This window comes from Perognathus longimembris, chromosome 10 (assembly GCF_023159225.1).
Source record: "Perognathus longimembris pacificus isolate PPM17 chromosome 10, ASM2315922v1, whole genome shotgun sequence".
Lineage (NCBI taxonomy): Eukaryota > Metazoa > Chordata > Mammalia > Rodentia > Heteromyidae > Perognathus > Perognathus longimembris.
The window spans coordinates 30388630-30522810 of NC_063170.1; the positions used below are offsets into that span (position 1 = coordinate 30388630).

Here is a 134181-nt window from a genome sequence, read left to right on the forward strand (position 1 = left end):
CAGGGTAGCAGGCATGGCCCTAGGCTGAGAGGCTTGTCCCCAGTCTAGAAGGCCCGTCCCCAGACAGGCAGACCCATCCCCAGACAGGCCGGCCAATCCCCAGGGTGGAGGGCATGTTCTCAAGTGGGCACATATGTCTGCAGGCCAGGAGGCATGCCCCTGGACTTCATACCTGCAGGAACTTCTCCAGGCTTCCAAGGGTGTCCTCAGGAGATGGGTCATGACTCCAGGCCAGGAGACCTGTTCCCAGGATGGTAGGTTTGTCCCCAGGATGGTAAGTCTGTTCCCAGGCCAGCAGACATGTCCTGAGACCAGTAGGTGTGTCCCAAGTCCAGTCCAGCTGCAGCAGGAGCAAGGGATCCTAGGAGTTATGGAACGCTGATGAAGGAGACAGAGAGAAGGCTCATGTCACAATTCTGTTTATTACAGTCAAAGCTTTAACTATACCAACCTTCTATATTTGCTGGTATTTGCAGCCCTGTGGAATGGAGTCAACCACAGAGATTTTGTTCACACCTTATCAGCTCCTGGCACCTCAGAGTCTGCAATAAGTTGTGACTACAATAAGGTGAAATATGAATGCTTTTTATTCAAGCAATATTTACAAACAAAGATTAAAAATAATTTGCAATCTTCCTTCTATTTTCTACCTACAGCAAAACATTTAAAAATGACACACATAATACAGAGGGCCCAAAATAGAAAATTAGGATATTAGAGCAAGAATTGGGAAGACACAGCACTTAAAGACCTAGAAGAAGTGAAAGGAACAATCATCTCTCAGTCCTAACTCTCAATACCAATGGACTTCACTCTCCAATTAAATGACATATACTCTTAGTTTGGATCAAAAATCAAGTTCCATCTTTCTGCTATCTACAAGAGACACAGCTAGCAAGCAAATGCAAACATTTTCTAAAATTTAAAGGCTAGAATAAAATCCACCAAGCCTCCATAACCAGAATGGAGTTGCAATCCTAGTAGCAGATAAAATTGACTTCAAGTTAAAAATGCTAAGAAGCGACAAAGAAGGTTACTACATAGTAATAAAAGGATCTCTCTTACAGGAGAACATAACCATCCTAAACATCTATATGACAAATTCAGGAGCACCCATATTTATCAAACAAACACTACTGACTCTAAAAACACTCATAAATCAAAACAAATTGAGAGTTGGAGACTTTAACACACCACTGTCACCTCTGGACAGATCAAAATGCCAAAAACTGAGCAAAAAAACTTCAGAACTGAACAACTGCATAGACCAACTAGACTTAACTGACATATACAGAATATTCCATCCAGCAACACCAGAATACACATTCTTTTCAGCAGCACATGGAACATTCTCCAAAAAAGATTACATCTTAGGGCACAAAGAAAATTTGTACAAATTCAGAAGTATTGAAATCATTCCCTGCATTCTCTCAGACCACAATGGAATAAAATGAGAGCTCAAATCAAACAGCCACCACAGAAAATGCTGCAATTCATGGAGACTTAACAACACACTCCTGAATCATCAGTGGGTCATTGAAGAAATTAGAACAGAAATCCAAAAGTTTATGGAATTCAACCAAGATGAGGACAAAAAGTACCAGCTCCTTTGGGATACAGCAAAGGCAGTACTCAGAGGCAAATTTATATCTCTGAGTGCCTACATCAACAAACTGGAGAAACAGAAACTCAACAACTTAAGGACATACCTTAGTCTCCTTGAAAGAGCACAACAAGCCAAACCACAAGGCAATTGATGAAAGTAAATAATTAAAATTAAATCATAATTATATGACTTAAAACATACCATAGGATCAACAAAACTTAGAGTTGGTTCTTTGAAAACTTTGACAAGCTAGACAGACCCCTAGAAAATCTGACAAAAAAAAAAACGAAGACAGCACACCCAAATAAACAAGAGATAAAACAGGTAACATCACCACAGAAACAACCAAGACTCAGAATGTAATAAGGGAATATTTTGCAAAACTTTATGCTGATAAATTTGAACACCTGGAAGAAATGGCCGAATCCCAATCAAAAAATGATATGCCCAAACTTAACCATGAAGATTTAAAACTACTAAACAGACCCATATTCAGCAAAGAAATAGAAAATGCAAAAACAGCTCTCCCATCCAAGAAAGGCCAATGTCCAGATGGAGTCACAGCAGAATTCTACAAGGCCTTCAAAACATACTCATGCCATTATTTCTCAAACTATTCAGTGAAATTGAAAGTGAGAGTTCACTACCAAACACATTCTTTGATGCCAGTATAACCCTTATTTCCAAACCAGACAGGGACTCATCAAGGAAAGAGAACTATAGACCAATTTTCTTGATGAACATCAATGCAAAAATTATCAACAAAATTCTGGACAATAGACTTCAACAAGTTACGCCAAAAAAACCCACACACTATGACCAAACTGTATTCACTCCAGGTATGCAAAGCTGGTGCAATACAAGGAAATAAATCAACATAATCCATCACATCAACCGGAACAAGATCAAGAATCACATGATTATTTCTCTAGATGAAGCAAAAGGGTTTAATAAAATCCAGCACCCACTTATCATAAAAGCTTTGGAGAAAACAGGATCCCAGGGAATATTCCTGAATGCAATTAAGGCTGTCTTCGACAAACCCACAGTGAGCATTGTTCTTAATGGGGAACAGTTGAAGCCATTTCCTGTAAAATCAGGAGCAATATAAGGTTGTCCACTCTCTCCTCTCCTCTTCAACATAGTACTAGAATTCCTCGCCAGAGAAATAAGGCAAGAGAAATATATAGAGGGATCCAAATAGGAAAAGATGAAGGTTGTTGGGGTCAGCTGTGCCTTTAAGAGGCCACAGTTGGCCTTGGCCTGTCTCCTCCCCTCCCCTTCCTCCTTTAACAGGAAGAGAATCCCCCAGCTCCAGGGGCCAGCATGTGTGCAATGGCGGGGGTACCCCAGAAACCCAATCCTTGTGGGGCTGGGCCTCCACCCACAAGGGAAGTCCCCTGACATCACTTGACAGACAGCTCTTGTGGCCAATCTCTTGTCGCTTCCCTGTGCCTGCCTTTGGGATATATCTTTGTGGCTTCTCATTTGAATAAATCAGAATCGTCCTGGAGAATCATCCCAGAGACAGTCTCCGAGATGTGCTCGTGTCTTCCTTGGGCTAGCGAGTATGGGAGTCTCACACCCACACGCGAACCAAGGATAAGCCTGGGACCCCGCTCCCACGTCTAAACCCTACTGGCTGGGGGGACGTGAAAGAGTGAGTATGGATCCCACACGGAGGAAATAGATAAGCCCCGGACCCCTCCCCATGTGGATTGAGAGGGGTAGAGCGAAGCCTGGCAATTTGGAGCCCAATAATTGGCGGCTCGAACGTGGAGCACAGAACCCACTCGAATAAGCCTGTGGCTTCTGGTAGCCCTCGGGAAAATGGAGAGAGGAATTCTCCAGGACGTGTTAGTTCCCCATCAAAAGAAAGAGAAGGTGGGGCAAAACCGATCTGTGTCCAAGAGACTGGATCAAATTTTTGGCATGGGCCAAGGGCCGAAAGATTTCTGCTGCCAGCAAAGATGGGCTCACAGCTTTGAGCGCCCCCCGGATGCCAGGCAGGGCTGTGGCCGCAGTCTAGTCCAGCGACCCCCTGCCGGGACTTTTAAAGTCCCAACTTGGGAGTGGCTGCACGCACCACGAGCTCGCCTCCAAGGACTCAGGACCCAAGGCAGTGGCACAAATTCGGAGTCCCGCCATGAGACATCACGGCCCCAACAGGGTTGAGACATGGCAAGCATAAACTCGCTGGGCCTGGAGCAGCTTGCCCTCACACCCATGCCTGCTTTTCTTCCCAATTTGGGACCGTTGAGAGAGAGGGACGGTGCCACCGAGCACCTAGCTTAAAAATCTCTGGGACCGCCGGAGCATCCCATGGCGCAGAGCTGTGCACACTCTCTCAAAACCGGCCCCAAACTCACTGGATTGGATTATATGGCCGCCGAAAAGAGACAGGATCTTAGATTTCTGTTATCAGTGCTTACTAAGGCGCCCTTGCTGGTGGGCGCGCGGTGGCGGTGGGCAGAAACTGCTTTATGCTCCCTCCCCCCACCCCGCCTCTGAGGCCAGGGAAGGCCAGATAATCTGCTTTAAAGGAGACATGAAGGTGTTCTCAGTTCTTTGTCAATGTTCACCAGTCGGAGGCTCATTAATTCTGAGTTTGTGGGCTAAATTCTAAGCTTGGTTAACAGACAAAAAAATTCCAAATTTTTCCCGCCACTACTGCAGCTGGGCGGAGACTCAGGAGACCAGCGATTTTGCTGCAGCTGGGCGGGGCTACCGCCTATGTCTGTGAAAACAAAAATTCTGCTGTGCCGCTGCAGCACGTTTCTCTCTGTTAAACTCGCAGCTATAGGCAGAGAGAGAAAGAGAGCAAGAAAAAAGCCCTAGATTTCTGACAAAAGCAAAGTAATTGGAGATATTTTAAACAGGCGAATAATAGTTTTGATACAGCAATAAATAATTTGGATTTCCTATAATTACCAGCTCAGAGATACCAAAAATTAAAAGAGTTTTTCTAAATGGTTAAGAGGTTTGCTTGCCTGATGTGATTGATCCTGCGATACTCTTGTCATTTGGAGATATTAGAAAAAGCAAAATGCTGAGGCCAAAATCCCTTGTGTTTTAACCCTGGTAAACATGATTAAGTTATCTTGAATATTAGTCCGATGATTCGGATACTGAATATCCATGTGAGACTCCTATCTTAAGTTATATATAATCAGGCAAGTGTTTAAAGTATGTTTGATTAACTATAGGGATAAGAGTTAATTCTCATTAACCCTGTATGTATACAAAACATGGCAAATAAGCTAATGGTTCTCACTAATTTATTAAAAAGCTAAATGAATAAGTGCCTCAAAATTTGTAATTATATTTCCTGCATTAAGAAAAAATTATCATTTGAGTTCAAAGTCTTTCGGCTACAAACAAGGCTATAACAAAAGCCTGAAAGTACATTCCTAAATGGAAATTTAAACAACCAAAGTGCCAACAATTGCCATATCAAAGGCACCATAGCTGATAAAAGGCACAGAGTTAACTTGGGATTTTATAACTAGGAAAAATGTCTTAAAATAATCACCCTGCTTAAGCCAAAAGGGCATCTGCCTACAAGTCCAGGGAATACTCAGCAACAAACCAGAATATGCTGGAGGATTTAAATGTCCTTAACCAGTCTACTTTTCTGGCTTATGCCCAGGATATATTTTATGCCATTCATGCCAACCAGCTCTGAGAACTTGTCAATACTTTGCTTGATCTTTTCAAAGTCTCTTTTTAACACAGCAATATCTCCCTAAAGTCACCACCTGGAAACTTGTGGTTCAAGGTCATCATCTTTCCATACTGCTGTGCCAAGCTACAGGGTGCCCAGATGAGACCAGGACACCCATTGACCCGGATGGCCATTTCATTCTCGTGGTAATGATAAGAACTTTTGCCAGCAACACTGGAGGGTGCCAGGCTAGGCTGACCAGGGGCCCTTGACCACCTCTCTCCCTTACAGCAGGAAGTATCTCCAGAAGAAAGACCACCGCCCTTATTCTCAACCCAGCCTGGTGCCCTGCCATATCATAAGAAAAATAAAAATAAAAATTGAAAAAAAAGGGGAGAGAGAAAGAAAGGGAGAAGTAGCCCACATGATTAGTAAGAATAGATATGCTTATATTATATATCTTAAGAAAATAACTTAAGAAATTTTAAATCTTCCCAAAACAGTGGGAAAGAGCCTTATAAATGCTTCTACAGATTGGAAAACTAAAAACCCAGAGTGCTTGCTCTGGAGAAATGTCTCTTCTTGTTCTCTTCAGGAAAACAAGGAACATACAAAATTCTTCTGCTCTTCTAAGAGAATAGAAAACCTGCCTGAATACTACTGAAGTGCCAGACTTTGAAGTCAGGCCCCATTTTACCACGTGAACCCCATTTTACCACATGAACCCCATTTTAGAATCGAACCCTGAGCCAATCAGATTTGTACCTGTGTCCTAATCTTGCTTGCTTGAACACCTGATTGTTGTAACCTTGTTCTTTGCCTTTATAAGCCCTGTGTAATCACAGCTGGGGGCTCCCTCCTAACCTCCGCCGTTTCAGTGGGTAGGACGAGGCCCAAGTTGCAGCTCGCTTAAATAAAGCCTTGCCTTGCTTTTGCATTTCGGAATGTCTGAGTCTCGGTGGTCTTCTTGGTGGTGGTCTTGCGACTTGGCACAACATTTGGGGGCTTGTCCAGGATGGCCCCAGAGACCCCCAAGACCCCAGACTCCGAAGGTAAGAAAATAGGGCAGTTCATTCTGTGTGTCTGTGTCTGTGTGATTTGTAGTTTTGTTTTCTGTTTAGGCCAGCCGCTTGAATCTGAACCTGTAGGTATTGAAGGACCAGCTGGAGTGGACACGCTCGTATGGGCAGTCCTGGGGGACTTGGGGGACACCTCAAGCCCTCCAAAGGGGGCTCAGGCTTCCCACTACCACCCTGGACCTGAAGGACTGGACCGGGAGGTCCTTCTAACGGGCGCCTGTCTAGTCCACTCTATATTCGGGGTTGTCTGGTCCGCTCCTACACAGGAACGGGAGAGAGAGAGCCTCATGACTGTGTTGTCTGCCCCCTCACAGGAACAGGAGAGACTCAGTGAGACTGTGTGGTCTTCCTGCTCACAGGGGCAGGAGAGACACAGTGCGACTGTGTGGTCTGCCTCCTCAGAGGGGCAGGAGAGACACAATCGAACCTGTAAGCCGCGGCTCCCTAAGTCTGTCTGTAAGTGTTGTCTGGTCTTTGTGCCTGTGATTATTTTTGTGTGTTTCTTTCTTGTGCTGTGCCTGACTGACAAACGGATGATGGGGAACGTTCCTTCCACTCCCCTGGACTTGACCTTAGCTCACTGGAAAGATGTACAGGTGACAGCCCACAATCAGTCAATCAGTGACAGTGTCCGCAAAAAAGAACTCTAGGGGGACCCCCACCCAGCCTACTTAAGCAGAAAATTATTTGGTGCGCTAAAATGTTTTACTAAGACTAAAAATGTTTTACTAAAACTATCAAGCCCTGGAAAATGAGGCTGGAGAATGCTAAAATCTTTGGTTAAAAGTTTTTGTCTTAAAATGTACGGCCGATGCTTATTCAGCGTGCTTTAAGATCTTTTGAAAATGTATGTGTGTGTTCATGTGTGAGTGTGAACATGTTCAAGACTGCAGTATGATGCAAAACTAAGTTTAAGTTTAAAGTCAAAGGGTCATCAAGTTTGAGCATTGCCAAATGCTTTAAAGGATTTCTCAAGGTTCTTTAATTAAAATAAAAAAATCAGAACTAAGTGTCAGAAATTTGGATTTAAAAGGATATATATATATATATATACATATATATATATATATATACACTAAACTAATGGGGAAAGAAGTAAACTCTCATTAACTCTATGTATGTAGGAATAAATGGCAAAATGGGCCAATGTTTCTCACTAATATATAGGAAAGCTGAATGGATAAGTATTTGCAATTTGTAATTCTTGCATTAAGGAAAAATTCAAAGGTCTTCATGCCATGCAGTAACTGGGACTGAAGAAAAAAAAGAGGCTCTTTTGAAACAAGCAGCCCGTAGGCAAAGGGCGGCACTTGGTTTCAGAATGCCTGTGAGCTTCAGTTTTTCCGATGCAGATAAAAGGTAAAATGTTGTTAAGTGTTAAAAAGGCTTTGGAAATCCAGAATACATTTCTAGATAAGAAATTTGGAAGTAAGAGCAGAGTAGCTACAGTGCACAACCTCAGCTCCCTCCAGCACTGCCGATTTCTTACCCCATAGAAACTTTTACCAGTAGAAATACAACCAGTGTAACTTGTAACAGTACAGGGATTCTGGCCAGGAAGGAAAAATCGACAATGCACTCTGAAAACACAGATTCGAGCTCTGGGCTGTGTCCCACCGTCACGCCAGTGTCAGCGACACTGGCACAGTGCCCATCACAGCAACCCGCACTCCAAGGAGGTAAAGCACACAGCGGAGACCAGCCGGTGCCTGAGAACAGACGACCTGAAATCGCCGAGAAAGCGTGAGTACCCACAAAAGATATTCTCACTTGCGACCACAGAGCAACTCCGGCAAGGCAGCCCTGCCCCTACCGCCAGAGCAAAGCGCCATCTTTGCCACTGGCATAGGGTCAGACCAGATTGGAACTAAAGCGGGTCTGGGAAAAAGCAAGGTCAAATTAGCCATCTTTGAAAAGGGCAAGAGGGACCAATCAGCGAGAGCCAACTCCGCCCAGGAGAACGCCCCCTGCCCAGGCGGGAGGCTTGCCCTGGGCCTCGGCTTAGCCAGAGGTGCCCCGCCCTGCCCCCTGGAACTTCTAAATTTAAACCGAAAACAGCCACCAGCTCCCAGCTGCAGGGAAACACCAGACTGAGGTTCCTGAGACAGTTAAACGGTCCCGTCACAGAGGAAGCCCAATTCCCAGCCTGAAAAGGAGCTGCTTTCCAAAGCCACCTCTGGGAAAGAGGCCGCCCGGTGCAGGAGGCAGAAGCCTTGCACAGGCAAGCACCTCTCAGCTGGGTAAAAGAGGCCAGAGGCGCCCCTCCCTGCTGACTTCACAGCCTATTCAAAGGCAGGCTGTAAAGGGAGCGGCCCTGCAGTAAACAGAGGAGCAAGCTGAATTCTGCCAAACCCAGAAAATCAGGAATATAGACTGCAGACCAGCATAAGGAAACCAGAGACTGGGGTAAGACGACCCAAACAAGGAAGACTCCATTTTTTTTCTTTATCTTTTCAACATTTCTTAAACTTTAAAAAAAAAAATTCAATTTGGAAACGTTGTCTTTTTTTTCCCATGTTTTCTATATTAACTTGTTGGTTTTATCAAGTTTTTTTTTTATTTTCTGTTTGTTTGGGTTGTTCCTTTGCTGATTTTTTAAAATTTTTTACTTTTTATTTTATCTTCTTTTTAAAATAATTTTTTTCTGCTCTGTGCGTCTGTCTCCTACTACTTTTACTTTATTTCTCTCTCTGCATTCTCTTTCTTTAAAACTTACTTTCCGATGAAGAACACCTCCACTCTTTTCTGCTAACTCTCCATTATCTATCATTGCAACCTTATTCTCTCTACTGATTCTACTCTTCTTGACACTTCCACATCACTGAACCTAAACCAAAATCACCACCTCCCCTCCCCAATACAGTTGACTCTATTCTCTTTACTACCTCCAACTTACCCTCCTGACTTACTGCCTGGACCTCCAGTCTCCAATGACTCCTGGTTATTGGATAGAGGGTATCCCAGCTTAATACGAGTGAATCAAAGGGGTTCATAGAGAAGGCCAGACCTAAAAGAACTTAATATAAAAACAAGAATTGCGTATAGGGTTGTAACAGTAAATAAGTAACTACTGAATACAGGGCCCAGGATCAGTTGTTATATTGAGATTGTATTCTTTAGGAACAACAAATCTAATTTTATAGACAGGTATACAGGGTATCTGTACATAATTGTGAACTTGTAAGATTTACACAACAGTGCCTGGTAAGGGCTGCGTTGGGTCTTAAATGGTGCTCACAGGTGCTGGTAGACTGGCATCCCCAATTCAAATGGGCAGAAGAAACACAAGAAAGATGACAAACAATGAAGTCTTATCTCCCACTCAAAACAAACAGGAAGCAGAGCAGTCAATCAAAGACATAGAAGAGAACCCTCAAAATGCTCTACAAAGTCTCCTGATAAACATGATAAATGAAAAGTTCGAATCTCTTCAGTCAATTATAGAGCATGAGGAGGCAAAGCAACAATTAATGAAGAATTTCATGGCATCCACAAATAGAAAGATAAATGAACTTCAAGAGTGAAATGAGGGGCTGGGGATATGACCTAGTGGCAAGAGTGCTTGCCTTGTATACATGAGGCCCTGGGATCAATTCCCCTGAACCACATATACAGAAAATGGCCAGAAGTGGCGCTGTGGCTCAAGTGGCAGAGTGCTAGCCTTGAGCAAAAAAAAAAAAAAGTAGCGAGGGACAGTGCTCAGGCCCTGAGTCCAAGCCCCAGGACGGGCAAAAAAAAAAAAAAAAAAAGAGCCAAATGAAAAGATAGCTAACCAGCTTAAAGATTTGAGAGACAACTCTCAAAACCAAAGTAACGAAGTTAATGAAGTAAAGAAGTCCATACAAGACCTAAGAAATGACATGGAAATTATCAGGAAGGACCAGTCAGAAGCAAAAGAGAATTGAAATCAAGTAACTAGCCTACAGTCCCGACTAACTGAAGCAGAGGATCAAATTTTGGGAGTTGAAGATTCCTTAGACTCTATGGAGAAAGATAAAAAATCAATACAAATCCAGTCCAAGCAACAAAACAGATCGCTACAGGAGATGCAAGACACAATCAGGAAGCCCAATTTAAGGATAATAGGTATTGAGGAAAACTTGGAGAAAGAGGTTAATGGGATAGGCAACCTATTTAACAGAATATTAGCTGAGAACTTCCCAAATATCCAGAAGGAAAGGCCTATACAGATACAAGAAGCATTTAGAACCCCAAATCGACCAGACCGGAATAGGACATCCCACCGACACATTGTGATCAAAACAGATTCAGCAGAGTGCAAAGAAAAAATACTCAAAGCTGTTAGGGCAAAGAAAACAATCACATATAAATGAAAAGCAATCAGAATTACCCCAGACTTCTCAGCAGAGACCATGAAAGCAAGGAGAGCCTGGAATGAAGTATACCAAACTCTAAATAAAAATAACTACCAACCATGAATTCTGTACCCAGCCAAACTCTCCTTCTTAGCCGAATGTCAAATAAAAGTCTTCCACAATAAGGAAAAACTGAAACAATATATCTTCCCCATACCAGCTTTACACAAAATCCTTAAAGATGTACTATACAGGGAAAATAATCAAGATCCCAATACAGACAGAGAAATGAACCCTAATTAGTAAACATCAGATCAAGAAATGGGAAGACACAGCTTTAAACAAGATAGTGACAATGAAAGGAACAAACGATCATCTCTCAATCCTAACTCTCAACATTAATGGACTTAATTCTCCAATCAAACGACATAGGCTCATAAGTTGGATCAAAAATCAAGATCCATCTTTCTGCTTCCTCCAAGAGACACATCTATTCAGCAAAAGTAAACATCTTCTAAAAGTGAAAGGCTGGAATCAAATCTATCAAGCAAATGGCCCCCATAAGCAGGCTGGAGTTGCAATCCTAGTATCAGACAAAATTGACTTCAAATTAAAAAAGGTAAGAAGAGACAAAGAAGGTTACTACATACTAGTAAAAGGATCTCTCCTACAGGAAGAAATAACCATTCTAATTATCGACACACCAAATGCAGGAGCACCCAACTTCATCAAACAAACACTACTGGCTCTAAAATCACTCATAGAACCAAACACCTTGACAGTTGGGGAATTTAACACTCCACTATCACCTATGGACAGATCAACACACCAAACACTGAACAAAGAAACTACAGAACTAAACAATTGCATAGACCAACTAGACTTAATCGACATCTACAGAATATTCCACCCAGCAAGGACAGAATACACATTCTTTTCGGCAGCACATGGAACATTCTCCAAAATAGATCACATCTTAGGGCACAAAGAAAATCTGTACAAATTCAAAAGTATCAAAACCATTCCCTGCATTCTCTCAGACCACAACGGAATAAAAGGAGAGCTCAACTCAACCAGCCAACACAGAAAGTGCTACAATTCATGGAGACTAAACAACACACTGCTGAACCATCAGCGTGTCATTGAAGAAATTAAAACGGAAATTCAAATGTTTATGGAATTCAACCAAGTTGAGGACACAAAGTACCAGCTCCTTTGGGAGCTAGCAGTACTCAGAGGAAAATTTATATCTCTGAGTGCATACATCAACAAACTGGAGAAACAGCAACTCAATAATTTAAGGAAGCACCTTCATTTCCTTGAGAGAGAACAACAAGCCAAACCGCAAATCAATAGACGGAAGCAAACAATTAAAATCAAATCAGAATTAAATCAATTAGAGACAAAAAATACCATCGAAAGAATCAACAAAACAAAGAGTTGGTTCTTTGAAAAAATCGACAAGATAGACAGACCCCTGGCAAACCTGACCAAAAAACAAAGGCAGCACACTCAAATAAACAAGATAAGAGATAAAACAGGTAACATCACCACAGAAATAACCGAAATTCAGAAAATAATAAGGGACTATTTTGCAAACCTTTATGCCAACAAATTCGAGAACTTGGAAGAAATGGATGATTTCCTAGAAAAAATTCATATCCCCAAATTGAACCATGAAGATTTAAACCTCCTAAACGGACCCATATCCAGTATTGAAATAGAAACGGCAATAAAGGATCTCCCATCCAAGAAAAGCCCAGGTCCAGATGGATTCATTGCAGAATTCTACAAGACCTTCAAAACAGAACTCATGCCAATATTTCTCAAACTCTTCAATGAAATTGAAAGAGAACGTTCACTTCCAGGCTCATTCTTTGAAGCCAGTATAACCCTCATCCCAAAACCAGGCAGGGAGTCATCACGGAAAGAAGACTATAGACCGATCTCCCTGATGAACATAGACGCAAAACTTCTCAACAAAATTCTGGACAATCGACTTCAACAGGTCATCAAAAAAATCATACACCACGATCAAACTGGATTCATACCAGGGATGCAAAGTTGGTTTAATATACGCAATTCAATTAATATAATCCACCACATCAACTGGAGCAAGCTAAAGAACCACATGGTTTTATCTCTGGATGCGGAAAAGGCGTTTGATAAAATCCAGCACCCATTTATGCTAAAAGCCCTGGAAAAACTGGGATTCCAGGGAAAATTCCTGAATATAATCAAGGCAGTTTATGACAAACCAACAGCAAGCATAACTCTAAGTGGTGAAAAACTAAAGCCATTCCCTTTAAAATCAGGAACAAGGCAGGGATGTCCACTCTCTCCCCTGCTCTTCAACATAGTTCTAGAATTCCTAGCCAGAGCAATCAGGCAAGAAGAAAATATGAAGGGGATCCAAGTAGGTAAAGATGAAGTTAAACTCTCTCTCTTCGCAGATGACATGATCCTATACCTAAAGAATCCCATAGACTCTACGCCCAAGCTACTAGAGCTGATCCAAAACTTTGGCAAAGTTGCAGGATATAAAATAAACCCTCAAAAATCAATGGCCTTTCTGTATGCTAACGACCCGAAGACCGAGGCTGATATCAGGAAAGCAACCCCCTTTGCAATAGGCTCCAAAAACATAAAATACCTAGGAATAACCTTAACCAAAGAAGTGAAAGACCTCTTTGAGGAGAACATTAAAACCTTGAAAAACGAAATTAAGTCAGAACTAAAGAAATGTAAAAACCTCCCATGCTCCTGGATTGGGAGGATTAATATAATCAAAATGACAATATTGCCAAAGGCTATCTACAAATTCAATGCAATATCCATTAATATCCCAACACCATTCTTTGATGAAATAGAGGAAGCAATCCAGAAATTCATATGGAATAATAAAAAACCTAGAATAGCAAAAACAATCCTAAGCAGAAAGAACAGTGCTGGAGGAATTACAATACCCAACTTCAAGCTGTATTATAAAGCTATAGTAATAAAAAACAGCTTGGTATTTGCACCGGAACAGGTCTGAAGACCAATGGAACAGAATTGAAGACCCGGGAATGAACCCACAGAACTACGCCTACTTAATCTTTGATAAAGGAGCTAAAACAATAGCTTGGAAGAAAGATAGCCTCTTTAACAAATTGTGCTGGAAAACCTGGCTCAACACATGCAACAAACTAAAGCTAGATCCTTATATATCACCCTGCACCAAAATCAATTCCAAATAGATTAAAGACCTCTAAATCAAAACTGACACCCTGAAAACACTGAAGGAAGAAGTAGGAGAAACACTTGGGCTCCTTGGCGCAGGACGGAACTTCCTGAACAAAGACCCAGAAAGGCTACAAATCAAAGAAAGGTTGGACAAATGGGACTGCATCAAACTGCAGAGCTTCTGCACGGCAAAGGACATTGCTTGCAAGATAAACAGAAAGCCCACAGTCTGGGAAAAGATCTTTACCGGCCATTCAACGGACAAAGGCCTCATATCTAAAACATATGCAGAAGGAAAAAAATTACCTTCCTCCAAAACAAAACTGCAAAGAACTAATACCCCACTCATCAAGTGGGCTAAAGACCTACAAAGAGACGTCTCTGATGAGGAAATGAGAATGACCAAGAGACATATGAAAAAGTGCTCTACATCACTGGCCATAAAGGAAATGCAAATCAAAACAACATTGAGATTCCATCTATCCCCAGTAAGAATGTCATATATCAAGAAAACTAACAATAACAGTTGTTGGAGGTGATGTGGCCAAAAGGGAACCCTACTTCATTGTTGGTGGGAATGTAAACTGGTTCAGCCACTCTGGCAAGCACTATGGAGAGTCCTCAGATGGCTAAATGTAGAACTCACCTATGACCCAGCAACCCCACTTTTGGGTATTTATCCAAAAAACCACAAGCAAAATCACAGTAAAGCCACCAGCACAACAATGTTCATTGCAGCGCAATTTGTCATAGCGAGAATCTGGAACCAACCCAGATGCCCCTCCATAGACGAATGGATCAGAAAAATGTGGTACATATACACAATGGAATTTTATGCCTCTATGAAAAAGAATGACATTGCCCCATTTGTACGGAAATCGAAGGACTTAAAAAAAATTATACTAAGTGAAGTGAGCCAGACCCAAAGAAACATGGACTCTATGGTCTCCCTTATTGGGAATAATTAGCACAGGTTTAGGCAAGTCACAGCAGAGGATTACAAGAGCCCAAGAGCTATACCCTTATGATCACATAAGATGATGCTAAATGAAATGAACTCCATTTTATGAAAATGATTGTTATATCACAGTTGTAACTACTTTCAATATCCCATGTGTATCTGTAGTTTCGCCTATTGATGATGTTCGTGTATCACCTTCTTGTGATTGTATCTACACTATCTCTGTAATCTTATCTGAGTGAATGGGAAACAGTGTGTACTGGTATTAGAATTAGGAAATTCAAAGGGAATACCAAAATTGAGAGACAGAGGGTAAAATAAGAGAAACAACAACAAAAGCAATACTTTCAAAACTGCTTGGTGTAAGTGAACTGAACACCACGGGGGGGAAAGGGGGAGGGGCGAGGGGGGTATGAGGGACAAGGTAACAAACAGTACAAGAAAAGTATTCAATGCCTAACGTATGAAAACGTAACCTCTCTGTACATCAGTTTTATAATCAAAACTTAAAAAAAAATTTGGAAGTAAAATTGTCCTAAATAATTATTGCAAAGTGAGAAAAGGAGAATTATGGCTACCAAAATGTTTAATTGCCATTCCAGCTTCTTTGTAGGTTTTTTATAACCATTTCTAGCAGGCCCACAGTGAAGCACAGGTGATTCCTACAAGTTTGTTGAGATCTAATACTGACCCTTAATACTTTCCAGGTAAGAGAGCATGCTTAAAAACTACTTCTGTGTTGACCACCTTGTTGCTTATAATTGGAATAAAGTGGCCCCTTATAAGACTCACTGATCTGAATCTGTGGTTCAAAGCCAGCCCGGGCAAAGAAACGTCCCTGTGAGAGACTTGTCTCTAATCAGCCAGCAGAGTTCTGGGAACGGAGTTGTGTGGAGCTCAAAGTGGTAGGGTGCTAGCCTTGAGCTGGAGAGCTGGGGGACAGTGCTCGGGCCCTGAGTCTAAGTCCAGTGGAAAGTCACTCCTCCTGGGACAAAAGTTATGGAGCATCCAGGGGCAGTAAGCCACTGCTTGGATGGCAGAGATGGTGTCAGATCCTAGAGTCACTCCTGTTTGGCCTTTCAAAAGTTAATCAAACCCGGGAAGTCCTAGAAGAATAGTTCATAAGCATGCCTTTCCAGTGCCCATGCCTGTCTACTGGGCAGGAACTTGCCAGTCATCTGTGATAGTGGTTAGTAAGGGTAAGTTTGTCAAATGAGAAGATAGATTAAAATCTCCCCGCATTTATTCAAAGCTCTGACTGGCAGTGAGAATTTTAAGCTGATACATCTGTTTAAAGCTTGTAGACCTGAGATTGTGTCCTTATTGAGATGTGTTAAAGGCCTGCAAAGGTAACTTTTTAGGTCATCAGAGATCAGTTCCCCAGCCAATCAGGAAAATGCTTTTACAAACTAGAATGTTAAAAGGCACAAATTTGTAAACCTGAAGTCACCCATCTGGGCTTCATATTAAAAGAGAGCAAGCGTTGGCTGTCAGATGCACGTAGACTATGCTGAAAATCCCTTTGCCTAAATCATCCAGACAAGTCAGACTTCCTGGGAACAGACTTTAGTAGACCCTGGGCCACGAGATTTACCTCCTGTGCCCCAGTATTCCCAAGAAGGCTTTGAGTGGATAAAGAAAATTCCCATGGCCCACAAAACCCCTGGACAGAGAAGGAAACAATGATTAGTGGAAAACTTGTGAAGGGAAACTTATCCTGCCACAGGGCTGGGTAAGGGGATCCTTAAGAGAATATGAGCTTCTCACATGGGAACCCGAAAAATGCAGGACTTGCTCCGACACTCCAAAGTGAAAATTAGACAAGGAGATCAACTTATTGAAGATATTGTTAAAAATTGCAAGGCCTGTCAGCTTGCCAATGTCCCCAATCAACAGATTACTAAAGGAGCTCGCCTCTGTGGGAATAGGCCAGGCATGTATTGGGAAGTAGATTTCACAGAAATTACAAATATTTGCTAGTTTTTGTAGAAAACTTTTCAGGATTTGCTGAAGCCTATCCAACAAAGCATGAGACTGCGAATGTAGTGGCTAAGAAGATCCTGGAAGATATCCTACCCAGGTATGGCTTCCTATCCACCATTGGTTCAGACAACAGACTGGCTTTCATCTAAAAAACCAGGGGACTGAAATCCTTAGAACCACGGTGGAAGGAACCCTAGATGGCATCGCCACTTGGATTCATTGCTTCCACGCCAGGCCAGCTGACCCCTTTGCCCTGGATGACGACTACCGTGGTGGAACATGGGAGGTCTCCAAGCACCCAACTCAGCCGCTTCACCTTCGCCTCAAGAAAAGAAAGTTAGACTGAATATTGTTATAATTTTCTTTTTGCCTTCTTTCCTTACTACCCTGGCTAGTGTTGATGTTATTTTGGCAGCTCACTCCAAAGTAAGGTGACCCCCTTATTTTAGGTAGTTTTGGGCTTGCTCAGGAATACGGGTATAGCCACCCGACCCTTAGAGCACAGCTGAGAAGTTTATGTATTATTTTGTTGCCTACATTTGGATACTAAACACTATACAGCTAATGGTAAGTCTATAGCTGAAAGTTAATTTTCAGTTTGCAGTAATCCTGCAGTCCCTTGGTAAAGTAGACTAAGGTTATAGGTTCCTGGCTAGGTAAGGTCAACGCCCCTGAGTCAGCCTGAAGAAATTACAGAAGATGGATGATCTTCACCCATCAGCCCCCCTTTAAAACCGAGGGACCAGAGTTATTTTCGGATACTACTTTGGGCCCTACTGGCCCATGCCTTACCTCTATATCATCCCCTAGACATGCAAGCCATTGAAATGGACAGAATGGAGCCATGATTGGCTCCCAAGGTACCAAAAAGAAAAAGGGGGAATGAAGTGCCAGACTTTGAAGTCAGGCCCCATTTTACCACATGAACCCCATTTTACCATGTGAACCCCATTTTAGAATTGAACCCTGAGCCAATCAGATTTGTACCTGTGTCCTAATCTTGCTTGCTTGAACACCTGATTGTTCTTTGCCTTTATAAGCCCTGTGTAATCACAGCTCGGGGCTCCCTCCTAACCTCCGCTGTGTCGGTGGGTAGGACGAGGCCCAAGTTGCAGCTCGCTTAAATAAAGCCTTGCCTTGCTTTTGAATTTCGGAATGTCTGAGTCTCGGTGGTCTTCTTGGTGGTGGTCTTGCGACTTGGCACAACACATACAACAGTGGTAGCGGTTAAAAAAAAAACAAAAAACAGCCAGCTTCCCTTTCCTGCTTGTTTGCTTTCTAAACTCATCCTTGAGCGTTTCTCAAGGCGCAATATTTAGCTGTGGCAGTGTCGCTGGCAGTTTTGTACAAAACTAAAGAAATTTTGCAACGTGTTTCTTCCACTCCTCTCCACCTACTGTTTGGTTTAGGGGAATCCCATTACAGAGAAATAGAAGCTGAGGGTTTGACACCCAACTTCAATGTTTCATGATAAAAATGTTTTTTAAAAAAGTAAGCACAAAGGTTTAGCACCTTTGCTTCAATGTTTATATAAAAAGAATGTTTTACTAATCACACATTTTTTTTTGGCCAGTCCTGGGCCTTGGACTCAGGGCCTGAGCACTGTCCCTGGCTTCTTCCCGCTCAAGGCTAGCACTCTGCCACTTGAGCCACAGCGCCGCTTCTGGCCGTTTTCTGTATATGTGGTGCTGGGGAATCGAACCTAGGGCCTCGTGTATCCGAGGCAGGCACTCTTGCCACTAGGCTATATCCCCCAGCCCCTAATCACACATGTTTAAGTCACCAGTGGTAGACTACCAGAGATGCCAGAACCTAAGCCAAAAGAGGAATGAATGATGTCTGCACTTCCTGCACTTGGTGCAGAAACCAGCTGAGGACTCCAGCTTCTCTGGACAAAGCCAGATGGATGGCCACCACTTTACCTACCCCTTCCCTTTGTGGAAGAGGCCCTATATTTATATATATGTTTTATGTCAGCATTTACCTTATGCTTACATATGCCATATGTTTACAACATCCCCTGCTAATTTAAACAAAAAAAGAGTAGCAGATGTTGGTGTCAGCTGTGCCTTTAATAGGCCACAGCTGGCCTTGGCCTGTCTCCTCCCCTCCCCTTTCTCCTTTAACAGGAAGAGAAGCCCCAAGCTCCAGGGGTGAGCATGTGTGCAATGGCAGGGGTACCCCAGAAACCCAATCCTTGGGGGGGCTGGGCCTCAGCCCACAAGGGAAGTCCCCTGACATCACTTGACGTACAGCTCTCTTAGCCAATGTGTTTTCCTTTCCCTGTGCCCGCCTTTGGGGTATATATTTGTGGCTTCTCATTTGAATAAATCAGAATCGTCCTGGAAAATAGTCCCAGAGACGATCTCCGAGACCCCACGCACTTGTGTCTTCCTTGGGCTGGCGAGTATGGGGGTCTCACACCCACACGTGAACCGAGGCTAAGCCCGGGACCCCGCTCCCGCGTCTAAACCCTATCGGCTGGGGGGACATGACAGAGTGAGTATGGATCTCACATGGAGGAAATAGATAAGCCTAGGACCCCTCCCCATGTGGATTGGGAGGGGTAGAGCGAAGCCCGGCAATTTGGAGCCCAACAGAAGGTAAACTCTCTCTCTTTGCAGACGACATAATCCTATACCTAAAGAACCCCACAGATTCTACTCCCAAGTTATTTGAGCTGATCTAAACTTCGGCAAAGTCGCAGGATACAAAACAATCCTCAAAAATCAATTCCTTTTCAATATGCCAATGACCTAATGAGCAAGTCTGAAATCAGGAAAGCAATTCCTTTTGCAATAGCCTCAAAAAACATAAAATACTTAGGAATAGCCTTAACCAAGGAAGTGAAAGACCTCTATGCGGAGAACTTTAAAGACCTGAAAAAGAAATTAAGGCAGAACTAAGGAAATGTAACAACTAAACATGATCCTGATTGGGAGGATTAACGCTGTCAAATGGCAATATTGCCAAAGGCTATCTACAAATCCAATGCAATGCCCATCAATATTCCAACAACATTCTTTAATGAAATAGAGAAACCAATCCATAAACTCATATAGAACAACAAAAGACCATGAAGAGTAAAAACAATCCTAAGTAGAAAGAAGTGCTGGAGGATTTTCAATACCAACTTCAAGCTGTATTACACAGCTATAGTAATAAAAACGGCTTGGTATTGGCACAAGAATGGGCCTGAGGACCAATGGAACAGAACTAAAGACCCATAAATGAACCCGCAGAAGGATGGCTACTTAATCTTTGTTAAAGGAGAAAAACCAATATTATTGAAGAAAGACAGCCTCTTCAACAAATGGTGCTGGCAAAACTGGTTCAACACCTGTAACAAATTACAACTAGATCCTTATGTATTAGCCTGCACCACAATCAATTCCAAATCGATCAAAGACTTCAAACTAAAATCAGATACCCTGAAACACTACAAGAAGGGATAGGAGAAACACTTGGGTTCCTTGGCACAGGATGAAACTTCCTTAACAAAGGCCCTGAAATACAACAAATCAAAGAAAGGTTGGATAAATAGGACTTCATCTGACTGCAGAGCTTCTGCAAGGCAAGGGTCATCACTTTCAAGGTAAACAGAAAGCCCACAGATTGGGAGATCTTTACCCGCTTTACAAAGGACAAACTCTTCATATCAAAAATATACACAGAACCCCCAAAATTAAATTCTTCTAAAACAAACCCTCAAAGAACCAACGGCCCCCTCAACAAGTAGGACAAGACCTAAAGCAAGACTTCTCTGAAGAGAAAATGAGGATAGCTAAGAAACATATGAAGAAGTGCTTTACATCACTGGCCATAAAAAATGCAAATAAAAACTACATTGAGATTCCACCTCACCCCAGTAAGAATATCAAGAGAACTATCAACAACAAATGCTGGAGGGGATGTGGCCAAAAGGGAACCCTACTACACTTTTTGTGGGAATGTAAACTTGTTCAACCACTCTGGAAAGCTGTATGGAGATTCCTCATAAGGCTAAACATAGAGTTCCCCTATGATCCAGCAGCCCCACTTTTGGCCATCTACCCAAAAGACTACAAGCAAGACCACACTAATGCCACCAGCACAACAATGTTCATCGCAGCACAATTTGTCATTCCTAAAATATGGAACAAACCCAGATGTCCATCAGTAGACGAGTGGAGCAGGAAAATGTAGTATATATACACAATGGAATTCAATGCCTCTATCAGAAAGAATGACATTATCCCCTTAGTAAGGAAATGGATCAACTTGAGAAAAATCATACTAAGTGAAGTGAGCCAGACCCAAAGAAACAAGGACTCTGTGGTTTCCCTCATAGGGAATAATTAGTTCATGTTTAGGCTTGTAACAGCAGAAGATCACAATAGTCTATGCTCTTATGAACACATAAGATGATGCTAAGTGAAATGAACTCCATGTTATGGAAACAAGTGTTACAATTATTTTCAACATGCCCTGTGGAACCAAACCCCTTTTTCTCTGCTTGCATTCCCTTCCTATGGTTTCACCGCTGCTATCACTGTATCTGATATTAGTATCCTGGATACTGTATACATACCTGTATTAGAACTAGGGAAGGAAAAGGGAAGACCCAAATCGAGAGATAAACAATAAAATACAAACCATTCCAAAGGCAATGCTTACAAAAATATTTGGTGTTAACAACTGTACAACTCCTGAGGGGAAGATGGAAAGGGGGAGCCTGGAGGTGGGGGAAAATGAAGGAGAAGGTCAAGTTGTACAAGAAATGTACTCACTTTACATATGAAACTCTGTAGTTCACTTTGACAATAAAGGAAAAATTAAATTAAATTTTTAAAAAAGAAATGACACACCTATGTATTTAGTAATGATTGAAATGGTTTCAATGCCTAGATGTTAAGTAAAGTAACACATAATTGTTAATTATGTCTACGTTTTCTGAGTTTTTCTTTTCTCTTGAATATAGCTATAAAATTAGGGAAGTTGATCCAAAAATTAATTATATGCTATCTCTGTCTCTCTCTTTATCTCTGTCTCTTTGTTAGATTGGACATCAACAAAGAGAAATGATGAGCTGGCCAAACACTCAGACCTTTTTCTTTCCACTAAACACTGTACATGAAATTTAGTGATGTGGAACAAAATATTAATATCAATTTCTCTAAGAGTTCATTATTTTTTTATAAGAATGGCCATGTTTCCATTAAATATAAATGTGAGGACAACTTGAAAATGGAATATAGTGTTTTAAATACATAGCCTGTTCACAGTCTTTGTATGAAAAAAAAAAAAAAGAAATAAGATGAATGAGTTAGTAAATCTAATCAGTTGCAGACTCACTGCTGACAAAAGGACTAAAAACTGATATCAACTACAGAAACTCCTCTGCTTGATGATATAAAAAAAGGCATGCCTCCAATGATTACAGGAAAATTATGACTGTCCATGAAAAAAAGGAAAACCACAGGTATTTCTCAATGGTGTTAACAAGGCTACAAGGCTACAACTGGCACAAAAGTAAATTCATAGATGTGTCCTGTGAGTAACAAAGCACTTAAATGCCAGTTGCTATTGAAAGGTAATTTGTCTAAATTTAATTCACAAAACAATGACTTCTATTTGTCAATCATAAAAATACAAAAGCCTCAGAAAACAGAAATCATTTGGAAAGGAGAAGAATCACCAAAATAAAAGGAAAAACAACTAATGTGGAAAAAATTTGAAAAATTTTCACCCAACAAAGACTGGGTTATAGTAAGAAATAATAGAAACAATACAAATGAAATAAGATTAAAAGATGAAGTAAGTACTCAAACAGATAATTTTCAAAAGATATTCAAATGGGCAACAATTATACAAATGTTATTCATATTCATTATTTTGCAAATAGAAAACAAAACCACCATGTAATTATTTCATTGTTATAAAAGAAAATACTATGAGGAAGGGGGAAGTATGCATAACAAGAAATGTATTCACTAGCTTAAGTATGTAACTGTAACCCTTCTGTATATCATCTAGCCAATAAAAGTACAGAAGAAAAAATGTGAACAAAAAAGCAAATACTTTTGCATAAAATGTGGAGCCAGAATGGAGAAAGAAAACTTTGGAGGGAGGGGCAGTGCTAGTGATCAAACCAAGGGTATGTGCATCAAAGGCACACAATTTCACTTTACTTAGTGAGATATTGCTGGTATATAATTTAGTGGCAGTGCACTCTGGCATTGAATTTCCTGTGTACCACATGCTAACTCAACTAAAGATTTCTTAGGATTGCAGTTAGGAGCCAAAATGATTGATGACAGTAAGAATACTTAAGCACTGTTTATTCGGAGTAAATTAGTACTGGCACCAAGAAAACTATTGTGAATCTTCTTCAGTAACTAAAACTAGAATGATAGCCACAGGCAGTGAAACAAGTAGGAAAGTGATAGGAAAAGTCTGGTAAAATAATAGTAAGTTACAGATAAGATAAAGATGTTAAATTGTGTTGTACAGTTATGCATACAAATCAGTAATCTTTCCAAAAGTTAGTTCACTTTCTAGACTTCAACTTTCTGTTAAGATATTCTATTTTTAATGAATTTATTATACTTTTTTCTGTTATCTTGAATAATCTTTCATTTGTACTACAATGTTACTTTTTAATTGTGCTCTCTGGATTACCTCTAATTATATTTTTGTTGCTTTTCTTTATTTTGATAGTATATGTCACCTGCCTTAGGTTTTGTTAGTTTTATTACATAAAATTTAATAATATTGTTAACTAAAATTTAAAATTACATAGGTACCAGTTCACAGTCCTTTTCCAAAACATAATTCATTCATCTGACTCTAAGAACAAATACAGTGGATGGAAAGTTCTTTAATCTGATAAATTTTGAGAAATTTTTCATTTCATAAAATTTGGCAATATGTTCAGAAATATTTTGGTTGTTACAATGAAGAATATTACTACTGGCATTTTGCTAAAATATCTAAAATTTGCAGAGAATTTTATGGATCCAAATTCCAGTATAATCAAAATTGACAAACTGTATTTAATCGAACTAGCAGTTTTGGTGGTTTGATGCTGATTTTCAGCATTTATAAGACCATGTGTGTCTGCTTAATCTTTACAGGTTCACAATTAAAATGAAACCAAAACCTATTTTAAGACATCTAACTTGCTGATAAAAATTTAAATTTCAAAACAAGAGAAATAAGAATTGATTACAAGATATACAGGTTCTACAATCAGTAGCTATCTACTAGTGTTAGAGTAGATCTAGATCATTTTCCTGATAATTGGTCATGGTTCAAGGCTGTCATCCTGGAGTCAGCAATCAGAAGGTGTTTTCTATATTGTCTAACCAAAACTACTAAGGATGGTGGCTTCTTGCAATAGCAATATATTGGTACTGCCTGAAATTTTTTGTTTACATGACTAATCCGTAACCTAGCATTCCAGTCTTCCAATGATTCATAAGCATTAGGTAACTCATAAAAACTTATGTATACCCTTATAGACGGATAACTAGAGTGATTCATTTATCTTCAATAATAACAACTGAAAGATTGGTTATATATCATTGTTGCATTTAGGATAAAATCACTTATGAGTGTACTCACATTATTTTCTTTTTTTTTTGCCAGTCCTGTGGCTTGCTTGGTCTCAGGGCCTGAGCACTGTCCCTGGCTTCTTTTTGATCAAGGATAACACTCTACCACTTGAACCACAGCATCACTTCTGGTTTTTCTGTTTATGTGGTGCTGAGGAATTGAACCCAGGGTTTCATGCATGCGAGGCAAGCACTCTACCACCAAACCATATTCCTATTCCTCAAATTATTTTCTGACTTAAAAATATAGCTAAAGGGACAATCACAAAACTGTGCAAGGTTCAACATACAAAAACATTTTCGTGACAGATTCTTTTGAAATATGATAACTTTTTTGCTTGCACCAAATTAGGAAAAAAAACTATTAGAGTTTAAAAATGTAAAACTTTCTGATAGCTTCCCCTTATAGATATCTAACAACTCATAGACCCTTTATAAAAATTTTAAGGACTTTATCTTAAGGCAAATAGGAAGCCTTAATCTCCATAATATCTTTCAATTTTAATCTATACAAATTTGAATAACTGAACTTAATGCCATTGCTTAAATTGTTTTAGCATCTAAAAACATTGCTCTACTCACCTCTACGACATTATTTCCGCCTCTTTCAAACTATTTAGCTATATTATACCTACATGATTCCTCTTTACAGTCTTCAAATATATCAAACTCATAAAAAAAATCATTGGGCCTAACGTTACTCATTAATTTTGCTTAGAGTTATAAAAATAGCATGCTTGGTTTTTGTCTCCAAATTTTCTTATTAGTAACTTAATATCTCCCAAGAAAATTTTATTTACTACCAAAATTAAGCTACTTAACACCTCTCCAGTCAATCTCTCATGTATTTGACGTATATCAGAGCAACAGGTCTTTGGAATACTTTCGTTTCTAGTTTAATGTTTTTTAGTTTCTGCAATTTTATTCCCTGAAGTTACACTTTACTCTTAAGTAAATTCAGTTTGCATAACTTTCCTGTACATTCATCAAACATAAGTGTCCTTGTTCATGTGCTTCGTTTTCAAGAAGGATTTGTTGTTGTGAATCCTGCCAGGTGTTCTTTTTAAACCTTGATAGAGTTAGATTTATTTCAACAAATCATTCTCTTAAATAAAGATGAACATGCTCAGGGCAGGAACATGTTTATAGAGAGAACAAATGCTCTACAGCTTGTCTAGACTTTCAAATGAGACCATGATTTACTTTTCATCTTTTGGCACACAAACAGAGATTTGGTTTTAGAGTAGAAGAAGTTATAGGTGTAACAGTGGTCACAAGAATAAATTTCACAAATAAACAACCTGCCTGGTGAAGTGCTGTTGAGTGAATCTGTTATGATACTGCGAATAAGAGAAGTTCTGTCTGCTTGATGGATTCTTGAATTACTACTGACATATCATTAATTGAATTGTTATACACCTTAACTCCTACATTTTAACTAGGCAGTAAAAATTATAGGCTCTCATTACCCAACACTACATTTGATGCCCAGATTACCTTCACTTTGAGAAACATGTAAGACAAGAGCTGGAAGCTATATAAATAACAAAGTACATTGTAAGGTGTTGGCAGAAAATTCTCCATTGGTCTCTTAAATTTATACACATCTCAGGAGCAGAGACACCAATTATCATTGCTTGAATTATGCAATATAGCTATGAAAGACAGATGCCCTTCAGTTGACAAATGGATCAGGAACATGTGGTTCATATACAGAATGGAATTTTCTGCCTCTATCAGAAAGAATGACATTGCCCCATTTGTAAGGAAATTGAAGGACTTGGAAAAAATTATACTAAGTGAAGTGAGCCAGACCCAAAGAAACATGGACTCTATGGCTTCCCTCATAGGAAATAATTAGCACAGGTTTAGGCTGTTCACAGCAGAGGATCACAAGAGCCCAATAGCTATACCCCTATGAACACATAAGATGATCCTAAGTGAAATGAACTCCATGTTATGGTAACGAGTGTTATATCACTGTTGTAATTACTTTCAACATGCCATGTGAAACTGTAGGTTCTTTTGTTGATGATCCTCTTGTAGTCCCTGCTGTGGTTGTCCCTGTGCTATGACTGTATCTCATCTGAGTACCCTTCATACTGTATATACCGGTATTAGAACTAAGGAAGGGAAAGGGAATATCAAAATTGAAAGACAAAGGATAAAAAGACAAATGACTCCAAAAGCAATACTTACAAAACCATTTGGTGTAATTCAACTAAGCACCTCATGGGAGGAGAGGGAAAGGGGGAAGGGAGAGACAGGGAATGAGGGAGGAGGTAACAAATAGTACAAGAAATGTACCCACTGCCCTACGTATGAAACTGTAACACCTCTGTACATCATTTTGACAATAAATAAGTAACTATTTAAAAAAAGAATGCTAAAATGAAAGGAGCCTACGTCATGTAATTTAGAATTTCTGTGCAATTAAATTGCCACCATAGTTACTTGGACTATGTCCATCAAAAACAACACCACTGAGTGCTGGTTGCTTATACCTGTAATACTAGTTTAATCATTTAACTTATCTTTATCCATTTGAATTAAGCCTAGGAGACTTAAAATATTAAATGTCATATACGCTTAGTTACAAAATTATAAAAAGTATAAGTATTTGATATCATATTTAATAAATGATTTCATAATTCAATACATGTACGTGAACATGATTTAACTGATTATAACTGATTTTCTTCTTGTTTACTTTTCTCATTTCTTTATTATATTTACAAAACTACAAGTTGACTTAAAGTCTTTCTCATGGAAGCTTTCACTTCTTGGTTGCGAAAAGTGTAAATCACAGGGTTCATCAAAGGAAAGATGACTGTGTGAAATAAAGAAACAACTTTGTCAGCGGGGAGAGTACAGAAGGGACGTGTATAGATAAAAATTGCAGGTCCAAACATGAGAAACACAATGATAACATGAGTGATACATGTAGAGATAGCTTTGTTCTTCCCTTCAGAGGAGTGTCCTTTTACATGGCAGAGGATGATGGCATAGGAAGACAGAAGTCCTAAGAAACACAGAAGGGAGAGCAGGCCACTATTGAAGACCATTAGAAGCTCCACTACAAACGTATTAGTGCAAGCCAGCTTGATGACCTGTGGGACATCACAGAAGAAATTGTCTAGCTCATTTGGACCACAGAAAGGCAAGTGTAGGATAAGTGCCACTTGTACAATGGAATGAGCAAAGCCTCCAAGCCACAAAGCCAACAACAATATATAGCAGACTCTAGGGTTCATGAGGGTTGAATAGTGTAAAGGACGACATATAGCAATGTAGCGGTCAAAGGACATTACAACAAGAAGGAACATCTCCCCTGCTCCAACAAAGTGCAAAAAAAAGAGCTGAGTGATACAACTTCTATAGGAGATTATTTTCTTCTCAGATAGGAAATCCATCAGCATTCTAGGAGTCACAATGAAAGAGTATGAGGCATCCAGGAAGGCCAAATTGCCCAGGAAGAAATAAAGGGGGGCTGTGAGTCCAGGATCTGATCTAATGGTTAAAATGATGAGAATATTTCCAGGGAGGATTGTGAGGTAGAAAACTGAGACTAACACAAAGATAAGGAGTTGAACATCTTGAGATTGAGTTAGACCAAGCAGGATGAATTCTGTCACTTGTGTGCTGTTGTCTGTTTCCATTCCTTCTCATGTGCAGAATAAGGTAAAACAACACATCAATTGTAAATATCTTTTATTTTACAGATTCATTATTCTTGAAACAATGTTTACCACAGTTACAGTTCCCTAACTCTTCTTTGTCATGAGTTAACGTTAAGATTTCACTAAAAAACTGTTCTAGCAAAACTTCCATTCTCACTCAGCCAAATGTTTCTAAATAATTGTGATCCAGTAGGATTATTGTCATCCCTTTTCTTCTCAGAGAACAAAGCACTTTTTCAGTTTCTTTTCTCCTTCAGTTACTACATAATCATTTGTTCATGATGGTTACTTTTCTAATGATATCTGAATTTATATATTTCTTATTTTTGTTGTATTTTTCTGATTAGCTAACAACTGGATCAGTATTTTAAATCCAAATGACATCATTTAACCTAACTTAGAAGTGTTTTTCTTGTCACAAGTACATCTAGGGCCTTGTCATACATCTGGTCTACATTGTTTGTAAATTCTGATTAATACTTACCAATACTCATTTCCTTACTGTATAAACATAGGTTAATTTTGCCTTGTTTCACGTTATACAAATAACATTTTTGTCAAAGATAAGTTTGTATTATACAGTACTTAGAAGAGTGTAAAATACACTGCACCTGTTTAACCCAAAGAGATGTAAAGCATAATAGAACTAAAATTTTCCATACAGAACATAAACTCTAATATACTCATTTGTGAGATGAGAAAAATAAAGTAACTGAAATTTTTATGTATTTTAATATATGCAATGGGTTTTTCTCTTAATGAAGTGATACTAAAGAACAGCTGTACATTAGAACAGGTGTATTGAAACTAATTAGGAAATTGTTACTAGTATTTTGTTAGTTGATGCTACATTTGGACACTTAAAATTTGTGATTTGGGTTGTTTTAACTATTTCTTTTGTGGTGGCTATAATTTTGTATAAATAGGAACATCAGCATGTTGAAGAAATAAAAAATTAAGACATATTGTATTCATAAGATGCTTTGGTAAATTGTAACTCTTTTATACCACTACCTAAAGATAATTTTCAAAAAACGAAAAGAAATAAAATGAGAACCAGTGTAATTCTCAGAGACTTGAAGAATTCATGATAATACTTATATTATGAATATTTTAATTTCTGTAATAAGTTGGTCCTACTTCTTTGATAAGAAAATTCTTTTAAAAAATAAAACGAACTAAACAATCTAAACAAACTTTAAAAAGATTAGCCTAAACACTAGTTTCCTCAGCAAAATGTCTTTACTCCAGGTAAATAGTGGAACTTCTTTCTACATTATTATAATCTTTGCTTTAAACTTCTCTGTCCTTGAGTTATGATGTTTGTTCTATAATTTTAACAAGAATTTTATAAATGAAATCACTATGGTGTGCATTTAACTTAAAATGAATGACTTAGAGATGAAATAATGCTAGTTAGAAAGTTAGTATATATGTATATATGTGTATATAAATACATATATATGAACTGATGTTGATTTCTTTTTAAAGATAGCTGTGTTTACTGAATTTTACTCATTTTACATAACTGCTTAAAGAAAAAATGTTATCATATGTTTTGGATTTTATGAGACATAGAAAATTAAAGTGAATAACAAGCTCACAAAGGATGTTGCTATTCTTGGTTCTTGTAGGTGAGATTGGATCTTATTACAGTAGGTACACTGTAGTACTCAAGATAAACCATAAAACAAACACTATAGTAACATATCCAATGTTATAGGTAACAAACCATCAAAAGCAATAAAAGGTGATAGAACCAATGTCAAAATAAAAAAAGAAAGACAAGGTAGTGATGGAAAAAACTAATTGAAACAGAACAATTAATTGAAATAAGCACCATGATAATAGAAATATGCATTGAGATTTTATCTAACAACATCAATGATTGCATTAAGTGTCCATCATATGAGTATCTCAGGAAAATAACAGAGATGGTTAGATGAGATCCAAATATATATCCGGCTATATCCCAATCAAGAAAATAACTATACAAAAAAGAAAAAAAGTAAAACAACTAGAAGTTATTGATTGTTTCCATTTAAAAGAACCAATACAGATATACCACATTGGCACACAAAAGGAGTAGGAAAGGTGAGCGAATGCAGTCATATTCAATGTACACTATGTAAAATTAAACTATATAACTTGAGGTTAGGGATGTGAGGGGGAAAATTGAGGGAGCATGATATTTCATCTAACTTACAAAATTATAACCTCTTTGTAGAAATGCTTGCAGCATCAATAATAAAACATATACCATGAGTGTCACTCAAAGAATTCTGGGATTAGTTTCATTAACACATGTACAATAAATTTCAGAGCAAAGAATATTGATAGTGTCATTTCATACAGAAGCCAATCACAAGCCAATTCACAAGAGGAAATAACAAACCTAAATTTTATAGACAATGAGTATTAAAACAAAACAGAGAATTCAAAAATTCATATGGAATTACAGAAGACCCCAATTTGCAAAAGCAAACCTAAAAAAGAGTGCTATAGGCATAACAATACCAAGCTTCAAACTCAACTACAGATTTGTAATAATGAAAACAAAACAAACCCAAGGACACATGAAACAGGATAGAAGATTCGGCAATAAACCCACAGACTTATAACTCTCTAGTATTTGATAAGAGAGACAGAACAATAGACTGGAAAGACAGCCTTTTCAACACATGATGCTGTGAAAACTGGTTATCCACACACAGAAGTGGATGAAGGGAATATCAAAATCGAGCGACAAAGGATAAAAAGACAAATGACTCCAAAAGCAATACTTGCAAAACCATTTTGTTTAAACCAACTGAACAACTCATGGGAGGAGAGGGGAAGGGGGAGGGAGGAAGGGGAATGCGGGAGGAGGCAACAAACAGTACAAGAAATGTACCCATGGCCTAATGTATGTATCTGTAACCCCCTCTGTCCATCTTTGACAATAAATAAGTAATAAAATAAAGAAAGTACAAGAAAAAAATGAAGTGGATATCTATCATCTTACACCAGCATAAATTAAAAATGAATCAGAAACTTCAATGTAAAACTTGAAACCATGAAACTATTGCAAGGACTAGGAGAAAGATTAAGACTTCTTAGCACAGATGAGAACTTTCTGAGTAAAGATACAGAAGCACAGCAAAAGTTTTAATGATGAATAGGATTGCATTAAACTTGCAAATTTCTGTGTAGCAAAGGACATCAGAAATCCAGAGCTCAAACTCCAGTACCAGCAACAAACAAATATAAAAACAAGTTTGCTGTTATGAAGAAGGATCCAGTCACACATAATTTATGTAAAATGTTCACAAATAGAAAAACTCATTGAGGTAGATAGTAGTATAAAGATTACTTAAAGATATGGGTGGAATGGAGAATGAACTAATGTGTGTTAGGTATATATAGATATATACATATATATGTATGTATGTATGTATGCATGTATATATCAGTATTTTAGAATCATGTCTACTACAAACTTCTATTGTTGTACCTAAGGTTACTGAATTACAAATTTTAAATTGTAAATATTCTTGTTTGTAGGTTCTATCAACATTGTCAACTATGCTATTGAATGTGGGCAAAAGAAAATAATGGGTGTTAAATTCCTAAATAAAACTTGACAGAAAAGATCAATACCAATTCTATATAAGGGAGTTAATAAGAACAAAATAAGATGGGAATGGGCTTTAAATCCAAAAGGAGAACTCATGAGAAATTTAATCAAATCATGGACATGTGTACAAAAAGGACCAAATATTTGTTTATGCATAGTACCTTTTGTAACCAACAGTCAAATATTATGGTACAAGTACATAAACACTTATCTCTGAATCTCTCTCTCTCTCTATATATATCATCTACAGAGATAAGGAGGGAGAATACAAAATAAATATAAAAAATATTTAATGTTTTTCTTATATGCCCACTTATATGTTTATTGATTTTTGCATTCATATCACACTGTGGAAATCTGCTCTTCAGAATACAAGTTGAAACTCACACTTATTAATACTTTTTGTATATTACATTGCTCAAGTTTTGTTAAGTATCTCTGGTTCCTTAGGGATTCATAATTTCAAAACAGTTGGAATAGCAGTTTTTGAAAACAAGAACTATATTTCTCACAAGGACATGTGTTTTGTTATAATCATATGGGGACAAAGAAATATTGCTTATGTGGAAGCCTCAAGGTTCCATCTCTAATTTTCTTTGTCACTTCAAATGAGGAAAACATATCTACACTGAAGTTGTCTAGCAAGAAAAGATTCTCATAGCCCTTCTCCTTTCTTTCTCAGACTTCAATCTCCAAAGTGTTTGTAGGTAAAACTATCTGATTGAATTCTGGGTTGTTTTCAGACCAGTCAGGGGTTTGATGAAAATACCTCTTCTAAGCGTTTACCCTCATCACTTCCAGTTGGTTTCTTGTTTTTTTTTCCCCAGTGTATTTTCTTTTTCTCTCTATCCTCTTCATGCTAATTCTGTCTGCAAGCATTCATTTTATGCATTCTGTTTTATTTGCTTTTAGTTGTATTTTATTTTTCATATAATTTCTCTCTCTGCTTCCTTCTGCTCTTCAGTATTTGTCATAGTTATTATTTTCCTTTCGTGAGAAAGTGTAAGAATGAATTCTTGTAAGAACCCAAATTCTTTAATTCATCAGTACTTTTTACTTTACTATCTACATACATCTCACTTCCTTATATTTCTATTGATTCTCAGGTAGTGAATGGCTTTACCATACCAAAGTATACAGAATAAGTAGCTGCTTCTAAGTGTTCACTCCAATCTTAGGATATGTCAAAGAAGTATAAGGTAATCACTTCTTAGTCAAAATCATACACTAATACTTTATGTTTGCTCATATACCTTCCCTGTTTCTAACTATGTAGAAATTGAAGTAACTTTTTTGTGCTGTAATATAGAGCTCTGACTTGTGATGTGCTCTATCTTGCTAAATGACATAGTGTATCTGCATTTCAATCACTGTATAATCAGAGGCAAGTTATTAAGACTTTACATTTTGTGCATTTTATAAATACAAAGAAAGTACATATTTTTTCCTATTGTACAAAATAGGTAAGAGCACATGAATATCGAGTGATATAATTAATAGACAATTCATCTCTACTCAAATTGAAATAAGATGGAAGTCAGTGGTAAGATAAATTATGGTAAAGCATAGTAAATAGGTATGGTGCCACTAGATCTTCTGCCACTTACCTCTTGTTAATTCCAGGATTTTGGAAGAATATGTCAAGGGGTTAATTACTTAAATCAGTCAACGTCTGAAAAAAAACAAGTGTATCTTATTTTTGAATCTCTAATTAGAATTTTTATATTGCTGTTTTCTAGGAGTATATGCCAGAGAAGAAAAGCATTTCAATTTGGTGTGTGTACCAAGTAAGACTGAAAATTTCTGACATCAATGAACTTTTTCTTAAGATTTTCCCTAAATTTTATGATTTATTTTGATTTAATATTAATTCATTAAATTTACAATTGGTTTATTATGGGGAAAATAAGCCATTTATATTATGAACAAAGTGAAGTCAAGATGGTGAACCACTGATGGTATTTTCACTTATTTGGAGTATGGGTTTTGGCCTTTTAAAAATAAAGGTACACAGGCAGAAGGTTTATTTTGGAGACAGATAAAAATTATTATAAATCTAAATTTAGAGCTCACTCTTATCTATGACTGCAACATTTTTCTGCATAAATCAAGGCAGTAGATATTTCAGGTGAATGTATAATTTAAAATTGTCTTCCTTCTATTTATTTTTTTACATATTAAAGATGACAACAATTTTACCTTAATAGAATTCTAATTCTCTTCTTTAATAAGTAACAACTTTTGACCACCCACTAAAAGGGAAATTAGATGATCATTCCATACAATTTTCTTCAATTTTAGGTGTTACAACATCAAAGATTCTGATTTGTGATTGAAGAAAGATTGTGCCTTGGGGTTTATAAGTACTGTGAGCCTGTAAACTACCACCAGTGGGAATTAATGGAATACAAACTAGAAGCAAAGAAAATGGAAGAAAAACGTAAACATGGACTTATCAAAATATGGAACAAACAAGGCCATACTGTATCATGTTAAATTCTTAAAGTTAATATTTTATCAGTGATAGGGCAATGAACTAATACATTTATATGGCATGTAAACACAACAATAGAATTCCTTTATATAATCACTTTATATTGATAAAAGGATAATATCTGAGATCTTTATTTGTAATATTTTCTCTGCTGAGAAAGCTTTAACAAATTAAACAGATTTTAGAAACTAAAACATTAACATCAGTGTACAGAGTTGTGTGTTTATTATTTATCTATGTAATGTGTATATAATAAAAGGTTTGATGCATTATTAAGATGTGATATTGCATATATAAACACACATATCTATACATAATGTATATATATGGATATACAGATCAAGTTAAATATAGAGATTCTTAAATATCAGATTTTATCAAAATTATTAAAATCCTTTTTTACTAGTTTTTTTAAGTGTAAAGAACATTGCTTTTTATAGAAAATATACTACAATAGTGCATCAGAGAATCTGGTTCCTATGTGTTACTTAGAAACACTGTCAACATTTTCCCATTCTTCCCTCCCAGGTACATTTTTCAGTCTCTGATAATCACTATTTTATACTCATTTTTTACCGGTTAATTTTAGAATGAAAGTTGGAATGAGATCATACAGAAGTAATTCTTTCTGCTCCTAGTTTATTTTACCTATCAAAATCTTCAGTTCCATTCACAGTAACAGAAAAAGTCCACATTGTTTTTCATAAGAGATATACTTACATTCTTACAGACACTGTGTAAGGGTTTTCCTCTAAATTTTCACCAAATATAAGTTACAGTGACATCAGGGGTAAAACAGTGGGGAAGAAAGACAAAAGGAAAAGGCATAATTTCACATGGTATGTTGAAAATAACAACAACAATGAAAAACCACTTATTTTCATAACTTGGAGTTCATTATGCTTAGCATCATCTTATGTGTTCATATGTACATAGCTGTTGAACTATTGTACTCTTCTTCTATGATTATCCTAGATATGTACTAATTATTCTGAAAGAGGGAAACCATAGCGTCTATGTTTCTTTGTGTCTGGCTCACTTCATTTAGTATGATTTTTTCCAAATCCTTCCATTTCCTTATGAATGGGGCAATGCCATTCTATCTGATAAAGGCATATAATTCCATTGTGTATATGTACCAGGTTTTCTTGATCCACTAATCTACTGAAGGGCACCTGGGTTGGTTCCATATTTTAGCAATGGCAAATTGTGTTGCAATTAACATAGTTGTGTGGGTGGCGGCTTTAGTGTGGACTTGCTTGTAATCTATTGGGTAGATGCCCAAAAGTGGGGCTACTGGGTCATAGGGGAGCTCTATGATTTTAGCCTTTTGAGGATCTCCATATTTCTTTGCAGAGTGGTTGAACAATTTACACTCCCACCAACAGTGTAGTAGGGTTCCCTTTCAGCCACATCCCCTCCAGCATTTGTTGTTGTTAGTTTTCTTGATAATGGACATTTACTGAGGTGAGGTGGAACCTCAGTGCCATTTTGATTTGTATTTATTTTATGGCTAGTGATGCTGAGCACTTCTCGGTTTCTATTGGCCATTTTCATTTCCTCTTCAGCGAAGTCTCTTTTTAGGGCATTAGCCAATTTGTTAAGGTGGCAGTTGGATTCGACAAATTGTTTGGGGAGAATTTAATTTTTTGAGTTCTACATATATTTTAGATACTAGGCCTTTCTCCATTGTATGGCCAGTGAAGATCTTCTTCCAATCTGTGGGCTTTCTTTTTATCTTGTAGGCTATGTCCTTTGCTGTGCAGGCCTGCAGTTTGATGCAATCCCATTTGTCCAACTTTTCTTTAGTTTGTTGTTTCTGAAAGTTTCATCCTGAGCCAAGGAGCCAAGTGTTTCTCCAATTCCTTCCTGTAATGTTTTAAGGGTACCTACTTTTACCTTGATATCATTGATCCATTTGGAATTGATTCTGGTGCAGGATCTAGTTTTAGTTTGTTACCAGTGTCGAACCAATTTTGCCACTACCATTTGTTGAAGAGGCTGTCTTTTTTTCCATCCTATATTTTTAGCTCCTTTAACAAAGATTAAGTAGCGATGGCTCTATGGGTTCCTTTCTGGGTCTTCAGTTCTATTCCATTTGTCCTCAGGCCTGTTATTGTGCCAATACCAAACTGTTTTTATTACTATAGCTTTGTAAAAGAGTTTGAAGTTTGGTATTGAAATTCCTCCAGCACTTATCTTGTTTAGGATTATTTTTGCTATTTGGGGTATTGTATTGTTCCATATGAATTTATGGATTACTTTTTGTATTTCATTAAAGAATGGTGAGATATTGATGGGCATTGCATTGAATTTAAAAATGTCCTTTTGTCAGTATTGCCATTTTTATGATGTTAATCCTCTCAATCCAGGAGTTTGAGAGATTTTTTACATTTCCTTAGTTTTTCTTTAGTTTCCTGTTTCAGATTTTTTAAGTTCTCATTGTAAAGGTCTTTCACTTCTTTGGTTAAGGTTATTTTAAAGTATATTATGTTTTTTGAGGCTACTGCAAAAGGAGTTGCTCTCCTGATTTAAACCGTATTTTGCATTGTTGCCATACAGAAAGCCATTGATTTTTGAGTATTTATTTTATATCCTGTTACTTTGCCAAAATTTTGGATCAGCTAAAGTAACTTGGGAGTAGAGTCTATGGGTTCTTTAAATACAGGATCATGTCATTGGCAAAGACAGAGTTTAACTTCAACTTTCCCTATTTAGCTCCCATTTATATCTGGCTCTTGCCTTATTGCTCTGGATAGAAATTCTAGTACTATGTTGAAGAGGAGTGGAGAAAGTGGGCATCCCTGTCTTGCTGCTAATTTTAAAGGAAATGGCTTTAACTTTTTAACATTAAGTATAATGCTAGCTGTAGGTTTGACATAGACAGCCTTTATTATATTCAGGAATGTTCCCTGGAATCCTAGTTCTCCAAAGCTTTCATCATAAATGGGGGCTGGATTTTGTCAAATGTTTTTCTGCGTCCAAATAAGTAATCATGTGATTCTTGACCTTGCTCTGGTTGATGTGGTGAATTACGTTTATCAGGTTGCATATATTGAACCAGCTTTGCAGTCCTAGAATGAATGTGGTTTGGTCATAGTATATAATTTTTTGATGACTTGTTGATGTCAATAGCCAAGAATTTTGTTGAGAAGTTTTGCATTGATGTTCTTCAGAGAAATGGGTTTAAAGTTGTCTTTCTTTATTGAGTCACTGTCTGGTTTGGGGATAAGGGTTATACTGGCATCATAGAATGTGTTTGTTAGTGAACTTTTACTTTCAATTCCCGAAAAGAGTTTGAGGTGAGTTCTGCATTAAATGCCGTGTAGAATTCCACTGTGAATCCACCTGGATCTGGGCTTTTCTTGGATGGGAGATCTCTTACTGCCAACTCTATTTCATTGTTACATATGGGTCTGTTTAGTACGTTTAAATCTTCTTGGTTAAATTTGGGAAAATTAACATATAGGTTTGCAAAATATTCTCTTATTATATTCTGAATCTTAGTTGTTTCTATTGTGATGTTTCCAGTCTCTTCTCTGATTTTGCATGTGCTCTCTGTGTTTGCTAAGCATCTGTTGATTTTGTTAATTTTTAGAAGAAGCAAATCTTTTCTTTGAATTATTCTATGGGTTTTATTACTCTAATTCATTTTATTCTGATTTAATTTTAATCATTTGCTTCCATCTATTGTTTTGGAGTTTGGCTTGTTGCTCTTTTTCCAGGAGCTTAAGGTGCGCCATTAAATTGTTTGATTGAGATTTTTCCAATTTGTTGATGTAGGTGCTCAGAGCCATAAACTTTTCTCCAAGTTCTGGCTTTCGTGTGTCCCAAAAGAGCTGGTATTTTCTGTGCTTGTCTTGGTTAAGTGCCATAAACATTTGAATTTCTGCTCCAATTTCTTTGATGATGTACTGGCAGGTCAGCAATGTGCTCTTAAGTCTCCGTAAGTTGTGGTATTTTCTATGGTGGGTTCTTGTTTGAGCCCTAATTTTAGTCCATTGTGTTCTGAGAAGAATGATTTCAATATTTCTGAATTTGTCCAGATTTGCTTTGTACCCTAATATACAATCTGTTTTGGACAATGTTCCATGTGATGCCAAAAAAAGTATATCCTTATGGTGCTGGGTGGAACATTTTGTCAGTTATATCTAGTTGATCTATGCAATTGTTTAGTTCTGACGTTTCTTTGCTCAGTATTTGGCATGTTGATCTGTCCAGAGGTGACAGTGGAGTGTTAAAGTCTCTAACAATCAATGTATTTGGATCTATGTGCGGTTTTAGAGTCACTAGTGTTTGTTTGATGAAGTTGGATCCTCCAACATTTTGTGTATAGATGTTCGGGAAGGTTATATCCTCCTGTAGGAGAGATCCTTTTATTACTATGTAGTAACCTTCTTTGTTCCTTCTTACTGATTTTAATTTGAAGTCAATTTTATCTGATACTAGGATCACAACTCCAGCCTACTTATGGGGGCCATTTCCTTGATAGATTTTCTTCCAGACTTTCACTTTCAGAATATGTTTGCTGTTGTTGGCAGGATGTGTCTCTTGAAGGCAGTAGAAAGATAGATCTTGATATTTGATCCAACTTATCAGCCTATAACGTTTAATTGGAGAGTAAAATCCACTAATACTGAGAATTAATATTGAGATGTGTTTGTTTGTTCCTTTCATATATATCTTTTTAAGGGCTGTGTCTTCCCATTTTTTCCTCTGATAACCTGGTTTTATATTTAGGGTTTATTCCTCTGTTACTAGTGATCTTGTTGCTTTTCAATGTGTAGGACATTTTTGAGGATTTTCTGTAATGTTGGTTTGGTGGAGACATGTTGTTTCACATTTTCCTTGCTGTGGATAGTTTTTATTTGACCCTTGACTGCAAATGAGCATATAGCTGGTCAAAGAAATTCTTGGTTGATAGTTATTTTGTTTTAGGGTGTGGCATAACTCATTCCAGGGTCTCCTTGCTTTCATGGTCTCTGCTGAAATGTCTGGAGTAATTTTGATTGTTTTTTCTTTATATATGATTGTTTTCATCTTCCTAGCAGTTTTAAGGATTATTTCCTTGGTTTCTATTGATCCTGTCCGGATTAAAATGTATTGATGGGATGTTCTATTTGGGGCTGGCCTGTTCGGGGTTCTAAAAGTTTCTTCTACCTGGATGGGCTTATCCTTCTGGATATTGTGGAAATTCTCTGCTAGGATTTAGTTAAACAAAGTTCCTATTCCATTAACTTCTTTTCTAGGTTCTTCTCAACATATTTTAGCCTTAAATTGGGTTTCCTGGTTTTATCTTGGAGCTCCTGAAGTGCTCTGTCTTGATTTTCATATTGGTTTTTGTATTACTTTTTGTTCTTTCTCCATAAAGTCTAGACTATCCTTAATTCCTGAGATTCTATTCTGTGAAAGATCCAGTCTGCACTTTAGGCTATTTAAAAAAACTTCCTTCCTTCTGATTGGTCATTCTTAATGGATTCCATCTCTCTACTGTACTTTTCTTTTAGGTCCTTTATGGACTTGTTTATTTCATTATTTTGGTTCTGAGTGCTGTCACTGAAGTCTTGTAGCTGAGGGTCTATCATTTCATAGGACTTTATTTGTTCTGTTGGGGTTAATTTAGCTTTATGTTTGTGGAAATTTTGATGAGCTTCATTGTGTTCGTGTGTGAATTTTGTGTTAGCCTTCTCAAGTTCAAGAATACTTGTCTGAAGAATTTAAAACTCTTACTATTTTTAGCAGCAAAGTTTGTAGCACATTTTGAGGACTCTCTTCTAGGTCTTGGTTTGACTGCTCTGCTTCCTGCTTATTTTGAGTGGGAGTTGAGATTCCTTAAATTGCCATTTTCTTGTGTTTCTTCTGCCCATTTGGATGGGAAAGCAACCCCAAATGCACACTGGAACACAACTTAAGACGCAAACCAAACCTGACCAACCCCTGTTGTACATATCTTAGAGGTTGTATGTAAAAACAGATTTAGTGACCCCCAGAGAACACAATCCTAAGATAAAAACCAACCAGGAGCCCTGTATTCAGCAGTTGGGTTATATACAGTTATAAGCATGAACAAATCTGTTCATACCTTTAGTTCTTTCTTGACTGATACAGGATTGCTCTACTCTTTTGACCCACTTAGATTGAACAAAGATATGATCTATCTAGCCTTCCAATAACCAGGGAACAATAAACTATGAAGGTGCTAGAAGTAAATTTAGGAGGAGAAGAGTAGTGGAATGAAGGGAGTAAAAGGAACAGAAGGATGATGATTTTTATTTAAATTAAAAGAAATGAAAAAGTGAAAAAGAGTAAAAAAGTAAGTAAAACTAACAGTAAAGCAATAAACAAAAATAAAAACAAAAAATAGGTACTAAACAAAAAGGAAATTAAAAACATAAAAATGATCAAACAAAGAACAATGTGAATTTGAGAGTTTGAGAGGTAGAGGTTTCTGGTAAAAGGGGGCTGAATTCTGTACCCGATGGGGAAGGAAGCCTAGTGAATACTGTTGTCTATGTAACTAAAATGAGAAAGAAAAAGGAGAAGAGTTTTTAAAAAGTAAAAAATCTGAATTAAAAAATTGTAAAAGAGAAGAGAGAGAGGAGAGAAGAAAAATAAATAAGAAGAAATGGGGGAATATGAAAAACAAGTAAAAATAAAAATTAAGGTTAAAATTGAAAAATATTAAAAATATAAAAATGATGAAAAATTAGACAAAAATTTAAAAGTTATAGTTGTTAAGAAATCTTCCTTGTCTGGGTAGTCTTGTGTCTTTCTTGTGTCCTCTTTCCAGCCCTTAATAGAGCCTCTGATTTTCTTGCGATAGTCGGTTTTCTTGCAGCTTGGCTGGTTTAAATGACTTAAAGTTTTCGGGGAGCAGGTCTGCCCTGACCCTCCTTCCAGGCTAATTTATTCCTAGTGCTGTGAGGGTTCCTGTGGCTTGGGGCAGGAGTTGAGTGCTTGTCTGGGAACCGTGGCTTCCCTCAGTCAGTGTGCTAAGGTGCTTTTTTGTCCCACTGGGAGCTGCTCTAAGCGTTTTATTTTTTTGAAACTCCTGAAACCAGATAAGCTGCATATGTGCAGAGGGGTAGGGCCACCTCTGGCTGTGTTTATCTGAAGCTAAAAAGCCTTTGCACCCTGGGGGAAATTGTTCCCACCTGGGTGGGGAGACCTTCCCTTGGGCAGAGCTTGTTTTCTCTGCTCAGATTCTTTGCCCTTTTGAAAGATGGCCCCATTGTCCTCGCTTTTCAGTGACCTACTTTATTTCCTGTCTGCTGTGGCCTGGTCTATGACAGAGTCTAAGATGATGTTTTTCTCTGGTGGTGGAGAAAGACATATTGCCCATATTAAAATGCTGTTATTTGTACTTTTGCTGTTGAGGTTTTTGGGATCTTATATTTCTGAGTACTCTGTCATGGTTTGGAAACACTTTGTCCATTTCTGTAAATTGTCTAATCTGTTGTTTCCTATGCTATACAGAATCTTCTGACTTTCATGTCACCCCATATTTTATTTCTCTTTTCTTCACTCAAGTCTTGCCAAATTCAAAATTATTGAGGTGTTCCCCATGTTTCCTTCACTATTATATCCATTTAGAAGAACTATAAATATCCTCTCATCATTTCAGTACAATTCTAACATATTCTTCCATTTAAATGCATACTTCAAGCATAACATGAAATAACATATTAATTAATTTACAATATATTTTGCAAATATTTTTCATGCTAATATATTTCCACACTAAGCATTCTCCATGTTATAGTACTTGTATTATTTCTTACTATTTACTTAAAATATATTTGTGAGTCAAATTTAGGAGATTTTTAGCAAAGTGGATCTATTAAAAGTAATGGAATTTAAACATATGTATATGTGTATATATAGAAGATAAATGCAAGTTGAGGATAAAAGATAAACTTAAGTTGAAGATAAGTTAGTGCATGTGTCTAAAACTTATTGAGATATAGTCCATGTACATTAGTATAAATGAATATAAAGTAAAAAGGTAAACGACTTTTAAGCATGCATTAATATACTTACCAAAACATAGTTGCAGACACATATATCCTTGCATCATGGATTTTTTGGAAAAGTATTGAAAGTTATTTTTAAATAAAAATAAGCTTTTCTCCTCCCAGGACTAATTCACTTTTATTTCAGCCATTAAGTTATTTCCTCAATAGACTTGATATTTTCTTTTCTGTTTTGTTTTATCCAAAGTTAGTTAAGCCTTATATTCTTCCCACAAACACAGAGATTTTTCTACGGTGTGACTTTGAATCATTTTTTGGGAGTATTTGATTTTTAACTCAAAAAAGAGCTGAGCATCTCTATTCATTAGAGATATTTGTCTATAGTTCTCTTTTTCCATTGGTTTCCTGCATGGTTTGGAGTTAAGCGTATTGGTGGGCTTCATAAAAGGTGTTTGGTAGTGATCCTTGCATTTGTATTTTATGGAAGAGATTCAGGAATAATGGTGTTAGTCCGTCATTAGCAGTCTTAAAGAATTAAGCTGTGACTCTATCAGGACTTTTCATTGCTGGAAGACTCTAATACTTCCAGTATACCATTACTTATTATGGGTTTTAGTAGGTGATGTATATCTTTGTGGGTCAGCTTAAGCAGCTTGGATGTGCCTAGCAATTTACTAGTTTCTCCTAGATTTCCATCTTATTTGTGTATAGGGTTTTATTGTAGTTTCTCATAATCTTTTGATGTTCCTTTGTCATCTCTAATTTTGTTGATTTGAATCTCTTCTTTTCTCACCAACTTATCTAAGGGCCTTTCAATTTTATTAATTTTATCAGAAAATCAGCTTTTTGTTTCATTGTTTCTATGTATAATCTTTTAAGTTTCTATTAATTTCTTCCCTAATCTGTGTGAGAATAAATTCTCTGACTAGTGGGAGACTTAGCCTCGACACAGAAATTCTGATGCCTTATTAGCAAACTAATAGGTCTATGGGGAAACATCTCCATTAAGAGTCTTCTGTGTTTGTTGGCCTAAGGAAGCCACTTTGTCATGAGACTCTCCCCTCCCCCCGCCCCTGTATAGAGCCTCCCTGGGGAGACTTGTTTGCCCAACTACTCTAGAAAAAGCTTTTTACAGTAAATAAAGAAGTCATTGGTCTAAGATAATTAGTCTTGAGGAAATATTAGCTAGGTGGTAGTTAGAGTTCTGCCTTGACTGGTTTGATCTTTTATGGTGGTAGCAACAACCTTTCTAGTAGCAACACCCTTTGTAGTAGCAACAACCTTTCTAGTAGCGACGTCCCTTGCAGTAGCAATGTCCCTTGCAGTAGTGACATCCGCAACTTCTGTATTAATGTGGATATCTTTCTGTATTAATTTTACTCTTGAAGTTGTAAATGGATTTCTAACCCTATATAAACCCTGGCCCTCCTAAAATAAAGTGTGCATTGGTCCACTTGCCTCTGCATCCCCTGTGTCCTGACTATGGTTGCAGTAACCTGGGTCCAACAACTGGCGCCTGATAATTGATTCATAGGAGATTGCAGAACTGCACTCGAGGTCTCAAGTGGAGGTGAGAGATATTTTTATTCACAGGAGATAGGGGAACTGTGTGGTGAGCTCCTAATAGATAAAACATTATGGGGTTATCGGATAAGCTAAACATACTCCTTTTTCTAATCTTATCCACCATGTACTGAAACATAACAGAATTATGGTCTGCATTCACAAATAGATGAGTGTATGCAGGTGGTAGTGGAATGTAATCCTTGGTTCCCGGAGGAAGGTACTTTAGACTTAGAAGTCTGGGAACAAGTAAAGAATAATGTGGAAAAGGCATATCGGTGTGGTGATAAGGCTCCAGTTACATTTTGGTCTGTTTCAGCATTAACGTGTGCAGCTCTGAGTATGATGTCGCCCGATGCTATCATAACATCAGCTGCTGAGCTAGAGGCTGACGTGGAGAAAGACATGAAGGCCTAGAACATGCCAGAGGAGGCATGAACTCAAATTGGACAGGAATTAAAAGAGATGGCTACACCTGAACAATCTCCTGTCAGTTTGGTTAAAGAAAAATTAACATCAAATAAGCCTTCGGCCTCTACATATGCTCCTTCAGAAAATGACGCTAATTTAGGCAGCTCAGCAGTGCAGTTGGAGCACTACAGACACTCTTGCGATCTGCCAGGGGCCGACAGGAAAGTGAAAGTGAAAAACAAGATTGCCACCACGGGGCCTGCTTTTAATATTCTTTTTTTTTTTTCAAATTTTTATTATCAAACTGATGTACAGAGAGGTTACAGTTTCATACATTAGGCATTGGATACATTTCTTGTACTGTTTGTTACCTTGTCCCTCATGCCCCCCTCCCTCCCCCCCATTCCCTACCCCCACCCCAAGGTGTTCAGTTCACTTACACCAAACAGTTTTGCAAGTATTGCTTTTGTTGTTGTTTCTCGTATTTTACCCTGTGTCTCTCAAATTTGGTATTCCCTTTGAATTTCCTACTACCAATACCAGTAAACACGGTTTCCAATATACTCAGATAAGATTACAGAGATAGTGTAGGTATAACCACAGGAAAGTGATACAAGAACATCATCAATAATAGAAACTACACGTACACATAGGACGTTGAAAGTAGTTACAACTGTGATATAACAATTGTTTCCATAACATGGAGTTCATTTAACTTAGCATCATCTCATGTGTTCATAAGGGTATAGCTATTAGGCCTTGTGATGCTCTGATATGGCTTGCCTAAACCTGTACTAATTATTCCCAATAAGGGAGGCCATAGAGTCCATGTTTCTTTGGGTCTAGCTCACTTCACTTAGTATAACATTTTCCAAGTCCTTCCATTTCCTTACAAATGGAACAATGTCATTCTTTCTGATAGAGGCATAAAATTCCATTGTGTATATGTACCACATTTTCCTGATCCATTCGTCTATGGAGGGGCATCTGGGTTGGTTCCAGATTCTAGGTATGACAAATTGTGCTGCGATGAACATTGTTGTGCTGGTGGCATTACTGTGATTTTGTTTGTGGGCTTTTGGATAGATACCCAAAAGTGGGGCTGCTCGGTCATAGGGGAGTTCTATATTGAGCCTTCTGAGGAATCTCCATACTGCTTGCCAGAGTGGCTGAACCAGTTTACATTCCCACCAACAATGAAGTAGGGTTCCCTTTTGGCCACATCCCCTCCAACAGTTGTTATTATTAGTTTTCTTGATATATGACATTCTTGCTGGGGTGAGATGGAATCTCAATGTTGTTTTGATTTGCATTTCCTTTATGGCCAGTGATGTAGAGCATTTTTTAATATGTCTCTTGGACATTCTCATTTCCTCATCAGAGAAGTTTCTTTGTTTGTAAGTCTTTAGCCCACTTGATGAGGGGGCTATTGGTTCTTTGCGGTTTTGTTTTGGAAGAAGGTAATTTTATTAGTTTTGCATATATTTTAGAGATGAGGCCTTTGTCTGTTGAATGTCCGGTAAAGATCTTCTCCCAGTCTGTGGGCTTTCTGTTTATCTTGTGAGCTATGTCCTTTGCCGTGCAGAAGCTCTGGAGTTTGATGCAGTCCCATTTGTCCAACCTTTCTTTGATTTGTAGCCTTTCAGGGTCTTTGTTAAGGAAGTTCTGTCCTGTGCCAAGGAGCCCAAGTGTTTCTCCTACTCCTTCCTTTAGTGTTTTCAGGTTGCCTGTTTTGATTTCAAGGTCTTTAATCCATTTGGAATTGCTTTTAGTGCAGGGTGATATATAAGGATCTACTTTTAGTTTGTTGCATGTGTTGAGCCAGTTTTGCCAGCACCACTTGTTAAAGAGGCTATCTTTCTTCCATACTATTGTTTTAGCTCCTTTATCAAAGATTAAGTAGGTGTAGTTCTGTGGGTTCAATTCTGGGTCTTCAATTCTGTTCCATTGGTCTTCAGGCCTGTTCCGGTGCCAATGCCAAGCTGTTTTTATTACTATAGCTTTATAATACAGCTTGAAGTTGGGTATTGTAATTCCTCTAGCACTGTTCTTTCTGCTTAGCAGTGTTTTTGCTATTCTAGGTATTTTATTGTTCCATATGAATTTCTGGATTGCTTCCTCTATTTCATCAAAAAATGGTGTTGGGATATTAATGGGTATTGCATTGTTCAGTTTTTGGTGTGGTGATCTGTCCATAGGTGATAGTGGAGTGTTAAAGTCCCCCACTATCATTGTGTTTGGGTCTATGAATGTTTTTAGAGCCAGTAGTGTTTGTTTGATGAAGTTGGGTGCTCCTGCATTTGGTGTGTAGATATTTAGGATGGTTATTTCTTCCTGTTGGAGAGATCCTTTTACTAGTATGTAGTAACCTTCTTTGTCTTCTTACCTTTTTAAATTTGAAGTCAATTTTGTCTGATACTAGGATTGCAACTCCAGCCTGCTTATGGGGGCCATTTGCTTGATAGATTTGTTTCCAGCCTTTCACTTTTAGAAGATGTTTACTTTTGCTGGATAGATGTGTCTCTTGGAGGCAGCAGAAAGATGGATCTTGATTTTTGATCCAACTTATGAGCTTATGTCATTTGATTGGAGAATTAAGTCCATTAATGTTGAGAGTTAGGATTGAGAGGTGATCGTTTGTTCCTTTCATTATCACTATCTTGTTTAAAGCTGTGTCTTCCCATTTCTTGATCTAGTGTTTACTAATTAGGGTTCATTTCTCTGTCTGTATTGGGATCTTGATTATTTTCCCTGTATAGTACATCTTTAAGGATTTTGTGTAAAGCTGGTTTGGTGGAGATATATTGTTTCAGTTTTTCCTTATTGTGGAAGACTTTTATTTGACCTTCGGCTATGAAGGAGAGTTTGGCTGGGTACAGAATTCTTGGTTGGTAGTTATTTTTATTTAGAGTTTGGTATACTTCATTCCAGGCTCTCCTTGCTTTCATGGTCTCTGCTGAGAAGTCTGGGGTAATTCTGATTGCTTTTCCTTTATATGTGATTGTTTTCTTTGCCCTAACAACTTTGAGTATTTTTTCCTTGCACTCTGCTGAAGCTGTTTTGATCACAATGTGTTGGTGGGAAGTCCTATTCTGGTCTGGTCGATTTGGGGTTCTAAATGCTTCTTGTATCTGTATAGGCCTTTCCTTCTGGATATTTGGGAAGTTCTCAGCTAATATTCTTTTTTTTTTTTTTAACCAATCCATTTTTTAATTCTTAAATTCTTGACATTACAGAACTAAACTGAAATTTATTAACATTCCACTCTTACATTTCTTTTATTGACAAACAGAAATAAAATCCATGAGCCAAAAACCCAAACAAAACTAAAAACAGGGAAAAGCTTATAAAACTAAATATGGATCCCAGCATTAACCGCTGAACAGAGAATGTGATTTTTAAATTCTTAGCAGATGATAAAGTGTAGAAACTGAACACTTACAAATTATTTAAAACCTGGAATCACTGACCAGAAATTACACAGTTGGATCATGGGAAATCAGCAGAAGGGGGCTATGAGTGACCCTACACTGTTCTAGCTGCACCCCATGCCCTTCTCAGAGGAAAGCCTGGCATTGATTAGATACTGGGCCAGACTAATACTGGTAGCCGAGCCAGTGATAGTAACCTGCCTACCAGAAGAGCCTTCCACTGGGTTGGCAATTTTGATCTGGGCCCCCGACATCTGGCGGATCTCATTGATGTTGGCGCCTTGGCTCCCGATAATGCAGCCAATTAAGTTATTTGGAATGGTGAGTTCATGGGTGGTTTGAGTAGATGCATCCAAACTTGCCCAATAGCCTTTCACCTCTGGAGAGCTGGAGTCAATTCCGGCGAATCCGGTCCCGCCGTGCATCATGGCAAAGTGCGACTGTTGTCTTGCCACCTGGTTCAGCTTGGCCAGATCGAGCGGCAAAATGGTGTGTTGTCCTTGAATGGAGTAGGCATCTAGAGGTGGTCCCTCCAGGTCATGGGTGGCGTGGGGGTAGCCCGCGGCGTCGCTGCACCGATCTTGGCCACCCGCACAGATGACGGGAGAGCTGGCCGGCATGGGCTGGTACGGAATGGTCATGACTCTCCCTTGCGGAGACTGGGAGAGCATCTCCAGCATGACCAGGCAGATCTGCTTGACACACTCGGTGACAGACTGCGGCACGCCAGCGATGGTGATGGCCCGCTCGGTGGAATTGGGCAGCATATCCCCCGCCACCTGGACCTGGGCCCCCGTGCTCTTGCAGATCTCTTTGATCTTACAGCCGCCTTTCCCAATCAGGGAGCCGCACTGGGTGGCCGGCACCACCAGCCTCAGGGTGACTGGGGGCCTGCTGGCCGCCGTGCTGTTGGTCATGGAGCTGTTGATATCTTCCTCCAGCTTGTCGATGATCATGGCGAAGGCCTTAAAGATGGCATTGGTGGGGCCGGTCAGAGTGATGATTCTCTCCAGACAATTCCCCTCCGATATGTTGATCCACGCGCCACTCTCCTCGCGGATCTTCTTAACCGACTCCCCTTTCTTCCCAATGATGCTCCCCACTTCCTTCCCGTGCATAAGCAGCCGAATGGTGAGAGTCACATTTAGTCCGCTTTCGGTCACACCGGCGTCCATGGCGAGTGGCGGGCGGCGTTCGGGGGAGTTGGGCTCGTTACGTGGTCAAGTCTTTGGAGGCTGGCGGGGGGAGGGGAGGTGTAAGCCCAAAACTGCCGGCGCGAGGCGAGCGAGGGCCGCGGGAGCGAGCGGGCGCGGGAGGGAGGCCTCGGCGTCGTCGCAGGGGCGGGCGGCGGTGGCGGAGGGGGCAAGCGGGGCCGGGAGCGGCGGGCGGGCGGGTGGGCGAGGGCGCGGTGGTAGCGACTCCCTCAGCTAATATTCTGTTAAATAGGTTGCCTATCCCATTAACCTCTTTCTCCAAGTTTTCCTCAATACCTATTATCCTTAAATTGGGCTTCCAGATCGTGTCTTGAATCTCCTGTAGCGATCTGTTTTGTTGCTTGGACTGGATTTGTACTGATTTTTGGTCTTTCTCCATAGAGTCTAAGGAATCTTCAGCTCCTGAGATTCGATCCTCTGCTTTAGTTAGTGGGGACTGTAGGCTATCTACTTGATTTCGAATCTCTTTTCCTTCTGACTGGTCTTTCCTGATGATTTCCATGTCATTTCTTAGGTCTTGTATGGACTTCTTTACTTCATTAACTTCATTACTTTGGTTTTGAGTGTTGTCTCTCAAATCTTTAAGCTGGGTAGCTATCTTTTCATTTGACTCTTGAATCTCATTTATCTTTCTATTTGTGGATGCCATGAAATTCTCCATTAATTTTTGCTTTGCCTCCTCACGCTCTAACATAATTGACTGAAGAGATTCAAACTTTTCATTTATCATGTTGATCAGTAGACTTTGTAGAGCATTTTGGGGGTTTTCTTCTATGTTTTTGATTTACTGCTCTGCTTCCTGCTTGTTTTGAGTGGGGGATAAGACTTCATTTTTTGCCATCTTTCTTGTGTTTCTTCTGCCCATTTGAATTGGGAATGCCAGTCTACCAGCACCTGTGAGCACCGTTTAAGACCCAAAGCAGCCCTTACCAAGCACTGTTGTGTAGATCTTACAATTTCACAATTATATACAGATAACTTGTATACCTGTCTATAAAGTTAGATTTGGTGTTCCTAAAGAATACAATTTCAATATAACAACTGATCCTGGGCCCTGTATTCAGTAGTTACTTATTTACTGTTACAACCCTATACCCAATTCTTGTTTTTATATTAAGTTCTTTTAGGTCTGTCTTTCTCTATGGACCCCTTTGATTAACTCGTATTAAGCTGGGATACCCTCTATGCAATAACCAGGAGTCAATGGAACCTGGAGGTCTAAGCAGTAAGTCAGGAGGGTAAGTTGGAGGTAGTAAAGAGAATAGAGTAAAATGTATTGTGGGGTGGTGATTTTGGTTTAGTTTCAGTGACGTGGAAATGTGGAGAAGAGTAGAATCAGTAGAAAGAACAATGTTAAAATGACAGACACTGGAGAGTTAGCAGAAAAGGGTGGAGGTGTTATTTATAGGAAAGTAACTTTTAAAGGAAGAGGACGCAACGAGAGAAATAAAGTAAAAATACTGGAAGACAGATACACAAAACAGAGAAAAATTATTTAAAAGGGAAGAATAAGTAAATAAAAAGGAAAATAACAGAAAAGGAACAACCCAAACAAATAAAAAAACACACAAAAAAAACTTGATAAAACAAACCGGTAAAAATAGAAAACAAACAAACAAAAAACAAACAAACCAAAAAAAAAAAACCAATGATGTTTCAGATGTGAAAAAATTAAAAAGATAATTTTTTTAAAAAATTTAAAAAAAATGTTTGAGAAGAAAAAGAAAAAGAAAAAAAAGGAGTCCTCCTTGTTTGGGTGGTCTTTCCCCAGTCTCTGGTTTCCCTGCAATGGACTGCAGTCTATTTTCCTGATTGGCTGGTTTGACTTGATTTCAGTTGGCAAGGGGTGGATCTGTTCTGACCCTTCTCCCCTGTTGGTGCAATCGTGGGTCTCTGAGGTTCGCACAGCTTGCAAGCAGGCCTTGGGCGTCCTCTGTCGATGGGGACGTGAGCAGCCTCAGGAACTGTAGCTCCTCTGTCTGCTGTGGGGCCGCTGCCTTTGATGCCTGGTCTTGACTAGGCTGTGAACTCAGCAGGGCGGGGCGCCTCTGGCCTGTTTTGCTCTGCTGAGAGTTGCTTGCCTGAGGGAGGCGGCCTCCTTGGCATAGGTGGGTATGGAATGCAGCTCCGTTTTAGGCTGGGAATTAGCTTCCTCTGTGACGGGACCGTTTAGCTGTCCCAGGAACTGTTTGTCCCTCCCTCTGGTGTTTCCATGCCCCTGGTAGCTGCTTTTGCTTTAAGATTAGAAATTCCAGTGGGCAGGGCGGGGCACCTCTGGCTAAGCCCCAGACTCGCCTCCCGCCAGGGCAGGGGGTGTTCTTCTGGGTGGAGCTGGTTCTCACTGATTCCGCCCCTCCTGCCCTTTTCAAAGATGGCTTTTTTGACCTCTCTTTCCTCAGGCCCGCTTCAGTTCCAGTCTGGTCTGACCCTATGCTAGTGGCAAAGATGGCGCTTTGCTCTGGCGGTGGGGACAGGTATGCCTTCCAGAAGCTGGACTGTGGGCACAAGTGAGAATAACTTTTGTGGGGTACTCACGATGTCTCTGCGATGTCAGGTCCTCTGTGCTCAGCTGCCGTCTGGAGTATTTAACCCTTTAGCTGTGCGAAGTGCGGGGGGGGGGGGGGGTTGGCTGTGCCAGGCACTGTGCCGGAGCCGGCACTGGCACGGCAGCGGGACGCCGCCCGGAGCTCAAATCTGTGTTTACAGAGCAGCAAAGTCGATTTTTCCTTCCTGTTCAGAATCCCTGTACTGTTAGAACTTACTTTGGCTGTCTTTCTAGGAGTAACAGTTTCTATGGGGTGAGAAAACTACGATATCGGAGGGAGCTCTTTTTCTCTCTCTTGCTATTGAACTTTTCCTGTCTTCAACCCCCTCCATTCAGAGGTGTAGCTCAACCCACTCATTATGAAGATATTGACATGATTCACTTAATTTAGGAAAGCTGCAGTACAGGGCTGACTCCTAGCTCCATTCCCATGAATGAGGCTTCCCCATCATCTTTTCCTTACAACTGGGCACTAACAGGGGAGCTGCCACTCCCCGTTTCCGTCCATCAGTTTGGAATTGGGGAAGGACTAGTGATTTTTCTTTTACCTCTCAAGAGAATTTTTACTGCAATTGCACTTTTAATTTGAGCCAGTGCTACATGTTTCATGCATATGTTTCCTGTGTCTTTGTCCTTGTCTGACTAGTTGTGTTTTGTGTGGACTGCTATATTGAGATAAAGGACTCTGGCGGGTGGCCTCAGCAGGCTGATTGCTGGGGGGAGGAAATCTCCACTAGGGAGGATCCCCCTGAGAATTTTCAGGGCCCTATGGGCTTTCCATCACTATGGCTGACAGCTTGTGGATGCTGGACATGCCATCCAAGGCATAAAACCTCTATTTCTATATCCTGTTTTGTCTTGACTACTTTTGTTTTTGAGGTTGGTACCAGTTTTAAATATAAAATTTTGTTTCCCATATTTCTGTTGTTCATTTACATGTCTATGTGGAAAACATCAGAGTCTACAATGTGCTGTGTCCCCTTCTGCAAGAAGGCAGTTGAAAAAGTTTAGGCTGCTAAAAGCCGGGTTCGAACACCCAGCTAATCTTAGCCTGAGAGTAATTCAAAAGTGTAAAATGCCCCTATCTAACATTGGGCTAAACACTAGGGTCAAGTGCTAGGTGGGCTCAGTTATATTCCAGGGGACCCCAACCCAGTTATCTTCAGCTGAAAATTATTTAGCATGATAAATCATTCATTAAAGGTTTTGTCTTAAGTTTTGGTCATTGCAAGAGTAAGATTGGCAAAAATACCTCTTGCCACTAAAAAATGTATGGCCGATAGCTGTTTTGAGCCCTTTAAGTTCTTTTACATAAATACTTGTATATGTGAATGTATGTATGTGTATGCACGCACATGCATAGGTGGGTGTGAATGTGTTCTAGATTGAAACTGTATGATGTAAAAATAGGTGAATTTAACTTTAAAATTCAAAAGGTCATCAAGTTTGGGCATTACCAAAAATTTTAAAGGATTATTACTTTCTTTGAAAAAGGAACACTAGTTAAAAATTCTCTTTAATTCATGGTTAAAAATAAATAAATAAATAAATAAATAAATAAATAAATACATACATACATACATACATACATACATACATACATACATACCTATCATGAGCCTGTGAGCCTATCCTCAGGAGTGAGGGGTAAACTGACAAAGGTGCAGCTTAGCCAGTCCATGTGGCAGGACAGCCATAGTGGGTTTCCATTCATGATGGAAGGAGGCAAACTGCTGCCAAGGCAGTTCATCAAGCTCTAAAGAGTAGGATGGAGATAGGCCCATTCTATAGAACAGGCCAATGGAGGCCTTTCTTTTGTTTCTTTTGTTTTCAGGTGAACATTGAAAACCTGGTGGTAAAAATGAATAATTTGGCTGATACTTCTAAAACTGTCCCTTAGGATGGATTCAAATTGGAATATCTTAAAGGAGAGTTAAAAGATAATTTACCTAATATAATTTGATTTCTGAACAGTTTTGCAATTTGGATGTACTAAAAAGGCAAAGATTCTAAGTCTGGAATTTCATGTTTATAATTCTGGGGCACACTGCTAAATGTACTCTTGTTACAATTGTTTTGGGTATCAGTTTAATGATTCAGGTACTAAATTTTATAAGTGTAAATTGTTATGTAATATTAAGACTATCTTAAGTTACATATAATCAGGTAAATATTTTAAAGTACATAAACTAATGGGGATAGAAGTACACAACTCTCATTAACTCTCTGTATATATTTTTTAAAAATGGCTTTTTTAAAACAGGTAGCCTGGAGGCAATGTGCCCCTCGGGCTTCAGTTTTTCCATGCATATAAAGGCTGAGGTGAAGGTCTGAAAGCCTCCACTTTAAATGCTTTAGAATGCCTTTCTAGCTTAAAAATTTGGAAGTGAAAACAAGCAGCCTAAAGCAGTTGGTGTCACCTAGGCTCCAAATGTCTTCAAATACATCCAGGCCTGGTAAAAGACTTGAGAGATCAAAAGTGGATCTCTAGATATGAGATTTGAAAAACATACCAGTCCCAAATGTCTGTTTTAAGTTGGATATAGGAAAATTATGGCTATCAAGATGATTGTGTAATTGTTACTCCAGTTTGCCTTGCAGGTTTTCAGTAAAATGAAAATTATTTGCTGCACCTGATAAAAATATTGTATAAGAATTGTTGCAAATTTTGCCTTTTCACTTGCAACAGTATGGTTTAATAATTGCCCCTGATAAAATTCATTTAAACAGAATATCCATTTAAGTATCTTGGATATTTAGTTAGAAGACAAGCACTTACCCCCCAATTAATAAAGATTCAGAATGAAGAATTAAACACTTAATGATTTTCAAAAGTTACTGGGAGATATCATGGGGTAAGACACATACTTCATTATCATCCCTATACCTAAACAACAATTCTAATTTGCATTACAAACCTCTGATATCCTCCCTTTAGCGTTGAATGGCTTTACTGGAGAAATTTTATACCATTTACCTTCTAGCTCTTTATGACAATTCTTTCAAAAGAAATTTATATCATTGATAATATTTTACTTTCTGAACCCATTCAAAATACTCCAAATGTCATTGTACATAGTACTAAATATAGCAAATGTACATTTCAGATAAAAGATAAATATCAAGTTTTTCTCACTCCTAAGCAATTGGCATAACAAAATGAGTTACAGGCTATCATATATACTTTACAGAATTTCTTAATACCTTTTAATTTAATCACTGGCTCTGCCTATACAACACATGTATTATGCAATATATATTCTGCTAATATTTCCCAACTAAAACCCCCACTAGATTCACTATTTAAACATTTACAAAGCCTGTTACATTGGGCTGGGAATATGGCGTAGTGGCGAGTGCTTGCCTCATATACATGAAGCCCTGGGTTCAATTCCACAGCACCACATATATAGAAAAGGGAAGAGGTGGTGCTGTGGCTCAAGTGGCAGCATTCTAGCATTGAACAAAAAGAAGCCAGGGACAGTCTGGCCCTGAGTCCAAGCCCCAGGACTGGTGGAAAACAAACAAACACAAAAAGCCTGTTATGCCAAAAACAGCACTCCCTATATGTAGATCACATTCATGCTCATTCTAATTTGCCAGGTCCTATGGCATATGATAATTCTCAAGTAGAAGCTTTAGTCTCTTTTGCTCCCACAAAAGAAAACCAAAACCATGTTATCCTTAAAATTTCATAATACCTTACACAAATTAAATATAATCCTCAAGGTTAAGGTGTAGTAAAACAACCTCAAAAAAGGGGGAGCGGGAATATGGATAGTACAGAGGAGTACAAGACTTCTATGAAAAGTCTTTATGAAATATCCTGAGCCATTATTGAGGAAACAGTATTTGTTCTTAATTTATTTGTTCTTAATTTTTAAAATTTGCCTCTAGGAGATATAATGGCCAGAGCAGATCACCACTTCTTAGCCCTGACTTTGTCAAACAAGCCACAGGCTTTCTGGACTTGATTGGGTGTGGGGCTAGGTTGTGTTCCAAGGGAGATAATAACCCAGGGGTGAGGGTATGCTTATGTTTCTACACAAGACAGCCGATTTTTCTAGCACCTGCTCCAGTGGATCCAACAACAAACGCCCCCTGTGCATCAAGGCCGGGGTGAGACATCCTCATCCAAGGGATAAGGACATTCTAATGGACAGATGTGCACTGATAACCTGTAGGGGCTAATTCAGAGGTAATGTATTGAGCCTATATTCCTAACCCTCCCTTATTGCATGCATATTTATGAACAGAAACCCCCGTCTCTGTTTCTACATCTATTCCTGACTTATTCTTTCCCCCTTATGGGTCTGGCATTCCAGTCTTTCCTATCTTAACTTCTCTTACTCTCAGTTCTCTAAAGCTATCTGTCTAGGCCATTCTCCATGTTATCCCTTTAGATATCAATATTGCAGTCAACATAGAGGTTCATATAATTCCAGTAGAATTCGGCTGGTTAGACTGTCTTCTTGGTCTGTGGGATCTCACACCTGTAAGGTAGACAACTATCCTAGTCCTTCTTGCCTGCCTAAATGTGACATTTTTATTTATCTGAACTTTAATTTTACTGAAAGGCATTGGAAAACTTGTCGAGGAATTTTTCCAACTATATGCAATACATCCCAACATATTTGGTATGATTGGGGACCATTTGGTATGTGGTTACAAAACCCATCTTGTGACCTTGCTTTATCTATGAACATGTCCAACTCCATGTCTGCTAATCATCTTTTAGGATGGTTTGGAGCTGGCTTTAGTGACCCCCAGACTTCCCTTGCCCGTGAAAACAGCTTATTTTCCCCCAAGCATCATTTGTGGAAATTGGCCGCCTCTCTGGCCCCTGTATTGTTGGCCAATGGAACTTACACGGGAACTAAAGAATCTTCAGCTTCCTACAACTTCACAGTTGTAAAGGCCTATAATCTTTCTGCTTGTGTTCATTTTCCACAAGTAGTAATGATTGACCCCATAGATATAGCTAATAATACCATTACCTGCATCAATTGTAAGCTGTATACTTGCTTGAATAACAATGTCACCTTTAATTTTAGTCAAGATAGGATCATGATTTTGACCCAGAGCCACTCACTTTGGGTGCATGTTCGCATGCATCGTCCCTGGGCTGGACGACTGTACAAGGAGTAGTAATGGTCTTTTTCAAGCAGCCTTTGAAGAGAAGTCATCGTGCAATTGGACTGATTATCGCAGGACTTGTCGGACTGATTGCCATTGCTACTACAGCTGCGGTATCCAGAACTGCATTGCGACAATTTGTACAAACTCATGACTTTATGGTGCATTGGCACCAGGACTCCCACAATTTATAGCAACATCAGCTGGAAGTAAACACCCACCTTCAAGATAAGATAGAAGCTGTCAAAAGAGAGGGGTTCTGGCTTGAACAGAATTATCTGGCTTTACAGCAACGATTGTTTTTGACCTGTGGTTGGAAATCTAGTCATGTCTGTGTAGCACCTTATAAATATAATGACTCTGAATGTGAATGGAATAATATACAAATGCTTATAGATAGAGCCATAGTAAATAGTTCTTTAAGTGAGCAAAGTTTATACTGGGAGGTTTTTGAAGCTTTTCAAAAGGAACTTCCAAATGCCTCTTCTATTGATGAGATTTCCCAGGGACTAGCCCAGACCTTAGGATTAGACCCCAGGGGATGGTGGCAAAGTATTACACATAGTGTTGGAAGTGCTTCTATTGCCTTAATACTTATGTGTTTTTACCTTAGGATACTGTTCTGTCATTGCAGTAATGCAGCGTTTTGCTAAGAATAGATCTTCTGATATTTTATTCACTGCCCTTAAGCTTACTAGAGAAGCAGCTGTAGAAAAATAATAAATAAAGGGGGAGAATAACTTCTCTGACCAGTGGGAGACTTAGCTTCAACACAGAAATTCTGATGCCTTATTAGCAAACTAATAGGCCTATGGGGAAACATCTCCATTAAGAGTCTCCTGTGTTTGTTGGCCTAAGGAAGCCACTTTGTCATGAGACTCTAGCCCCCATAGAGTGTCCCTGGGGAGACTTGTTTGCCCAGTTGCTCCAGCGAAAGCTTTTACAGTAAATAAAAAAGTCATTGGTCTAAGATAATTAGTCTTGAGGAAATATTAGCTAGGTGGTAGTTAGAGTTCTGCCTTGACTGGTTTGATCCTTTATTGTAGTAGGAACAACTTTTGTAGTAGCGACATCCTTTGCAGTAACGACATCCGCAACTTTCATATTGATATGGATATCTTTCTGTATTAATTTTACTCTTGAAGTTGTGAATGTATTTCTAACCCTTTATAAATCCTGGCATTCCTAAAATAAAGTGTGCATTGATCCATTCACCTCTGTATCTCCCGTGTCCTGACTACTGTTGCAGTTACTCGGGTCCAACACTAATCCTTTATAGAAGTTCTTGTTTTTCTAGAAGATTTACCTGCATCATAAGTTTATTTAACTGAGCTCTTTCTGTGGATATAGAGCTAAGAACTTCCCTCTCAAAACTGATTTTTCTCTATCCCAAGTTTCTTTTATGATGTGTGTTTATTGTCATTGAATTTCTTATTATATCCTTAATTTCTTTAGTAACCAATATGTTATTCAATTGAATGTTTTCTACAGTATATTTGGCTGTTGAGATCTAGTTCAGTTCTGTTGTAATTATATAGCATGCAAGACATTATCTCAGTCATTTTGCATTTTCTCAGGCTTCTTTTTGAGAAAGTTTTGTGTGCTGATAAGAAGAATGTGACTTTTGTGCTTGCTGGGTGAAATACTTTATAGATGTATGTTTAGTCCATTTGGACTAGATATACCTTTAATTCAGAAACTTTTTTTGGCTGATCTTTTGGATGACCTGTCCTTTGGTGAGAATGTGTGTTACAGTCTGTACTATTTTATCAAGCTGTATCAGCTTTTGTAACTCTAAGAGTATTTTTCACTGCATTTAACTGCTCCATGGTTTGGCACATAAATATTGACCACTGTAATTTCATCTTTATGGTAGTGGCCTTTTTGTCTCTTCTTGTTGATTTATGAAGTTTATTTTTATCAGATAGCCATGTGGCTAGTCCTGCCTACTTGCAAACTCATTTACATGAATAATCTTTTTCTATTCCTTCACTTGGAAGCTGTTCTTATCTTTGACCATGAGATATACTTCTTGATGGTAGCAAATGGTTGAATATTGTTTTTTGATCTTGTCTGTTGCTCCCTTCTTTTCAATTAATAATCTATTGTGTTGCTATTATAGAGGTGATATACAGAGAGGATACATTTACATGAGTCAGGTAATAAGTGCATTTTATTTTGTACAGGTTCATCTGTAACCTTATTCCCTTCCATGCCCTCCCTCCCATCTCTATCCATGAACGGTATAGTTCACTTTCATCATGTCCAGTGTGCTCCACTGAGGTTCTTTTTTACTCTTCTTCCTTAGACTTCAGTATGTACATATACATATGAAAAAGCATTTGGGTATTGTAATTTTGTGTTTTTCTCACTGTATGTGGGTATCTAGAGTCCTGAATAATTTGTCATGTACCACTGCTTTTTAGTTCTAACTTCTGCAAAACAGAGAAAGCATACACCATTTATCTGTCTGAGCTTGGCTTACTTCACTTAACCTGATTTGTCCTAGTTCCATTCTTTTCCCAGCAATTTACATTATTTTACTATTTTGAGGGTTGTGTATATATGTATTGTATATTGGTACCATGTTTTTTGGATCTACTCATCTATTGTGGGACATCTGTGTTGTTTCCATATCTTGGCTATTGTGACTAGTGCAATTAGGGACATGGACATGCAAGTGTCCTTATCATGTCCTGAGTACTAGTGCTTAGAGTAGATGCCTAGGAGTGACATGGCCAGGGTGTTGGGAAAGTCTATGTTTAATTTTTTGAGAAACCTCCAGACTGCTTTTCAGATTGTTTTATTAGTTTACATTCTAATCAGCAGTGGAGATGGGTTCCTTATCCCCCAAATCCTTTCCACCATCCATTGTTGTTCACATTCAATATGTTGGCCAATATAACTGCGATGAGATGAAATCCTATGGCCAGGGATGATGAGCACTTCCTCATGTGTTTGTTGTTGTTGTTTTTCTTTCTGCCATTCTTCTTCTGAGAAGTCTAGCCTTAATTTTCTTGCCCATTTAGTCTATTAGTTTTGGAAGAGTTTAGTTTATCCATCTCCTTTTATATATTGGATACCAGGCATTTTTTTGGCATACTGCTGGTAAAGATCTTTTCCTAATGGTTGGCTCTTTTTCTAGTTTAGTAACTGTATCCTAAGCTGTACAGAAACTTTTTATTTTAATGTAGTCCTATTTGCTGAGTCTCTCTTATCTGTTGTGCCCATAAGCCTCTATTCAGGAAGTTCCTGCATGTACAAATGAATTCTAATATCTCTCTTGCAGTAGTTTCAGAGTTTCATGCCTGACATAGAGATCTTTGATTCATTTTGAAGTGATGTTAATGCATGGTGACAAGCAAGGATGCACTTTCGGTTTTCTGCATATGGCTTCCCAGTTTTCTCAACACCAATGGTTGAAGAGGCTATTTTTTCCACAATATATCTTTGACAACTTTGTCAAATATCAAATGACTAAATATGTGGTTTCATTTCTGGGTCTTCTAATTTGTTTCATCGATCTTCAAGTCTATTTTCATGTTTTTGCTATTATAAGTCAGTGTTTTTGTGTTTTTGTTAGTATACCTCTGTAGTAGAGTTTGTAATCTAGTATTGTGATACTGCCCTCATTGCTTTTTTGCCTAGAATTTACTTTGGCAATTTTAGGTATTTTGTTGTTCCATATTAATTTTTGGATTTTTTTTCTATCTCAGTAAAGAATGTCTTTGGGATATTGATGGGGATTGCATAGAATTTGTATATAATTGTTGGTAGTATGGCCATTTTCACAATAGTCCTTCAACCTACCCATAAACATGGAAGTTATTTCGGTTTTCTCCTTTTATTTTTTTCTTCAGATTTTTATACTTTTGCTATAAAGATCTTTCATATCTGTGGTTAGGTTAATTCCTAGATATTTTCCTGTTTTGAGGCTGTTTTAATTGGAATTGTTTTCATGATTCCCTACTGATTTTTAAAAATTTAATTTTGTTGTCAAGGTTACAGTTTCATATCTAAGGTAGTGAGTTCATTTCTTTTCAAACTTGTTACCTCCTTCATTGTTCTCCAGCCCTCCCTCCTCCCTAATGCTCTCCTGCCCCCGAGTTGTACAATAATATTTAACATATTGTCTTGTGAGTATCACTGCTGCATTAGTTTTCTTTTTATCCTTTGTCTCACAATTTTGATGATGCCCTTCCCTTCCCTAATTGAGATAAACTTATCTACAACACCCAGGTACCATAATCTAATACAGTGACAACAGAGGATAGCCCACATGGAGGAATAATGAATGAAAAAGAAATAATTTCTCATATTACATTAAAAATAACAATGTGGTATAATTTTGTATTCTGTTACTTTGCCAAAGTGGTTGATCAACTCTAGGAGCTTGGGGAAAGAGTTTTTGGGGGCCTTTAGGTAGAAGATATATGAGTTTTAAAAATTTGTTTCTGGATTCTTTTGGCTAATTTTTAACTGAGGAGCTTCGCATCTGTGTTCATCAGAGAAATTTGTCTGTAGTTCTATTTTTCTTTAGCTCCTTACCTGGATTTTGGATGGCTGTGATATAGGCTTCATAGAATGAGTTTAAAAATCATCACTGTTTCTCTTTCATGGAAAAGCTTGAGGAGTATTGGTATTATTTAATCTTTAAAAGCTTTAAATAATTCAGCATTGAATCCATGCAGGCCTGGGATTTTCCTTGTTGAAAGTCTTCTAATTATTTCCCCTCTCTCATTGGGTCTTCTTGGTTGTTTATGTGGTTTATATCTTCTTGGATCAGTTTAGTCAGGTTTTTAGTTTCTAAAAATTCATCATCTTCTGCTAGGCTTTCCTTCTTTTATGAGTATAGGTTTTGAAAGTAGTCCTTTATAATAATTAGAATTTCTAAGATGTTTGTTGTAGTATTCCCTGTAGTGCTTCTCTCATTTAATTGACTTGAATATCCTCTCTTTTTTTCATTAATCTCAAAAGTGGCTTGTTAAATTCATTATTATTTTCAAAGAACCAGATTTTTGTTTCAATAATTTTATGTATTTTTTGTTTTTTAGTTAAATTGTTGGTGCATTAATCTTTGCTATCTTTCTTTATCTAGTATTTTTAGAATTGATACAGTTTTTTTCTAGAAATTTTAATTTCACCATGAGGTTATTTACTTACTTGAGCTATATCTGTTTGCTTTATTGTGCACTTAAAGCTATGAAATTTCCCTTCAGCACTATTTATGATGTACCCAAGTGTTCCACTGTGATGTGTTTTCCTTGCCCTTGAATTGTGATAACTTTCTAATTTCTTTCTTAATTTCTTCTATCTTGGAGAATGTTCCAAGGGCTGCTGAGAATGTGAATTGGGTCATTGCTGAGTGGAATATTCTGTAGATGTTCGGTAAGTCCATTTTGGTAATGGTGTCATTTAATTCAGAGGCTTCTCTGCTTATATTTTGTTTGATTGAGCTGTCTTTTGGTGAGAGATGTTATTATATTTGAATCTAACTTGTTGTGTAAGTCCAAGAGTATTTGTCTAACATATTAATATGCTCCATTGTTTGATGCTTAGATATTAACCACTGTTATTTCCTCTTCATGGATCATTCCCTTTATTATGCAATGACCTTCCTTGTCTCTTTGTACGAATTTTAATGAGAATTCTATTTTTTCAGATATCGTGTTTCTTTTACTTTGGTTGTCTGCTTCACATAGTATCCTTCCCTTTATTATCTTTGTAGTGTTCATAAATTTCTTTACTATTTGTTTTTCATGGAACATTTTAGTTTCACTCTAAATTGTGAATAATATGCTTGTTGGTTACATTGTTTAGATTATCAATTGTGTCATTCCAATCTTGAGTTATACTACTCTAGGTTCTCCTTGCATTAAGAGTTGTATGGAAATGTCTGCAGTATTCTAATTTTGCCAGACTAAAAAAATTTCCTCTAACTTTTCTATCTTGAAAATTAGTTCTTTATCTTATAAGTCCTGAGATTTTATACCAATGTGTCTAGTCGTATGTCTATTCTGGACCTATGTGCTAGAAGTTCAGTATGTCTCTATCAGATGTGGTTCCCTTTCTTGAGATTGGGCAAGTTTGCTATTCTTATTTTGTTGGATATGTTGAATCTGTTCCCAATGCCTTCATTTGTCCCAATTATGCATAAATGTTAGTTTTTTTCTAGCCCTTTTTGTTATGGTTATTTTTACTGTATATTTCTTCATGGTCTAGCCTCATACTATGATCCTTTCATTCTTAGCTTCCAAAATAGCCAGAATTACAGGAGTGAGCCAAAAGGGCCTGACTCTACTTCTAACATTTACCGATAATTATGTTCATAAGAAACAGATGAGTGCAGAGTAAGAACTCCATAGTTTCTCTAAATTTCAACATCTCTAGTTTCACCATCCCTTGGTCTACCCACAAGTGTTTCTGCAACACTTCTCAGCTTCTCAATATTCATTCTTTCCCACATACCCTAGTTTAGTCAAAGCATATATGAGTTCATGAACATGATAGTGCATTTGTTTATATGTGTGGTTGTGTGTACATGCATACATATATGGTTATAATTTAATTTCATTTCCACATGTGAGAGAAAATTCAGACCTTCTGCCCCTCTGAGCCTTGATTGCTTCATTTGCCATACTTTCCATTTAACATTTATTCCAGATCCATCCAGTTCCCTACTAGTAACATAATATTGTTCTTTATTCTGGATATGAAAATTTCATTTCAGTTATCTAAATGCCAACTCTATAAAGGGTTTTCAAATCAGCTAATCACAACAGAGAAATCCAGAAAATATGAGAAATCAGGGAAACATGACATTTACATCAATAGAGCAAGAAGTCAAATTATCCCTACTTTCAGAGTATTTGCTCCCATATCTGAAGGATCCTAGAATCCACTGTAAAGATTCAATCGCTGATAAATGTTGCAAATTAAGCAAGATATAAAACCACTCCTCCTTCAAATAATAGATTTTCTGGACACTAGTAATTCAAAGATACAGCAGGAAATCAAGAAGACAATTTTGTTTACAACAACCTAAAAATGAGTACCTAAAAATCAACCTAACCAAGGAATTGAAGGACCACTTCAATGAAAACAATAAAACTTTGAAAAAAGAAATTTAGGAAGACACCAGGAAATGAAAATATCTCCCATGTTCATGGATTGGAAGAATTACTATTCTGAAATTTTCCATAATGCATAAGGTGATCTACAAATTCAGAAAGAAAATTATAAACTTTCCTGAAAAGCAAAGATCCAAAATTTCTCAGTAAAATACTCACATACTGAATTACAATGTATTAAACAGATGTTCAAATTCTCATTCCAAGATAAAAACTGTCTCTGTGTAAACTGATAAATGTCATATAGCCCACAAATGGAGCCAATAAAACAAGCCCCACAATTATCTCAAATTATTCAAAAAAAGTCTGATAAATTTCAACACTGCAGTAAAATTTACATAAACTAATAATAAAAAAACCTCTCTTTGTACAGTAAAAACTCATGTGATAAACATGTAGCTAATATTGCCTTAAATATGTTGTATATATGGGAGGAGTAAAATCCAATTAACATCTAAGACTGAATGTACTTCTCCACTCATTTAAATATAATTATAGACGTTTTAGACAGAGCAAAAAGGTGAGAGAAAGTAATAACATTGATACTAGTAGGAAAGAAAAAATTCAAACTATCATTTTTAAACATAAAAGCTCAATTTTCATTATTTCAGAACATATTAACATTGGGGTCTCATTTTTTAATATAATAGTGAACAAAAGCCTAACCCTCCTGGGGAACCAATTTTTTTTAAATAATAATTATTATTTATTGTCAACGTGATGTACAGAGGGTTTAGAGTTTCATATGTAAGGTCATGGGTACATTTCTTGTACTATTTGTTACCTCATCCCTCACTCCCCCTCCTTGCTCCCCCTTTCCCTCTACCCCATGAGTTGTTCAGTTGGTTTACACCAAATTGTTTGCCAAGTGTTGCTTTTGGAGTTGTCATTTTATCCTTTGTCTCTTGATATTCCCCTTCACTTCCCTTGTTCTAATACCAGTATATACACTATCCAGGGTACTCAGATGAGATACAGTGATAGCAACGGGAAAACCACAAACAAGAACACACTAAAGCCACCAGCACAACAATGCTCATCACAGAAAAATTTGTCATAGCTAAAATATTGAACCAACCCAGATGCCCCTCAGTCGAAGAATGGAGCAGGAAAATGTGGTGCATATACACAATGGAATTTTATGCCTTTATCAGAAAAAATGACATTGCCCCATTTGTAAGGAAATGGAAGAACTTGGAAAAAATTATACTAAGTGAAGTGAGCCAGACCCAAAGAAACATGGACTCTATGGCTTCCCTCATAGGAAATAATTAGCACAGGTTTAGGTTGTTCACAGCAGAGGATCACAAGAGCCCAACAGCTATACCCTTATGAACACATAAGATAATGCTAAGTGAAATGAACTCCATTTTATGGAAATGAGTGTTATATCCCTGTTGTAATTACTTTCAACATGCCATGTGAAACTGTAGCTTCTTTTGTTGATGATCCAAACTATCAATTTTTGTAGGTGATATTACCCCAAATACCCTACAGACTTCCTCAAAAATGTCTTTAGTTTGATAAACTACTTTATTGAAGAAAACAAACATTAAATGTTGTAAAATCAGTATCTTTTCTATATGTCAAAAACAATGAGAAAAATAGGGGAAGACTCATTTAAACTATACTTAGCAATACCTAGAAATAAGCTTATCAAGGAGAAAAACTAGTATGATCAAATCTACAAAATTTTGACACAAATGAAGGATACTAAAGTTTAGAAAGCCTCTTATTTTCATGGATTATGAAAATTAATGTTGAATACAGCAGAAAACACAGCAATCAGCATACCTATCTGTACACTTAAGTGAGTAAGAAATGTGCATTACGAAAAAGAAAGTTTTTTCAACAATTGATACAGAGAATAGTAGACACCTCCATATAGACTTCTGACATAATATCCTCATCTCTCACATTATTTAAAATAATTAAAGTGTATTTTAAAATACCATACAAGACCTCAAACCTTGGAGTTATGGTGGAAAAATAAAGAAAATAGGTGAAGCACAAACATAATCTACTATTTTGCTCAAAAAATATTTTTGTTGGTCATGAGGTTTGAACTCTGGGCCTGGGTGCAGTTCTTGTGCTATTCAGCTCAAAGCTATTACTCTACCACTTGAGCCATAGTACCACTTCTGGTTTTACAGTGGTTAATTGGAGAAAAGACTCTCATAAATGTTTCTGCCTGGGCTGGCTTTGAATCATGATCCCCAGATCTCAGCCTCCTAATTAAATAGGATTACAGGTGTGAGGCACCTGTGAGGCACCCAACTAATAAATATTTTAATTGCTCACCAAATAAGAAAAATAATTGGCATATGAGATTTTATCTATTTACAAGCATTTCTAATCTTCAACAAACTATTTTTAAACTTGGAAAAATTATATTAAATAAAGTAAGCGAGACCCAAAGAAACGTAGGCTGCCTGGTTTCTCTCATTTGTAATAATTACAATATGTCCAGGATGGTTCTAGCAGAGGATCACATAGCTCAATAGCAATGCACATAGGACCTATAAAATGAAGCTAACTGAAGTGAACTACAAGATAGACAAACCAGAGGGTTTGTTTTTGTTTTGTTTTCTGTATTGTATGCAATTATTTCTTTTTCCTCCCCCCACCTTTTTAGTTTACTCCCTCCCTGTTGTCACTGTTTTTGATTTGGTACCTTTTTTTTTGTATGATAGTTTATCTGATTTGGGAATGTGAAGAGGAACCACAGAGTAGTTGGTGGGAGGAAAAACAGGAGAAAACAAGGGAGAGGATATTTGACAAGAAATGTAAATATGATCTTATATAAAGTTTCTGTACATCACCTTTACAATTAAAAGATTTCAGAATGATGTGTCAAGTCATAACATGGGAAAATGTTTGGCAAGGTATTTGTTGGATTAAACATTAATGCTCAAGGGCTGAGAATATGGCTCAATGGTAGAGACCTTGCCTAGCATGCATGAAGCCCTGAGTTTTATTCCTCAGCACCACATAAACAGAAAAAGCCAGAAGTGGTGCTGTGGTTCAAGAGATAGACTGCTAGCCTTGAGCAAAAAGAAGCTGGTACAGTGCTCAGAGCCTGAGTCCAAACTCTAGGACTCGCAAAAAAAAATACTCAAAATATACAAAGAGCTAAAAAATTAAACAGCAAAATATCAAATGATCTATTTAAGGGAAGTTGAAATGAAGTAAACAACAGCGTTCTGAGGAAAAAGTATAATTCACTGATAAATACATGAAGAAATATTCTACATCATTTTATATAAATTAATTGAAATGAACACTTACCATCTCATCCTGGTCAGATTAGCTATCATTAAGGACATGAAAGATAATGGAATGTTTGGGCAGGTGAGGAAGAACCTTACATACTGTTATTAAGAATGAAATAATTACAATCACCTGGAAACAACCCGCACCACAAGCAGGTAAAACACACAGCGGAGACCAGGCGGCGGCTCAGCCCGGACGACCTGATCACAGAGAAAGCGTGAGTACCCCACGAATGATATTCTCACTCACGCCCACAGAGCAGCTTCGGCAAGGCATCCCTTCCCCCATCGCCAGAGCAAAGCGCCATCTTTGCCACTGGCATAGGGTCAGACCAGATTGGAACTTAAGCAGGCCTGGGAAAAGTGAGGTCAAAGAAGCCATCTTTGAAAAGGGCAAGAGGGACGGAACAGTGAGAGCCAGCTCCGCCCAGGAGAACACCCCCTGCCCAGGTGGGAGGCGGGTCCTGGGCCACGGCTCAGCCAGAGCTGCCCCTCCCTGCCCACCTGAACCTCTAAATCTAACGCGAAAGCAGCCAGCAGCTCCCGGCATCAGGGAAACAGCAGACAGAGGATCCTGAGACAGTTAAACGGACCGGCCACAGAGGAAGCCCAATTCCCAGCCCAAAAAGGAGCTGCTTTCCATAGCCAAGGAGGTCGGCGCACCCAGGAGGCACAAGCCTCACACAGGCAAGCAACTCTCAGCTGGGTAAAACAGGCCAGAGGCGCCGCCCACAGCCTATTCAAAGGCAGGCATTAAAGGCTGCAGCTGTGCAGTAGACAGAGGAGCAAGCTGAATTCTGCCAAACTCAGACAATCAGGCATATAGACAGCAGACCATCACAAGGAAACCAGAGACTGGGGAAAGACCACCCAAACAAAGAAGACTCCATTTTTTTTGTTATCTTTTTAACATTTCTTTTCTTTTCTTTTTTTTTATTGGCCAGTCCTGGGGCTTGGACTCAGGGCCTGAGCGCTGTCCCTAGCTTCTTTTTGCTCAAGGCTAGCACTCTGCCACTTGAGCCACAATGCCACTTCTGGCCATTTTCTGTATATGTGGTGCTGGGGAATCGAACCCAGGGCCTCATGTATATGAGGCAGGCACTCTTGCCACTAGGCCATATCCCCAGCCGCTCTTTTTAACATTTCTTAAACTTTTTTTTTTCAATTCGGAAACGTTGGGTTTTTTGTTTGTTTGTTTTTTTGTTTTGTTTTGTTTTTTCCCCATGTTTTCTATTTTTACCTGTTGGTTTTATCAAGTTTTTACTTCTTTTCTGTTTGTTTGGGTTGTTCCTTTTCTGATTTTTTCCTTTTTAGTTTATTTTCTTTTTAAAATAATTTTTCTCTGTTGCGTGCATCTGTCTCCCACTATTTTTACTTTATTTCTCTCTTTGCATTCTCTTTCTTTAAAACATACTTTCCTATGAAGAACACCTCCACAGTTTTCGGCTAACTCTCCATTATCTATCATTGCAACCTCATTCCCGCTACTGATTCTACTTTTTATTGACACTTCCACGTCACTAAAACTAAACCAAAATCACCACCTCCCCTCCCCAATACAGTTTATTCTCGTTACTACCTCCAACTTACCCTCCTGACTTACTGCCTGGACCTCCAGTCTCCAATGACTCCTGGTTATTGGATAGAGGGTATCCCAGCTTAATACGAGTGAATCAAAGGGGTTCATAGAGAAAGCCAGTCCTAAAAGAACTTAATATAAAAACAAGAATTGCTTATAGGGTTGTAACAGTAAATAAGTAAGTACTGAATACTGGGCCCAGGATCAGTTGTTATATTGAAATTGTATTCTTTAGGAACACCAAATCTAATTTTGTAGACAATTATACAGGGTAACTGTACATAATTGTGAACTTGTAAGATTTACACAACAGTGCTTGGTAAGGGCTGCTTTGGGTCTTAAACAGTGCTCATAGTTGCTGGTAGGGTGGCATCCCCAATTAAAATGGGCAGAAGAAACACAAGAAAGATGGCAAAAAATGAAGTCCTATCCCCAACTCAAAAGAAGCAGGAAGCAGAGCAGTCAATCAAAAACAGAAGAGAACCCCCAAAAAGATCTACAAAGTCTACTGATAAACATGATAAATGAAAAGTTTGAATCTCTTCAGTCAATTATTCTAGAGCGTGAGGAGGCAAAGCAAAAATTAATGGAGAATTTCATGGCATCCACAAATAGAAAGATAAATGAACTTGAAGAGTCAAATGAAAAGATAGCTAACCAGCTTAAAGATTTGAGAGACAACTCTCAAAACCAAAGTAATGAAGTTAATGAAGTAAAGAAGTCCATACAAGACCTAAGAAATAACATGGAAATCATCAGGAAAGACCAGTGAGAAGCAAAAGAGATTCAAAATCAAGTAACTAGCCTACAGTCCCGACTAACTGAAGCAGAGCATCGAATTTCGGGAGCTGAAGATTCCTTAGATTCTATGGAGAAAGATAAAAAATCAATACAAATCCAGTCCAATCAACAAAACAGATCGCTACAGGACATTCAAGACACGATCAGGAAGACCAATTTAAGGATAATAGGTATTGAGGAAAACTTGGAGAAAGAGGTTAATGGGATAGGCAACCTATTTAACAGAATATTAGCTGAGAACTTCCCAAATATTCAGAAGGAAAGGCCTATACAGATACAAGAAGCATTTAGAACACCAAATCGACCAGACAAGAATAGGACATCCCACCGACACATTGTGATCAAGAAAGGTTCACAATATCCCCCTCATCATGTGGGCTAAAGACTTATAAAGAGACTTCTCTGATGAGGAATTGAGAATGGCCAAGAGACATATGAAAAAATGCTCTACATCACTGGCCATAAAGGAAATGCAAATCAATACAACATTGAGATTCCATCTCACCCCAGTAAGAATGTTATATATCAAGAAAACTAACAATAACAATTGTTGGAGGGGATGTGGCCAAAAGGGAACCCTGCTTCATTGTTGGTGGGAATGTAAACTGGTTCAGCCACTATGGCAAGCAGTATGGAGATTCCTCAGAAGGCTCAATATAGAACTCCCCTATGACCCAGCAACCCCACTTTTGGGTATCTATCCAAAAGACCACAAACAAAAACACAGAAATGCCACCAGCACAACAATGTTCATCACAGCACAATTTGTCATAGAGAGAATCTGGAACCAACCCAAATGCCCCTCAGTAGACGAATTGATCAGGAAAATGTGGTACATATACACAATGGAATTTTATGCCTCTATCAGAAAGAATGACTTTGTCCCATTTGTAAGGAAATGAAAGGACTTGGAAAAAATTATACTAAGTGAAGTGAGCCAGAACCAAAGAAACATGAACTCTATGGTCTCCCTTATTGGGAATAATTAGTACAGGTTTAGGCAAGTCATAGCAGAGCATCACAAGGCCCAATAGCTATACCCTTATGAACACATGAGATGATGCTAAGTGAAATGAACTCCATGTTATGGAGACAATTGTTATATCACAGTTGTAAATACTTTCAATGTCCAATGTGTATCTGTAGCTTCAATTATTAATGATGTTCTTGTATCACCTTCCTGTGGTTGTACCTACACTATTTCTGTAATCTTATCTGAGTATATTGGAAACCGTGTATATTGGTATTGGAACTAGGAAATTGAAAGGGAATACCAAAATTGAGAGACACAGGGTAAAAAAAGACAAATAACTTCAAAAGCAACATTTGCAAAACTGTTTGGTGTAAGTGAACTGAACACCTCACGGGGGGGGAACTGAAAGGGGGACGGGGGAAAGGGGGTATGAGGGACAAGGTAAAAAATAGTACAAGAAATGTTTCCAATGCCTAACATATGAAACTGTAACCTCTCTGTACATCAGTTTGATAATAAAAATTGGAAAAAAGTACATATATATGTGTATGTATATGTATATATGTATATGTATATATATTCTATTAGAATTCATAGTTGTGTGTTTTTTAACTTCTATAAATAAAATCAGGTAATATGTAGCTTTTATACATATTAATTCTGTATGTTTAACATATTATTTATTATATATTACATGTATTAATAATGCTTCTTTTTATTACTATTATTTAACTATATTTGTTTAAATCTCTTTATACCTCCATCTGGTGAGACTTATTTAATTTGTTTATAGGTTACATACCTAAAAATAATAATGCTATGTTAATATATGTATATATATATTTATGTGTATGCACATGCATGTGTGTATTTATATGTCCATGCATATGTACACGAGTTTTTGTAGCTTCAGCATTTCAAATTTATTGAAACTTGTTTTAAAATAAGATTATAGCTTCACTTGGAAGATATTTTTGCACACCATTGAAAGTTAATTTCTATCTTTTTTTCTATTTTTCCATCTTCAAGTTTTCTTCTACATTTTTAATTCCATATGATTAGGGATTTACATAATTATAATTTTACATTATCTCAATGTATCCTTTTTTGGGGCGTATGCTAGGGTCATACTCAGTACCTCATATTTTCTAGGCTGGTACTCTTCAATTTCAGTCATGCTTCCAATCCTCTTGGCTTTGGTTATTTTTGACATCGGGTCAAGGGTACTGTGTAACTGTGAATGTCCTGTTAATTATCTGTGATGACCTTTGTATACCACTAATTGCAAAGTTTTCTGTTGAGCTTCAGGTCTTATAAACTTTTAACATTTTAAGATTTTTTCCCCTTTTGTATTGTCAAAGTAAAGTACAGAGGTTTACAGTTTCATATGTAAGGCAGTGAGTATATTTCTTATCCAATGTGTTATCTCCTCATTTTTCCCCAACTTCCCTATCCCCCCTTACCCGCTCCCTCCTCCCAATGAGTTGTACAGTTGGTTTACATCAGATGGTTTTGTAAGTATTGCTTTTGGAATTGTTTGTCTTTTTATCCTTTGTTTCTAGAGTTTGTTATTCCCTTTCTCTTCCCTAGTTTTAATACATGTATCTACCTTATCCAGGGTACTAAGATCTGATACAGCGATAGCAGGGTAAAACCACGGGAAGGGAATACGAGAGGAAAAATCAACAACCAAAAATAGGGTATGGTTTCACATGGCATGTTGAAAATAATTACAACAACGATATAACATTTGTTTCCATAACGTAGAGTTCATTTCTCTTAGCATCATCTTATGTGTTCATACAGGCATGGCTATTGGGCTATTGTGATCTTCTGCTATGACTAACGTAAACATTTACGAATTATTCCTTATGAGGGAAACCATAGAGTCCTTGTTTCTTTGGGTCTGGCTCACTTCGCTTAGTATGATTTTTTCCAAGTCCTCCCATTTCCTTACATATACACAATGGAATTTATTTTTAGCTTTTATTCAAGCATACACCTCCTTATTTCCAGGTATTTTAGTTCCAGAATTGTAGACATGATTTGCAACCTTGATCATAATTTTCAAAATGCATGACCATCTCTGTTTTTTTTAACATTATTCATTCTAAGATATATTTTCCTCTTAATAAAAGTCTCAGTGTGTTCTTTTGGTTTGCATTAGTATTATTTACATTTTCTGTATATGTATGTGCTACGGTTTAAGAGCAGTTTTAGGTATATAGCAAACCAGAATTGAATTCTAGTTTCCTGAAGCTTGCACTAGAGAGCCATTATTCCATCCAATAATGTCAAGATGTCCTTCTATGGATATGCTGTAAGTGTCAGATAGTTTTCTTAATTTTTTTCAATAGACTTTATGTCTTAATGAAAAAAATAGGTCAGGGAAAATTTACAACACGACCAAAATCAAAGAGGTTCAACTGTTTATTTGTCTTGAGTTATTACTGACATGGTCAATGTATTAGGCTATGAGGTCAGAGAAACACATTGTTACATTATGAAATATTTTTATGTATTTTTTCTTGGCTATATAGAACAAAGATATAATTTTTTTCATGTGTACTGTGCTAGAATATCCTGAGAAACTCAATGACAGCATTTATAGATAAGTGCTGTGTAAAATGAGCTAGATAAATATTGATTACAATACACAAAACAATAAATGAGTGGGTAATACATTGCAGAATAAATGATCCATACATATACAACATATATATGAGTTAAAGGCTTCATGATTCTGGCAAACCTGGGATTTGGAGTGGATAGGTTGATATACAAAACTGTAAAAACAGAACTTGGAGGTTGGACTGTCTGGGCTGATTAATTCTGTGGGAGATCCTCCAAGGAACACTGAAGGTTATAATTTTAGGGATTAGGTCCACATTTGAGAGGATATTTTAAATAAGAAGTATATTTTTTTTCCTTAAACTCACCTTTCATAAGTGATGTCCAAGTACAGTTCTATTATTTGTTGATAAGACTGTATTTCCTATATTGTATTGACTTTATTCAGCTGAGGATAATTATGTTAATACACTTCCAATCTTCTATTCTCTTGGTACATTTGTCAAATTTTACTCAATAACGCAGTGCAGAGATACACTAATTATTGCACCTCTATGAGCATTCTCATTTTTATTGCTTATGTGTATCTAGAGTTTCTATCTCTTTTCATAATTTTTTCTTTTTTACTTGCCTACTCCACATAAATTTTAAAGTTTACTATCCTGTGTTTGTTTCTAGTGTTGTTTTACATTATATTTAATGGTCGTTTTAGATATTCTCACTGAGATCTTGGCCTGAGATCGAGGACTCGACTTTAACTTTGCAACTGGTCCTCTGAGACCTCTTTTGTGCCACATTAATCTGAGATAGACTCTATAACACAGCACAAAAGCAAAAACATTTGATAGGAGTCACCAGTTAACTTGCCTTTCCTTGAATCCATTCGGAATGAGAAACTCTATGGTACAGTGTTGACATTTTAATAAGAACTGTGTGTATCTGTTGACTATCTGTTCTGTTTCTAAGATCATTCATAAGAGGAGGAGAAAAGAATGGAATTCTAATTAAATGCCATAAATCCCACAGCTCTTACTAGGCTATAGTATAATGTTTTGAGGATGTGATTCTCAACATATACCACCTGATTTTTTCCACAAGCATTAATGAGTTTCTTCTCTTTATTTTGTTCTAAAAGCTTTGTCTGTTTTTATGGCTCTTTTTTCAAATAATATTGTTTTCTGACATCGATTTTATGACTTAGACTAGTCTAATTTGTTTATCTATTACAGTTGGTCCATTTGAGTTTTTTCAAGGCTTGCAATTTCCAATTAATTTCCTATGGACATTTTGAAGGAGTTGATGTAAAACTGCAAAATATATTTTCACCAGGTGTTGGTTGTTCACACTTATAATCTTTGCTACTCAGGAAGCTCTGAGGATGGAGTTTCAAAGCCAACCAAGGTCGAAAAGAACATCACTCCTCTGACCTTCAATTAACTAACAGAAAACCGGAAGTGGATCTGGGGCTCAAGTGATGGAGTACTATCCTTGAGCACAAAAGCTCAAGAAAGTTCCAAGAGCTTTGAGTTCAAACCCCAAGAGCAGCACAAAAGTCTCATCCAGCCATTAATCTAAGAAAATCTTTCATCCATTGTTTATTTTGCATATTTTAACAGATGGTATTTTATCATCTTTTCAACTAATATTGAAAATTTCATTTTATAGCCAGATATTATTTTTGAGATTAACTAATTACATTCCAAGATGCCCCTTAAATGGATGGTGGAATAGCTCCATTGAAGAGAAAGCCATTGGGTGAAATTCAAGTGTATTTAAATCAAGGGATTCAATAAATATTTAACAAATTGAAGCACAGATTCTTGGTATTAAAAGGATGGAGGTGAGGCATAGGGAGAAAACCTGAGCTTTTCAGAGCCAAGGACATATCAGAATGCCTGTTCTTATTTTATTACTCTTAGTTGCTGGATACTTGGGTAAGGCACATCTCTGGTCATATGGAGGCTTATCCTCTTAGAAAATAAAAAGTCTCTCTTTACACCTTGTCTGTTCTTGCTTTTAGGAATATTGGGCCAGAAATTTTTGAGCTCTAAGTATACTTTTTATATGAGGCCCTTATCTGAGGCATAGCTGGGAAAGATCTTCTCCCATTCTCTGGGCTTTCTATTTACCTTGTTAGCTATATCCTCTCTTTGCCATGCAGAAGCTCTTCAGTTTGATCCAATCCCATTTACCAGTCTTTGATTTGTTGTGATTCTGGGTCTTTAGTTAGGAAATTTTGACCTGTGTCAAGGAACCCTAGTGCTTAATTTAAGACCTAGAACTATGAAAATATCAATAAAACATAAGGGGAATAAATAAGCAGCACAGCTAAGTTTGTTTTAAAACTAAATCCATAGGAAATGAAAGCAAAAAATAGATAAGTAATGATCCTTGTAACTGAGAAATTTCTTCACAACAGTGTACTCAATATCCTTAATTAGGAATTAAATACAGAGTGGATCTAAACCTTTCATGACAAACAAAAATTAAAGAAATATATGAACACTAATGCAGCAGTATAAAAAATGCTAAAAGGAGGAATACAATGTGAAGGAAATAATCAAGATCAGGGAACAACAGTGGACAGGAACCACTAGAAGATCAATTTAGTAAACACATGTAAAGGAAAGAAATAAAATATAGAAAGGAAAGAAAATGGCAGGAAACATAACACATCTCTTTCTAATAACCCTAAACATTAATAGACTGAAATCTCCAATCATAAGAGAAAGAACTGCAGATTGGATCAGAAAACAAGATCCATCCACCATTTGTTGTCTCCAAGAGACCCATCTCAGATCCAAAGATAAAAACAAACTCTGACTGAAGGCATGGAAAAAGATCGTCCATGTAAATGCACCCAACAAGAATGCAGGAGTATCCATATTGATATTCTCACTAGAATCAGTACAAATGACTAGCTTATTAAGTATTAATAAAGAGAACATTCTGTGAAGAGGAAATCAGGATATGACAAGGACACCTGCACATTCATGCTCATTGCTACACTGTTCACAATAACTATGATATGGAACAATCTAGGTGATGCATACTGCAGATGAATGGATCAAAAAACGTGCTACCTATATGAAATGGAATATTACAGAGCCATTAGAAAGGATAAAATAATGGCATTTGCAGATTTCCCCTTCACAGAAGATATAAATAATCAAATTATATTCACCAAACAATGGAGAACCTAAATATGTTAAACAAATACTCTTAGACTTACAGAACAAAATAGACCCAAATGCAATAGTATTGGGAGATTTTAATACCCCACACTTACCAAAGGACAGGTCAACCAAACAGAGGATAAGCAAAGAAGCTTCTAAACTAAATGACACCACAGCCCAAATGAACTTAACAGACATCTACAGAGTCTTCCTTCCAGAAGCCCATGGAACATTTTCTAGAATAGATAATACACTTCACACAAAGAACCTAAGCAAATACAAGAGAACTGACATAATCTCTTGCATCCTATCTGAAAAATATTGGAATCAAACTAGTTCTTAAAAGCAGAGCATACTTCAGAAATTACTAAAAAAAAATGGAGGCTGAACAGTACACTATTAAATAACAGGCAAGTCACAGAACAAATTAAAGAAGAAATTAGAAAGTCCTTACAATTCAATGAAAATAAAATACATCACACCAGAACCTATGGGATACATGAAAAGCAGTGATGAGGGTGAAAGTCCATAGCCCTAAGCAAAAACATAAAGAAATAAGAAGGGCTGGTAAAGTGCTCACCCTGGGTTTGATTCCTCAACACCACATATATAGAAAAAAAAAAGCCAGAAAAGGCGATGTGGCTCAAGTGATAAAGTGTTATGCTTGAGCAAAAAGAAGCCAGGGACAGTGCTCAGGCCCTGACTTCCAGCCCCAGGACTGTCAAAAAAAAAAAAGAAAAAAGAAGCATCTCAAGTAAATATTGTCATGATGCAATTAAAACTGCTAGAAAAGGAAGAAAAAATTAAATCTAAAGCTACTAGATGTAGAGATATAACAAAGATTACAGTAGAAATCAGCCAGATAGATTAAAAAAACTATACATAACATTAATAAAACAAAAGCTGTTTTTAAGGAATAAACTTAATAGACCTCTTGCAAGATTAATGAAAAAAAGAATCAATAAGATCAAGAATGCCACAGGAAAATTATAACAAATACTCAAGATATCCAAATCATCATAAAGAACTATTTCTAAAATCTATACTCACTAAGAAAGGAAAACCTAATGGAAATGGATGAATTTCTAGAGAAATATAAATTGCCCAAACTGAATCAAGAAGCTATAAATCAACTAAGTCAATAATATACAATGATGGGAATGTGAAGAAAGAAGAACCATATTGTACTGCTGGTGGTAATGTAAACTAATACAACGACTCTGGAAAGCAGTCCAGAGCTGCCTCATAAAATTAAACATAGACATACTCTATGACCAAGCCATACCACTCCTAGGCATCTATCCTTAGCATCATGAATCAGGATACGACAAGGACTCCTGCACATTCATGCTCATTGGTACACTGTTCACAATAGCTATGATATGGAAACAACCCAGATGCCTTACTTCAGATGAATGGATCAAAAATGTGCTACCTACATGTAATAGGATATTACAGAGCCATTAGAAAGGATAAAATAATGGCATTTGCAGAGAAATGGATAGAGCTAGAGCAGATAATGTTGAGTGAGGTAACCTATGATAAGAAAGACAAACAGTGTGTGTTCTCTCTGATATGCAGGTGTTAGATTTAAAACACAAGGAGATATGACATCGTATACAGAACTTAAGATACCCAGACACAGTGAGACCAAAAGAGGACAGTCTCGGAAGAAAGGCACCGAGTAGACTCAAGCACCTCTTCATATGTATATAAAATAATACACACACTGAAAAGAATCCCAAAGATAAGGAAACAAAAGATCTCATCTCAATTTGTCATATTGCTTTTTCCTCATATATTCTTTACCTCATATCACACACACACACACACACACACACACACACACACACACACACATCTGAGGGAAGGTGCAGGCAGGACACAGAATCAGTTGAAAGCAGATGAAAAAGTGAAGCCAAATAACTGATCAGCTGCACCTGAAATTGATAAAAGTGAGCCAAGCAACGCATGGGCTCAGGTGGTAGGAAGGGAATGAGAGAAAAGGAGGAAACAGCTGATACTAAGCAAAAGGAAATGAATGTACTTATCACCCAATATATGTAAATGTAACCCCACTGTATATCATCTCTAAAAAAACATTAAGAAATTAATTAATTTTTAAAATGTATACAAAACGTTATTGTAAAATGACAAAAACCTACAAAGATTAGAAATCTTTCAGCATAAAGAAAATAATTTATTTTTCTCATTATAAATTAAGCTAAATTATTTACATATTTGCTTTTAATTTATTATATTCACTATGACTACATAATTGCATATAATGCACCACTATGCAATTCAACACCCCCTTTACTCCTCCATCTCTACTCTCACCTTCTTAAAAAATGGTGAGAGTGTGCATATAATGTACTTAAACTGTAATCCCTCCTCCATTAGTTCTCCTCCTATAACTGCCTAGGTATCTATTTTAATCTTCTGCCATTCGTTTTCTTTATTATAGAGTAATTGCACAATGTAGTTTGTCATGGTGTTTCATATGTGCACATACATTAAGAACAGTAAACTCCTCTATTGCTCTTTCTGTATCCCTTCAATCCCCATGATTCAACCGCTTGCACTGAGATTCCTTATGTCTTCTACATATGTAGATACATTAAACCTTGATATTGTACATCCTCCATCATTCTCTTTCCCTCTTCCTCCACCTTGCCCTCCTAAACAATCCCAAAGTTTAAAATGAGTGACAGTATATGGCATTTGGCATTTTGAGCACAGATTTGCATACTCATCATGATCCCCATTTCTGTCTACTTTCATACAAATAGTACAATTTCATTTTCTTTGTGGATGATCAGCAGTCCATTTGTACTGCACTGTATCCACTAATGAATTGTTGGGCACCTCAGTCATTCTGTAATTTGGTTATTATAAGCAAATTGACATAAATGCATAGAAAATATTCTTAATATTGATTCACACTCCTTTGGATATATAATCATGCATGGTCTCATTATTTTTAAAGATCATCCATACTAATTTCCATAATGATTGCACGACTTTACATCCCCACCAGGAGTGTATGGGAGTTACTTTTCCAGTAGTTCCTCCCCCACATTTGTTGTTTGTACCTTTATCGAGATGAAATAGAATCTTAGTGTAGCATTTTCTTGGTGGGCAGGGGTGTTGATTGTTTGTTTAAGTATCTCTTAGCCATTTGTATTTCTTTACTAAAACATCTTAATTTAGTTGCAAATTTATTATATGGGCCATTTCTTTGCTGTTTTTTTATATTATGCCAGTACCAGGTGTTCAACTCAGAGGTCTCATGGTCTTGCTTCATTTCATTGCTCATAGCTGGCACTCGACCTCTTAGGCCAGGTTTCCAGTTTGGAGCTTTGTAGGCTAATTGCTATTATTGTCTTACAGACTTTTCTGTCCAGTTTGCTTTGACATCTACTCCTCCAGGTATTAGATATCTGAGTACCTAGAATTACAGATATGAGACACTATGTCTACCTGGGTTATATATTATTTTACTATTCATTTTTTAAACTCTTTGTGTATTCTGGGCATTAATCCTTTATCCACCAAATAATTGGTTTTTTTTTCTGATTATATGATTTATCTCTTTGTCCTAGTAATTGTTTGCTTCATGTGATAATAAACTTTGAAATTTGATTTATTTTCGTTTGTTAATTCTTGTTATTTTCTTGGAAGTTTGAGATCTGTTCAGAAAATAATTACTTGGGCTTGTGTATTCTAGAAATGTACCTAAGATTTTCTGTAATTAGTTTCAAAGTCTCAGATTTAAAATTAAGCTCTTTGATCATTTAGGATTGATTTTTGTGCACAGTGAGAGATAGAGGACTAGTTTGAGTCTCTTGCTGATCACGATTCATTGAAGAGGCTATACAAATAATAGATGCCTGCCATTTTGTGGTTTTATCTTCTATTCTGTTTCATTGATCTTCATGTCTACTATTGTTACTATGAGTTGATAGTGTGTTTTGAAATCTGGCTTTGTGATACCTTCAGTGTTTCTTTTTTGTTTAGGATTATTTTCATTATTCAAGATCTTTCATGCTTCTATATGAAATTTAGAATGGGGTTCTATTTCCACAATGAATAGCATTTGTTGTTCAATAGGTATCATATTCAATCTTGGGCTGATTTGATGCTGTATGTACACTTTCACAATATTACCTGTGCCACATCATGAACATGAGAAGTCTTTTTCTCTGCTAGGTAATTTTAAATTACTCTTTTTCAAAGGCTTATGCTTTTAATTATAAATCTCCTTCATGCCCTAGATTATTTTGAAAGTATCTCTTTTTAAAAATTTTGTTATTATAAAGGTGATGTGCAGAGAATTATTTCTTTATCAGGCTATTGCCTATAGGATAATTTTCCTGATTTCTCTCTCAGTCAGTTCATTCCTCACATGTAGAAAGCCATTAATTTTGTATATTGATTCTATATGTTTATACATTGCCCAAATGCTTATCCATTCATAGAATATCTTGATGAATATTCAGTATCTTTTATGCATAGCAACAAATTATCTCCAAATAGAATAATTTGACTTCTTTTGCTTTTTGAATCTTTATACTTTTTCTCAGTTTATTTTTCTGGGAGGCAACTACTATAGTATATTTAATGACAGTGGAAGATTGGCCATTATTATCTTATTCCTGACTGTAGAGGAAATAATTTCGGTTTCCTTTACTTAGGCTGATGTAGCTATGTTTGTCAAACATAGCCTTTATTACAATGAGATATTCTTCCATGCTTTGTTTCTTCAAAAATGTTATCACCCAATAATGTTGAATTTTGATTGATGAATTTTTGTTACAGAAAAGAAGATGATCACATAATATTTGTCATTATTCTCTCCATGTATGGTATTACATGAATTCATTTGCTCATGATGAATGATCATTAGTACATTTGTAATAAAAACCAACTTGACTATTCTGTATACTCCTTGGAATGTGTTACTGAATTTGATTTGAAAGAATTTTATTGAAAAATTTTGCATCTATGTTCATCAAACTGATTACTCTATAATTCTTACATGTTTTATATTCATTCAGTTTTGAAATGAATATTACATTGGTCTTATAGGAGTGGTTTTAAGAAGAGATAAAACTTGACAGCAAAACCATCAGTTACTTGGATAATCTTTGTTGTAAGATTATTATGGCTTCAAATTCATTGCTTATTATTGCATTTTTTCAAATGGTTCATATTCTTCTAGTTCAATTTCCAATATGCTTAAGTAAAAGTTTTCAATGTATTTTCTCATTTTTATTTAGTTGACATTTGTTGTGAAATACATCTTTTTAATCTCTATTGTTGTCCTTTCATTCTTTCTTTTGGGATTAGTGGAGTTGTCAAAGTAAATTTGATTCTTTTTGTTCTCTCCGTTTTACTCATTTCTTCCCTAATCTTTCTTTCACTTTATTTTTCTGCAAAGTCTGGGCTTCATCTTTTCTTGTTTGTCTCAGAACTTTAGGTGTATCATTCAGCTCTTTGGGATTTTTTTTTAATGTAGCCACTCATTACTATAATTTGAAGCTTAAAACTGTCTGTTTTATGTCCCACACTTTCTAGTAATTTATTTATCTTTTAAACTCTAGACCATTTTCACTCACTTTCTACTCATTCTGTGTCCTCTTCCCATCTTCCCTCAGATGTGCACATGTATGTACCATATGTCAGGTAAATAATACAGAGTCCTCTAACAACTCTAAGACAAGTTAAGAATATGTCCCTTGTTTCCTTATCTTTGGAGTTCTTTTTGGTCGTTATATTATTATGTGCACAGATGAAGAGGTGCTTGGGTCTTATTATTTGGTGGATACATGTGATTTTTTTTTTTGGCCAGTCCTGGGCCTTGGACTCAGGGCCTGAGCACTGTCCCTGGCTTCTTCCCGCTCAAGGCTAGCACTCTGCCACTTGAGCCACAGGGCCGCTTCTGGCTGTTTTCTGTATATGTGGTGCTGGGGAATCGAACCTAGGGCCTCGTGTATCCGAGGCAGGCACTCTTGCCACTAGGCTATATCCCCAGCCCGATACATGTGATTTTTATATCTGTAAAACTCATAAAATATATGATTACAAATGTATACCTTAGTGTAGAATACTAAACACTGGACTATGAATATTAATGGTGGATCACTGTACAGTTATGATTATGATGAATATACTACTGTTGTTTGGGGTGTTAATAGTGGAATACGTTGCATATGTGAAAGAGTAACATGGGATCTTTGCTTATTTTGCTCAATTTTTCTGTGAATATAAAGCTTGACTCAAACAGAAGTCTATTAAAAACTTTTTGAAATACACTTAATCAGTATTCTATATAATTCAAGTCATGAAAGGAAATAATTCTCTGAGAAATTGTATTGTCATTGCTTTAAAAAATACCTGAATAATTCTATTTAAATTAGAAAAGATTTACTTTGGCTCAAGTTTTCAAATATTTCAGTATATAGTCAGATGGCTCTTTTCCTTTAGGCATGTAAGAGGCAGAATCAGAATGATGGAGAGTACGTGATGCATCAAAGCATATCACCAAACTTCAGAGAAAGACAAAAAGAGCCTACTAAAAGATATATTTGTCACAGGCATGTTCTTGGTGATTTACTTTCTCCAGCTTGTTCTAACTGCTGTGTTGAGGTAAAGAGTTATTGAGATGAAGGCTTAGTTGTCTTATTAAAATGAATCAATTGGTGAAGTTATTGCACATATGATCCAATCCTTCTCACCGGCAACTTAGACCAAAGATTCACACATGAGCCTTTTGGAAGATACTACATGTTGAAATCATAGTAGAAACTTACAGAGTTTTGTAACCTGGCTCAAACAGAAATTTACAACAGAATTATTTCGAGAAAATATTTGCTTAAATACAGATTTTGATATTGAATTAGTCTTGTTTTTGGAGCTTAAAGCAGTGTGAAGCTCCTTGCCAATTTAAGAATCCTATTGCCAGTAAGCAATGGTGTCATATTTAATGCCATTGGTTTTTACTAAAATATGAAAATGAAGTAACTATCTTACATGATCATTATGCAGTAGTAAAGGTACAATGTGTGTTGTATATAAAGGATACTTTCGGTTTATGGTATAAAGAGTGACAAGCTCAGACATTTTCCATTCTAGGGATTAAACTCAGGCCCTTATATACAGGCAAATTTTCCACTTCTGAGATAAAATTGCATCCTACGATGTTCAACCATTAAACATTCACTTTAGGTTATGATCTGATGAACAGGGAAAATGATAGTTTTTATGTAGTATTCTTTATATTGTAGTAACAAAAAGACGCAAAAAAATGTAATTTTGTATGTGTATTGTAGCATAACTTCTGAAATTTAGGGCTTTCATGAAAGGAGTGACAGCTGATGTCTACGGATGCATAAATTGTTTTGTTTATTCATTCTAAGCTTGTTAATTCTTGGTATTTTAGGATTTGTATGTAAGTTGGAATAGATTATTTTTTAACTAGTGTTTATTTAGAAACTGCATATTCTGTGCCCAAGAATGTCCACCTTTTATTAGGTTCATATGTGGCTACAGTATCTACAATACTCAAGATTAGGTACAGCTAAAAATGTGAATTCTGGGTTTTTGGTCTTGAATGGTTTTCTTCTTTGAAATTCTACTATTTCTATCTCCTTATTAATGTTACATTATCTTTCTTTTTGATGTATAAATACAATCCATTGTGTCTATATCCAACATTTTCTTGATCAGTTCACGAACTGAGGGATATTTGTTTTAATTCCATATTCTAGTGCTTCAAAATATAGTCATGATGGTAGCTTGAGCATGGCTTTGTTAGTGATCTACTTGTGCCAAGGAGTTGGATTGCTGAATTATAGGGGACTTCTATGTTTAGTCTTTTGAGAAACTTCCACACTGCTTTCCAGAGTGGCTGAATAAGTTTGCACTCCCCAAAATAGTATAGTAGAGTTACCTTTTGGCCACATCCCCATCACCATCTGCTACTGTTAGTTTTCTAGATAATAGCCATTCTAAATAGAATGATGTGGAGGAGGGAAGATGTCGCCATCACAATAGGGAGGCACCCCAACTCTCTCCAACCAAATAGTGAGCTGGGAACTCCAACACCCAATGCCCCATCAAGAGACCACCAAACCCAACAACCAGAGCAAACAGAGAAACACAGGAAATGAAAAAGAACAAACAAAGAAAGCCTATAAATTGCACAGAGCCAGAAAATCTCCGGATTACCCTCCCCACCCCAGCCGGAACAGGGTCCAGCTGGGAAAGCGGACCCAGTGCCAGTAAATGGGACCGCAGACCATCAGTGACCACAGAAGCAACAGCCAAAAAGTAATGCCATGAGTGCAGAGTCCAGACAGCAGGAACTCCACAGGCACCAGACTGCACACAGACCGGACCTAGACAGATGGCTGAGCGGGACTGGAGGTGTGGGACCAAAGGCGGGGACCAGACAACAACAGCAGGGGAACCAGGCGGCGCAGACAGGGAGACAGAGAGCCCGGACTGCCACCACCAAAAGATTGATTGCCACACCCCAGCCTGGAAAAGCCCACAGCAGAGCGGGACACACACACAATCTAGAACCAGTAAGTTCCCCATTTCCCCCCAACACCCCAATGGGAGATCAGCTCTAGCAGAGACCCAAAACCTCATCACAACAGGACAAAGAAGTTAGAGCCCTCCCTACCCCAAAGGAAAAAAAAACCCATATCTTGTGACTCTAGGACCCTACAGCTCCTGGGAAGTCACAGGAGCTAGCAGCAGGTGGAGAAGTGCCCAACAAAGTGACCGAGAGACACCTTAGGCCAGTGCCCCAAAAGCCCCAGCTGGGGAGCCTGAATCTCTCTGCACCAGCCCCCGCCCCCAGCAGGGACCCAGGGACTGGTAGGCATTAGAATGCCACCTGAGGCTCCCTGGTCCGCGCAGACTTTTTAACAACAGTCACAGACTTGCTAGTGTGCAATAGCAGCCCAACAGGGTGACCTGGGCCTGAGCACACCCCCCCCCACTCCCCTCCTCACAGTGGAGGCGCAGACAGTCTGTGGGCACCAACCCACATCCAGACACTAGAACTTGCTGGGGACCATGGATACCACCCCCACAGTAGATTCATGAGAGGGCACAAGCACCCTCCAACAATCCAGGGCAGAGTGCCCCCAAAAGAAGCACAGGAGCTCACACGAACAAGCACCCTGGAGGGCCAGTGTGGATCAGTGTGCTAGCCCTCCAACAGGAAGATCTTGTGCCCAACCCCTAGCCTAAGCACACAAGTGGGCAAGCTGCCCCCTCAGCAGCACTGCCTGCTCTAATAGGCACACTCCACACAGGTGGGAGGGCCACCCCACAACATCAACTGATCTTTGAGGATTTTCTGTAGGGCTCACTTGGTGGAGATAGTGTTTCAATTTTTCCTTACTGTGGAAGACTTTTATTTAACCTTTGGCTATGAATGAGAGTTTAGCTGTATTCTTGGTTGATAGTTATTTTTATTTAGGGTTTGGTATTCCTCATTTCAGGCTCTCCTTGCTCTCATGGTCTCTACAGAGAAGTCTGGGGGTAATTCTGATTGGTTTTCCTTTATATGTGATTATTTTCTTCTCCCTCACAGCTTTAAGGATTCTTTCCTTGGACTCTGTTGATCCTGTTTTGATCACAATATGTCGGTGGGATGTCCTATTCTGGTCTGGTTGTTTTAGGGTTCTAAATGCTTCTTGTATCTGGATAGGCCTATCCTTCTGGATATTTGGGAAGTTCTCAGCTAATATGTTAAATAGGTTGGCTATTCCGCTAACTTCCTTCTCTAGGTTTTCCTCAATACCTATTAGCTTTAAATTGGGCTTTCTGGTTATATCTTGGAGCACCTGGAGTGATCTGCTTTGTTGATTGGATTGGTTTTGCATTGTTTTTTGATCTTCTCCATAGATCCTAGGGAATCTTCAGTTCCTGAGATTCGATCCTCTGCTTCATCTAGTTGGGACTGTAGGCTAGCTACTTGATTTTCAATCTCTCTTCTTTCTGACTGGCCCTTCTTGATGGCTTCCATATCTATGCTATAATTTTCTCTTAGGTCCTATGTGGACTTCTTTACTTTATTCAGTTGGTTCTGAATGCTGTCTCTCAAAACTTTCAGCTGGGTAGCTTTCTTTTCATTGGACTCTTGAAGTTCATTTACCTTTCTATTTGTGGAGGCCATGAAATCCCCCATATCTTTATGGATGGATTGATGTATTGATTTAAATTTTTGTTTAAGATTTTTTATCAGTAGATCTTGTAGGGCATTTTGAGGGTTCTCTTCTAGGTATTTGATTTACTGCTCTGCTTCTTGCTTGTTTTGCAGGGGTGATGAGATTCCCTGGCTTACCATCTTTCTTGTGCTTCTTCTGCACATTTAGATTGAAAATGGCAATCTACAAGCACCTGTGAGCACTGTTTAAGACCCAAAGAAGACTTTACCAACCACTGTTTTATAAATCTTAGAAGTTCACAATTATATACAGATACCTTCCCTGTCTCTTTTGTATATAAATTCTGATTTGGTGTCCCCAAAGAATACACTTTTAATATAACAACCAACCCTGAGCCCTGTATTCAGTAGTTACTTATTTACCATTAAAACGCTATGAGCAATATTTGTTCTTATATTTAGTTCTTTTTGGACTGGTGGGACTTCTCTATGAACCCCTTTGATTCACTAGGATTGAACAGGGACACCCTCTATCCGATAACCAGGGGTCAATGGAGTCTGGAGGTCCTGAAACTAAATTTAGGATGATAATTTAGGGGTAGTGAAGTGAATAAGCAAAATAAATGTGGGGGGGGGCTGTTATAATTTTGGTTTAGTTTCAGTGAAGTAGAAATGTTGCTAAGAGTAGAATTGGTAGAAAGAACGAGGTTAAAGTGATAGACAATGGGGAGTCAGCAGAAATTAGTAAAGGTGTTAGTCAAAGGAAACTAATTTTAAAGAAAAAAATGTGATAAGAAAAACAAAGAAAAAATACAGGAAAACAAACACACAACACACGAAAAATTACCAAAAATACCCCCAATAAAACAAACATAAAAATAGAAAACAAAAAATAAACCACAACTCAAAAATGAAAAATAAAAAATAAAAAAGTATGTTAAAAAATGGAGTCTTACTTGCTCAGGTGGGCTCTCTCCAGTTTCTAGTTTCTTTGCCATGGTCTAAAGTCTATTTTCCACCTGCTTGGCTGGATTGATTTGCTTTCAGTTTGCAGGGGGTGGGTCTGCTCTGACCCTCATCCCCTGTTAGCTAAGTCCTGGGGCTCTGTGTTTCGCACAGCTTACGGGTAGGACTTGGGTGCCCTCTGTAGATGGGGGACACTGACAGTTTTGGGAATCATGGCTCCTCCTGTCTGCTGTAGGGCCACTGCCTTTAAGGCCTGGCTATGATTAGGCTTCGGGCTCAGCAGGGTGGGATGTCTGTGGCCTGGTTTACCTGGTTGAGAGTCGCTTACCTTGGGGAGGTTCCTCGCTCCTGGGTGGGGCAACCTTCTCTTAGGCAGAGCTGGCTGTGTAATTTAGCTCCATATCCTGCTGAGAATTGGTTGTCCTCTGGAATGGGGCTATTTATCTGTCTTGGAAACTGTTTTCTCTCCAGTCTGATTGTTCCGTGCCACCCGTAGCTGTTTGCCACTTTTGGTTTGATTTTAGAATTTCTGGCTGCTGGAAAATTAGCAGCCGCTAAGTCGGTGGAACAGGGTGAGGCGGGGCACCTCTGGCTGAGTTTACCTGAGTCTGTGAGCTATGTCCTGGGGACAAGTCTCCCACCTAGGCAGGGGTCATTCTCCTGAGCGAATCTGGCTCTCACAGTTCACTATTGCACTTTTTAAAGATGGACCCTTTGTCCTCACTTTCCCCTGGCCCACTTTAGTTCCAGTCTGGTCTGACCAGGTCTATGCCAGAGTCAAAGATGGTGTTTCACTCTTGCAGTGGGAGAAGGGCTACCTTCCAGATGCTGCTCTGTGGGTGTGAGTGAGAATGTCTTTTGTGGGGTACTCATGCTTTCTCTGTGAATTTGGGCCATCCGTGCTCAGCCTGCAATCCATGTCTGTCGGCCACCATCTTTACTCCCTTTCTGAATCCACTTATATCTATACATTGAGAAATCATGAAGTAAAGATAGTAGTGAAGAAACGAAGTCACAGATATTTCAATAATGGGCCAAAATATCCAATATTATGCACAAAATATTCTATCTGAGATGACTTTCCCGTTTTGTTAACAGAAGAGTCTATCTGCCTAAAACCATTTTTAGTAAACAGCCAGCGATGAAAATAAGCAACACCTGGGTTAAAAGTACAGTAATTACAAATCTCTTGAGAGATTGTTATTTATTTGATAATAGTTGAAATCTAACGTTTATTTTCAAAGAAAATGCACAAACTTTCAAAATTCTGAACATAAACTGAGGGTTTTATATATTCACAAATACTACATACATATTTCAGATTAAGACACATAGAGAACCCTGACATAAAATGTAGTTCTCTTATGTTCTACTCAGGAACATCTCATTCTTGCTATCAGACATATGGTGGTATCTTGATGGTATCCACTTTAATTCACAGTTTTAGTCAGGAGTTTGGGATATAATGGACTTCTTTTATAACAGACTTTTTCCATGTGAAAATTGATAATGTAAAGAAAAATTTTTGAATGCTGTTAAAAACATTGATTGAGAGGGGGGAAATTGAGTTCAATTTCGAACATAAGAACACTTTGGAAGATTTAAAATTTAACAGAACAGGTTCTTAAAATTGTAATTGTCACTTGATAGTAGGTACAACAAATAGGGTAAGAATCGTTTGTAAGGTTTAAAATCATAGAATGTAAACTACTACTTGAATTGGATTAAATATTAGAAAGATGTCTGTGGAAAAATTGTAGGTTTGATTAAATACTTGTTATTAACACTAAACACTTAAAGGCCTATTAAACCATTACATTCATGACAACCCTTTCATTTTCAAAATATTAGACTTGGTATAAATTTTGCTTCTAATTTTATGTATAATATTATTAGTGAGAAGAAAATATGAAAATAATTTAAGAAATATATACTTCACTTCTCCTGCTTTATTATGGACTATATAAAATAGATTTTTTATTATTGTTTTTGGAAATCAGCTAACATATTATTTTCTGCACAGCTAAAGGCCAAAAGATTCAGAGGCTCATAAAACTAGTTTAAGGCTGAGTCACTACTAGGAACAAAGAACATTTCCCTAGATCAGTGTGTATCTTATATTAAGTTGTGGAGCATTTCTTTATTCTGGTATTATTTTTCATATCTGATTATTACAAAAAGGAATTAAATATTTCTGTGACTATTTTATAGAATTAGAATAAATTTTTAAAAAAATCATTTCATATTGTCTTAGACCTTGGCTTCAAGTGGATCTGATTTAATTCTTTTTCTTTGTGATTCTCCTGAGGCTTGAACTTGGCCTGAGTGCTGTCCCTGAGGGCTGTTAAGGTTAGTGCACTATCACTTAGCCACACCTCCATTTTCAGCTTTTAGGTGGTTAATTTGAGGTGGTTCCAAAATGTGCTCCTCAGATCTCAGCCTTATGAGTAGCTAGCATTACAGAACATCAGCCACTGGTGCATAGTGGCATCTGTTTTTTAAGTCCTATGCTTTTGAGGAATTATGCATTCAAGTCAAAGCTTTAGCAATGTAATCTTTGGTATACTATTTTCTGGATTTTCTAGGACTTAATTTACAATATAATAGAAGAAAAGTAGAACATTGTTCTACTTTCCCTTGGCAATGATGGTGTGTGGCAAAACTAGATCAGATGGGCAGATATTGTGACATACTAAATGATTATGTCTCCTTGAATTGACTGATATGAAAAGAGTTCTGGTAGTAATCTGATGAAATTTGGATGGTGAGTACAATGAGAAAAGCACAAGACTTTACCTTAAAAAAAGAAAGAAATGGCATTAACAATTTCATAATTTTAAACAAGTGGAATCTATTTTATTATTTTTACCTTTACTCACCAAGACATTATGTTTGTAATTGTTCTTGAAGGGTGATGTATAGATGGTTTACAGTTACATAAGTCAGGTTATATAAGTAGATTTATACAAATAGTTATATAAGTACATTTTATTTTGAACAGTGTCATCCCTTCCCTCGCTTTCTCCCAGTTTTGCCCTCCCATCCCCTCAAGTTGTATAGTTCCATATGTTTTATTTTTAACTTGGACCTTTAAGATCTCTGTATATTTTAGTTACAAACTTCTCATTAAATATTTAACATTTAAAATGCTCTACTATTTAGAATTTAAAAGAAATTTTAAAACTTGTTTGTTTGTGTGTTTCTGGCCCTACAGCTTGAATTCAGGATCTCGGCACTGTCCCTAAACTTCTATTTCTTGAGGATAGTGTTATGTCGATTGAGCCATAACTCTACTTCAGGTTCTTTTTTATTTGGTAGAAATAATATTCTCCTGTGCTTTTCCTGCCTAGACTGGCTTTGAATGATGGTCCATAGATCTCAGTCTCCTGAGTAACTAGGATTATAGTTGTGAGCCACTGACTCTCAGTTAGAAAACTAGTTACATTTTAAACCAAATCAGAAACCATTTTTATTTTCTCACGATAGTTAGACAAATAAAACAGGTGAAGTTTTTGGAATTTTACTTTTAACTCATTTTCATTCTTTCAAAAATTTTCTTAATATGATTCTCTGCTCTTGAGTTGTCAATTATTTTGTAATTATTTATTGAGACATATACTATTTAAGGCCCTTTCTAGGTATTATATACCCTATTGAAGCACATAATCTGTCTGTCTTGGGGGGTGTTTATTAGTTTAGAGTAAGTCTGAATTCCAGTCCTACCACTTGTGAAAGTTTGAGTAATTTTTATAATGTTATTAACTCTCAGTTTCTTCATATATATGAATAGCATTTTAGCATTATTGCAATAATTCAGCAAAAATACATGTGAAATACTCACCAGTTGTTGACATCCATACTTAATATAATAATTATATATTAATAATCTTGAGGTTGGTTTTGGGATCAACATACACAAATTGAAGTTACTTAAATGCAGACGTAAGTACTATTTGAATAGACTTTGTAAAATTATCTAGTGTTGGATCTATGCCAATATTGGCTTATTTTGGGTGCATTTCTATAGTTACCACTTTCATTTATGTTCCTATATTTTTCTGAAGAAATAGTAGAATGTGAAGATATCTCATAAAGTTCAATATATATCCTATGAAACTAGGAAAATTGATGAGAGGCATTGATATGGGAGGGATGGGGAGAAAATGAAAAACAGGAATAATGATCAAGATGCATTGTACTTATAAACTGACATTAAATAGTAACATCTTTGTAAAACTACTTAAAGATAATAAAAACAATTTAGAAGACAAATTGAAACATGTCCCTCAATTGCATGAAGGATGCAAAATAATAATTTCACTGTGGGAAAAAGGAATGCCTTTTAAGATCAAATAATGTTTTAAATAAACAAATATGAGGTATAATTAAGATATTTCATCTCTTGCCTTTTTTGTCTTATCTTTTAAACTTATCTTTTATAGTTGTAATGAAAATGCTTCCAATTCTTGTATGTTGTGACTTACTACATAGGTTAACAGGAAAATGAATGATGACATATCTAACATTATATAAAGCAATTATTAAACATGATTCACCTACAGATACAAAGACTATCTAGATTTATGGAAACATAATCAAGTACATATTTGGAAATATTGAGAAAGTATTATTGTGGAAATTGTTCAAATTAGAACCAGAAAATAATAGAATCAAGTGGCAGTATTGCTCAGAATTATCTAAAATTCAATGCAGTACCCATCAAAATCCTAACAACATTCTTTAATGATACAGAAGGAACAATCCAAAAATTCATATGGAATAATAGAAGACCCTGAATAGTAAAAAACAAACAAACAACAACAAAAAAAAACAGGAAGAGCAGTGCTGGAAGAACGGTGCTGGAGGAATATGAATATCCAACTTTAAAACTCTGTTTCAAAGCTAGAGTTGTATAAAAAACCAGCTTGGTACAGTCAAATGAACAGGGCTAAGGTCCAATGGAATAGAATCAAAGACTCAAAAATTAACCCACAGATCTTTGCCACCTAATCTTTGATAAGGGAGCCAAGAGCACAGTATATGAAAAATATATCCTATTCATCAAATGATGCTGGCAGAATTGGCTAAACACGTGTAGAAAACTGAAGTTAGATCCTTATATATTATCCTGAACCAGCATCAATTCCAAATGGATCAAAGATCTCAAATAAGAACAGATACCCTGAAAATATTACAGGAGAGGACAGGGGAAACCCTAGGGTTACTTGGCATGTTTTGAACTAAGAAAACAACCCAGAAACAGAACAAAAGAAAGAATCCTGGGTAAATGGGATTGCATTAAGCTGAGGAGTTTCTGTATGGCAATGGGCATGATCAATGTAGCATGATCAATGTAAAGCCCAATGTGAGAGATCTTTACTAACCATATATCAGAGAAGGGCCTCATATCTAAAATACACTTTCAGCTAAATATATTACCCCACAAAAATACTCATACAAACAACTACCCCATCAAGGGAGCTAAACCCTTAAAGAGAGACTTCTCCAACAAAGAAATAAAAATGGTCAATAAACACATAAAGAAATGTTCAACACCTCTGGCCGTAAAAGAAATGTATTTTGAAACAAAATTGAGATTCTACCTCACCCCAATTAGAAAGGGCATTATCAAGAAAATTAATAACAGATATTGGTGGGGATAAGGCCAAAGGAGAATGCGACTTCACTGTTGATGGGAATCTATACTTGTTCAACCACTCTGGAAAGAAGTATGGAGGTTCCTCATAAGACTAAGCATATAGCTCCCCTATGACCCAGCAATCCTATTCCTGGGAATTTACCCAAAAGACCACAAGCTAGGCCACAACAAAGCTAAGAGCACAGCCATGTTCATTGAAGCATTATTTACCATAGATAAATTATGGAACCAACCCAGATGCTCCTTAGTAGATGAATGGCTCAAAAGAATGTGGTGTATATATACAATGGAATTCTATGCTTCCACCAGAAAGAATGACATTGCTCCTTTCATGAGGAAAGGCAAAGACTTGGAAAAAAATTATTAAGCAAAGCAAGCCACACCCAACAAACACAGGCTGCATGGTTATGGTTTCCCTCATTTGCAATAATTAAAATATGTCTAGGATATTCTTAATAGAGGATCAAAATAGCCCAATATCTTTGTCCATATGAATATATAAAATGCTGATTGAAATGAACTGCAAGGAATGGATATGAGAAGGTGGTTTTTTTTCCCCTTCTTTAGTGTACTGTTTGCAGTAATCTCTTTTTTCTTCCTTTTTCTTTGTTTCTTTGGCTTATTATCTGTTCTAATTGTTTTTATTTTCTGTATCCTTTGTCTTGTGTATAAGTTTATCTGATTTGGGGAAGGGAAGGTAAATAGCAGAAATGGTAGAACAAAAGATAAACCAATGCAATAATGATACTCACTAGACACATCTATGGAAATGAACTTTACAGCTTTGGGATGGAGAGGGAAGCCTAGGAGGAAAAGTGGGAAAAAATGAAGGAGCATAACACTGCTTATAAAGAAATGAATACTTAAAAATGAATACTTAATCTCAACGCAGAAAGAAAATCAATTGTATCTGAAGTACACCCTTTCTACCTTTCTCATTAACATTGCATAAGTTTCTGCACTGCTACAGTATATTGGATTAGCCATTCTTCAATAAGTAACACATTTCCGTGTGTGAAGTTTGCTTTTCCACTGAGTTGAGAATCTGGAAGAAATGGACGAATTTCTAGCAAACACAGATATGCCCAAACTTAGCCAAGAAGACTTAAACAAACTAAATAATTCTGTAACAAGTAATGAAATAGAAACTTCAATAGGGGGCCTCCAATCCAAGAAAAGCCCAGGAACAGATGGATTCACAGCTGAATCCTATTGGCCTTCAAAGAAGAAACCATACCAATGCTCCCCAAACTTTTCAAAGAAATTGAAAGCAAAAGTTCACTACCAAACTCCTTCTATGAAGCCAGCATAATCCTTATCCCAAAACCAGACAGGGATTCATCAAGGAAATGGAACTATAGACCCAATGCAAAATTCTGGCCAATGGAATACAACAACTGATCAAAGAAATTAAACACTGTGATCAAACAGGATTCATTCCAGAGATGCAAAGTTGGTTCAATACACACAGTTCAATTAATATAGTCCATCACATCAATAAGACCAAGGACAAGAACCATATGATCATTTCCTGAGATGCAGAAGAAGTATTTGACAAGAACCCATGGAACACTCCTGAATATAAGAAAAGAATGTGCATGATGGATCTGTGGCTATCATTATACCCAATGGAAAAAGTTAAAGCCATTTCCTTTAAAATTGGGTGATATAGATTGCCACTCTCTCCACTCCACTTCAATATAGTACTAGAATTCTTAGCTAAAGCAATAAGGTAAGATGCAAATATAAAGAGCATCCAAATAGGGTAAGCTGAAGTAAAACTCTTTCTTTGCAGATTTCATGATCCTCTATTTAGAGAACTTGATAGACTCTACTCCCAAGTTACTTGAGCTTATCCGGAACTTTGGCATAGTAGCAGGACATAAAATTAATCCTTAAAAATCAATAGCTTATCTGTATGCCAACTGTGAGAAGAGCAAGGCCAAAACCCGTAAAGCAACTGCTTTTGTAATAGCCTCAAAAATAAAGTAGCTAGGAATAAAATTAACCAAGGAATTGAAAGACCTTTATGATGAAAACTTTAAAAAGAAAATTAAAGTAAAAATGAGGAAATGGAAAAACCTCCCATACTCCTGGATTGGGAAGTTTAACATTATGAAAATGGTAACACTGCCAAAGGCTATGTACAAATTCAACACAATGCCCATTAATATCCCAACAACATTCTTTAGCGGAAGCAATCAAAAAATTCATATGAAACAATAAAAGAACCAGAATAGAAAAACAATCCCAAGCAAGAGGAACAGTACTGGAGGAATATCAATATTAAACTTCAAACTCTATTAAAAAGGTATATTAATAAAAACAGCTTGGTATTGGCACAAGAACAGGCCTTAGGATTAATGGAATAGAACTGAAGGCCCAGAAATAAACCCAGAGATCTATGGTCACCTAATCTTTGGTAAGGAAGCCTAAAATTAGGATAGAAGAGAGACAGCCTGTTCAACAAATGGTGATGGCAAAATTGGTTAAACACCTGTAAAAAATGAAGTTAGATCTTTATATATCACCTTATATGAGAATCAATTCCAAATGGATCAAAGACCTCAAGGTACAAGCAGATACCCTGAAAACATTGCAGGAAGAAATAGGAGAAACACTGGGCTCTTTGACACAGGGAGAAACTTTCTTAACAAAGACCCAGAAACACAACAATCCAAAAAAAGCTTGGACAAATGGGATGGCATGAAACTTCAGAGCTCCTTCATGGCAAAGGACATGGTTGGCAAGATAAACAGAAAGCCCACAGATTGGGAAGAAGATCTTCACTAGTCATACAACAGACAAGGGCCTCATATCAAAAATACACTTGGAAATCAACAAATTAAGTTCCCCCCAAACAAATCCTCAAAGAAACTACTGCCCCATTACTAAAATGGGCTAAGGACTTCAAGGGAAACTTCTGTGAAGAGGAAATGCGAATGGCCAATAGACAGGTGAAGTGCTCAACAGGGGCTTGGAATATGGCCTAGTGCCAAGAGTGCTTGTTTTGTATACATGAAGCCCTGGGTCCAATTCCTCAACACCACATGTACAGAAAGGCCATAAGTGGCGCTGTGGCTCAAGTGGTTGAGTGCTGGCCTTGAGCAAAAGAAGGCAGGACAGTGCTCAGGCCCTGAGCTCAAGCCCCAAGACTGGCCAAAAAATAAAGGTGCTCAACATCTGTGGCCATAGAAAAGAAATGCAAATCAAAATAACGCTGGGATTCCACCTCACCCCAATTAAAAATATACATTATCAAGAAAACTAATTAAAACCGATTCTAGTGAGGATGTGTATAAAAGGGAATCCTACTACACTGTTTCTGGGAGTGTAAACTTGTTCAAATACTCTGAAAAGCATTATGGAGGTTCCTCAAAATACCAAACATAGACCTCCCCTATGGCCCAGCAATCCCACTTCTGGCTATTTACCCAATGGACAACAAACAAGGCCATGCTAAAACAACCAGCATAACCATGTTCACTGAAGCATTATTTACCATAGCTGAAATATGGAACCAACCCAGATGCCCTTCAGTAAATGAATGGATTAAAAAAATGTGGTAATAGCCATGTGAAACCGTAGCTTCTTTTGTTGATGATCCTTTTGTATCCCCTTCCTGTGATTGTACCCGTGCTATCACTGTATCTCATCTGAGTACCCGGGATACTGTATGTACTGGTATTAGACCTAGGGAAGTGAAAGAGAATAGCAAAATCGAGAGACAAAGGATAAAAAGACAAACGACTCCAAAAGAATCCTTGCAAAACCATTTGGTGTAAACCAACTGAACAACTCATGGGAGGAGAGGGAAAGGGGGAGAGAGAACAGGGGAATGAGGAAGGAGGTATCAAATAGTACAAGAAATGTACCCATGGCCTAAGATATGAAACTGTAACCCCTCTGTACATCAATTTGACAATAAATAAGTAATTATTATTAGAAAAAAAGAAAATGTGGTAGTATATACACAATGGAATTATCAGAAAGAATGACATTGCCCTATTCGTAAGAACAATGGAAAGAAAGACGGGAAGAAATCATATAATTAATGAACTGAGCCAAGACCAAAAGAAGCATAGACTCTAGGTTTCCCCTAATTGATAATAATTTGTATATATATAGGATAGTCCTAGCAGAAGATCACAATAGCTCTATGACTATGATCATATAAGATGATGCTAAGCAAAATGAACTCCAAGATATGGAAAATATGTTTTTTCATTGTTGTTACTTTTAATGTCCTATGTGAAGTTCTTTTTTTAAAAAAAATTACCTCTAATGTCAAGGTGATGTACAGAGGATTTATGGTTACATAAGTAGTGAGTACATTTCTTGTCATACTTGTTCCTCCCTCATTTTTCTCTCACCTTTCCTCCCTTCCATTCTGCTAGTTGTACAGTTCCTTTCCAACATATTTTCTTACAAGTATAACTATTGCATTGGTTGGCCTTTATTCTTTGTCTCACACTTTTGATGTTCCCTTTCCCTTGCCTATTTCAGATAAGCATATATCCAGTGTACCAGAATCATATACAGTAGCAACAAGGTATAAGAAATAGGAAATTCACATAGTACATTAAGGATAACAACAACAATAAAACACACTTGTTTCCATATCTTGGAGTTCTTTTTGCTTAGCCTCATCTTACATAATCATCTGCGCATAGCTGTTGAGCTATTGTGGTCCTCTGTTAGGACTATCCTAGACACTTTTGTGTTTATTTAGTAATGGTTTGATTTTAGGGATATTGATGTAAAGTCACTGACTAAAACATATACAAATATGATTTGAAAAGATGTTTGTTATTTTATAGACCAAATCTCAGCTTCTTAACTTTTTCCCCCCTTACATCCACATATCAGGGAAAGTATGTGCCTTTGTTATCGGTGTTCTAGGCTTCTCTCTCTCTCTCAATATTATTTCTTCAAGATCTGACCATTTCCTGTAAATGCCTTTATTTTATCATTTCTAATTGCTTTGTAGAATTCCATTGTGTACAGGTAATGCAATTTTTGGATCCATTCATCTGTAGTGGTGCATCTGGGTTGTTTCCATACCTTGGCTATTGTAAATTGTGCAGTTATAAACATGGATGTGCAGGTGTCCTTGGGGTATCCTGGATCCTGTTGTTTAGGATAGATGCCTAGAACTGGTGTGGCTGGTCGTAGGGTATGTCGATGCTGAGTATTTTGAGCGGTTATGCTAGTTTACACTCCCACCAGCAGTGGAGAAGGGTTCCTCTTTCTCTGCATCCCCTCCATCATTTGTTGTTGCCTCAGTTCAGAGTATAAGCCATTCTGACTGGGGTAAGGTGGTATCTTAGGGTTGTTTTTATTTGCATTTCCTTTACCGCCAGTGTTGTTGAACATTTCCTTATTTGTTTCTTGGCCATTTTTATTTTTTCTCCTGTGAAGTCTCTCTTTAGCTCTCTTGCCCATTTACTGGGTTGGAAGGGGTAAGTTTCTTGAGTTCTCTGGAGATGACGAATATTAAGGCCTTTGTCTGTGCTTTTCTGGTGAAGATCTTTTCCAATATGGTTGGCTGTCTTTCTAGTTTAGTGGCTCTGTCTTTAGCTGTGCAGAAACTTTTTATTTTGTAGTAGGCCCATTTGTCAAGTCTCTCTCCTATCTGTTGTGGCCCTGGGACTCTATTCAGGAAGTTCCTGCCTATGCCTATAAGTTCTAGTGTACCTCCTACTCTGTCCTTCAGTAGTTTCAGGTCTGATGTTGAGGTCTTTAATCCATTTTGAACTGATATTGGTCCATGGTGATAGGCTAGAGTCCACTTTGAGTTTTCTGCATGTTGCTGCCCAGTTTTTTCAGCACCAGTAGTTGTAGAGGCTATGTTTATTTCAATTTGAGTCTTTGGCTCGTTTGTCAGATATCAGCTGACTGTAGGTATGTGGTTTTATTTCTGGGTCTTCTACCCAATTCCATTGATCTTCAGATCTGTTTTTGTGCCAGTAACAGGCTGTTTTTTTGATGGCACTGTAATAAACCTTGAAGTCCGGCATTGTGATACTTCCCGTGCTGCTTCTTGTGCGTAGAATTGCTTTGGCTATTTTAGGTCTTTTGTTGCTCCATATGAATTTTGGGGGTGTTTTCTCTATTTTAGTGAAGAATGTAGCTGGGATTTTGGTGGGGAATGCATTGAATTTGTATAACATTTTTGGCAATATGGCAATTTTCACTATATTGATTCTGCCTACTCATGGGCATGGGAGGTCCTTCTGTTGCCTGGTATCCTCTTTGATTTCTCTTTTAGACTAATATGTTTTTTCAAGTTAATAGCATACTTTTTAATGTAATATAATATTTTAGGTAGTATAAGTTTCAATCTTTGATTTAGCTTATCAATCTAAAAATTAACATTTTTACTTTCTTTCATTTTTCCCCTAACAGCTCAAAATCATTTCTCCAATGTTGTGTTATAAAACTTCTTTAGCTTGTTATTTACAGCCTACAGCGATGCCAATTTCAAGTTATTCTTGTCTTAGAGTACTCAGAGATTGAGAGATTGAGGAATTTATTTAGTTATGATTACATGTAGATATTCAATAATATTTACAGTATTTGTGTGTGTGTGCATGTGTGTGTGTGCGCGTGTGTGCATTTGTGCTGGCATTAGGATTTCGACTCATGTCTTCACACTTTATTGGATTCCTTTCTCACATCTGGCATTCTATGTCATGCCTCCAGCCTGGCAGTTCAATGGTTAATTGGAGATAGTGGCCTACAGATTTCATTACCTCAGCTGGCTTTGAATGGAGATTTCTAGGTCTTCCTGAGAAGCTCATATTACAAGCATTAACCAGTTGAAATAAGGACTTCTCCAACTTCCATTTCCTCAATTTCTTTTGTGCCTATAATAAAAGAAGTTTTGCAAATTCCCTTAAGATTCTTGAAAAAAACTACTCTTAGTTATCTCTGTTGTTTAATAAATCCCATTGCAAGATTATTTCTTGGTCAATTCCCAAATCCCTAAAACAGCCACTTTATGTATAGCTGCTGAATAATTAATGAATAGGGTAGGTCATTTAAAATGTGCTTAAGAATACTCCTTTGATCTTTGTCAGAAGCTACTTAATACTAAATAATCTAAAGTCCTGGTTCTGTCAGTAGACCTGGTAAGCAGAGGTGAATTAGAAATCATTTCTAGTGGCAGACTTTATACACTTGACCATTCTGTACACATTTCTAATCTCTATCTCATGGAGCTGAGATAAATAAAACAATTTCATATGTTGGAATATTTTATGGGAGAGTTGAAAGTGAAATGACATGAAGGAGATGGATATTTTTAGTTCTTTCCATGAAAGTGATGTCATATGTCCTTTAGGAGACAAGGGTAGAATTTTAAATTGTACAATTTCAAATATTATAAAAGGAAGAGTATGACATTTCAGTAAGGCAAAAAGACTCAAATAAATTAATTTTTTTGTATTAAACTTGACATTCACTCTTCTATGCTTTAGGAATTGTTCTGGGTTTCAAAGTTTTATCTGAAAATGTGTTAACAGTTCTCTGGAACTTTAAAACTGTCCTATGAGTATATTTAAAGCTTCAAAACAATGTTCTTTGAAAGGTATTGTGATATACAGTTATACACATTTTCCATAAGGGTATCTTTATGTATAAATTCCAAATGATTAGATGCATGTGTGTGTGTGTATGTGTGTGTGCGTGTGTGTGTGTGTGCGTGCGCGCACATCTCTCTGTGTTTAACACATCATCAGCATAAATTAAATCCTTATTAAATGTTAACCATTATAATTAATATTATAAGAACAAGTTGATGGACAAATGTTAAAGTACTATATGTGTAAAATATTCATATTATTATTTCTGTTTGATTGACATTGGGAACCACAAGGATTTTTTTTTAAACAAGGACTGTTAGAGTATTCCTGAGATCTCTATTTTGGGGACTTTGAAGGGAAAGTCTATCTAGGAATACATAGCCAGACATTGTCTCAAAAAAGTATGCTAATTTCAATCCATATGATTACGTGTTTTACAGAATGATTTAGTCTACCTCTATGACATAATTTCCTTTTAAGCCAATATATCAAATAAGAAAGGTAAAGTAAGTAGAAGTGTAAGTATTCAAAGAAGAAAAAGAGTCTTTGAAAGTAGACAATCAGAAATAACTTTTGCTTCAATTAAGTCATGCTTCCTTTTATTGTTTTCTTTGTTGATACAGACTTCTACCTATGAACTAATGCTTTGGACATGGCCAATGTGTCTACTGTATCTGAATTTGTTTTGCTTGGTCTCTCTAATTCTTCGGAAACATCGATGTTTTTCTTTATGGTGTTTTTATTGTTTTATGTGGCAACAGTGGTAGGTAACAGCCTCATAGTTATCACAATTGCTGCTGACTCCCAACTGCATTCTCCTATGTATTTCCTGCTTACCAATCTTTCTATTATTGATATGTCCCTCGCTTCCTTTGCCACTCCCAAAATGATTACAAATTACCTTACTGGTCATAAAACTATATCTTTCAATGGTTGTATCACACAGATATTTTTTTTGCATCTTTTCACTGGTACTGAGATTGGTTTACTAATGGCTATGTCTTTTGATAGATATATTGCAATCTGTAAGCCCCTGCATTATGCTTCAATCATTAGTCCCCAGATATGTATTGCCCTTGGGGTAGCTTCGTGGGTGGTGGGAATCATGCATTCAATGAGTCAGGTTATATTTGCCCTCACATTACCATTCTGTGGCCCCAACAAGGTAGACAGCTTTTTCTGTGATCTTCCTGTGGTGTTCCAGCTGGCTTGTGTGGATACTTACATTCTGGGCCTGTTCATGATCTCAACAAGCGGAATTATTGCTTTGTCCTGTTTTATTCTTTTATTTACTTCATATGTGTTTGTCCTCATTACAATCAAGAATCATTTCTCCAGAGGGTCTTCTAAAGCCCTTTCAACCTGTACAGCTCATTTCATCGTTGTCTTCATGTTCTTTGTGCCATGCATTCTCATCTATATGTGGCCACAAATCAGATTCGAGACAGAGAAGAGTTTGTCTGTATTTTACACCATCTTTACACCTGTTCTGAACCCAGCTATCTATACGTTGAGAAATCAAGACGTAAAAACAGCCATGAGGAGGCTCAAAAACAGGTTTCTAAATTCCAATAAGATTGCTCCTTCTCAGGCTTTTCAGGCTTTTCAGACTTGCAGGTGTGGAGTGCCATTATTTTGTGACACACAGCCTTGAGTACAATGCCAAAGCCTTGATTACAATGCTGTCTTAGGCTCTTGCTTTCAAACTTCGTATCAAACTGTAATTGCCAGAAACTTGTACATTCACAAGGTCTTTTCATGTATGTGTTTGTATGTGTGTTCATATATGTGTTCTTTAAAATATGTGTTGAAATTTCAGGAAAGCAGTTTAATGGGATTAATATTTCCAGGAAAAAAAGACCATCTATAAAAATATCAGGAATGGCTAGTTAGGACACTGAATATCAATTCTCAACTGATTATAAATGAATTAATGATGACTAATCATTGATTATTAATAATGAAGTTGAAATATAAGAGGATAAGTAGAGATTAAAGGAGAAATGGGATACAATTTGAATTATAAGCAGCTATTTGTGTAGTTATACAGAGGTTTCCCCTTAAGTTTCACAAAATAGCAAGATTTCAATAGTCCATAGGAATCCAACCTACTTCAGAAAATCAGCTTTTGCCAAAGGAGGTATGTATACTTTTCTACATATATCTCAGAAAATTCCTTTTTAACATTCAAATCAATTTAAAATTCAAATCACTATTATTTTAAAAAGTCTGAATACATTTAATTGCAAATATTGATAAGATGAAATAAAAATGATGCAACAGTCTCTACACATTAAATTAGCTAACAAAATGGTCATATTGCTATAATCCCTATTCTGGTAATAATGCATAGTGTACAAGGCAAGTGGAAGAATTCTGCAAGGCAGAAAATATGAAATGAGCAGTAAAGCAGCATATTTTGTTTCATACAGAAACTATAGAAGTTTAATTTAAATGATTCTGAAACGTGGAATTAGTCTGCTTTATTTAAAAAGATTTACATTGCTTTATATTTTAAAGAATTTTAACATTTGGATAAATTAAGAATGTGTTTATTAATACCCCGTCGATGTAATCTACATGGTTTGGTATACAATGAATTTTGTTAAATATAGCTTTCAAATCCATAATGTATCAATACCACCTGCAGGCATTCACTCAAATTGCAAGTATTTGAAATAATGAGAAATACTATAATTTTTGTAATTCACTTCACAAATCATCTTTGCAAAATGATGATAAAGATTAAGCAATTCATACTTATTTAAAATTTGCTATGTGCATGCTGTTTCCTTGTAAATACAAATGGGAAATGTTTGAAGGCATTTTCATAAATATTCTAAAAAATGTTGCATGCCAATCCTAGATACTCAGAAAGTTGAAATCTGAGTACTGTTATTAGAAACCAGCCCTGGCAGGACAAGTCTTATAGACTCTTAATTCCAGTTAACTACCAAAAAGTCTGAAAGTGGATCGATAGCTCAGATGATAGAGTGCTAGCCCTGAGCACAAAATCTCACAGATAGCACCCAGACCTTGAGTTCAGCCCCAGGATTGGCACACAATTTGTTTTTTTCCTGCTTCGACATATTTATTTATTTTGGAAAGAAAAATACAAGAAAATACTTCTGTGTTATTTTATGTCCATTGTACATGCTTTGCAAAATACAAATAAGTATAAAAAATACAATAAAAATTACATTTAATTCTAAAATACTAAAAGAAAATTATTAATAATGACCTTGTACCCTTTTCATCTGTATATATAGTTGCATTCTTTTAACCTGATTTCCTCATGTGTGAATCTGTCTTACATATATCTACCACATATTTCTCCACACATAATTTCTACTGATTTTGTAGTATTTCATCAGAACAGTGCATTTAGTAAATCTCACATTTTGGGATATTTTACTATTTCCACTTTTTTAAGGCAGCACACAAAATTTTTTAGAATATTTATGAAAATACTTTCAAACATATCCAACTTTTATTTACAAAAGTAAACAGGTTACAACTGCATAAAAACTTAATAAATAACTAATTCTTTCTGGAATTTTTGAGTAAATGGAGAAAAAACATGATTTACATATGTATTAAGAACAAATTAGGAGAGAGCAATTAAGCAATGGAACCTATAAATTATAATTGTAAGTCAAATCATAAGAGGAAGGTACTGTTTTCATCTCCTTGTGTTTGAGCAAGGAAAAATTTAATTTGTGTGTGATACCGTGTGTGATACTTTGTTTAAGCTACAAATTTGAAATCATTGGATGAAAATACCTTCAGTATTAATACGGGCTACAATGCATGTAGAGCATAGAAATTTGCATACATTTATATAAATGACAATGAAAATAGATCAGTTTAGGTAGTATGAGCGAACTTTTTATGGTTTCAGTTCTATGAGGGGATATATTTAGGTTTAAGGATCTCACTTGTGCAGATGTTCTTCAGCTGATATTTTTAGGGACCCCCCCCCCCCCATATATTTCTGTTATGTAGTATTTACTTGTTCAGGGACTATTTTAGAAAATGATTTTTTATTACGATATATAAGTTGTGGAGTCTTTTGAAATGCTTTGCCTCATCTGTATTTATTTGTGTGTTTGTTTGTTTATTTATTTACTTATCTGTCCTGAGGTTTGAACTTGGGACCTGGACACTGACATTGAGCTTCTTATTCTCAAGGTTAGCTCTTTATCACTTGAGCCACAGCTCCACTTCTGGCTTTTTTGGTAATTTATTGGAGATTAGTATCTCATGGACTTTCTTGCCTATGCTGGCTTCAAACCACTTCTCAGATCTCAGCTTCCTCATTGACTAGAATTACAGGTGTGAACCACCAGTCCCTGGTCATCATTTGTATTTTTATGGAGAATGCTGAAGCTCATGAAAAACTGCCAAAATTTATCAAAGAGCACACAGCTCTATAATGCAAGTTGACATTGATACTGAGTAGCTGACTTGACCGTAAGAATTTGTATCTGAGAATTAAAAGTGCTATAGATAGCCAATGGAAGACTTCAAAGCATACAGAGAACTAATCAATAACACATTCCCTGTTGGATCATCCCAAGGATCATCATTCCAGATATGTGTAAATTATACAGACATTTAAAACCTTAAATATAATCAATGTTTGGTATTTTTACAATTATATCGCCGTGAGAAACTGTTGGTACTCTCTTACCAGTGAAAAGGCAAGTAAGATCACCATGGGCTCCTTCAGCAGTAATAAGGATGGCACCATTTACCAAAGGTATGTAAACAGGCAGAAATGATGTTTTGCAAAACATGCTAGATAAGCAGAAATAAGTTAACAGAAACTTGTAAATTCATGAACAATTTGTAATGTCTTGTACTATTTCTAAATTATCCCCACCATTAGTAGAATGTGGGCATATGGAAAATATATCAGTATGTGGTGAATTTCTTCCTCTATGGATTTGAAGAGCAATAAAGTTTAATAATACTAAACCTATTTTTGCCAGTCATAGGGCTTGAATTCATGGCCTGGGCTCAAGGCTAGCACTTAACCACTTGAGCCACTGCATCACTTCTGGCTTTTTCGGTTTATGTGGTACTGAGGAGTCGAACCCAGGGTTTCATGCATGCTAGGCAAAAACTCTATCACTCAGCCATATTCCCAGCCCAAAGCTACACATTTTAAAGAAGTACAAAAGTCCAGTTATAAGAAGTCTTGTAAAATAAACTAGCACAACCAAATGCAGGTAGAAAAATCAACTAATGAAAGCTGATACAATATAAATTATAATTTGTGATAAAATTAAACTTGTTTAGTCCAAAAAAATATATAAAATATATTTGGTTGCTTCTAAAAATATTCCAGAACTAAGTTTAATGAGGATGGGAAGCTTGAATTTCATTCCTCTTCCTTATATGGATTTCTTCTAAGATCCTGTAATGGGTCCAACAACATCATATTAATAATATTGATTATTGTTTTCTTCAATTGGATTTGATAATTTTATACATTTTTAAAGTTATTTTTATAATCATGGTGTGAGTAGATTTCTTGTTAAACTTATGTCCTCCCTCATTTTTTCCCACATTCCCTCCTCCCCAGTTCACACCATGAGTTATACTGTTAATTTCCAATACATTGTCTTGTATCACTGTTTCATTGGTTCAACTTTTATACATTGTCTCACCATTTTGATGTTCCCCTTTCCTTCCCTAATTCAGATTAATGTACACACAATACCCAGGGTACCAAAATTAAACACAGTGACAACAAGAGCTAAACCATAGGGAAGACAGACAAAAGAAAAAATAACTTCACATAGTACATTAAAAATAACAACAATGAGAGCTGGGGATATAGCCTAGTGGCAAGAGTGCCTGCCTCGGATACACGAGGCCCTAGGTTCGATTCCCCAGCACCACATATACAGAAAACGGCCAGAAGCCACGCTGTGGCTCAAGTGGAGGAGTGCTAGCCTTGAGCGGGAAGAAGCCAGGGACAGTGCCCAGGCCCTGAGTCCAAGGCCCAGGACTGGCCAAAAAAAAAATAACAACAATGAAAAACCACATTTTTCATATCTTGGAGTTCATTTTGCTTAGTATCATCTCATATGATCATATGTACCTAGTCATTGAGCTATGGAGATCCTCTGCTAGGACTATTCTAGATATGTATGAATCATTAACAATGAGGGAAAACATAAAGTCTATGTTTCTTTGGGTCTGGCTCATTTCACTAAGTATATTATTTCTTCCAAGTCTTTCCATTTCCTTACAAATGAAGCAATGTCATTCTTTCTGGTGGAAGCATAGAGTTCCATTGTGTATATATACCACATTTTCTTAATCCATTCATCTACTGAAGGGCATCTGGGTTGGTTCCATATTTTAGCTATGGTAAATAATGCTGCAACAAACATAGTTGTGCTGGAAGTTTTACTTTTGGCTTGTTTGTGATCCTTTGGGTAAATGCCCCAAACTGGGGTTGCTGGGTCATATGGGAGCTCTATGCTTAGTCTTTTGAGGAACCTCCATACTGCTTTTCAGAGTGGTTGAACAAGTTTACACTCCCACAAACAGTGTAGTAGCATACGCTTTTGTCCACATCTCTGCCAGCTTCTGTTATTAGATTTCTTGATAATGGCTATTATAAATGGGGTGAAGTGGAATCTCAATGTTTTGACTTGCATTTCTTTTCTTGCCATAGATGTTGAGCACTTCTTCATATGTCTATTGGCCATTCTTGTTTCCACTTCAGAGAAGTCTCTCTTGAAGTCAGTTTCTTTGAGGATTTGCTTTTGGGAGCTTATTTTTTTCTACTTCCAACAGGAATTTCCACCTGGTAGATTTATTGTCATATCCCCTTTCAAAACAGACACAATGCTTACCATTATTTTAGGATTACAAGTTGCCACTGAAAAAATAATTTTCCAGTCACTGTACGTCAAGTTTGAAAAACTGTCCTGCAAGAAAAATATACTTAGAAATCATGTGAATAAAAGGAAAGAATTATTGTGGTTGAAGAAAGATTAAAGTCCCCCTAATGTGACATCTACATTTGGGTGCTCACTCCCCAAGCTCCTGCCCTTTCATTGTCATACTGCGTTTCTATTGGGGGAGCTTAATTTTTTTATTTCTAAGTATATTTTAGATATGAGGCCCTTGTCTGTTGTATGGCTAGTGAAGATCTGCCTCCTATTCTTTGAGCTTGTCAGCTATGTTTTTGCCATGCAGAAGCTCTGAAGTTCCTCAACAAAATTCTGGCCAATCAACGTTTAAACAACTCATTAAAAATTATATCCTATGATCAAACAGACTTCATTCCATGGATGCAAAGCTGGATGAATATATGCAATTCAATTAATTTAATTCACCATATCACACAAGAGCAAGGAGAAGAACCACATAATCATTTCCAGAGATGTAGAAAAAGCATTTTACAACACCGATTTATGATGAAAGCTCTGGAGAAATGAAGAATCCATGGAACATTCCAGAATATAATAAAGGCTGTGTATGACAAACCTACAGCTAGCATTATACATAGTGGCAAAAACTTAAAGCCATTTCCTTTAAAATCAGGATGAGACAAGGATGCTATCTCCACTTCTCTTCAACATACTACTAGAATTCCTAGCCAGAGCAATAAGGCAAGAAGAAAATATAAAGGGGATCTAAATAGGGACAGATGAAGTAAAACTCTCTCTTTTTGCAGATGACATGATCCTGTGTTTAAAGAACCCCACCACTCTACTCTCAAGTTACTTGAGCTGATCCAAAACTTTGGCAAAGGATATAAAATTAGTTTTTTCTTTGTATTTGTAATTTATAACAATTTTGATAGTTTTTAAAATAGATACCATGGAATTGTATAAGCTTTAGGGTCTGCAAGACCTGTGTGTGGCTATTAAATCTTAGACTTGGTTATCTTTTTAGTTAAAGTTCTCTTATCACTGGTATAAAATTGGGCAAAAATCTTAACACCACTTAGTCTCAGTTTCTACACCTATAAAGGAGATAACAATGGTGCTAAAACCACATAGTTATTTTAGGAGCAAAGGAAATAAATTATAGAAAACACATAGTTTTATAGTATTATTTATTATGCCATTTGTGATTCCAGTTCCTGGAAAGGTAATGCAGAAGGCTCACAGTTTGAAGACAGGCCAGGCACAGCTTGTATAAAGCATTTATGCAAAAAATAGTCCAAAATTAAAACACCTGTAGGGTGGCTCAGGGCATATAATAATTATTAAGGTAAAGAGATACGTGAATGGATACATTAGTAGATAGGTACATTAGTACACAGTAGATATGGATCTAGCACAAAAATTTAAGTAGATGGGTTGATGAGTTTTGTGTGAACTTTTTATGGGAAATATTTTTCTTAATTGATAAGAATTAGAATAATATGATCTTTGATTATGATGCCAAATAGAAGTTATTCTTGGTAAATATTATTTATTCACATTCAGGTTCTTTATAGAATATTTTCAAAAGCTAAACAAACATACCAATGAAATGTTGATTTTCAAATAAGCTTTTAGCTAAAAGAACTAAAGTAAAGTTAACAAGAAAATTAAAATAATCTTTTTTCCAAGTTCTGTTTTTATGATGTTTTTTGACTTTTTGATTAAGATAGAAAAATGGAGAAGAAATCATGGAAATATAAATCACATGAAATTCTTGCATACTCTAATGCAAGTAAAACCTACTAAGCTCTTTCACTTTATGTGCTTCTGGTAAAAATAATTTTATAAAAACCATAGCTTTTTTGATAATTATTGTTAATAAATTTTTTAAATTATCAGGTCTGAGGTAAATAAATGCAAGGTATATTGGAATTGGTAAAAGCAGATATAACTACAAATGTGACTTAACTAAAAGTTAAGGTGTTCTATAGGTGTTGTTTACATACGTTACCTGAGATTTTGTTTCTATTTATTTAGTAAAACAAAAAATAATAAATTCCAACATTAAGTATAGATATCTAGGTGTACAAATTTTGCATTCTTATTTCTGAATCTGCATATATAGGAAAAGGACATATACCATTTCAGGTTGGGACTAACTTTTAAAAATTTAACTTTATATAGAAATTTTATATTGCTTCATATTAAATAAAATATTTCAAGCCTGGCGATTTCAGATTTTCTTCTTATACTAGTTTTTTTATAACGTCTGACTATAAGGCCTTTGTTAATTTGCCTGTTTTCTTAATTACTAAAGTATCAACAAATGCACACTTTTCATATTCGCACAAACAAAATTTAAAGGTGAAAAAAGGATTTAGAAACTGAAGTATACAAAAGTTTTTCTTCTCCTGAGTGTGTAATTACATTGATTTTCTTTCAGTTCAAAAAACCCACTAAAAACTAAACCCAGAAACTGACAGATTTAATTTACTGAATTAAATTCTTACAGTATCACCAGAAGCCTGGACATGATAGTACACATCAGTAATGCCAGCCAATAAGGAAATAGAGACAGGATGATCACAAGCTGGAAAGTAAGCTAGGAAAAGTTAGTGACACCTTATCTTGAAAAGAAAATTAGAATGTTATAGACATACATACTAGGATACACATGCTGCACAATAAATTTCAGAAAATAAAGCAAAAGGGTTGTGGACATGATTCTAGTAGTACAGCTCTTGCTTATGAAGCAGACAGAAAGTCCTTGTTTCAATCTATAGGAATGAAAATCAAAACCAAATTGAAATCTGGAAAACTTAAATCTGTTAGGGAATACTGGGGGTCTACTAAAGATCCTGGGGTCCAGAATAAAGTAATGTGAGTATGCTTTCTGGGGCTTGCAAAGGCTACAACTGTCGTGGGGTATATGTTATTTGTGGCTTGAAAAGGCAACAACTATCATAAGGGGGATGGGCTTGAACTTTGGGTTCTGCTGTTTTGCTTTGTTTTCTTTTTCACTCAAAGCTAGTGCTTTGCCACTTTTGTTACACCTACCAGGTGGAGATCTAATCCTTTATCAACATCTAGTCTGATTCTTTGTTCCATGTTTCTGCTGGTTAATTGGAGATTATTTTTGCAGGTTAGCTTCTTGGGCTTTTTGACAAGTATAATCTTCAGATCTCAGCCTTCTGAGTAGCTGGGATTACAAACATGAGCAACTAGTGCCTAGCACAGCTTAAGTTCTTGCTGGTCTTTGTTCAAGGATGGCACCATACCATTTCTGCCTTCTTCATGGTTAATTGGAGATGATTCATTTACTTTCCTGTACAGTGTAACTTTGAATTATGATTCTCAAATCTCAGTTTCTAGAGTGGCCACTAGCACCACCTGCAATTCTCTTTATAACATTTGGCTTGTGGAACATATCTTTAATTTCAACAAGGAGGTATTTAGTAATACCTTCCTCAATATTACTATGTATAGTCTCTCTAATGTAATCAAATATGATTTCATTATATACAAGAGCTTTAGAAAAGTAAATTTCTGAAATTCCTTAAAAATATTATGGCCTACTTACACAAAATTAGCCTTTAAGAGTAACATAATGGAACATTGTGTCACTGTGTCTATTTACTGTCTTATTTCCCTCCACCCCCAAAGAGAAAACAGCTCTTGCAGCTCTACTAATTTATTAAATGAAGTAGAAACCTTATTTACTTCCTGGAGGATATCTGGGTCTGCTATTTTCATCTTCATCTCGTTTCATGTGGGCTTTCATACATGAAAACTAATTCTGCACCATGAAAATGAAAAAGTAAAGTAATGAGCTCTACTTACTTTGAAGGAAAAAATATACAAGATATAATTACATTGTGGGTTACTCAAACAAGGAAGACCAGGGGTGGCTCTAAATATTATTAGTAAACTACACAACTCTTCCCTTTCCCAATAATACACAGAATTATGGTTTTCCTTAAACAAGATCATTACTCCTTTGTGTTTCAAGTGGGTTCTTCTGTCTAATTAGATAAAAATCAATCTGTTCTCAATTAAGCATTTGGCTTTTGAGTTGATGGGTCATCTCCTTGTTAATTTGCAGTAAGAAAATAAAGAAAAGATTCCATTGAAAGTAACTTAAACATTAAGACCAATAAATATTTCAGAATAATTTCCAACTTGAAAGATTCTTGCTTTATATAGAAAGTCATGCTTTTCCTTGGGCTCTTCAGTTAACACTTTCAAGTGTGTGCTACTTTGTGATATAAGAACTTTTTGATAAAAATGTAAATCTACTGAAAAGATTCAGTAGACTGTAGATTCCCTTTGTACTAGTTACTGTTTAATCTACTTTCTCAGTCACATATAGATTATCCAGATCTCCAAAACTTGCATATAAAAGACATCCACATTCATTGCTCCACTATTCACCAAATCCAAGGAATGGAAGTGATCCAGATGCCAGTTGTTAAATGAATGAAGAGATCAAGAAAATGCAGTTGTTATACAATGGAATTTTACTCATCTATTAGGAAGAGTGATATTACATCATTTGCAAAGAAATGAACAGATCTGGAAAAATATTAGGTTGAGTGAAGTCAGGCCCAGAGAGACAGAGGATCCATGTTTTGTCTCATATGAGAAAGCTAGAAATAATTTATAAATGTGCAAGTAAAAAATCTCAAGGTGTTGTATGCAAATATGCATTTGTGTGAATTGGTCAAGATGCATTGTTATAAATGGATTTCTTGAACAACTGATTAAAGATAATGAAAATATGATTTTAGAAACCTACTAATACTGGCAACTTATCAGCTAAAATATCTAAATTTTCTGTTAATGCAAAATATTGTTCTTGGTTTTTCTCACATTGAATGAATGTTTCAATTCGCATTCATTGAATTCTCTGTGTGTGTGTGTGTGTGTGTGTGTGTGTGAGTGTGTGTGTGTGTGACAGACAGAGAAAGAGAGAGGGAGAGAGAGGCTTAAACTCAGGGGCTGGACCCTGTCCCTGAGCTGTTCTTGCTCATTCCTAGCACTAGCACTCTACCACTTAAGCCACAGTTCCACATCTGTCATTTTTATGGTGTTTAATTGGAGATAAGAGTCTGATGGATTTCCTGCCCACACTGGCTTCAAAAAACGTGGTCCTCAGATCTCAGCCTCCTGAGTATCTAGGAACATACACACACACACACACACACACACGTACATATGTTCACAAAATAAAAACTCTGCTAAGATTCCTCTGATGAGTACTGTATTCCTAAATTAAACTGTATCTCATTACAGGGGCACATGATTTTAACATTCAGTCCATCCAGAAATCCTTACCAAATGCCATAAGTTGTCAGGGTCATTTGCCCCCAGTGCTCTCCAGGCCAGCAGGAGAGATGGGGAAGTGCGCCCCGACCAAGGTGGGCCAAGAAAAAGTGAAGGGTCGACGGGTGTCCGCATCCAACCCTCCCTCGCCAGAGGACAATCAGACAGCCTGGGAGAGGGTCTCGCACAGTCTTGCTTTACTGAATGAGCTCTGCTCTTAAATAGGTCAGAGAGCAGCAGGAAAGGGAGGGGTGTACGTGCACCTATCTAGGTACTGTGAACGGAGGCCTGAGCTGTCTGTCAAGGGTGGAGGGATGAGGGACCAATCCTAAGAGGTGGCCTAATTCCATATCACAGCCCACAGGACCACCTCCAGGTTCATCACCAGGTGCCATCTTGGCAACACGTGGTCCCAAGGCTGGGAGGTGGGGCCAGCTTGAACCGCATTTCCGGGTTCTGTGTAATAGCCACACCCTGGGGCTCGAAGACAGGCTGGGCCAACTAATTGCCTCTTAATGATGCAAGGCATCCAGGTTTGCCCCACAATCAGTACAACTAGAATATATAATTACAACAACAATAAAATATAAGTAACAGTATTCTCCTTTTACTCCCTGAGTTCCCACTCTGAACTCTCCAAGTAGAATCTTGTACCTTTGGAAATCAAAGTTTTTAACCAGGCCATAAATCAAAAGATTAATAATGGTGCTAAAAGATTTAGAACATTTAGTAATACAAATGAACTACATATTAGAAGCTGTGAAGAAAATATATAGTCACAAATATCCATGTGAAATCATAAGAAGTGATACTTCCAGGGAGATAGTGGTATCATCACAGGTAAACTCCCTAGGTGTCTCTGTCTAAGCAGAGATTTGGGTCCCAGCACACACTTTACCTTGAGAGAGCCACACTAATTAAACTTTAAACATATAGAGATGCATTCTAATACCGAAAAAAAATCTGACTGCAGAAATGTCAAAGCAGAAAATAGCTACACAGCATTTGGTCCCCCGCTGAATAGCTGCAGCTGTATCCCTGCACCATACAAGGGGTGTAAGAGGTATCCAGAAGTACACACCTGAAGCAACACCAATCAAACTTTAAACAGAAAGCAACTCTAAAACTGAAGAAATCACACAGGATTGTGGGATCCACAGGAACACAATGATCAGCATGAGGATCCCTACCCAGGGCCAACAAACAGGGAGACAGCACGGGAAACACCAGGAAGTGCTCCTACACAGGAAAGTAAGCTGAAAACCATTATATCCCCCAGCCTAGTGTCTCTGATGGGGAAAACTGCACACAACTCTAGTAAAAATTAGAGTCAAATTACAATTCAGAACTGTGGATCTTCCTCTGAAAAGGCTCTAACTGAGTCTATTTTCATAGAATCTGCAGTATGAAACAGCCCGATGTCTGACACACTAAGCTGAGCAAAGAGCCCCATCCATTTTTGTATTCTTTTTTAAACACACACACACACACACACACACACACACACAAATATACACATTTTTTGTTTATTATTCTCTCTATTTTTCTCTTTCTCTACTTCAGTTTTCAGAGGATAAGAATTCTCAATTTGAATTGTCTGGGTTGATTGAAATGGCGATTTGAAATTTGTACTTACACAGCTTATAATCTGTTCTTTGTAATTTATACACATATAATATTACAGTTTCATACTTTAGGCATTGGATAAATTTCTTGTACTGTTTGTTACCTCCTCCGTCATTCCCCCCCTCCCCCCTCCTCCCCCCTCCCCTTTTCCCTTTCCCCCCATGAGTTGTTCAGTTGATTTACACTAAAAAGTTTTGCAAGTATTGCTTTTACCAGTATACACTGTTTCCAATGTATTCAGATAGATACAGAAATAGTGCAGGTACAACCACAGGAAGGGGATACAAGAGCGTCATCAATAATAGACGCTATGGTTCACATCACATGTTGAAAGTAATTACAACAGTGATACAACACTCGTTTCCATAACATGGAGTTCATTTGACTTAGCATCATCTTAGGTGTTCATAAGGGTATAGCTACTGGGCTCTTGTGATCCTCTGCTGTGACAGCCTAAACCTGTGCTAATTATTCCCAATAAGGGAGACCATAGAGTCCATGTTTCTTTGGGTCTGGCTCACTTCACTTAGTATGATTTTTTTTAAGTTCTTCCATTTCCTTAGGAATGGGGCAATGTCATTATTTCTGATAGAGGCATAAAATTCCATTGTGTATATGTACCACATTTTCATGATTTGTTCATCTACTGAGGGGCATCTGGGTTGGTTCCATGTTTTAGCTATGACAAATTGTGCTGGATGAACCTTGTTGTGCTGGTGGCTTTAGTGTGTTCTTGCTTGTGGTCTTTTGGGTAGATGCACAAAAGTGGGGCTGCTGGGTCATAGGTGTGCTCTATGTTTATCCTTCTGAGGACTCTCGATACCACTTTCCAGAGTGGCTGAACCAGTTTACATTCCCACCAACAATGAAGTAGGGTTCCCTTTTGGCCACATCCCCTCCAACATTTGTTATTGTTAGTTTTCTTGATATAGGATATTCTTACTAGGTTGAGATGGAATCTCAATGTTTTGATTTTCATTTCTTTTATGTCCAGTGAAGTATAGCAATTTTTCATATGTCTCTTGACCATTCTCATTTCCTCATCAGAGAAGTCTCTTTTTAAGTCTTTAATGCTATTGGTTCTTTGCAGTTTTGTTTTGGAGGAATGTAATTTTTTTTTTAGTTCTGCATATATTTTATATATGAGGCCTTTGCCCTTTTTATGTCTGGTAAAGATCTTTTCCCAATCTGTGGGCATTCTGTTTATCTTGTGAGCTATGTCCTTTGCCCTGCAGAAGCTCTACAGTTTGATGTAGTCCCATCTTTCCATCTTTCTTTGATTTGTAGCATTTCTGGGTCTTTGTTAAGGAAGATTCATCCTATGCCAAGGATCCCATGTGTTTCTCCCACTCCTTCCTTTAGTGATTTCAGGGTATCTGTTTTTATTTCAAGCTCATTGATCCATTTGGAATTGATTTTGGTGAAGGGTGATATATAAGGATCTAGTTTTAGTTTGTTGCTTGTGTTGAACCAGTTTTGGCACGACCAATTGTTAAAGAAGCTATCTTTCTTCCATCCTATTTTTTTAGCTCCTTTATCAAAGATTAAGTAGGCATAGTTCTGTGGCCGCGGTCTTCAGGTCGTTAGCATAGAGAAAGGCCATTGATTTTTGAGGGTTTATTTTATATCCTACAACTTTGCCAAAGTTTTGGATTAGCTCTAGTAGCTTGGGCGTAGAGTCTATGGGATTCTTTAGGTATAGGATCATGTCATCTGCAAAGAGAGAAAGTTTAACTTCAAGTTTTCCTATTTGGATCCCCTTTAGGTTTTCTTCTTGCCTAATTGCTCTAGCTAGGAATCCTAGTACTATGTTGAAGAGAAGGGGAGAGAGCGAACATCCCTGTCTTGCTCCTGATATTAAAGGGAATGGCTTTAGTTTTTAACCATTTAGAATTATGCTTGCTGTTGGTTTGTCATAAACTGCCTTTACTATATTCAGGAATGTTCCCTGGAATCCCAGGTTTTCCAGGGCTTTTAGCATAAATGTGTGCTGGATTTTATCAAATGCCTTTTCCGCATCTAGGGATATAACCATGTGGTTCTTTACCTTGATCCGGTTGATGTGGTGGATTACATTAATTTACTTGCATATATTGACCCAATTTTGCATTCCTGGGATGAATCCAGTTTGAATCGTAGTGTATGATTTTTTTTGATGACCTGTTTATCAGGGAAATTGGTCTATAGTTCTCTTTTTGTGATGAGTCCCTACCTGGTTTTGGGCTGAGAGTTATACAGGCTTCATAGAATATGTCTGGTAGTGAATTTTCTCTGATTACTGCTTTTGTTGTGTCCCAAAGGACACATCTTGGTTGCTCATCTTGGTGGAATTCCATAAACATTTGAATTTCCGTTTTAATTTCTTCAATGACCCACTGATGGTTCAGAAATGTGTTGTTTAGTCTCCATGAATTGTAGGATTTTCTGCAGTAGCTGTTAGAGTTGTGCTCTAATTTTATCCATTGTATTCTGAGAGAATGCACTGAATGATGCTTCTGAATTTGTACAGGTTTTTTTGTGCCCTAAGATACGATCTCTTTTGGAGAATGTTCCATGTGCTGCTGAAAAGAATGAGTATTCTGGTGTTTCTGGATCGAATATTCTGTAGATGTCAGTTAAGTCTAGTTGGTCTATGCAGTTGTTTAGTTCTGTGGTTTCTTTGTTCAGTTTTGTTGATCTGTGCAGAGGTGACAGTGGAGGGTTAAAGTCTCCAACTCTCAATGTGTTTCGGTCTATGAGTGGTTTTAGAGTCAGTAGTGTTTGTTTGATGAAGTTAGGTGCTCCTCTATTTGGTGTGTAGATATTTAAGATGGTTTTATCCTCCTCTAAGAGAGATCCCTTTATTACTATGTAGTATCCTTCTCTGTCTCTTCTTACCATTTTCAATTTGAAGTCAATTTTTCTGATACTAGGATTGCAACTCCAGCCGGCTTATGGGGGCCATTTACTTGGTAGATTTTATTCCAGCCATTTACTTTTAGAAGATGTTTACTTTGGCTGGTTAGATGTGTCTATTGGAGGCAGCAGAAAAATGGATCTTGATTTTTGATCCAAGTTATGAGTCTATGTGCTTTAATTGGAGAATTAAGTCCATTAATGTTGAGAGTTAGGAGAGATGATCATTTGTTCCTTTCATTATAGCTATCTTGTTAAAAGCTTTGTCTTCCCAATTTTTAACCAATATTCTGTTTTTCTATTTAGGGTTCATTCCTCTGTCTGTATTGGGATCTTGATTATTTTCCCTGTATAGTACATCTTTGAGGATTTTCTGTAAAGCTGGTTTGGTGGAGGTATATTGTTTCAGTTTTTCCTTACTGTGGAAGATTTTTATTTGACCTTCGGCGATGAATGAGAGCTTAGTAGGGTACAGTATTCTTGGTTGGTAATTATTTTTCTTTATGGTTTGTTATACTTCATTCTAGGCTCTCCTTCCTTTCATGGTCTCTGCTGAGAGGTCCAGGGAAATTATGATTGGTTTTCCTTTATATGTGATTATTTTCTTCTCCCTCACAGCTTTAAAGATTCTTTCCTTGGACTCTATTGATCCTGTTTTTATCACAATGTGTCCGTTGAATGTCCTCTTCTGTTCTGGTTGGTTTGGGGTTCGAAATGCTTCTTGTATCTGGATAGGCCTATCCTTCTGGATATTTGGGAAGATCTAGGCTAGTATTCTGTTAAATATGTTGCCTATTCCATTAACTTCTTTCTCTAGGTTTTCCTCAATACCTATTAGCATTAAATCGGGCTTCCTGATTGTGTCTTGAAGCTCCTGGAGTGATCTATTTTGTCGATTGGATTATGTTTGTATTGATTTTTTATCTTTCTCCATAGATTCTAGGGGATCTTCAGGTCCTGAGATTCAATCCTCTGCTTCAGCTAGTCGGGACTGTAGACTAGCTACTTGATTTTGAATCTCTTTTCCTTCTGACTGGTCCTTCCTGATGATTTCTATGTCCTTGCTATAATTATCTCTTAGGTCCTGCATGGACTTCTTTGCTTCATTAACTTTATTAATTTGGTTTTGAGTGTTGTCTCTCAAATCTTTTAACTGGGTAGGTATCTTTTCATTTGACTATTGAAGTTCATTTATCTTTCTATTCGTGGAGGCCATGAAATTCTCCATTAATTTTTGCTTTGCCTCACGCTCTAGAATAGTTGACTGAACACATTCAAACTTTTCATTCATCATTTTTATCAGTAGACTTTGTAGAGCGTTTTGAGGGTTCTCTTCTATCTCTTTGATTGACTGATCTGTTTCCTGCTTGTTTTGAGTGGGAGATGAGACTCCATTGTTCACCATCTTTCTTGTTTTTCTTCTGCCCATTTGGATTGGGAATGCCAATCTACAAGCACTTGTGAGCACCGTTTAAGATCCAAAGCTGACCTTACCAAGCCCTGTTGTGTAAATCTTAGAAGTTCACAAGTATATACAGATAACTTGTATACCTGTATATAAAATTAAATTTGGTATTCCTAAAGAATACAATTTTTATATAACAACCAATTCTGAGCCCTGTTTTCAGTAGTTACTTATTTACTGTTACAACCCTATGAAAAATTTTTGTTCTTATATTAAGTTCTTTTTGGACTGGGTGGCTTTCTCTTAGAAACCCTGTGATTCACTCAGATTGAGCAGGGATACCATCTATCAAAAAACCAATTGTCTATGTAATCTGGAGGTCCTGGATATAAATCAGGAGGGTAATTTAGAGGTAGTAAAGAGAATAGAGTAAAATGTATGGGGGGGTGATGATTTTGGTTTAGTTTCAGTGACGTGGAAATGTGGAGTAGAGTAGAATCAGTAGAAAGAACAAGGTTAAAATGATAGACAATGGGGGCTGGGGATATAGCCTAGTGGCAAAAGTGCCTGCCTTGGATACACGAGGCCCTACGTTTGATTCCCCAGCACCACATATACAGAAAACGGCCAGAAGCGGCGCCGTGGCTCAAGTGGCAGAGTGCTAGCCTTGAGCGGGAAGAAGCCAGGGACAGTGCTCAGGCCCTGAGTCCAAGGCCCAGGACTGGCCAAAAAAAAAAAAAGATAGACAATGGAGAGTTAGCAGAAAAGACTGGAGATGTTATTTGTAGGAAAGTAATTTTTAAAGAAAGAATGTGAAGAGAAAAATAAAGAATACTAGAAGACAAATGCACAAAACAGAGAAAAATATTAAAAAAAACAGAAAAACAAATAACCAAAAAAAAAACTTGATAAAGCAAATAAATAAGAATGTAAAACAAAAAACCAATGATGTCTCAGAAATGAAAAAAAATCTTTAAAAGAGTTTGAAAAACTTAGTCTCCCTTGTATGGGTGGGCTTTCTACAGTCTCTGGTTTCCTTTCAATTGTCTGCGGTCTATTTTTCTGCTTGGCTTATTTGACTTGCTTTCAGTTTGCAGGGGGTGGATCTGCTTTGACCCTCCCCCCGGTTAGTGAAATCCTGGGGCTCTGTGGTTCACACAGCCTACAGGTAGGACTTGGGTGTCTTCTGTAGATCGGGGACATGAACAGTCTTAGGAACCATTTCTCCTCTCATCTGCTGTGGGGCCGCTTCTTTTAACGCCTGGATCTGAATAGGCTGTGGACTCAGTAGGGCGGAGGCGCCCCTGGCCTGGTTTACCAGGCTGAGAGTTGCTTGCCTGGGGGAGGTTCCTCCCTTCTGGGTGGGGTGGCCTCCTGGGAGGAGCTGGCTATGGAATTCAGCTCCGTTTGGGGCTGGGAATTGGGCTTCCTCTGTAATGGGACCATTTGTTTATCTGTCTCGGGAACTATTAGTTCTCCCGTCTGGTTGTTCTGCCGCAGGTAATTTGCTTGCCACTTTCAGTTTTAATTTAGAAATTACGACAGGCAGGGCAAGGCACCTCTGCCTGAATTCACCTGAGCATGTGAGCTGGGGCCCAGAATGAGCCTCCCTCTTGGGCAGGGGTCATTCTCTTGGGTGGAGCTGGCCCTCACTTGTCAGTCTCTCTTGCCCTTTTCAAAGATGATCCCATTGTCCTCGCTTTCCCAAGGCCCGATTTAGTTCCAATCTGGTCTGACCTAATGCTAGTGTCAAAGATGGTGCTTTCCTCCGGCAGTGGGGGAAGGGCTACCTTCCAGATTCTGCAAAGTCGGTGTGAGTGAGATGGTCTTTTCTGGGATACTCACCCTTTCTCTGCGATTTCCGCCCATTTATGCTCAGCCTGCGATCTGTTTCTGTTTGCTGCTGTCTGGAGGATTTCTCTCTGGTTGCCGCTGTGTGCTTTAGGTGTGTGAAGTACAGGGAGCTGTGCCTGCGCCGGCACTGGAGTGGCGGTGGGACACCGCCTGGAGCTCAAATCTACGTTTTTAGGCCAGCAAAGTAGATTTTCCTTCCTGGCCAGAATCCCTATCCTGTTATAACTTACTTGGGCTGTCTTTCTAGGAGTAAAAGTTTCTCTGGAGTGGTAAAACTGTGATGTCGGAGGGAGCTTAGCTCTGGCTCTGCTGCTCCACTGCCATCTTCCTCTTACTCTTTTTCATATTACTTTTCTCCAAAAGTAGAGGTGAAACTTCACAAGAGACAGCTACTACCTTAGGCCTTTTTTAGAAGGCAGCATTAGCCTTTAGAGAGCTTAAAACAAATCCTCTTTACTTGACTCCTTCCTAAATGTAAAACACATGGTTTTTCATTTCTTCTTTTCCCTTTCCTTTCCCCCTTTTCTCTTTTCTTCCTTTTCTCCTCCTTCGTCTCATTTATACCTGCCACTACACTCATTTTTTGTTTTCTTATCCTTTTTTTCTCCCCTAATGCCCTTACACTTCCCACTCAAATGTGCCCTGGAATGCTACCTTTCCCCATACTAACCTTATATCTTAACCTCAATACTTTCATCTGATAGCCGTATTTTGAGGCAAGCACTCTTGACACTAGGCCGTATTCCCAGCCCTGATAGCCATATTTTAACAGCACAATTCCTCAGCACAGCTGATCCCTACATTGCCACTTAATGATCCCTACTAAACCTGAACACAGTTATTCAAATCTCAACAAAGGGAAAGGACAACAGCATAGTTAAACAAAATCAAGAAACAGCTTGTTCAGAAGCTCATTGATTCCCAAAAGAAAAAACCAATAGGATATTCAACTGGTCAAAACACAACACAGAAATATGAGTAATATGCAAATCCAATGCTCAAAGAAAAAAATCACACAACAGACTAAGAAAATATCACAAGAAGCACTAAAAGTATTGCTGATAAATGCAATTAATGAAAAAATTGAAATTATAAACAAGTCAATTCATTAGTATGATGAGGATAGCCAAAACTAATGGAAGAATTAATGGAGGCAACAAGCGAGAAGCTAAATGAAATTCATGGGATGACAAAGGAGTCCAATAAAAAAAGCAACCACTCACTAAACATGATTAAGAAAAATGAAATAAAGTAAATCAGTGGTGTAGAGGTCCTTAGAAATCCTAAAACAAGATCTCAGAAAAGGTAAAAGCTCTCATAAATGACCAAATAGAAAACACAGAATTAAGCAATAAAGTGGAAAGCCTCTGTGACTGAATAGATGAAGCAGGAGACAGAGTCTCAGATCTGTAAGACAGAACAGATCACATTGAATTACAGGAATTTATTATACAGAACAAATCTAAGAAACTTCATTTAAGACTAATATATATCCAGGAAGGAGAGTATAGAAAACATATTTCACAGAATCCCCAAATATCCAAAAATAAATGTCTATTTATATACAAAAAGCATTTAGGATATCCACCAAACTGGATCAGAATAGAAAATCCTACCACCACATTATTATTCATATGGGATTAATAGAGACCAAGGAAAGGATCCTAAAAGCTGTCAAAGAGAAAAGACTGATTACTTACAAAGGAAAACAAGTCCAAATATCCACAGACTTGTCAGCTGAGACAATGAAAGGAAAAAGAGCCTGGAATGATGTTTTCCAAGCCTTTCAAACAATTGTCAACCCAGAATATTGTATTCAGCAAAATTCTCCTCATAACTTAAGGACAAATTAAAACATTCCAAAACAAGGAAAAATTGGAACAATTTATATCCACCAAACCAGCACTCCTAAAAATACTTAAACAGTCCTTCATACAGAAAGTCACCAAGAATACTATATTGGAAGATAAAATGCCCCTCATCAGAGAACCAGATATACACATTAAGAGTACAGGAGTGACAGCCTTTAAAGTCAGAGATAACATGGCAGGCATCACCAGACACCTCTCAGTTCTAACCCTATATCAATAGATGTAACTCTCCAGTTAAGAGACATAGACTAACTACTTAGATCAAAAAGCAAGGTCTGCCCATCTGTTGCCTATAAGATACATGTCTATGTATAAGAGGCACATTCTCAAATTAAAGGGGTGGAAGATAATCTTTCAAGCAAATGGCCTCAATAAACAGGCAAACCTAACATCAGATACAATAGATTTCAAATTAAAATCAGCAAAGAAAGAGAAATCAAGTCATTACATACTACTAAAGGATACTATAGTACAGGAAGATATGACAGTTCTAACTATCTACCCACCAAACACGGGAGCACCCAATTTCATCGAACATATACTAATTGATTTAAAGGTACACATAGATCAAAACCCATTCATTGTTGTTGACATCAATACATCTCACCTCTGGATAGATCTAGGCAAAAATTCACCACAGAAACCTCAGAACTAACTATATCCACCAACTAGATTTAACAGATATCTACAGACTCTTTCACACAGTAGCATCAGAATATACCTTCTTCTCAGCAGCCCATTGCACATTGTCTATAACCGAACACAATAGATTACAATGAAAACTTATGGAAATTATCCCCTGCCTCCTAGCAGACACAATAGAATAAATTAGAGCTTACCAGTAAAAAACTAGCACAGAAAACTCTCTAACTCACAGAGACTGAAAAACACATTTTTCAATGATCAGTGGATCATCAAAGAGATTAGAAGAGAAATGTAAAAAGTTGTAGAATTTAACAAAAATTAACACACAAGATATCTGCTTCTCTGGAAAACAGCAAGGGCAGTACTCAGAGGAAAGTTTGTAGCTCTGAATAATCACATGAACAAATTGGAAAAAACCCTCAAATGAACACTTTAATGCTGCACCTCAAACTCCTGGCAAAGCAGGAACAAAAAATACCCTAATTAAATAAGTAGAAACAAATAAGATACCTGAAGTGTTCAACATCACTGGCCATAAAAGAAATGTAAATCAAAATAACAGTCAGATTCTATCTTATACCAGTTAGAATGGCCATTATCAGGAAAACTAACAATAACATGCTGGCAAGGATGTGGCCAAAAGGGAACTCTATTACACTGTCGGAGGGAATGTAAACTTGTTCAACCACGCTGGAAAGCAGTATGGAGGTTCCTTAAAATACTAAATCCAGCAATTCCACTCCTGGGCATTTATCCAATGGAGTAAAAATCAGGCCAAACTAATATCACAACCATGTTTACTGCAGAATTGTTTATCATAGCCACGATATGGAATCAACTTCAATGTCCCTCAATGGATGAATGGATCAATGTGTATGTATACATATCTACAGAAAGAATGATATTGTACCATTTGTAAGGAAATGGGAAGATGTGGAAAATATATTAAGTGAACTAAGCCAGAACCAAAGAAACATAAGCTACATGGTTTTCCTCATTTGTGGTAACTATAATGTGCCTATAAATCTACAAGTAAACTCTCTGAATGACCAAAATAAACAGATAAAGCAGGAATGTGATAAATTATACAGAACCCTAAGTCATTAAAATACAGAGGCCAAAGGAGGCTAATCATAAGAGTAGTGGAAAAAGGCTCAACAGCTGCTGGAGCCAGCTGGCAGCGAAAAGGGAATCCTGACTGAGAGGGGTGAGGATTAAAGAAAAGGAAAAATACAAGACAAAAGAAAAAAGACAAGACACAAAGATGGGGTCCGGGAGGTCTGCAGCTCAATATTTTAACTCAAGACTGAAGCCACATTTATTCTTAACTTCCAGTTTATATACAGTTTAGGAACCAGAGAATAGCATAGGGTTGCTAAAACTCAAGAACACAAAAAGGCTTTGATGTTCTCAACATCTGAAGGCAGTAAGACAGGATAAGGTTGATTAACATAGGAATGGACTCCAGGGGGCATAGTAGAGCAATTCCGAGTAGGGGCTGAGATACTAGTAGACAAATGTCTTTGGACTTAGCATATCCTCGTGATAACAACACAGCCAGAAGTAAGAATGAGATTAGCTGCAGTTTCGGCTCCCAACATCTCCCCCGTCTTTGTTTAAAGAAACGAACCCACCTGTCTTAGGTTGGGTGGGTCACCTAGCCTGCCTTACCCATCATTGGGAAATTCTTCAGAGCAAAGCTGAAGGCCCTGTCATAGGGTGGGAAGACCAGCAACCACCTCTTACCCGTCTCTGGCTGCAGTTCCTCTCAGGGGAAATTCATTTACTTGGAGCTTGACCTTATGCAGCTGACTGGCTAAACTCATGAAAGAGTTTTGCAATATGCGTACAATGCAAGGAAGGCATAGGAAAACCATCAGCAAAAGTATCCCTGGGCTGAGCAATGTCATTAGCAGCCCCTTAACATTAGTCAAGGAAGGGATATACTGTTGAAGTTGTTTAAACAGTTCTTTTGTTGTTTTTGCCACTTCAGAGTCCAGAGGCAGAGTTTGTTAAAGTCCAGCTATTTGCCTATGGAGTTGAAAGAGATCTAAAGACAAATTATTATGGTGCCAAATACCATTAAGATGTGCTACAACTTGTTCCCAAGAATAGCTTGACCCATTATATTTATGGAGGGTCACACAAATAAAGTCAAACCCAGCATGACAGCGCACCCGTTGCAAAGTTTGTAAAGCACTAATTTGTTCTCCCAGAGACAACACAGATTCATATAATGCTTCTAATTTTTCTTCTACCTTATCAACAATCCTGTCTTGAAAGTGCAGGGCTTGCAAAGTATTGTGAGCAAGCTGATTAACATAGTGAGCTGTTTACACACTTTGTGTTAAAGCCACAGTAGCTGCTGCAGCAGAGGCAGCTAAGGAAATAAAGGCTACAATGCCTGCTATCAATAGCCCTATAAATCATCTAGGGTGCATGAGTTCGTTTAAATGTTTTAACACTTGAATACCTGTTTCTTCATACCAAGCTTCAGATATGTTCACAGGAAGCATGACAAATGGAGGCTGCTTAATAACAATTACAGAATTAGTAAGACCACTATACAAGCAATTTGGGAAAGAACAGTTAGTACAAGTAACATTGAAATACATGGCTCCTATAGAAATGTTAAAAGGTCCACACATAATGGCATAAGGAGGTGTTACACAACTCATAATATTTTTTTAAAGAAGAAGAAGTGGGCCAGGAGATATTATTTAGGGCAGCCACTAACATCCAGACATGGCATTGAGGCTGTCCATTCATCCACCACAGACCTGGGTTGTACTTGTTGGTGAGATTCGCTCTGGACCAGTCCATCACATGAGAATTAGATCCGTAAGCTGATCGGTTGACATGGACGAACACCTCAGTTCCTTCCCAAGAGGCAGGCTGCACAATTGGTGGATCTGGCACGTAAGCCCATTGGGTCAGCGCTTGTACCATTCTGATGAGCTTCCACAATCCGAACGCAAAGCTCAGGTAGCCAGCGGGCGTCATTTTCATCCTTTGAAAAAACACAGACATGTCCTCGACCCCATATCAATATTGGATCGGGCCCATGCCAAGCACCTGTTAAAGGATCTTTCCACTTAACTTGGGCAAAAGCTCTTTGCTCTCTCTTTTCCCAGAACCGCTATGCTGTGGAAAGGCCATTACAGTCCAAATTAAAAAAATTTAGTACGAATAAAGCATGAGAAAGAATATTAACAGGAGAGAGGGGGTATAATTCCCCCCACTTTTAATTTAGAAATTTGGTGTTTTAACAAACCGTTGGTCCATTCAATAATTTCTTGAAATTGAGGACTATAGGGAATTCCTGTAGAGTGAACAATTTGGTAAGATTTGCAAAAAGTTTGAAAAGCTTGTCCGACATAGCCCAGACTATTATCAGTTTTAATATGTTTAGGAAGTCCCATAGTAGCAAAGCAGCGTAATGCATGGGAGATACAAAGTTTGCTAGCTTCCCCGATAAGAGGAGTAGCCATAATAAAATTAGAGTAAGTGTCTATGGTAACATGGACAAAGTGGAGCCGTCCAAAAGAGGGAATGTGGGTAACATCCATTTGCCAAACATGGTTGGCCACTAAGCCTCGAGGGTTAATGCTATGGGAGGGCGCAGATAGGAAGGTAGTACAGTTGGGACAAGTTTTTACAGTTTGATGAGCTGCCTCACGTGTGATATGAAAATGCTGACATAAGGCACAACTGTTTTGATTGTGGGCAGCATGTGATTGCTTTGCTAAGTCAATTTGAGTGAGAAAAAATTGAGTAGACTCATCCATAATAGCATTGTCCTCACTTAATGGTCCAGGAAGCTTAGTATGAGCACGTATAAATCCAAAAAAGCATGGACAGATGCGAGAGCGAAGAAAAAGTTGTAGCTGGTGAAAAAGAGTTTGGATAGTGGAATTAGCTGTTCCAAGAAAAGGGACAGTTTCAATGACTGTAAAAGCTTTAGTAAGTAAAAGCTTTAGTAGGTAAAAGTGTAAGGGCCTGTAAAACTGCTTGGAGTTCGACTTCCTGGGCTGAGGAAACACCAGTGTCCCAAGATTTAGTTTCACCATCAATAGTAACAGCGGTGTTCCATTAGAAGATCCACCTGTAAACACCAAGGCAACCATAGAAAGAGGTGATAGAGATACAACCCGAGGAAATATAAAAGTGTAAGAAGAGGCAAAGTGAAGTAATTTGTTGGAGGGATAATGATGTGAAATTGTGCCCATTAAATTGGTCCAAGCAATGGCCCAGGAATCACAATTAATATAAAGTCATTCTTGCTGTTGTAAAGTATAGGGGATATAAATAACCTGTGGATCTCATCCCAGATACTTACAAGATTCCACATGGCACATATGGACTAAAGTGGCCACCAATTCATAATAGGGAGTTAACACTTTTGAGGGAGTAGCAGGCAAGGAAAGCCACAGAAGAGGTCCCTTCTGCTGGAGGACCGCTGTTGGAGAATGAGGTGTAGTTAAAATATATGCTTCCCAAGGGGCTGAGTAATCAATATACTTTACATGTTGGGAAGAGATGGTAGAATTTACTATGCTTAAGGCTTTAGCTGCTTCAGTTTTTATTTGTCTGGGAGATGTAGGGTCAGGGACCCCTTTAATCGATCAAATAAGGGTTTTAATTCAGCTGTGGATAATTTAAGATAAGGGCGAAGCCAATTAATATCTCCCAGAAATTTTTTAAAATCATGCAAATACAGAAATGAGACATCTTAATCTGTAATGTCTGACTTGTAAAATAATAAGGACCTAAAATATGACCAAGATAAGTATACGGAGGATGCTCTTGCACCTTTTCACTAGCTATTATTAACCCAAAAGAGGTGAGATTTTGTTTTAATTGTCCAAAAGCTTGGCGTACTACTGTAGGGATTAGATGAGCTAATAAAACATCATCCATATAATGAATAATATAAACAGAAGGGAAATTTTTGTGAGTAGAAGAGAGAGCCTGCGCTACCAAGATTTGGCATAAGATGTGGCTATTTGCCATGGCTGGGGCAACACTAGCCAATGGTATCGTTTCATGGGTTCTATAAAATTAGTAGAAGGGACACTAAATGCAAGGCGTTTGCAATCTTAAGGAGCAAGGAGTATGGTATAAAAACAATCTTTAAGTCATTTATTATTTTTTATGTATTTGAGGAATTGCCATAGCAGAGGGCAAACCTTGTTGTAATGGCCCCATAAGTTCCATTGTGGCATTTACTCGTCAGAGATCCTGAAGAAGTTTCCATTTACCAGATTTCTTTTTAATAACAAAAATAGGTGAATTCTATGGGAAAGTAGAAGGAGCAATGTGGCCCAAGTCCAGCTGTTCCTGCACCAGCTGTTGGGCGACAATAATCTTTTCAATTGATAGGGGCCACTGATCCTCCCACGCCAGGGTCTCTGATAACCATGTGATAGGATCGGCGTGAGGGTCAGAATGAGCAGCGGCCCCCATTAAAAATATCCCAGCCCTTATCTATGAGGTCAGGGTTGGGGTTGAATGGGTTCTCCAATTCCTTGTTGATCGATTCCCAGTCCTCCTGAAGGCAGTAGCCGTTCACTTAAGACTTGACGAGTAATTGTGTCACTAGGGCTAAACAAATAAACTCCCATATTTTCCATAATATCCCTCCCCCACAAATTTAAGGGCAAATAATCCAATACATAAGGTTGGAAAGTTCCAGAATGGCCCTCACCACCTCTCCAGTTAAGGATGGCACTGCTTTGTTGGGGATCTGGCCAATCCCCCGTAAGAATGTGAGAGATGCAATAAGGGGTCAGTGGGAAGGCCAATGCTATCACAGACACATCTGCTCCTGTATCTAATAGGCCTCGGAGGGGCTTTTCTTGTATTTAAATTGTAAGCTCGGGCCATTCCCGTTTTATGTTTTGAACCCAAAATATGTCTGAAGACCCAAAACTTCTTTCTCCCCTAGGGTTTGTAGTAGCTGAGGCACTGACTGAAATTAAAGGAACAAGGATGAGCTGAGCAATTCTTTGTCCTGCAGGGACAGAGATAATACTAGCAGGCTCTGAAGCCATGATTTTTATTTCTCCAGTATAGTCCTGATCTATCACTCCTGGAATAATATGCATTCCCCTTAGTGCAGAGCTACTGAGGCCTAACAGTAAGCCAACAGATTCCCTCAGAAGGGGGCCAATGACTCCTGTAGGGAGGGCCTGAACTTCCATTTCCAGAGTCAGTACTGCGCACATGAAGGAACAGAGGTCCAGGCCTGCACTCCCTGGTGTTGCTCAGAGGAGACTGGAAACTGATTGTTGCTGCGGGTTGTTGGGAGATAGGCTTGAGGTTGGGGGAAAGAAGGAGCCACCCAAAAATTTTTCCGTGGGGCCAGGGGATGGCCCATCTGCCAGTTTCCCAAAATAGGGCTGCCAGAGTCATTCAAAGTATATCTTCAATTCTTAGCCCAATGCTTCCCCTTTTTACAACGGGGATGAATTCCAAGCATAGCTTTCCTTTTCTGATTAGGGAAGTGAGTCATTAAGTGGCCCATTAGTCCGCAGGAAAAACAGCTGCCAGGGGAAGCCAGCAGTATATAAATGATCCCTTCCCTTTCCCCCTGTACAGGGGGTGTGTAAAACTCAGTTACAGACTGCCCTTGGAGCGCTGCAGCCAGCGTGAGGCCCTACATATAGGATGGACCAATGTCTGCACAAAGCCGAATATAGTCAGTTATTCCTCCCTTTTTCTTAAAAGGCCTGATGGCCACTTCGCAAACTGCATTAGCATTTTCCTATGCCAATTGTTGCACAAGAACCTTGCCAGCATCCTCATCTTTGATCAGTCGGCCTGTTGCTTCTAATAATCGAGAGACAAGATCTTGATAAGGTTCATCTGGTCCCTGTCTAATTTTGGAAAGGTCTTCAGTCTTACTAGAGTTAGGGAGTCTATTCCAGGCACGTTTAGCAGAAGCACTGATCTGACTATAAACGTCCGGAGTGTAATCTAACTGGGTCTGGGTGTCATTGTAATCACCTTCCCCAGTGAGCTCTGCAAATGAAGCAGGAACATTATTTGTCTTGTTGGCCTCTGCTGCGGCCTGACACTGTTCCACAAATTCAGACTTCCACAATAAGTAATCTCCTCCACTAAGATAATCCCTAGCCAACTGTTTCCAATCATTTGGGCATAAAGTTTTAGTAGCCAAGGTTTCAAGAATGACTTGAGTAAATGGTGCTGTAGGGCTGTATTGAGTACAAGCGTTCTTTATATCTCTTATTTGTTTAAATGGCAAAGGCTGATGAACTCTTTTGTTATCTTCATCCCACCTTACAGGGAATAAATGAAAACCAGAAATGTCTTCCCCTCTTTGAGCAGCCTGCACCAAGGAGAGTTGCAGGGTGCTACACTTAGGGGTGAGATTAGAACTTGTCTCAAAGGGGAGTTCACCATTAGGAGGGCCAGGCGCCTTTAACAGCACAGGCTGAGATGGTACTGGCTGTGAGACAATAACAGGCGGAGGGGGTGGTGGGAAAGGATCAAAGTCTTCCAGGATTGTGGGCAGGGGCCCACAAGTCTCTACCTTTATAGGAGTTTGTTGTTTTGGATGAAGCTGTGACAATAGGGCTATAATTGATTCCAACATATTCTAACATGGGTCAATCTATCTTTAGTAGGCTCATTGCATAATTTTTCCTCAGTGTCTGAGCCATCTGAGTCTTCCTTAATATCTAGCCCAGTGGGTTCAGATCTTATTAATTTTCTCAGCTCTTCCTGGGCATCTACATAAGCTCCAGGGGCTGGGCGACGCTCAACAGGTCCCTGTTTAGTTTCTCTGATCGACTGATTGAATCTAATCCATTCATTTCTAGGATCCAAACAATCTCGGACCAGATTCCAGAGAGTAATAGCTTCCACTGGGGTTTTCTCAGGGCTGTTTGTGTCATAATGTTCCTGAATTTTTTTTCCGATTTTCTGCAAAGTTTCTAAGTTAATGGTTCCTTCCTCCGGGAACCAGGGGCATGCTTCCTCAATAAAGTGAAATAAACATTTAACTGACTTTGGCCAACTTTCACTCCTCGGGCATGAAGCATCCCTTTGAGGGCCTGCACGTATAGCATGCGGTTGTTACCCTGTCCCATAATTTCTTACTCCCGATGATACTCTCTCTCTCCCGCTCTCCTTCCCAAGTGTTTGGACGTCCTTACCTGAGCAGGGTCCTCTGCCGTCATCCCAGGTGTTCAGGTCCCTGTTCGGGCGCCACTCTGCCGGAGCCAACAGGAAGCAAAAAGGGAATCCTGACTGGGGGGGGGGGGGGGGTGAGGGTTAAGGAAAAGGAAAAATACAAGACAAGAGAAAAAAGGCAAGAGACAAAGATAGGGTCTGGGAGGTCTGCAGCTCAAGATTGTAACTCAAGACTGCAGCCACGTTTATTCTGAACTTCTAGCTTATATGCAGTTTAGGAACCAGAGAATAGCATAGGGTTGCTAAAACTCAAGAACAGAAGCGTTGAAGTTCTCAACATCCATGGCAGTAAAGACAGGATGAGGTTGGTTAACATAGGGGACTCCAGTGGGCATAGTAAAGCAATTCCAGGTAGGGGCTGAGTTACTAGTAGACAAATGTCCTTGCACTTAGCATATCCTCATGATAACAACACAGCCAGAGGTCAGAATGAGATCAGCTGCAGGCTTGGCTCCCAACAAACAACTATGGGCAGATGATCATAAAAAATGATATTCTATGAAATGAACTCCAGAATGGAAAAAAGAGACACTCTTTAGTTGATATTGTTGCTATTTTTGTTCTCTTTTCCTTTTGGACTGCTTGTTACTTAATTTTTATTTGGGAAGGTAAGGGAAGGTACATATAAGGCAGAACAAGGATGATCAAATACAACAGTGATGATACTCACCACACACTATGTAGAAAATGAAGGATGTCTTATGGGTAGGGACAGGAGGGAAAATTTGGAGACAGCAAAGGAAGGTGAAATATTGTCCAAGAATAACTGTACTGATTAAACCTGATTCATGTGACTGTAACCCCTCCATATATCAACTACACAAAAGCAAATTTAAAAAGGGAAATATAAGAATAAACCAATAAGCCTCATGTTAAAAGTATGAAATTTGAAAAAGTACTAAAGAGAGGTAAAGAAGCAGAAAAAAATTACAAAGGTAATATCAGAAACATACAGTTTTATGCAAACCATCATATTAATGTGAAAACTCAATAAGGATATTCGAAAAGGGGTATTTATTTCAGATTTAATTTGAATAGACTCTATCATTATAGTCACACAGTCAGAATTTGATGAGGGAAGATGGACCATTAAGTGTGACATGAAGCAAACAGTTGACTACAATGCTTAAATTTCCTGCAATAATGTGAGTTAGAAGAGAAATTAGGGAAGCCTATTGCTTCTCAATCTGGTGGTGGATTATAAATTCCCATGACAGCTGAGATGCTGGGAAAGAAGAAAATGTGGTCATGGAGTCTAAAGTTTGACCTCTGAAAATAGATTCTAATGTAGTATTCTAACTACTTTCTCTACAGTTGTTCTAGAAATCACCATATACTATTTACTTATCACAATTTACTCAAGATTAATATTACCAGTTTCAGTAAAATATAAAATTTTGCTTCAGTTTATTCTTATTCTCTCACCCTTTTTTATGCTGTAATTAGGTGCATTATATATTCAACTTTATAAAACAAAAATAAGGTATTATAATTATTTTATACAATTGATTTTCAAATTAGGTTAGTAACAACAACAAAAGAACTGTCAGGCACCTGTGTTTTGGATCCAGCCAGGTAAGTCATTAACAAAACTCCACTTCTTCAAACAAATTGAGCATGATGCTACAAGTCTGTAATCTCACCTGTGAGGGAGGCACTAGGTATGAAGATTTCCATCTGACTCTAGACTACCTAAAAATCATGAGACTCTATCTCAAGCCAAAAGGGATGACAGTTAGGTCATCCTTTGTTGTTCTTATTCTTGAAGACAAGCCAATCTACCTGGGTTGAGATGGAATCTCAAAGCTGTTTTTATTTGCATTTCCTTTATGGCCAGATACCTGATAAACTTTGTCATGCTTATTGGCCATTTTTACTTGTGGGAAATCTGTATCTAGCTCCTTTTCCCATTTATGAAATTAAGGTTAATTCTTTAGGGGTTCAGTTTCTTGAGCTCTCATGTTAGATATTAGGCACCATCAGATGTATAGTTGGTAAAGATCTACCAGTATATTGGCTGTCCTGTCCTTCACTGTGTAGAAACCTTTTAGCTTAATGAAGTCCCATTTATCACTTATCTACAATTTCAAATGTCTCCTGGAGTTGCATTCAAAAAATTTCTTCCTTTGCTATTAAGTGTTCTAGTGTTTCCCATTTCTATTCTTATAATACTTTCATGGTTTCAAAGATTACATTGAAATCTTTGATCCATTGTGAATTGATATTAGTACAATTGATATTCAATTTCAGCTTTCTATGTAGGAATGTTGTGTTTTCCCAAGGCTATTTGTTGAAAAGAGTGCCATTTTTGAACATATCAGGTAGTCTGTTGCATAGGTCATCTGGACAATTTTTGCCAGCTTTTGCTAATGTTTTGTGTAGTAGTGGATTTTAGATACAGATATAGAATTCTGATGCCCCAGCATTGCTCTTTTGATCAGAATTGTTTTTAGCAATTCAGGGTCTTTGGTGATATAATTTTAGGGAATTGTTTTCTCTATCTCTATCTCTATCTCTGACATTGAGATTTTGATGGATATTACATTGAATTTGTTGATTGTCTTTGGCATTATTGCCATTTTCACAATAATAATTTTCTCAAACCATGAGGATAGGATGTCTTTGTACTTCCTTGTGTCTTCTTTAATTTCTCTCTTCAAAGTTTTATTGTTTTCATTGTTGAGATCTTTTACTTCCTTGGTGAGTTTTATTCCTACGTAATTTATTTTTTATTGCAAATGTAGTTATTTCCCTCTCTATCTGCCTATTGTTAGTATATCAAAAATTAGTCGATTTTATAGATTGATTTTTATCTTCTGCTACTTTGCCAAAGTTATTATCAGATCTAGAAGCATGTGAGTGGAATCTCTGTCCTTCTTTAGATATAGGATCATATCATCTGCAGGCTGGAATAGTTTGGCTTCTTTCCCCTTTTTATCTTTCTTTTGCCTCTGTAGCAGGCTGCTGAAAGCCCAGGATCTGTTTTTAAGTTAGTTTATTTTTTCTTTCTCTGCTATTAGAAGACTAAGATTCAATAATTTTTGAACTTTATT

The 134181-nt window shown here is 37.5% G+C and overlaps 3 protein-coding genes across 3 annotated transcripts; 1 reads left to right on the forward strand and 2 right to left on the reverse strand.

The window, feature by feature from the left end:
- Window positions 1–27161: 27161 nt before the first annotated feature.
- LOC125357905 (olfactory receptor 4N5) lies at window positions 27162–28088 on the reverse strand. Its single transcript, XM_048354753.1, has one exon. The coding sequence runs from the start codon at window positions 28086–28088 to the stop codon at window positions 27162–27164; it is 927 nt and encodes a 308-aa protein (XP_048210710.1).
- Window positions 28089–47355: 19267 nt separating this feature from the next.
- Window positions 47356–48903, reverse strand: LOC125358509 (poly(rC)-binding protein 1-like). Its single transcript, XM_048355690.1, has one exon. It carries the CDS (start codon window positions 48770–48772, stop codon window positions 47702–47704), a length of 1071 nt encoding a protein of 356 aa, XP_048211647.1. The 5' UTR covers window positions 48773–48903; the 3' UTR covers window positions 47356–47701.
- LOC125357906 (olfactory receptor 4K2-like) lies at window positions 48771–112836 on the forward strand. The gene is made up of 6 exons (XM_048354755.1): window positions 48771–49008; window positions 56095–56364; window positions 101033–102011; window positions 105091–105156; window positions 108505–108515; window positions 112586–112836. The coding sequence occupies exons 1-6, from the start codon at window positions 48771–48773 to the stop codon at window positions 112834–112836; spliced, it is 1815 nt and encodes a 604-aa protein (XP_048210712.1).
- Window positions 112837–134181: the final 21345 nt, after the last annotated feature.

Bases quoted from the DNA above. Each gene is read 5' to 3' on its own strand.
- LOC125357905 (XM_048354753.1), bottom strand. From the start codon at position 28,088: ATGGAAACAGACAACAGCACACAAGTGACAGAATTCATCCTGCTTGGT.
- LOC125357906 (XM_048354755.1), top strand. From the start codon at position 48,771: ATGGCGAGTGGCGGGCGGCGTTCGGGGGAGTTGGGCTCGTTACGTGGT. The intron at 56,365-101,032 runs GTAAGCTGTATA...TCTACCTATGAA, and splicing joins TACCATTACCTGCATCAATT to CTAATGCTTTGGACATGGCC. The intron at 102,012-105,090 runs GTGTGGAGTGCC...CTCTCTTACCAG, and splicing joins CAGGCTTTTCAGACTTGCAG to TGAAAAGGCAAGTAAGATCA.
- LOC125358509 (XM_048355690.1), bottom strand. From the start codon at position 48,772: ATGGACGCCGGTGTGACCGAAAGCGGACTAAATGTGACTCTCACCATT.